General features: G+C 40.9%; 1 protein-coding gene across 1 annotated transcript; it reads left to right on the top strand.

The window, feature by feature from the left end:
• Window positions 1-43,318: 43,318 nt before the first annotated feature.
• On the top strand, window positions 43,319-108,102 carry lrfn5a (leucine rich repeat and fibronectin type III domain containing 5a). Its single transcript, XM_010878689.4, has 3 exons — window positions 43,319-44,289; window positions 95,612-97,019; window positions 106,419-108,102. Exons 2-3 carry the CDS (start codon window positions 95,632-95,634, stop codon window positions 107,404-107,406), a joined length of 2,376 nt encoding a protein of 791 aa, XP_010876991.1. The 5' UTR covers window positions 43,319-44,289; window positions 95,612-95,631; the 3' UTR covers window positions 107,407-108,102.
• Window positions 108,103-144,179: the final 36,077 nt, after the last annotated feature.

Genomic DNA, 144,179 nt, shown 5'->3' with positions numbered 1-144,179 from the left:
ACTGATACATGTCACAGGAGACAAAAGGCTTCCAAGGTATCCAAGACATTTCACTTCACTGAGGCACAGCACAAAACAGATGTGAAAATTTTAATTGAAAGAATTAACTAACATTTGACAGTGCAAATTAACATGACATTTAAAGGATATGTGTTCAAAACACGAGTATAGGTACAGGGAGAAATCATACGACATGTTGTCACATATGGAACTATGTGACACCTTAATCAAGGAAAGAATCACCGTAGGCATTGGTGACGACACATTCAGGGCCAGACTGCTCCGGGAAGTAGTTTTAGACCAACTGACAGCAGTTCAAATCTGAGGTGAGCAGAGCACAAATAGACCACATTTAAGGTGTGCAATCAGAGATTGCTAGTTCAAAAGCAGAGGAACCCAGCCCAAGGCGACATCAGCACAGTGTTACATTATTCAATAATTTAAATACCAAGGTGAAACTATACCAAGATAAATGGAAGGAAAATCTGATTCATGATAGACACTTGAGCACAGCAGAATGTCATACCAAAGCAACTACATGAACGTTGTTGCAACACAACACAAAAGTCAAAAGCAAAACTAATTGTATACGGAGGTCAATGCCTAAAACCTAAAAGAAAATCCCTAATATTAGGAGAATACAAAGGGAAATACCACAACACTGAATGTTAAAATCTCAAAAGATGTGCAACAACTGCTGGTGCTGAAAACGTGGGAAAATGAGACTCATTAAGTGGATTGGGAGACAACATTAAGGTGACAGCATTAAGTGACAACATGTCAAAGTAAGAACAGACAGGATCAGTACAATGATGCGTTTGAAGGACAGGGGTCTAATGAAGGAGAACGGCACGGTACAAATAAGTCAGATGCTCAACCCATGCAGAGTTCCTGTGGTTGTTGGAAAAAAGTTTGAGACAAGCTAATTAGAATGGAAAAACTGGAAGTGATTAAAAGGGTAGAGGAGCTTTGACAGTGGGTGAACAGCATGGGCACAGTATGGAAGCCAGATAAGTAGAAAATAAGAATATGCATGGACCCCAAGATCTTAAATCTGCCATTGAAAGAGAACACTATCCATTGAGAACGATTGAAGGAGTAATGACAAGGATGCCAGGAGCAGCAATATTCAGCATGCTGGATGTAAAATGTGGGTACTGGCAAAATAAACTAGACAAAGAAAACTCCAAGCTTTGTACTTTCAACAGCCCATTTAGCAGATTTGCCTATCATGACACAGACACTTGGAGACATGGAAGGTATGGAAGTGATTGTTGTAGGGAAGAACATGATCAAAGACCTGAGAAACAACATGATCAAAGACTTAAAAAGTGCTGCAGTGAGTGAAAGAAGTGAGTGAAAGAAATCCTTCCAAATGGACTATCAGGTCTAGATAGGTAAGATACATGGGACATATCCTAAATGCAGGACCTAGAAGTCAGAAACAAGCGCTAACCCAGCAACAAAGAGTTAACTGCAGCAATACTTAGGAATGGTCAATAACCTCTGAAAGTACTTTCCACAGCTGTAGTACTATAACCGTCCTCGTGACGGTTGAATGGAGTTGGAACATGCAACAAGACTAAAGTTTACTAAAACTGCAAAACATGGTTGTACAAACCCCAATCCTGGAATTCTATGACTCATCGAAGCCTGTCAAGCAGAGTGTAGATGCATTCAGCTGTGGAGTGGGTGAAGTGATTTTACAAGACAGTGGCCCCATAGCATTTGCCTTAAAAGCCTTCCCAGACACATAGACAAGATAGGCACAGATTGAAAAGGAACTGGATGCGAATGTGTGAATTCTATCAATACATATTCTGAAGACATTTCCAAGTTAAAACCATAAACATTAGGAAATGATGATGAAAAATCTGAAATTCCATGTAGATTGCAAACAATGCTACAGATCACATCTGACTGTGTGCAGTTATGTGCCTGCCAATTTCTCACACCAAATGAAAACAGAAACCATTACTGAGAAAACAGCAGCAAAATGACCATTGAAAATGGTTTAGTAATCCCACCAGGTCTAAGGAGCAATGCTGCGGAAACTGCTAATCATCAATGAAATATGAAGATAAAAAGCCTCGCCAGAGACATCGTGTTCTAGCTAGGAATGGTAGCCCAGGTAACGGACTCTCTGTATCATTTCGTGGGCCAATATGACCTTTTCTAGTCCATTTGCTATCGGACATATTCTATTGGTTTCTCTGATGGTCCCTCTATAGCCTATCAACATGCACTGTCCAATGTTGACTCTAAAAACTGCTGTGCTGCACCACTAACATCCAGACAGGATTTGTCTACTGAGAATGTTTTCAGCAAGCAGCCAGCAAGCAGGAAGATAGCATTTTAAAGTATATATTATTTTAAATGCTTAGTGATATTGTTATTATGTGTCCAAAAAATTATCAGATATCTTACATCAATCTGTCTGAGACAAAAAAAATATATATATATATATATATATTTATAATACAACTTGCCAGAGTGATTACTAGGGGGTACTTTTTCACTAAAGACGGTTGGCAGATACACTATATGGCCAAAAGAATGTGACCTTCGTCCATCACACCTATATGAGCCTGTTGGACATCCCATTCCTAAAGTAAGGGCATTAATATGGAGTTAATATTAATATTGGAGTCATTGTTTTCATTATAGGTACTGTGTAGCTAGACTAAAAATGTGCTGGCTATAAGCTTCATGCTACATAATAGAAGGCCTAAAGTAAAATTGTTCATGGATATACAAACCCGATTCCAAAAAAGTTGGGACACTGTACAATTGTAAATAAAAACAGAATGCAATGATGTGGAAGTTTCAAATTTCAATATTTTATTCAGAATACAACATAGATGACATATCAAATGTTTAAACTGAGAAAATGTATCACTTTAAGGGAAAAATAAGTTGATTTTAAATTTCATGGCATCAACACATCTCAAAAAAGTTGGAACCATGTTTACCAGTGTGTGGCATCCCCTCTTCTTTTTATAACAGACTGCAAACGTCTGGGGACTGAGGAGACAAGTTGCTCAAGTTTATGAATAGGAATGTTGTCCCATTCTTGTCTAATACAGGCTTCTAGTTGCTCAACTGTCTCAGGTCTTCTTTGTCGCACCTTCCTCTTTATGATGCGCCAAATGTTTTCTATGGGTGAAAGATCTGGACTGCAGGCTGGCCATTTCAGTACCCGGATCCTTCTTCTATGCAGCCATGACATTGTAATTGATGCAGTATGTGGTCTGGCATTGTCATGTTGGAAAATGCAAGGTCTTCCCTGACAGAGACGACGTCTGGACGGGAGAATATGTTGTTCTAGAACTTGGATATAACTGTCAGCATTGATGGTGCCTTTCCAGATGTGTAGGCTGCCCATGCCACACGCACTCATGCAACCCCATACCATCAGAGATGCAGGCTTCTGAACTGAAGGCTGATAACAACTTGGGTTGTCCTTGTCCTCTTTAGTCTGGATGACATGGCATTGTCATGTTGGAAAATGCAAGGTTGAACTTCAAATTTTGATTTGTCTGACCACAGAAAACTTTTCCACTTTGCCACAGTCCATTTTGAATGATCCTTGGCCCAGAGAAAACGCCTGCGCCTCTGGATCCTGTTTAGATACGGCTTCTTTTTTGACCTATAGAGTTTTAGCCGGCAACAGCGAATGGCACGGTGGATTGTGTTCACCAACAATGTTTTCTGGAAGTATTCCTGAGCCCATGTTGTGATTTCCATTACAGTATCATTCCTGTATGTGATGCAGTGCCGTCTGAGGGCCCAAAGATCACGGGCATCCAGTATGGTTTTCCGGCCTTGACCCTTTCGCACAGAAATTGTTCCAGATTCTCTGAATCTTTGGATGATATTATGCACTGTAGATGATGATAACTTCAAACTCTTTGCAATTTTTCTCTGAGAAACTCCTTTCTGATATTGCTCCACTATTTTTCGCCGCAACATTGGGGGAATTGGTGATCCTCTGCCCATCTTGACTTCTGAGAGACACTGCCACTCTGAGAGGCTCTTTTTATACCCAATCATGTTGCCAACTGACATAATAAGATGCAAATTGGTCCTCCAACTGTTCCTTATCTGTACATTTAACTTTTCCGGCCTCTTACTGCTACCTGTCCCAACTTTTTTGGAATGTGCTCTCATGAAATCCAAAATGAGCCAATATTTGGCATGACAATACAAAATGTCTCACTTTCAACATTCGATATGTTATCTATATTCTATTGGGAATTAAATATAAGTTTATGAGATTTGTAAATTATTCCATTCCTTTTTTACTCACAATTTGTACAGTGTCCCAACTTTTTTGGAATCGGATTTGTATTGCGATGGACGAACTGCACAGACAACAAACACATTCCTCAAAATTTTGATTTACATAGCACAGTTCCAATAGCGTAGTGAAACCATGAAGTAATTGGGGTCATTGTTTTCATTACTGTATAGCTATTAGCTAGCCATCTAAACTAATCTCTTTCTAATTTAACAGGTTGAATGCAGTGTAGTGACCCTGTTATACCTGTTGTTGGTTTGGATGTTAGCTAATGTAGGTAACTAGTTTCAAAGTCCGTGGAGTTTCGACTATATGGTTTAACAACGCAGAAGTAAACAACCACCATATCTCTACAAACCTATCATGAGCAACAACCCCAGCTGTTTAAATATCCTAGTGGTTAAAGACACAGTCTGCCACATAGGAAACCAGAGATCGAATCCAGCCAGGGGCAACAACATTCATCCCTTCTAATCGCGGGCCGGCAGAACTAGGCATGCATGGTTCCTTTTCTTGTTTAAAATTGAGAGATAAAGTCTAGATTTTACTTTGCATTAACTGAGTCCAGCTTTAAACAAATGGGCAAATCATTACTCAACCTCCCATTATCCACACAACCTCTCTTGGATCACAATTTCATTCAAGTCACATCCCAAGGTGCCTGTGAGGGGGAAACATCTTCAGTCAGTATCCCTTGCATTGCTTTAGCTGTTAATTTATGGATTCCCGCCAAAAAACGCTCAGCCTCAGACACACTGATGTCCAGTGTGTTTGGTTTCTTGTTAGTTTGAGCAGCACATTTAATCATGTGCGCTATAAACGCAACAAAAATAAATCTTCACTATCAGCGTGCCTGTTTCCTTCGCCACATTCAGATTTTTTGTAGGTTTATGAATTTCTGCTTCCATTGTTTCCTCACCTCCCTTTCCTCCATCAACCATTTCCTATGTTGCACAGTAAGACATGCTGTACAGCCCTGAGCCCATGCCACTTCACATTCCTTCACCCTTATGGGGCATTCTGAGGAGTGACCTTTAAGACACCTAGGATTGTCTGCTTTTTCAATACACCAACAGTAGATTACACACAGTTTGCTTTGCAGCGGCTCTCACTGCATATCTTAATATATTGGAGTTTCATGTTTTTAGTTAGCTGATCTACAAATGTCTTCCTTTTCATCTACTACAGAAATGCATCTACACGCCCCATCACTCCTGGAAACACTTCCTAAGAACAGTACAAACAGAACGCTTCCTACAGGTACTCCAGATACAAGTGGCTCTCAAAAATATTAACCCCTTTGGAGTACTCACAATATTATTGTGTTAATACATTAAATCAATGTGGATATACTCAGGAGTTTTGGCAACTGCATATATAAGTATTTAGAGGCACTATGGAAGCAATAAAAGCAATTTTATTCTTAGAAGAATTACTTAAGCTTTGTCAAGTTGGATGGGACCCTTTGGTGAACAGCAGTGTTCAAATCTTTCCACATACTCCATTTGATTGAGCTGTGAATGGGCCACTGCATGACATTTTTTGTTTTTAAGACACTCCAGCTTGGCATTGGCTGTATGTTTGGAGAAACAGTCCTGGTGGAAGATGAATCTTTTCCCAGGTCTCTTGCAGATTTCAGTAGGCTTTCTTCCAGGTTTCTGTACTTCTGCTGCATTGATTTTGCCCTTTATCGTCACAAGCTTTCCAGGTCCTGAGGCAGAGAAGAATCCCAATAGCATGTTGCTGCCGCCACCATGTTTTGGGGTAATGTGTGGTGTTGGCTTGCGACAAGCTTGTCCATATCCACCATCACTCGTTTTTCCATATTCTCCCTTCACCCCAACTGAAGCATTTTGCCAGCTGTCCTGGCCCTGATAAACATCATCTGACTAACAATTTGACCATCACAGGTGAAATACACACTTAAAAATGCCTAAGATAAACAAACTAATCTTGCATTTTAATGAGAATATTTAGAAGCAATGTGGAAAGCAGCATCACTCTTATTCTATAAGAATCTACCGAGCACATTTATTGGCAGAATGCTAAGAGAATAAACATAGTGGAAGAACTGCAACTGCTTGATTTCACCTGTAACTTGCCAAACAATGATGATTTAATGCCAGATCAGCTATCAGTAACCTAGGTCATTTCATTGCAATAAGTGCTCCCAGACGAAACCTCTAGGTTGCACTGCAAAAATCGTTAGTTGCATATGAAACCAACAGCAGGGGTATCCGAATCTCACCATACGAGGTTCCGATCTTGCTGGTTTTGGGTTCTGTCACATCATTATTTGCATCCACTTGGTGTCCCAGGACTACATAACTCCTTGATTAGAGGTTTACAGTGAAAAACTGTGTGGAACTGGCCTCAAGGTCTAGAGTTGTGGTTGAGAGCTCTGCCCTAACTGTAGGTATTTTTAGTGAATGACCTCTTAGTGATTTGCCAATGGGTCCTGTCCAGGCCCTTACAAGGGCAAGGAGTCAAAGTCAACGTTGTGATGAGGATTAGAATGTTGTGTGACAGGAGCAGATGGATCTGTGAACCCTCTCCTGAGGCTGTATTGTTGTAGCAGCAGAAACCTCTTTACTGTACCTTTCTCTGACCACGCCATTGGGCATAAATGTGATTTCCATAAATAGTTTGGAATTATAATTTGTGTTTTCACCTGAAGTGAATACAATGTAAAATCAAACAAGTCACTAGATTTATATTAGAAGTATATTAGAATATTTCCTTATGTTGATTATTTTTGAAAAGACAATCTGTTTTTCGTATTGATTTTACGTCATCACATCCATCGTTTTGTGATGGTGAAATTGGGTGGAAATTGTAAAATTGGGAAATGTGTATTTCACCATATTCCATTTAAAACCTTAGGTTATGAAAATACCTATGGGAACAAGGTACGACCCACCAGGGGAGTTCACTCTCATGCCCATGCATAACCTGAAAACAAACTTCAGTCATGCTTTTGGAGGCCAAACACGCACTATATGCTTTTTAATGCCATGCATTAGTAACATGGAGCTCAGTTATGAGGTGCTACATGGATATAGAAGTAAGGCTTTTCCAATTCCAAAAAAACAATGCCAAGAAAAGGTAGCACAATTTTGGTCATTTTGTCATTCCTCATAAAGTTCTTTAAGCAGAGCTGGTCATTTTCCGCAATAACGGTCTATCTCCCTGTTATCTCAGCTTTTCACATGGGAGTAGATTTATTTTCTATAAAACCACATTACTTAACCTAGCCTCAGCCAAATGTGTAGTAAGTTCACCAGAGGTCGAAACTGCCTCTGGAAGCAAAATCAGCACAAGAACTGAGCTTCACAAAATGTTTCCATGACTTTTACTGTTGTACGCTAGCCTCACATCAACATGTGCAATGCCAAGCGTCGACTGGAGTGGTGAAAAGAACGCCACCATTGGACAAAAAAAAAATTGTTCTCTGGAGTGATGAATCATGCTTCACTATCTGGCAGTCTGATGGACAAATCTGGGCGGTGCGGATGCCAGGAGAACGCAACCTACCAGGTTACATAGTGCCTACTGTAAAGTTTGGTGGAGGTGGGATAATGGTCTGGGTCTGTGTTTAAGGGTTTGGGCTAGGCCCCTTAGTTCCAGTGTGGGGTCATCTTAATGCTACAGGATACAAAGACATTTTAGACAATTGGGTTCTAACTTTGTGGCAATATTTACACAAAGAGATGTCCATAAAGACATGATTCGACAAGGTTGGTGTGGAGGAAATTGAGTGGCCTGCACAAAGCCCTGATATCAACCCCATTGAACACCTTTGTAATAAATTGGAATGGCGATTGCGAGCCCCACCTTTTCATCTTATATCAGTGCCTGACCTCACAAATGCTCTTTTGGCTGAATAGGCACAAATTCCAACAGAAACACTTGAAAATCTTGTGATCCCAGAAGTCCATCCCAGAAGAGTGACGTTTGTTATAACTGCTAAGAGGTGGAGTGGGGGAGGGCAACTGCATTTTAATGTCCATGGTTTTGGAATGGAAGCTCATATAGGTCCCAAGAAATATGTCAGACAGGTAAAGTGGACATGCTTTAGTGGTCTGCACTTACTCCACCTGGCAGAGTGTCTTTCCAGAATGCAGTTTCATTTAATTAAAACTAAATGTAGCATAGATTTTTTTTTTATCAGAACCCACAACAGCCTTGTTATTTGCAACCTAATTAATTTCCTAGGAACAGATTCTTTATGAATCCCACAGCATTCATATCTTTTTTAAAAGCTTAAAAGCATCCAGTAAATGACTCAAAATCTGAAGGCCAGTTATCGACATTTAGATTTGAAGTGGTTTAAAAGAATACATATTTAAATAATACAGGTGCCTTAGACATAAATTACAATTGGGTAATGTATTTTTCTTAGAGCTAGACAAATGACCCATGTGGAATGCACTTTACTTGCGGTGTACCTATGAACTATAACTGCTATGCCATACGTTTCCTGGCCTCATGGGCATATAGAAGGAAGACCTCCTTCTACCTGTAAACAATTATTGCTATGTCCATAAGTTGCCTGGCCTTATGTGCATAGCAATTATTGTTTAAAGGTAGAATTTAGGAATTACTGTAGCTAAAGTTTTTATGCAATCCACCTACCATGGAGATAATAGTATCTGTGTACCTCCAAATAACTTTTAACACAACTTACAGTGCTGCTTGAAAGATTTGTGCCATTAAAGATATTTTCACTGTTCACCATGGAATCTTTATTCAATCAGAACCATTATTTTTCATCTGATATAACAGGTGCATAGTTACCACATACAGTTAAGTGCAGAAATATTTGGACACTTACACAAGTTTTGTTATTTTGTCTGTTTAACAAGTTATAGTTAAATAATGAATATGTGCAGCCTCTCAGCTTTAATTTGAGGGTATTCACATTCAAATTGGAGGAAGTGTTTAAGAATTACAGCTCTTTAATATGTAGACCCCTCTTTTTCAAGGGACCAAAAGTTATTGGACAGTTGACTCAAAAGCTGTTTCATGGAGAGGGTTGGGCTATTCCTTTGTAATTTTCCATCTATTAAGCGGTTAAAAGGTCTGGAGTTGATTTCAGGTGAGAAATTCACATTTGGAAGCTATTGCTGTGAACCCACATCATGCAGTCAAAGGAGCACTTCAGCTGCAACTCAGTTGTTTAATTTCAAATCCTTTTTGGTGGCGTACAGAGCAAAAATTATGACAAATTATCAGTGTCCAAATATTTCCAGACCTAACTGTATACTGGTTTAAAGGAAATAATGCTTGTAGTAGAACAACAAAATTAAAAAGCAATTAGTGCCGGTCCAAACATAGGTGAACCCTGAGTTGCATTGGTTAAATCAAGTAGGTAAATAGAATCAGGTGGTTATATAAATACCAAATTAACCAATTTGAGGAGGGATCTTTATAAACATTGTTTGGACGGGACCATTTTAAATCAGAAATCTGGTCAGTTTGGTATTACCCACACGGTGTTGGGTAGCCAGGACATGAGGTGCTGAGCTGAAGCACATCCTTTTAATATCTTTAAACCACAAAAGAAACTAAAGGTGAGGCACAACCGAGAACTGAGTCAAACAGCACAAACAATGATGACAAACTAAAGCAAAACAAGAGCAACATAGATAGGGTCCCCAATCAGAGACAACAAGGTTCAGTTGCCTCTGATTGGGAAGAACAGAAAACAGAAGTGCAGAGATGCCTAGAGGCACCCCAGCCAGGATATGACAGTATACGAAACACACCATGCTCGGACGAAAGGAGGTCTCCGAGGACAGATCAGGTCAGTCTGGTGAACTTTATACTGCACAACTATATCATGTTTTTATATACAACTATGTCAAGCATATATGAACTCCATCACTCAACTGTGAGGCAAATAATTTACAAATGGAGAGCATTTAACCTCACAGCAATTGAGCCTAGAATTGGACGCCCTTCCAAAATATCTCCAAGAGCCTCAAGGTAAATAAAAAATGGGAAGATATGGAGTTGCTTTTCCACCTCTGGTCAGCTGCACATCATCAAGGGAACCATGCATTTTGAGTTAAACCAGGACATTCTTGAACAGAACTTGTTTTAGTCAAGAAACTACAGTCGGCTTGGTTGAAAATAAGTCTTCCCAAGGCAAAATAATTCACTCAAATTTACAAAACAGTATCTCCCAAAAGTGAGTACACCCCTCACATTTTTGCAAATGGTTGATTATATCTTTTCATGTGACAACATTGAAGAAATTACACTTTGCTATAAAGTAAAGTAGTGAGTGTACAGCTTGTATAACAGTATAAATTTGCTGTAACTTTTTGTTGCTGGCAACAAAAGTGAGTACAATGTCCAGATTGGGCCCAATTAGCCATTTTCCCTCCCCAGTGTCATGTGACTCGTTAGTGTTACGAGGTCTCTGGTGTGAATAGGGAGCAGGTGTGTTAAATTTGGTGTTATCGCTCTCATACTCCCTCATACTGGTCACTGGAAGTTCAACATGGCACCTCACGGCAAAGAACTCTCTGAGGATCTGAAAAAGATTATTGTTGCTCTACATAAAAATGGCCTAGGCTATAAGAAGTCCCTGAAACTGAGCTGCCACACGGTGACCAAGACTATACAGTGGTTTAACAGGACAGGTTCCACTTAGAACAGGCCTCGCCATGGTCGACCAAAGAAGTTTAGTGCACGTGCTCAGCGTCATATCTAGAGGTTGTCTTTGGAAATAGACGTATGAGTGCTGCCAGCATTGCTGCAAAGGTTGAAGGGGTGGGCTTCAGCCTGTCAGTGCTCAGACCATACGCCGCACACTGCATCAAGTTGGTCTGCATGGCTGTCGTCCCAGAAGGAAGCCTCTTTTAAAGATGATGCACAAGAAAGCCCGCTTCATCTCCTTCGTTTTGCTAATATTGAGTTGGAGGTTGTTTTCCTGACGCCACGAAGTCAGTGACCTTACCTCGTCTCTATAGGCTGACTCGTCGTTGTCAGAGATCAGGCCTATGTTGGTGGTGTCATCAGCAAACGTATCAATGGTGTTGGAGACGTGCGTTGCCAGGCAGTCGTGGGTGAAGAGAGAGTACAGGAGCGGGCTCAGCACACAGCCCTGGGGGGAGCCAGTACTTAGAGTCAGTGAGGAGGATGTGGTGTTGCCCATCCGCACCACCTGGGTTCTGCCCGTCAGGAAGTACAGGATCCATCTGCACATAGAGGGGTCGAGACCCAGATTCCTGAGCTTCACCGCTAGCTTGTGGGGCCGTCTTGGTCCATTTGAGTATCCATGCCAGGGATGATGTTCTCAAAGCGAGCATAGAAAGAGTTCAGTTCCTTTGGAAGAGAAACCTGTACTTCCCCCCACACTGCCTGAATAGCCTTTATAGTCAGTGAGGGTTCTCAGACCAATCCACATGTTCCTGGTATTGGAGCCCTGGTAGAGAGATTCTACTTTGACGTCGTCGATACATTTACTGCTGTACACAGCTGTTAAAATGACTGATGTAAACTCCCGGGGTAGGTAGTAAGGGCGACATTTAATCGTAAAATGCTCCAGATCAGGAGAGCGTCCAGAAGAAATGCAATCCGCGTCCCGACACCAAAGATTGTTTACCATGAAGCAGACACTACCCCCTCTGCTTTTACCGGACTCTGCTGTTCAATCCTGCCGATGAATGGATAGCCCTTTAGGAACAATGGCCGCGTCTGGGACTGAGGGCTCCAGCCATGTTTCAGTGAAAACCAGTATGTTACAGTTCTTAATGTCCCGCTGGAAAGCTAGCATCTTCCTACGATCGTCCAGCTTGCTGTCTAGTGACGTTCACTAAGAGAATGCTTGGGAGAGGAGCACGGTTTCGCCGCATTCCGACCACAACTCCACCCCGCTTCCTCCGCCAGCGTTGTTTTCCAGGTGCTTGCTCAGGTAAGCACAACCAAGGGTATCCCAGGTGGTTCCTTGAACTTGATGTTCTGTATGAAAAAGACGATTCCAGGTCAGTTCTGATATCCAATAGTGATTGTCATATGTTAATAACGCGGTTGCAAATGCAGCAAAATCACACATTAGTAACAACAATAAAACAATAAATCCGCAAAGTTGGTTGGGAGGGCCAAAAACGGCAGCGATCCTAAACGGCGCCATTTTGGTAATTACAACATTACCTACGTTCTTTGTAGAAAAATAACATAAGAAAAGTCAAATGACCAACTGCAATTGAACTTTTTGTCACGGCCGTGGGATGAGAAGGACACAGGCGCAGAGTAGAGGTATTGAAGATAATCCATCCATCCATCTATTCCATCCATCTTCTTCCGCTTATCCGGGGCCGGGTCGCGTTTAATGAAATAAAAAAGGACTCCAACAAAACAAAAGGCAGCAACCACTGACGTGGGTTTAACTGAAAACATGCAAACCAAAATGAACCACACCAACCTGGCCAACAAACTGAACTTAAATAGGGTCCCCAATTGGAGGCAATAACCAACACCTGCCTCCAATTGGGGAAACCAAAAAAAAGGATTCTGTCCTGTCCTGGCTATGCCCCGAGCCCAGCGCAGAGATGGCTAGGGGCACAGCCAGGACGTGACACTTTTGCCCAGAAGTTAACAAAATACATACATCAAAGCCTTTTCTATGTGCAGTGCACTAATTCAATTCAGAGGTCTTAGTCAACAATTTTTCATCACAGTGATTTAGTCTGGCCAAAGTAGTAGCGCCAAGAGGACATTCAACCCAGGCATTTCGTCAGCTGCCCACAACATTCAAGTTATCCCTTTAGTAACTGTACAATATTATGTGAGTCACTTCTACTTTTTTATGTATTTTCAACAGAATTTTATATTTATGGGTTTCCGTGATTTGGTTATGGTAGTGTCCCCCCTTATTTCAAAATCCACATGTAGACCAACAAATAAATACTCTATATTTCCAAGTATAATATTTTCTTCTATAAGTATAAACAACCAGACAACATGGAGAACAACTTGCCATTTACCTGTTTATATATTTCAAAAGCCAAAACACTGTTAGCTACAAATCAAGCAAATAAGGAATGTTGGTTATACTGTAACCAGTTAAATGTTAGATCTAGACATTGAGGACATGCTCCATCAAATCTTTAACAGTTCTAAATCTGTTACATTTTGTAAATCTCATGATCCATGAAGTACTGAGTGCTATAAATCTGATTGCTGATATACATCAAAAAAGTTTGTTTCTCCAGAAAAAGACAATTGGCCCATGAGTCATTGACAAACACAGAATTGTTACGTTTTAAGAAGAAACAGGAAATGATCGCAGAGTATCACTAATAAATACTTTTACATCTAAGACTTAAAAAGGCTTTAGATTACTCAAAACTTAAGGACAGGAAACTCAAATTTAACAAGAAAGAATTATCAACAAATTGATAAGTAACTAGACAGATGAAATAGGGAGGTAATGAGGGGAAAACAAGACACAGGTGAAATCAATTAACTCCAAAGATGGAAAAACCGAACATAAAATATCACACTCAACACACTCAACATGCCGTGCCGCTGTAAGATGAATGTGCAGGATTCATTTGCTGTTCGTTGACAACAGGTGTCTGCTGTCGAATTTCATTTAATGTAAACTGACAGAATGGTAAATAATGAGATTTTAATGAAGAATTATGAGTAAGTAGGTCATAAGTATATGTATGTAATAATTATGAGAAATGTAAATATAATTGTGTTTGCATTTCGTAATTTTGAGATATTAAGTCATAATTATTAGTGTCATTATTGACATACTCAGCATGTCATTAGTGTTGCACAGAGACCTAAAGGCCATAAACATAAGCCACCATTTGGAATTCCAGGACCCTTTGAGACAAGTACACAAAATTGCACACTTTAATTACACATAATTCCCATCTCATTTCACAAGTCACATGCATTTACAGTATCTTGCTGGGATTTGTTCAAACTGGCCTTTGGAAAAATGCCTCATCTCCCACAAAGTCAAGTGAGATCAATGTTTTTATCCCCAGCAAGAACAGTGGGAATGGTAGCGACAGTTGACCTTCGAGGAGTTGGGAGCCAAAACAGTTTGCGTGACAGTTCCTCCATCTCCTTCTCGAACAATGGCACCCATGGTGAAGCATTATATATCATTGCACACTGCCATCAAGAACATTAAGAAGTACCCGTTATTGTTTGTCAACAGGTTCTCTGAGATTGCCTGTTCAAACATTTGGAACTTCCAAAACAGATTGTGTTGGAAGATCTGATTCAAAAAGGATCTGCGAGAGTGGCTGTCTACAAATGCGTACTATAGCATGCCCTATTTACTGAAATCTACCCTATCAAAATAATATCTGAAGACAGTTACAAGCCTTCCATGGAAGGTTCTTTCCTGGATAGTACTTAGACAATAAACATCCCATAATAATTACTGGAACTGGAATTGGTTAAGTACTGTGAGTTCCAATCCAGGCTAACCCCATTACCTGAGGTGTAGGCTATTTCTACCAAGACTCTGGCAAATCCTTTAATTGCATTCAGATTGCCTGTAAGTCACAAAAAAGCTCATTACTACTCTTTATCCTTTATAATCATGTCACCTAACTCTAATTGTGTTAAACTAAACATTTCTGAGACTTCTGAAATGAAAATGTTGTTATACATTTGGGTCCAGTTTCGTAGACACAGATTAATCCAGGTTCTGGACTAAAGAATTCAGCTCAATATAAATCTCTAAAGTTTTAACCCACGCTTAGTCTGCAACACAGCGCTGCTGTGTTTCATCAGCATTGATGAGTCAATAGGTAATCCTTGAGGCTCTAATAATTATTTGTTCTAAGGATTTATGGTGTCTGTTAAACTAATTATATGCATTCTAATTAATTCTTTCACCAAGAAAAAAACAGATGAATTTCTACCAATTTCTACTTTATAAAAAATTGCTTCTATTGACAAGACACATTTTGAAACATTCTCAACATGTACATGTACCTATCTATTGGTTATGCATTAAAAAAAGAGCTACATTAATGCATGTGCACATCTCCCTCATGTTCTCAACACTGTTAAATCTTGTTCATTTAGTTAAGCATCAGTGTCTGTAGGCACACATATCCACAACATCTGCTGTGAAACCTGAGGGTCGTAGAGTAACTTGAAGAGGTATTTTATTAATTTAGTGCAGTTACGATTACATTTGCAAATCAATGTTTCTTTGATTCATTCCAAAACAATTGCACAAGTACACTGCTCCAAAAAAAGTGAACACTTTTTTTTTCACATATCGGGTCTTGAGGAACAAAGTACATTCAAGATCAAAATATATTATGTACATTGCATTATTCATTGAGAACGAAATGAAGTAACAATGGTCAATGAAAACCAAAATCACCTACTGATTGAGAGCTTGATTAAAACTTACAGGCTGTTCCAACATGCGTGAATTTCATCACGGCAACTCATAATGTGACTCAGTAGTGTGTATGGCCCCCAGGTGCCTGTATGCAGTCCCAACAACGTCTGGACATGCTCCTGATGAGGCAACTTATGGTGTCCTGAGGCAACTTATGGTGTCACCTCCCAGACCTGGATCAGGGCATCAGTGAGTTCCTGGACAGTCTGTGACACTACCTGGCTGTGTAGGATGCACCGATAGATTCTCATTTGGATTCAGGCCTGGGGAATGTGAGGGCCAGTCAAGGGCATCAATGCCTTCGTCATCCAGGAACTGTGTACACATTCTGGTCACATGAGGCCAGGCATTGTCCTGCACCAGGAGGAACCCAGGGCCCACTGCACCAGTGTATGGTCTGATGATGGGTCTGAGGATTTCATCCCTGTCCCTAACAGCTGTCAGGATACCGTTGGCTAGCACATGGAGGTCTGTGCAACCCTCCAAGGATATGCCTCCCCAGACCATCAATGACCCACCGCCAAACCGGTCATGCTTGATGATGTTGCAGGCAGCATAACATTCACAACGGCTTGTCCAGACTCTTTCACATCTGTCACATGTGCTCAGTGTGAACCTGCTCTAATCTGTGAAGAGAACGGGGTGCCAATGGCGAGCCTGCCAATTCTGGTATTCTCTGGTGAATGCCAATCGAGCTGCACGGTGCTGGGCTGTGAGCACAGGTCCCACTAGAGGACAATAATACTACCCAGATTGCTGCTAGTTTACAGTGTTATGTATATTTTTGCTTTATTTTATTATCTTTTTGTCTGGCTATATTTTTGCTTATATATTCTTCTTAACTTTATGTAATTTTTGGGAGCCATGTCACAAGAATTTCATTGTGCAAGATGACCGTGTTGTTCGGTGCAATTGACCAATAGATTTTCTCACATTTGACATTTTAAACATGCACACCAGTCGCCCACTGGAGGTCGGGTTGATGTCCTTCTACGGCCCTGTCCAGCGCTCCTCATGTAACGGCCCGGCTCCTGGTATCTCCTCCATGCTCTTGAGACAGCAAACCTTTGTGTGACGGCACGTATGGAGGAGCTGGACAACCTGTGCAACCTGAAGAGAGAGCCATTGTCCTTGGCCACCACCTGCAAACCCTTTTTCGGGTTGTCTTGCTGTTGCCTCGTCACTTTCATTTACACCAAAACAGGTGACATTGATTCACAATCACTTATGCTGGACAGATTGATATCCTTGAAGTTTAACTGACTTGGTGTTATACTGTGACGATTATGTGTTCCCATTTTTTTGAGCAGTGTATATAATCATATTTTTTAGTTTACGGTTATAATTAAGAATCAATCTGATGACAGTGGAACACTTAACTATTCAGTTGCTTTTTATCAGGTATAAAATTAACTGTGGAATTACAAGTTAAAAAGGCAATATGGAAAAAAGCTGTCTTGGGTTGAGAATGAATGCTGCCACTCTACACAAAATGGGATGCAATATATGATACGTGTCTCTGCAAAACACTACAATTTAAATATATAAATCTAAAAACTTTACTGCCTCTTGGTTTCATGTAGTCAGGCAATACATGCTAATTCTCTCTCTCTCTTTATATCTTTGTTTATCTTACAAATAGTTTTCTGTCTGTGTCTTTGCTTGCATTTCAGTTGCCATATTTGTCAGTTGGCTACACTTATATATTGGATAATGCTTACACTTATTTTTTGGATCAACCTGTCTCTGCATTAAAAGCTTTAAGAAGTTTGATACATTTTTGGCAAATCTTTCTTGTCATATTTGCACCAGGTTTTTCAGCTTGGTTAAACAACCCTTATGGACCCCACTTTTCAAACAGTGACACAGATCCTCAATTGGCTTGAGATCAGAACTGTATGACATTCACCTTTTTGTTCATGAGCCAATCCAATGTCGCTTTCAAGCTTCAGTATTTTAGCCGAAAAGCAGATTATCTTGCAATGTTCCCTATATTTTGCCCCATCTATTCTTAATTCAATTTTATGATGCCGGACCCTTCTGACAAAAAGCATCCCCACAGCATGATGCTGCCACCACCATCCATCAGATTTGTTAGATTTCTCCCACACAAAGAGCCTTGAGTATATTCGCCCCAAAAGCTTAATCATCTCTGCAGCTGACCACAATACCTTTTCTATGTTTGCATCTGGGTCACTCTTATGCGTTCAGCTGGTACTTTTTGAATAACAGATTTTTTCTTTAAATTATTGATCTGTGCACCATCAGTCCATTCCTAGCCACTGAACTCTGTAGCTCGTTCGTTGTAATTGTTGGCTTCTCTGTTGTTTCTTTCACAAGTCTCCTTGTAAGCCTAAATATTTGAGTTTCATTCAATGCACGTTTTTTAGTTTGAGCCAAAAGGGATTATGCTTCATCAACTTGTCCTAGAATTCTTTGCCAAAATATTCTTTAGATATTTTTAAGGCAGCACTAAAAATGAAGCAATGTGTAATTGTTAATTTACATTGAGTAAAGTATGAATTTATTTAGCACCCACACAGTGAAAGCTTCAGATTTGTGAGTTACTGAGTGCAACTGCCATGTTTCTGTCACTAACATACTCATGGGTGGATTTCGCCCACATAGATTTTAAAAAGGCATGTTGGGATAAATGCAAATAAGACTTCATGAAATCCACACTAATAAATGAACTAAAAAATACAGGTTAAACCAAACAATTGATTGACATTGGGTCAAATTAATAAAGTAGACGTGTGAATCATCTTCATTTATTTTGAGTTGGATCAATGTTGTATGTTTTTATTTTGCATTACTTTATCTGTAACTTCTGTAGACTGCTATTTATTCTTAATTTTCCTTCAGACTCAGTCTTTTACCAATTATCCTTCAGAAGGCAATGTGACAGCAACTTGCCTGGTTCACAGGTTTAGGCCAATGGTAATTCTGTCCTTATTAGGGCAATTTCTTTCACCTGTGTGACTGGCGGCCTTGACAGAACTAGGGTTGAATACTTATGTAAGCAAATATACACTGCTCAACAAATGAAGGGAACCGGTAATCATAAGCAAAGTATAAGTGCCACCTGTTTTGGTACATATGAAAGAGAGGCGGTACCTGCAGCCCATTCAGGTTCCACAGGCTCCTCCAGGATGGCTCATCCATATGTGCCGTCGCAAGACGGTTTGCTTTGTCTCCCAATACTGTCTCAAGAGCATGAAGGAGATGCGATGAGACAGGCCATTACAGAAGGAGAGCTGAACAGGGCGGTAGAAGGGAATCAACCCAGAAGCAGGACCGGTATCTGCTCCTTTGTGCGATGAGGAACAGGAGGAGCACTGCCCAACAAAATGACCTCCTGCGGGTTACTGGTTTGCATGTTTCTGACTAAACTGTCAGAAACAGACTCCATGAGGGTGGTATAAGGGCCCGGCGTACTTTAATGGGACCTGTGCTCACAGCCCAGCACCATGCAACTCGATTGGCATTCGCCAGAAAACACCAGAATTGGCAGGTCTGCCATTGGCTCCCCGTTCTCTTCACAGATGAGAGCAGGTTCACACTGAGAACGTGACAGACGTGAAAGAGTCCGGTGACGCCGTGGTGAATGTTACCTTTACCTTATAATAATTGATTTTGAATTTCAGTGTATTTTTTATTTTTTAAACCAAGGAAAACATAAATGTACTAATTTTAATTCAGTAACATGAAATAATTTACTGGGTAAGTTGACTTACAACATATTCAACATTGATCTGGAAGCAATTAACTACTTTGCTTAGACAGAATGATATATTTTTCATGTTGCCAGCTCTGGGATTCAATTTAGCAAACGTTTGGTTATTGGTTAGATGTTTTAATCACTAGGTTACCTGGCCCAAATAGAGAACTATGGAATTTAAAAAGGTCAGCATGTTCCTCATTTTCACATCCAAGCTAAAGGACTTGATCCCTGGGTCAATCAATATATAAAAGAGACAGGGTAAGGGTAAACCTTGAAGAACTGATGAAAGATCAATGTTGGTCTGTGGGCCATATATGTGCCTTATTAAGATGCTTAAGTTTCTATTGGGCTGAAAAAATATAACTCACTGGAGATCCCAAATAGTACCGTGGTAAAGTCAGTGGCCTGGCATTGTGGTGTTACCAATTTGCGCAGCACCTTCAGGGGATGATAGTAGTATGCTGAACTTATAATATTAAGTACAGCATATAAAACAGATGAACAAATCCCTTTTCCATTTTTTTTTTACTTTTGTTTCTCCCCAGGCCAATTTTGTGGTGCCCCTTTTCAAGATTATAGCTGTGCCTCTTCACAGTAACTCCCTGCAGGCTTATAAGGGAGGATCAGGACGTGTCCTCCTAAGCACATCCTACCAAGCTTCTTATAACCAAACTAGCCCAACAAGCATGTTCCTGCTGAAACAAACACGCTTCGAGGAAAGAGCATTCTCAAGCCAACAACCACAACTGAGTTTGAAGGCACTGACTAGGTCAGACAACTCAATCGTGCATCTTTACCACCAGCGGAGGATGGTGCCAAGACAATTTGCACCACCATTTACAAGAGACGCAGACACTGTCGGTATGCCGCAATCAAGATGTAAACTTCTGATCACAATGATGTAATTGTAATTAGTCCCAGACTTATGGTACATATAACTTACTAAATTAATTACATTATTCAGAGAATAGGGAAACATTTTGGATGGATGCAGTTAGAGCTGTGTTTCCTGTCTTCGTTGTTCAGTCACCACTGGTCCAGTTGTCATGTCTGTTGCTGAGAATGTTGGTCAACCAGAAGGCCTCACTACTGATTTGGAAAGAAGAGCATAAGGCAGCATTGAACTTTGGCTCATTAATGCAGATCGCTTCAGGACTGGTTGACATCATAACATCTCTGTGTTTAAAACTGCCTGATGGACTGAAGGAGGGGAGTAATGTAGCTTGTGAAAACAGGTGCTCTGAGATTAGAATAGTACAGAACGACATTTCTTTCCCAACCCCTTCTCCTCCTTACATGCTTAGCAGATCTATTTAAAGGGTTTGTGTGTGCGTTTGTGTGCGTGGGTGTGTGTGTGTGCGGAGATTTGCCGTGGAGATTGCTGTGTTTCCGTGACACAACTTGTTGATGAGTGGGGTTCACAGGAGGGCTCCGGCTGTCAGGAAGACTTAGCCTGCCTGTTTGTCACCAAGAGCAGCCTTCCTGCCTGTCTGACGACCAACCCACCCACAGACCGGGTGCTGTTCATTAAAACACTGGGTCCTGGACAGACTGACAGGTGACAGGGTATGCAGTGGGTGCTCTCTTCTCCCATCCATCTCCATGTCATCCATCTTACCTACTCTCCTTCTGTCTCTCTTTTCAAAATCTCTCTCCCTCACCCTTGTTTCTCGCACTCTGCATCCATTTTTCTCTCTCTAGTCTGACACCTGAACTGTTCATTATCAGAAAGTGTATTTCGATCATATGTGTGTTATGTAGTTCGGAGAGAGGCTTTTTTCATAGACCACGGGCAACTGAATGCCATGCAGGTCTTACCAATATTACAGTGCCCTCGGAAAAGTATTTAGACCCCTTCACAGTCTCCACACTTCATTTATAGTTGATTCCTATTTTGTTTACATCAATTCACATACAATACCCCATAATGACAAAGTGAAATCATGTTGTTAGAAATGTTTGAAAATGTATTGAGTATGCTTCCTAAATGTTACATTGGTAATATGAAGGTATAATTTTTGTTATGGAAGGTTGATGTTGAAAAGCTACTCAGAGCACCTGAGATTTGGCAAATTTTAATCATGACAAATTTGCATCCTTGATGTTTTGATTACCTGGAAGGAAAATGTACTATATACTGACCTTTACAATCACCTAAAGGATTATTAGGAACACCATACTAATACTGTGTTTGACCCCCTTTCGCCTTCAGAACTGCCTTAATTCTACATGGCATTGATTCAACAAGGTGCTGAAAGCATTCTTTAGAAATGTTGGCCTATATTGATAGGATAGCATCTTGCAGTTGATGGAGATTTGTGGGATGCACATCCAGGGTACGAAGCTCCCGTTCCACCACATCCCAAAGATGCTCTATTGGGTTGAGATCTGGTGACTGTGGGGGCCATTTCAGTACAGTGAACTCATTGTCATGTTCAAGAAACCAATTTGAAATGATTCAAGCTTTGTGACATGGTGCATTATCCTGCTGGAAGTAGCCATCAGAGGATGGGTACATGGTGGTCATAAAGGGATGGACATGGTCAGAAACAATGCTCAGGTAGGCCGTGGCATTTAAACCATGCCCAATTGGCACTAAGGGGCCTAAAGTGTGCCAAGAAAACATCCCCCACACCATTACACCACCACCACTAGCCTGCACAGTGGTAACAAGGCATGATGGATGCATGTTCTCATTCTGTTTATGCCAAATTCTGACTCTACCATCTGAATGTCTCAACAGAAATCGAGACTCATCAGACCAGGCAACATTCTTCCAGTCTTCAACTCTCCAATTTTGGTGAGCTCGTGCAAATTGTAGCCTCTTTTTCATATTTGTAGTGGAGATGAGTGGTACCCGGTGGGGTCTTCTGCTGTTGTAGCCCATCCGCCTCAAGCTTGTGCGTGTTGTGGCTTCACAAATGCTTTGCTGCATACCTTGGTTGTAACGAGTGGTTATTTCAGTCAAAGTTGCTCTTCTATCAGCTTAAATCAGTCGGACCATTCTCCTCTGACCTCTAGCATCAACAAGGCATTTTCGCCCACAGGACTGCCGCATACTGGATGTTTTTCCCTTTTCACACCATTCTTTGTAAACCCTAGAAATGGTTGTGTGTGAAAATCCCAGTAACTGAGCAGATTGTGAAATACTCAGACCGGCCCGTCTGGCACCAACAACCATGCCACGCTCAAAATTGCTTAAATCACCTTTCTTTCCCATTCTGACATTCAGTTTGGAGTTCAGGAGATTGTCTTGACCAGGACCACACCCCTAAATGCATTGAAGCAACTGCCATGTGATTGGTTGATTAGATAATTGCATTATTGAGAAATTGAACAGGTGTTCCTAATAATCCTTTAGGTGAGTGTATATGTAACCTACAGGTTGTAATAATTTGCAGAGAGAGAATAGATGTCACCCACTTTCCTTAAAAAACATTTGCAAAAATAAATCAGCCTTTGACAGGTATATGAATACAATGCAAAGAAAATTCAAGGGAAGGAGATCACTTGGTAGTAATGTACCTCCTCAATATACCTCCTCAAATGACCCCCTCTCAACACCTACTTGTGCCTTGAAAACAACAAGTGTAAGGCTGGCGCCCAATGCAACGGCACTTACAAATGTCGTCAACCAGGGAGACTTATCCCCATCAAATGTATCATTACTTGCCCATCCAAGGCAGTTATTTGTCTTTCAGCCTGTTCTTGTGTAAAGAATTCTGTGAACTAAACGTTACAATCTCACAGCACCGTAGCTTGATTAGGGTAAAAAACACGATTTACTCCGTTGCTGCCCACTTTCTGTAAATGGACCCCTCTATTTTGTTCCTCCGTTATATCGGAATGGAAAGTGGCCACTGGTGGCCGCTGGTAGTTCTAATTAGCTCCTACAACCTCGATTATTTCCAATCCCTCAGCCATTGGGACACTTGTGTAAAAGGCGAAGTGGAAGCTGCGTGAACATGTAAATGAAGGGCAGAGTCTGTAGTCGAGTGAGAAGGGGTTACATTTAACCAAAAAACAACAGGCTTGCCAAACCGTAGCAGAATGAAAAGCTGCAAAGCATGCTGGGATACCACTAACAAAAAGAACCACAGGACGTCATTCCTGCCACTGATACGGTATATTATTTAGTTATTTCTGAGCTAGCACTGACATGTGACTGAGTTAACAAACTAGCAAGTGACACAAATGTTAGTCAACCTGCATTGCAATTGGTGCTGTTCTTTAACATGGCAACTATGCAGAGAGAACAAGGCCCAATACAGGACTGGTCGAGTCTGTGACAACGTAACAAAAAGAGCTAACAATCAGATTTTGTTGATCGTGCATTTTCTACTCTAATATACTAATTAAATTTTACGCATTTCCTTAGTAAAATAATTATTCAACTTAACAGTGTGATATCGTGAATACAGTCATAGGAAAATGGATTGACTGAACATTTATCGGTGACTGCATTTAAGACATAGCACATGCCTCAGTCGAAATGTAAGCCGTCGGTAACTAGGCAGACCAGAGAGTAAGGCCAATTAACACCATATAAATGGAGGGGTATAATGGTGGCACATGAAACATAATTGAAAGTGTTTGATTATCACTTTAAATTATGCAGTGGTTCAATTTTGTAGAATCAATAGTGCTCTGAAAACAGAACAGTGTCTCGTAATTTCCACACATTTATTACATTTAGCTTTTTTCAAGGAACAGAAGAAAAGAACATGAAGTAAACTATTCACTCAAACTGTCAGTTATCATTTGTCAATTGTCATTTGTCAATAGTCTTTGTCCCAATAAAGGACTACAGTAAATTGACTGCAATAAAAGCATGAAGTGGAGATTGGTTTGGATCTTCTGATGACAGTGATTATTTGACTGTGTCATGTGGAGTCTTGTGTAAGTGTGATGGTCATTTGACTGGATGTCTTGCTGTCTCTCTAGTGACAGTGATGATCATTTGCCTGTCATGCTGTCTATTGCTACTGTCAAGTTGTCTCTCTCTCTGTTTTAACATTGTCTCTCTCCTGTCTTTTTCTTTCTCTTTTTTCTTGTTCTCTCTGTCTGCCACCAGCCTCTCTCTCTTTTTCACTTCCTGTCTTTCTCCCTCTTACAGGCTCCTCTCTTGTATGTTTTCCTACCACTGTTTGAATGTGGCTTAGGCCATCTGCACCAACGTCTCAATGAACGGTACCATTTGTGTGAGACTCATTCACTGGCCACTTTTCTCCGGGCGCTTTGTTAGGCATCCAAAAAGCTGCTTCAACCAAATCCGTTAAGTGAATAGCATAGCACCCACTGTATGATGCAGGCCCTGTGATCAGCAGTAACTTTACCAAGCATAACAACATCTCTTTGTATTCTCCCTCACACTAACCCTTAATATGACCCAAAGCTGGACTGAAATAATATCCATATTGAATCGTTTTCATCACCAAAGATTCCTTTTGAAATAGGGAATGGTCCTTGTTGCATAGCTTTGATCTTCATACATAGAGCGGGCAGGGATGGTTAATATTAAAAGTGACACTGAGATTCTGTGATCCGTCATGCAGCACAAACCTTTACATAATACTTGGCTTTTCTAAATAGGGAAATAAAACGCTTTTCCAAAATTATCTTCTGTTCAGAGATGTTATAAAAGCTCAAGTTTCTAGAACAGACTACCAATGATATCGGTTCAATTGTAAGAAAGAATTAGACAGCTTTATAGGCAAATAAGGAACCTGAAATGAGAGACCGGCGATTGTGTCTATTGATACAGACTGACTGGGGTGGCGGGGGGGGGGGGGGGGGGTAACACTGGCAGAGGTGACATTATTGATAAAGTGCTATTGTCACTTTCAAACAAGCAGAGGTACTATTGTGTTGAATCAATAGTGCTCTGGAAACTGAATGGTCAATTGGATCTCCCATTGCAATAGTCCCATCCTTACTGCTGTGTAGAATAATAAATACCTGAATGCTTATGTGTTCAATAGCTCTACAAAGTTTTCACCCCTTTGGAGTTTTCCATATGTTAAAATGGTTTTAATTACAAGTTTTTGCCACTGATCTTACACAAAGTCTATTATGTCAAAGTGAAAAATCCTTCACTAAGTGTTTTAAATGAATTACATATACAAAAAATAATTGATTGCATAAGTATAGCACATTCAGCAGCAATTACAGCCATTAATCAATTGGGATAAGTCTCTACTTGCTTTGGACTTCTGGTCACAGCACTTTTTGTCCATTCATCTTTGCAAAATTGCTCAAGCTCTGTTATGTTGGATGGGGAATTTGGGGAACAAAAATGTTCAACTCTTTCCACATATTCTCAATTTGATTGACGTCCAGGCTTTGACTAGGCCACTTTAGGACAATGACCTTTTTGTTTTTAAGCCACTCCAGTGTGGCTTTGGCTGTATTTTAGGGGTCATTGTCCTGCTAGAAGATTAATCTTTGCCCAAGTCCCAGGTCTCTTGCAGACTTCAGCAGGTTCTCTTTCAGGATTTCACTGTACTTTGCTGCATCCATTTTGCCCTTTATCTTCACAAGCTTTCCAGTCCTTGACGCAGATAAGTGATGTAAGGCACATAATCCTTTCTCAGTTGTGCCATATTCTATTCATTTCTTAATAATGGACTTTTGAAGAAACCTATACCAGATTTGCTTGGAATGTTCCTTTATCTTCATGATGTGAAACATTTTGATTGCACACAGGATGCCTCAATCAACAAATTACATGAAATCTAAAGACAATTGGCTGTACCACAGCTCATTCAGGTGTGTCATAGCAAAGGGGGTGAATACTTATGCAATTGATGATTATTTAACCCTTGTGCGCCCCTCTGGCATTTTTGTACATTTTTCTCACTTTTATTTTTTATTTGGGTATCATTTTGTCTGTGTTGCAGCTAGGGGCATGATTTTTTGGCAGAACTATTCTTTTTTGTTACATTTTTGAAATCCAATGTCTTTAACTCTCATGTCTTTCATACTCTGTTTATGAATTTTGCACCCTCTTGACACCTTCGTGGACAAAAATATCCCATTGACTTCCATTAAAAACACATTTTATCTCTGCCATTAGAGTATAAAACCATACATTCTGTAATGTAAGCATTCCATTTTGAAGAAAAGTAGTGATATTTGAAATGTTCACTGTATTCCACCACGCAAACACATACACACACCCACACACACACCCACACACGCTCGGGCACATGCATGCACACACCCACACACATACAGACACAGATGTGCACACCAAAATTCTTGGGGCACCTTGGTAGTCACATGGCTCAAATGGCCTACAATGGGAAAATGGTTGAATCTGGTAGAAGAATTTGTGTGCATGTGTGTGCGTGTGCGTGTGATGGAATACAGTCAACATTTCATCAAAATGAAATGTTTACCTTACAGAATGCATGGTTTTATACTCTAATGGCAGTGAGATAAAAAAATATATTTTTAATGGAAGTCAATGGGACATTTTTGTCCACGAAGGTGTCCAGAGGGAATATCTGGCACTACATGAAATATACTAATGCAATCAAATCAATTTTGTTGCAAATCTTTGACATATCCAAGACTCTAATCACCACCAAAGCCCCATGCCCCTACTATTTATTATATGGAAAATATAATGTTTTTAATGATATTTTGTAATAAATAATGAGGTAATTCAAAAAATCAAGCTGGCATTTTAAGGGTTAAAATCCTGAACATTATTGAATGTTTGGTTGTTTTGAGCAGGTTTTAAGTTGTTTAAGAGATTTATGAAAAAAAAGCTGGAAAAAATATTAATGTATAAATATTTTATGTCAGTTTATTGAACGTGTACATTTTTGTCCACGAAGGTGTCCAAAAGGTAGTACATTTGAGGGGCGCACAAGGGTTAAACTCCTATTTAAATGTATTTTGATTTCATTTTTGTAGCAAAATAAATTGCGGAAGAGTCCAAGGTGATGAATACTTCTGAGAGCGACTGTATGTATCATAGGGTGGACAAGTGAAGTGCACATTTATTCAAGCATGTTTTCATTTACTACAACTCTTCACATTTGTTTGGCTTGTTCTGTAAACAATTTGCTTTATCTATGACAAAAAGTGATTACGTTGTGTGCAGCGTTTTTGTACATTTTGAATTGATTATTGTTTCACAAGCAGAACAAGTACCACTGAACAATCAGCGAGACTGAACCAGCTGTTAGGAATTCCTGAATCTCAACAGGATTTGAGTACACAGGCAAATAACATGAAACACTGGGACAGTTGGTAGACACAGACCTACTACCCAGGCAAAGCCTTCTAAATGATGTGTGTTGGAGTGGGTCCTGGGTGGACGGCTGTGCTTGGTGGCAAGTGGCAAAAACCTTTAAGTTCTGTAAAATGGTTTGGGCTTCCTCCAGATTTGTTTTTGTTCATTTTAATAATTGTTTTATTATAATGTTTTATTAATTTTACAAAAGTTTTATAGTGGCTAATAGTTTTCTACAACAGTCGAGTGAGTTGTTTTAACATAAACTTTAACAACAACATTTTACTCAGAGTATTCTACTAGGGCAAATTACTGGTCCTGTTGTTTTTCCTGTTGGACTGAGACTATTTCAGATATAATTAAAGCTGTGAGCAGCGTTTCAGGGGGCCAAGCAGGGCATAAGAAGGATCTCACTGCATGCTCTCACTAGAGAAATGTTTTGCAATTTAAAAATGCCCAATGCCGCTAGTAGTCAGGATGTCCAATCGAAGGAGAGGAAATCAAACCCAAATAAAAAGACCTTGAAACCAGAAAAGGAACCAGGCAGTCCTAGTTCAGGTGATTAGGAGGGATGAATATTGTTGTGGATGGCAGGTTTCAATCCCTGGTTTTCTATGTGGCAGACTGTCTTTAATCATTACACTATTTAAACAGCAGAATGCAACTTTTACCTCAGCCATTACATTTTTGTTGAAATAACGTGGACAAAATAACATTTATTAACGGACCTAAAGTGTAGTCTTGCACAAAGACTATATAGCTAATAGCTATACATCCTACTTATAACGAAAAGAGTGATTCTTATAACGAAAAGCTGATTTGAGTCTTTGGAAAACAATAACAGTATATAAGGGTCACGTAAAACAATTATTTTCCTAAACATACGAGAATCATGCTATTACAGAGGGGATATATATTGTTGTGTGAAGGGTGAAAAGTATCAAGTGGATATACATATCTGAAATACAATATTTAGAACATCTCGGAGGGGAATTGAACCAGGGTCAGAATATTGCAGAACAGGGATGTCCCCACTACACCACAAGAACTACAGGTGATCCATACAGCTCTCTATCCTCTCCAAATGTACATTTTACCCCAGCCATTACAATTTTGCTGAGATAAGGTTGGCAATAAATGTTTGTAACGGAACTAAAATGTACTGTAGAACAAAGATTATTATAGATGGCTAGCTATACATCCTACTTATAACAAAATCATTGACTCCAATCACTCCATGGCTGGTTCCTTTCTTTGGAAAACAATTACAGCATAAACATGTCACGTAATACAATTATTCTCAAATAAATGAAAATTATGCTATTTCACATATGTATTGTTGTGTGAAGGCTGAAAAGCACCTAGTGGAAAAGCATTTATGAGATACAGAATTTGGAACCTCTGAGAAGGGAATCAAACTGGGGTCACAACATTGAAGGACCAGGATGTTCCCACTAAACCACAGGGCTGGCTGGCTGACTGAGTAGTCTCACCGGGTTGTGATCTATAATAACCGAATTAGCACACATGCATATTTTGAAAATCCACCAGATACATTTACAATAATATAACTTTTAAAGACAATGGTCCAGTCGTCCTTTACACCAATTGTCATCCAAATCCATTCAGCTGTTTCGGAGGAAATGTCGTTTAAGTGTGTTTTGATCAACGGCAAAATCGTGAGAAACATCGGTTATGTTTATAGCGCCCCCAAGCGGTATTTCTGTATGGGAGTTGTCCTGTCCATTCATAGCAGACACATTTAAGAATATGATTAGTTTCGTAGATGTTTGATGTTCCATTTGGGTTTAATGGACGTCTAAAGTCATAGACCCGCCCAGCTCAATTTCATTCGCTGATTTCGGCCATATTGTTTGAGATATCAACTTTCCTTATATAACATTTAAAGAGAATGTTTCAAAGGTCCTTCACACCAAACAGCATACAAATCCGTTCAGCAGTCTCAGAGGAGATGTTGTTAACATGTTTTCCACAGAAGTCAAAATGGAGGCCATATTGTTTGAGATATCAACTTTTCTTATATAACTTTTAAAGACAATAGTCCAGTGGTCCTCTATATCAATTGTCAACCAAATCTGTGCAGTGGTTTCGGAGATGTCGTTTAAGTGTGTTTTTATTAACAACAAAATTGTGAGAAACATCGGTGATGTTTATAGCACCCCCAAGAGGTATTTCTGTATGAGACTTTTTCTGTCCATTCATGAGAGACACATGTACTAGTATGTTTTGTTTCATAGCTGTTTGATATTCCATTTGGGATTAATGGACGTCCAAGGTCATAGACCCGCCCAGCTCAATTTGATTCACTGATTTCGGCCATACTATTTGAGATATCAACATACCTTATATAACTTTTAAAGATAATGGTTCAAAGGTCCTTCACACCAAACGGCATGCAAATCCGTTCAGCGGATGTCGTTAAAGTGTTTTTCACCAAAATGGAGGAAAATCCAAGGGGCGAATTTGAAAGACCCCAGAGACTTTTTTGGTCAGCATGAGAAGGGGTATATCTGGAACTTGGTTGCATGTCTCTACGACATTCGGTTAATGAGATCTTCACTTTTTCCATTTCGAGTGCTACAGCGCCACCATGAGGAGTGTGGGTACCATGATGGTCAAGATCCTTCGGACCTTGGCCATCTACAATCAGGCAAAGTTTGAGCCAGAGGGGAGCGAGCTATGGACCTCTGAATATGGCCCTGGAGAATAATAATAATAATAATAATAATAATAATAATAATAATAATAATAATAGAACCAACAGAAACAATAGGGTACCATACCTACGGTACTTGGTCCCCTAATAATAAAACCAACAAAAACAATAGGGTACCGTACCTGCGGTACTTGGTCCCCTCATAATAATAATAAAACCAACAAAAACAATAGGGTACCGTACCTACGGTACTTGATCCCCTAATAATAATAATAATAAAACGTACAAACATAAAAGGGTTCCAGCAACTTCGTTGCTTGGCCCCCTAATAAATCTTTTTACTTTTTTCACAAAAGGTGATTTCAGCTGGATGATTAAGATTTCAGGGACATTTCAAAAGGGATGTGTTTATAATGCATTCTTAATAAATACACCTCTGGAAATAATTAAGAGACCACTGCCCCTTTTTCTTTCCTTTCCAAGAAAGTTGAAAAGGAAGATTTTGAGTGAGGAACAGAAGGTTTCAAATTAGGAGACCACTGCAAATTAAACGCTTCTGTTCCTCACTCAAAACTTTCCTTTTCAACTTTAATATTAAGAGACCACTGTACCTTTTTCTTTCCTTTTCAAGAAAGTTGAAAAGGAAGATTTTGAGTGAGGAACAAACGGTTTCAAATTAAGAGACCACTGCAAATTGAACATTTCTGTTCCTCACACAAAACGTTCCTTTTCAACTTTTTTGGAAAGGAAACAAAAAGGTGCAATGGTCTCTTTAATTGTTTTCCGGAGCTGTATATATTTTAGTGTTCGACTTAAGCCTCTGCTTCCTTTCAGGTAACTGTTACAATCCTCTCCCCCCAATTAAAGATCCGGTTGTCTTCGGCATTTTAAATCTATTTAGTTTAGTTTAAAACGTCAGCCACTCATCTTGGTGCATACATACAGTGTGATACACTGTATGTATCACGTTATACACGACCAGAGATACTGTTAATTTTACAGCTTGATGGAGTTGCTTATACAAAGCCTTAACATATACACATATGATGCAATGCACTTTGTATTATGTCCATTGAGTTCCTTTTGCATGATTAATGCTTTTGAGCATGGTGTTACAGCTGTGGCTTAGTTTTTTTCTGGATGTATTTTCTTTTCAATAAAGGATTGGGTAAACAATAAGCTTTGCTGACGTTAAAACGGTCTACACAACCAATACACAACAATGCTTAATTAAACGCAGTATGGAGTGTATTAACAGTTTTCTTTAAATAATAACATTGTCTTGTAAATGTGAATAGTGCTTCTGTGGATTTCATCAGACACAATACTCTGTTGGTTTATCTCCAGAGGCAGTAACAAATAATGTTCCCTCCCAAATAAAAACCAAACCCCATCTCAAAAACAAAGATACGTCACACCTGCCTGTCAAATCAGCTTAAGGTTTTTTTTCTTCTGTTTGTTAATATTCTCAAGTGTTGCGAACAGATGCAAAGGGATCTGCTTTATCACATGCTGAGACACAAGCTCTGCATAAAACCAAATACATAATCTTTGGTTAAAAAAAAAAAAAAATCCTTGTCCACACAGTCATTATCAAATTTTGCTAAGTTTCTTTTTAATTACTAATGCATTCCCAAATATTTTATCCCATTCCAAGTAGTATGTTAGTAGAATTGGTATTGATCCATCCTTTGCACATAACAAAGAGGAGCACACAGCTTCCATTAGAGAGAGGTATTTAAAGTGACAACACCTTACATGACAAAGAGGAGAGAGGCAGAAAGAGTGGCAGAATGATCTGGGGGAAAAGCAAGTGGCAAGGCTGGGTGTGTCCAGAATGGTTCCCAAGTACCTGTATAGTGTACTTTTGATGTATTTGATAGAGAAGGAACAGTTTGCCCTGTCCTCTGAAATGAAAAGAAGCATGACCTTCTCATTTGTCTTCCCTATCCTGAATGCACTGAACATTGAAAATATCCAAACAGAACTAATATCACTTTGCATGTGGACATTACATTTGCATGTGGACTTTACGAAATCAGCAGGAACACTTGTTTGTCTTATCACAGAGAGCTAGGAACCGACTTCAAAGAAAACATGGTGTGGTTGAAATGATGATGGATTATTAAACGATGTTCTCAATCACATTAATCTCTCCTCTATTTGGTAATCTGGTCACATATTCTGTGAAACGACAAAACCCTCAGAAATAACACAGATGGGTAGTCATCTTACTGTTTGTTTTCATTTACAAAGTGTGAGCAAACTCTATATTACTTCAGTGCCCAAATTACCCAGTTCATTTTGTAACACAATGTTTGTCTACCATAACTAATCTGAGTATATTTATTATGTGTTTCACATAAAAAATACATGAAGTCATAATGATTGCCATTGCGTCACTGATTCATTCAGATTTTGTCTGTCTGCTTGAATGTATCTTTCACTAAGAATCACAAGCAATGTAAATCTCTTGAGATCTTATCAACAAATGCACAATGGGATGGTCTTCAAGGCATAATACTCTGAATAAAAAGTGTTCTACATTTTTTAAACTGTGAAAATGAGAACAGGGTGGTATGGGGCTGATGATCCATTGTGTTTCTTTCTAAAATGTTGTGCAGTCAGTTTGATAGCAGCACCCAGGACCTGAGATTTAAGTACAGTAGGTGTTAGGGTGAGATTCTTCGGGGTCAGGGTTATGTATTTCTTTAATGGTGAATTGTTGGTCCTCACAAAAAGTGATGCCAACATGTGTTTGTTAGTTCAGGCCCCAGTCTCTTCGTCGGCCCTGTAATGTAAACAGACAGCTTGAATAACTTATCCCATTGGCAAACACAACACTGAGCTGATTACAGACACGACACAGGCTTCGCCTAACTGTAGCACCATCAATCCTGTTAAGTCTGTAGAGGAGTTCAGCCTCTGTGTTATGATGTACAGTACAGTGTGTGTAACACAAAATCAGCATGGTTCCATGCCTGATATTACGGTACAATCCATTTAGTTACACAAGTGTCCTTTTAACATTCCTCACTTTCTTCAATATTCCATGGATGTCGAAAAGGAATGTCATTTTGTATTGACCATTCCAATTATGAATGTAATATGGGAACATATGGTTTATTTATCAAAACCTACGGTTTATTTATTCTCTGACATGACGCTTTTAACGTCTTCTTCCAGTATATGAGGATATATAATAAATGTATTACCTTTTCATTTGTGAATGTTGGCTATGCCAGCTAGCATAGCCAACCATGGTTTTGTCTATATGTGTCGTATTGGAGCTTATTATGTCATATTCCCGTTTCTTATAGATATTTATTTTGTAGAGAAGTTAGCTGTGAGAGGCAGTGACAATGTCATTTAAGTAATGGTTTGAAAATTCTTTGTGGCAGTCATAATATATTATACAATATCACTCATTTGAATATTCTAGGTCTACATTTGAGTATCAACAAGCGAGATATCAGCTCTTAATTTGAATGAATAACATTTATATGGTTTTACAGTATTGTTGGCTATTTGTTGCTGATTGTCTAGAAGTGAGTTCTACAAAGTTCAGTCATATCTTATATAAAGGAGAGGTAGATGTTTTCAGGATAGATACACAACAAAAGTTACATGTTTTCATTTATATTTAAATGTTTTATTAAAAACCAAAGATGAGAATTGGGGAATGAATTGACGATGATACCTGGCCAACCCCAGGAGGGCACGCACCTGGTTCTTCATGGCAGGACATGGACATTTTTCATCACTCAGATTTTTCTTTAGCTGAGGGTGGATCAGACAGCAGCCTTTGAGGTGACCCAGGTAGCGCCCCGCGGACAGATCCAGGAAACACTTCTTAAGGTTGAGGTGTGACCGGCTTGTCAGAGCTCCTACAAGACCTCCCTGGAGGTGGGCCTGATGTCAGCGTGGATGATGACATTATGGAGGTAGGAGATGGTGTGCTCCCGTTGTGGCCACAGCAGGATGTTCTTCAGCTTTTGGAAGATGATGGGGGCTCTGTGGAGGCCGAGGGGCAGGACTTGGTATTGTTAGTGGCCACTAGGGGCGTTGAACACCGCTTTCTCCCTGGAGAGATTGCACAGGGGTTTAGCTACCAACCATCACTCACCTCCCCCGTCCGTGTTGCTGTCCTCAGACGGGAACGCGGGGCACTCCGGCTCCTTGCCGTTCTCCCTCAACTCTCTCTCTCCGTTCTGGCAATTTCTCACCTTTCCCCGACACACGCTCATTGTTAAGAGTGGCCAATTACTGGCCATTGTCGAGAGCTGCAATTTAGGGGGACAATGTTATTTTAACATATACTGAGATTGCCAATTTAAATTTTAAGTCACAAAGAGTGTAATAATCGTCTGATTCTGTGTGTACACATACTTTGCCATACCCTAGGTTTAGCTGATGCCACTGTATACAGTTTGAATAATGTTGTGTATAAGGGTGCCATTAAAGGTGCAACTGGAGTTCCTTAGGCTGCCCAGCCAAACCTAGGGTACTTCCATTCTTGTCCAAATAAATATTTAAATATAGATTGCTTGTTTGATCAATACACATGCTGACGGAAAGACTCATCGATCTCAAAACATCAGTGAGAGAACCAGTTTCCCTCGTGTTTCAATGTGTAGTCAGTAAATGAGTCCAGAACTGATATTTTATGTCAGATTATATTTGGCCAAGCAGCCTAAAATGCATGGACTACATATACAGTGGGGAAAAAAAGTATTTGATACAGTACCGATTTTGCAGGTTTTCCCACTTACAAAGCATTTAGAAGTCTGTTATTTTTATCATAGGTACTCTTCAACTGTGAGTGATGGAATCGACAACAAAAATCCAGAAAATTACATTGAATGATTTTTAAGTAATTAATTTTATTACATGACATAAGTATATGATACATCAAAAACTTTTGGTACAGAAACCTTTATTTACAATTACAGAGATCATACGTTTCCTGTAGTTCTTGACCAGGTTTGCACACACTGCAGAAGGGATTTTGGCCCACTCCTCCATACAGACCTTCTCCAGATCCTTCAGGTTTCGGGGCTGTCGCTGGGCAATATGGACTTTCAGCTCCCTCCAAAGATTTTCTATCGGGTTCAGGTCTGGAGACTGGCTAGGCCACTCCAGGACCTTGAGATGCTTCTTACGGAGCCACTCCTTAGTTGCCCTGGCTGTGTGATTCGGGTCATTGTCATGCTGGAAGACCCAGCCATGACCCATCTTCAATGCTCTTACTGAGGGAAGGAGGTTGTTGGCCAAGATCTCACGATACATAGCCCCATCCATCCTCCCCTCAATACGGTGCAGTCGTCCTGTCCCCTTTGTAGAAAAGCATCCCCAAAGAATGATGTTTTCACCTCCATGCTTCACAGTTGGGATGGTGTTCTTGGGGTTGTCTCATCAGACCACATGACCTTCTCCCATTCCTCCTCTGGATCATCCAGATGGTCATTGGGAAACTTCAGACAGGCCTGGACATGCGCTGGCTTGAGCAGGGGGACCTTGCGTGCGTAGTGTGTTACTAATGGTTTTCTTTGAGACTGCGGTCCCAGCTCTCTTCAGGTCATTGACCAGGTCCTGCCATGTAGTTCTGGGCTGATCCCTCACCTTCCTCATGATCATTGATGCCCCACGAGGTGAGATCTTTCGTGGAGCCCCAGACCGAAGGAGATTAATCGTCATCTTGAACTTCTTCCATTTTCTAATAATTGCTGCTTGCTTATTGTCCTGTAGCCCATCCCAGCCTTGTGGAGGTCTACAATTTTATCCCTGATGTCCTTACACAGCTCTCTGGTCTTGGCCATTGTGGAGAGGTTGGAGTCTGTTTGATTGAGTGTGTGGACAGGTGTCTTTTATACAGGTAACGAGTTCAAACAGGTGCAGTTAATACAGGTAATGAGTGGAGAACAGGAGGGCTTCTTAAAGAACAACTAACAGGTCTGTGAGAGCTGGAATTCTTACTGGTTGGTAGGTGATCAAATACTTATGTCATGCAATAAAATGCTAATTAATTATTTAAAAATCATACAATGTGATTTTCTGGATTTTTGTTTTAGATTCCGTCTCTCACAGTTGAAGTGTACCTATGATAAAAATTACAGGAAAACCTGCAAAATCGGCAGTGTATCAAATACTTGTTCTCCCCACTGTAGGAAGGACTGGCACTATTTCACTCCTGATGATTTTCTAGTGAGAAATTTCAGAAACAAACTAAATGAAAGCTGGCTGGTACACAGTGCACCCTAGGGTGTAGGATGGAGTTTGGTATTGGCGGGACACATTTAAAACGTTTGCAACGTGTCCTTATTATTGTGGAGGGGAACAATCTATCTACTTCTAACATTGTCCCCCCCGCTTCCATTTTCTTGAGTGCACCATTTGGATGTGTGACAATCTGAGGAAAAGGCATCATAACTTGTCATATTCATTCCACGTGAAAGGGCCTCATTTAAATTAGGCAATATACCTTTACCTACACCTATTTGACTATTTAAAACAAAACGTGGAAGCGTGTGTCTGTCCAACGAATTGTCTCTGCTGCAGGACAATGGTGATGTGAGCCCGAGGTTTGCTGGTGATTTGGGGGATTTGGGGTAAAAGCTGGCTTTAGGAATGTGGTCAGGAACTTGATGTGGAACCTCAATGCAGTGAATCACTCTCTTGTAATGAATGGCACATTTACACCATTAAAAAAAACATTGTTACATTTAATTTAGTCCAGAGCCTGATAGTTTTCTATTCTACTTGATCATTAATTGCACCCACCAGGTGCCCCTGGTCTAAACAAGTCCCTGATCAGAGTGTTGCAATTGAAAAATGTGAGTGTGTGGATCTGGCCTTGAGGTTTATGGGCGTACCGCATAACCTTTATTAAAAAAGGAATACAATTATTTGTGGTCACAGTTCAAAGGCCTGACAGTGCCCCAATGAAAGGTCTATGGAACAGCATTTCCTATAAAGATGGTATAGCCTCAAAGGCTACAGTGCATCATTGAACTTACAAACAACTTGCAGCCCCTGTTCGGGCTGATGAATATTTTAGATTACAGAAATTCCTTGCTATTGTCTTTCAAATGAACTCATGATGGCTTAACTGCTGATAGAAGTCCTCTGGATTGTGACAATCATCAGAAATATTAAAGTGGTCTGCCGAGGTCGCATAGCTGGCAATAGCTGGCAAATATCTACGAGATGTGATTTACTTAATTGGAGGCAAACATCAGTCCACTGGTGGTACCTACCTATAGCCTTGGATGTAGATAAGGAGGAAAATAACAAGCGGACCAAATCATTAATTCAATCACTCTGCAGGCTGGTTATTTTCTCCTTTTGTCATTCCAATCTGTACATTTCCCCCAAAAAAGATTTATGGGCTTAAAAGGCCAAACAACACCAACATAAACAATCACTTACTAATATCAATGACATGCTTTTATTTATGCATAAGTGGTTTATTATTGTTTATGCTTTGGGTTATAATTTATTCTGAGAGTCCCAATATCCATGTGTAGATGTTTTAAACATAATTATACTATCAACAAACTTTGATAAGCAACTGCTTGCTATGGTTAGATCTAGGTTTAGGAGGTTTAGAGTATGGGTTAATGTTACAAATATTATATAGTTAAAATATTACTTCAGTAGATAACCTGTTGAGCACCTACAGACACACTTTTGGGATTCTCAAAATAAAATGTTACCAAAACACGTAAATATGAAAGAAAACATGTAATTTCTACAAGTAAAGGTTTACTTATGTTGTTGTTAGTACATTGTAGTATAAACACCTTCTTTCTGTACATTACCTTGGAAAAATGAATTCAGTAAAAGGGACTCTGCTACACCTCGTCCTGTTGCGTCATCCATTATTTCCATGGTAATGTCCAGAACGTTTGTGTTTATCCCTTACATATTTTCATATACAGGAATGTACGCATTTAGTGACAGATGAGATTGGAAGAGGGAGGTATGTTCGGTGATTCAGTGGATTCCTGTCTTTGGAATCCACTTGGGGATTCTGTTTCCATTTTCTCAGTGCTATGTTTTTGGCAGCTGTCTGAGACATGAAGAAGCGTGTGATTACATCACTCGGAGGGTTATGCCGTCTCGCTCTCTCTCTCTCCCTCAAATCAGAGGACTGAGAGATTACCAGCAGGTGTGTGTGTCTGCATGTGTCTCTGGGTGTGTGTCAGGGAGACAAATGAAGTGCAGACACAAAAAAAGGGAAAAAATTGCCTCTGTGTCACATTGAGCTAAAAACACCCTCAATCAGAGATCAGACCACACATGACCTGCTTTCTCAAACACTTCCTATTCAGTTGCTCAGCCAAAGTACACAAGGCCGTACAGCCACATGCTTTAATGTCCCTTGATTGGAAAATCCTAGCTGGATAGTTGGATACTCTGGATATACCTAGCTCCAGCTACATCTTATATAAATATAAATTAGCTAATAACCTGTACTATATTCAGTTCATTAGCTAGATGTTAAAATCCTCATTTAGAAACCAGCACACAGGCCCTCAAGTCTTACAGGAACTTAGAAAGCGAAAACACATTTCATCTCATACAACCTAACTGGCTGTCACTTATGTGTTCCTGTTATGTTGTTACATAACAGCAGCCTTCTTCAACCATGTTCTTCTCTAAATATAGACCACCTAATAGAAGAAAAACAACCAAAGATAAACCTTTTTAAAATATTGAAATTTCCACAATGAAATACGACCCAGAGGAAATATTGCATCCAGTCTGATTGCTTTTCAAGATAACAGCGGTCATATTTAAGGAAGCCAGGTTCGAGTCTACATAGACCACAAGTGAATGAAGGTACTAGGTCAGTCTGACAAATAAAACACATCTACAGCCATGTCTGTGAACACAGTATGTCGCTGCATCCACAAATCCACAAATAAAGTTCAAACTCTAACAAAGAAGAAATAAGATCCAGAACCCCAATTGCCTTCTCTGGGGCCGACCTCATTTAAGATGGACTGGTGCAAATTGCAAAACTACTGTGGTCTGACAAATAAAAATGTGAAATAATTTTGGGAATCATGGACGCCGTGTCCTCTCGACTAATGATGAGAGGGACGATACAGCTTGTTATCTGTGCACTGTTCAAAAGCCAACATCTGGGATGGTAAGGGGGTGCATTCAAACAAAGTAGACCCCGAACTGTTGAGTAGCTGAAATCCTATATCAAGCAACAATGGGAAAACATTTCACACTCAAAACTACCTTCAATTGATCTCCTTGGTTCCCAAACACATACTGAGTACGGCAACAAATTAAAAAACATTTCTCAGTTTCAACATTTGATATGTTGTCTTTGTACTATATTCAATTAAGTATAGGGATAAATGATTTGCACACTGCATTCTGTATTTTTATTTTTGCATTTTACACAGTGTCACATCGTTTTTGGAAACAGCAAGAATATGGTATTGGGACATACAATGCTGATCAACGGATAAATCAGTGGTTAACAAACAGAAAGAGTGCAGACAAGTACCGCAATCATGCCCCAGATTTACAATCTGATATGGTTAGCCAATGTTTAATTGTCACATTAATAACCAAGTACTTTATTACCAGATTTGTCAACTGCTCCTGTTCAACTGTCTCACTAAACACACACAATCATCCTCATGGAAGAAGATGAAATGCGAATGCATACTCACCTAGCCATCCATTTGTGGTGTCCTGTTGTGTACAAGCTTTCATGTCTAGAAATGGAGCAGGGATATTGTTTGTACAGATCCTTGACAAAAATATTCAAACCTCCGATCAATTCTATCATTGGAATGAATTACACATGATACATTGACATGGTACATTGACATTTTGCTCTTTTTTCATTGTATTTCAATGCACTGACACTCACATTATAAGGTGACAAGGTAAAATTGGTTTTGTTCGAAAATATTTATAAGAAAAAATAAAAAATATGTTTTGCTTACGTACTGCAAGTATTCAATGCCTACATGTTACAGTATTTTTTCCTTCAAACAAGCATTTTTCTTAAAGGTTGACATGAGAATTTACACTGTAGATGATCACATCCCTAAATCTATTCTCAAAGCTTTTAATAATATTCTTTGTACTGAAATAGCACATACTTCACATGGTATACTGTATATACAAATGTCATCAATTAATGCAAAATTCAAGTGTTTTGTTTACACTTTGGTAAAACCGTATGCCAGAAGCTAATTAGCTACAGTCCTGTTGATCTGCTCAATCAATCATCAAATGCAAGAGTACAAGATTCTAATTTGGCCAATCAGTTCATGTATGGGTCAATCAGCATTATACAATGGGAAGTGGGCTATTGACAACCTTTTTTCTAAGGCATACACAATGGAAACTGGGAAAGGAAGAGTACTTTTGAAAGGATGAAGAGGTGGATGAGGCCCTCAGAGAGATTTGAGTTACAATAGTTGAAAGTGTCATAAATTATGAATTGACCTCAGCTGAAGCTGGTCAACGTGTTTGGCCAAATCTGGTCAGATCTACTCTGAGTTCAAGCATCCAAACGTTCAAGATGTACAACTGGTAAATAAAACTCTGAAAGATTGCTTTTAAGACAAAAAAATAATTCAATCAATCACAATGTACAAAGCAAATAACAATCTAATATGTCCAGTAGTGTAAATCCAGATATTGATTATATGGTGTTGCTGGTCTTCAACTATTTGTTGAAGTGGAGTAAATACTGAGATAGATTATGCTGTAATTCTAGAATTCAGAAAGGAACACAAGGAGGCGGCCATCAGAAACTCTTCTAAGACTAAATGACGTACTGTAAGAGTTCCCTATCACCAGAACACGGACATGGAGAAGGGGTGGGGTACTAGTATGCTTGGGTTTGTAATGCTTTGCAACAGTATCTTAACATATGTTTTACATATGTATATGTATATATTATTTTTTGTATTGGATGTTTCTCCAAGGACTGGCCCAAAACCTAAAGTAAGCAGTAAATTCTGCAGGTGAGTGGATTCAAGCCAACTATGTCATCTTCAGGGAGGATTAAAGGTACAAGAATGTTTTCAAGCCCATTCTGTATGCCTGAAGGTCCTCTTCATACTCTCCATTCTTCTGGCCAGCTTATTTCACTCAAAAGTGGCAATGCCAGTCAAGAGAGTACAAAATGTGTAGGCTACATTATGTACATGTACAGTAATAGTCATACAATATCTCTCTAGAAATACCTGGCTAAATTGATGAGTGTTGCAATCATCAAGTATAGTCTTTTGATTAACTAGTACACAATGAACCAACCTGACAATACCCAGAGATATTAAGGACTAGATGTGACCTAGCTAGCTACAAGTAGGCTATAACTAACAATGCAAACTGTCTGAGATATGAATTTGGGAAATGGTGCTGATAATTGAATAAAAAATGCAGAGTGAGAATTTTGCTAGTAACAAACATCTTTATTTTAGGCTGGATATGTTGTTTGTATTTGCATAATCTAAGTAGAATCATTATAATACCTCCGTTAGCTGTGAAATTCCAAGGTTTTCACAATTTTTGGGGACCCGTTTTAGCTCAACAGTTGCACTTCAACAATGAGTGGCCTAAAATCCCAGAATGCATCTTTAAGAATATACATAATGGGAAGAGAATATGTAACTACAGGGGGGAACATATTTTAACAAGTTTGTTGATAGCAAGAGACACATTCAAACATCCCCATGGTAAATAGAGATTATACACATTCCTTTGTTGATGAGAATGTGTTTTTGCTGGAATTTCATATTTTTCAGTAGGTGTATGCCTCATTTCAGACTGTAACAATATGCAACAGAGTGTGTCAATAAGTGAATACCAAACAACAAATTAGGAGACAAAGCTAAATATCATTGAGAAAACAGCTAAGTATTTTTGTCAAATAATTGTTAAAGTAATCTTGTCAACATTTATATGTTAAGGCTGCTGCCCTGCCTCTATCGTCAACTCGACAACATTTAAACAATGACACTCTTCTCATCCCCTTCCCTTACAGAACTTGACCAGATTAGTATCAGACATTCCATAATGGAAAATAACCAGGTTTGGGGTGGGGTAATACTTTGAGTGTGTAAAGCGAGTACAAGGAAACTAATCAAGTCAATGCAAACTTATAGATGGACCGGCAAGTTATGTTTCATGTTTCACTAAAAACATTAGGAGAACAAATCTTGAAAACATGAATCTAGTACAGTAGCAATCTTACAAATGGCTCCTTTAACAGACCATGTGACAACTATTTACTCTACTTGAATTCCTCAGCTGAGATGCAGAAGGTGGTGCTGTCCATGGTGCTGAATCACTATTCATACTTCATTCACACACAGCACTGACATAACCTTCCGAGTGGAGAGGCTTTGGCTTGAAAGCACCAAGTCACATCCAATGTAATCTATTAATAATGTAGCACTCAAGTTTATACTGTGAACCACAAACTTTAGTACATTATATCCCCTGAAGTGAAATTATTATTATTATGGTGAAATGCTAGAAAATAAATAGATGTACATTTGAAATAAGGTAGTCTGCTCAACATTGACGTCAGGTTCCCACGTTATCAGCATTGCTGTGCGTATACACTGTGGCAGATTATTCATAAACATCAGTCAGTCCATGTTAGTGGAAACTCTTGGAGTATCTAGTGCAGTTACCTAATGTACTTCAGTTTAGATACATGTCACCAATTGTAATCAGCTGTGTAAAATACCTATGAGGACTCTAACCTATATTCTAGTTAGTGTGTTTATCTTAATATCGCAAAATATATTATTTCAAGTCAAAAGTTATGAAACAAAATGGTCGTACGTGTGCAGTCGGTTTCCTATTCACAAACCGTCCTATTGTCCGTGAGGCGTTATTTCATACCTCTTTTGTTCATTGCAATCCTATCCGGTCTTCCAAGCAAAGGCTCTATGCCAGCACTTCTTAGCAGCAGGTCCCATGGTGACACGCTGAATCAAGGAGAGCGAACGAACGTGAGTCTGAGCCAATCGTTGTTGACTTCAATTTTTTCCAATCGAAATGAGAGAGAAAATACAATCTCCCAGTACCTTCTGCCAAAGCTCTTAGTTCAGTAAAACTGATCACTGGGAAGAAGCTAAACAATGGCAGTGAGGGAAAAACGTGAATTGTGCAGTGTTATCGACTTTTCTTCTTTTTGGTCAAGTTATTAACCGAAACACAATTGAGCAGCATTTATTTGGATAACAACGCGCTTTTGTCGGGCTGAATAACTGAGTATAAACTGGATAATAATCTAGAGAAGTGACGGAAAGAGCGAGCCTTTTGATTACTTGGATGGAGGGTAAACAATTTTGTAGGCTCTCACTCACTGTGGATTAACTCAGCGCGGAGGCAGAGCTGGGAAAGTGCACGTAAGGTGCAGCGGTGCAAAGGTCTCCCTGCTGAGATTTGATCTGAGTTCCCTATAGCAGCCACTTTATCGCACTCGGCTGCAGAGACGTGTGCTCAGCTAAATTGAGCAAGCCGGTGTTACTGCAGAGAAAAGCCTATACTGTTGTGAGGCACGTCGACGAGCGGCAGGAGAATGGCAAGGTCTTCGGCGAGTCTGTGGGGAAAGCAAACGCCCGTTTTTCAGAAAAGGATTTTATCAAAATGCGTTGAAATTTGACTGTCTTCGTGTGGGTTTTCTTGGATATTTATTTAAAACTGTGAAGAAAAGAATCACAAGTGGATTGGATTTTGAGGGGCACAAAGCGATGGCATATGAAAGGATGGGCTGTGCGGAGTTGTGCGCTATAATATCCAGCGCACCTTGTATCTATAAAATTTAACCAAAATCCAATGGGGCCAAACCTAATAGGAACATGGGAAAATATGAAATGTGAGAACAATCTATTCCCCTGACCCTCGGTGCTCAGAGCTGGGCTCACGTTCCTTCTTCAAGGTAAACTTTACTCTTTTAATGTTTGTACATTTTCACAATTCCTTTTTGTGTTGGCGGATTAATCGGTCGCCGACAAATTTAACGGTGTCGCCTACGATTGTCAAGGCTGAGTTGTAAAGGAAGATAACCTGCAGGACGTTGAAAATGAGGTGCGGACAGTATTACCCTACGTTGACATAGCATGGTCGAAAACTAGCCCTAAATATTAGGTAGTTTGAAGGAATTCAGGCCGGCCGACTGCATATCAATTTGTATATCTGGGCGTAGATCAAAATTACGCAGTGGAATAATTTGTTTGGTCAGGTCATTGGTTGAAATGTCATAGCGTTGTGGTGCTGTACAACCTTTGATTTGGATTAATGTGGTGTTATAGCCTACTTGGGTGGTGATAGTCTAGTAATGGTTTGTGTGGAGGGGGTCGGGGATGGGTGGAGGGAATTAACTCAGACACCCTCGGAAGGAAATCTATCCATTTGCATGTTCCCATGTCAATTCAGTTTGACCGATAACTTCGCGAAATTTCCCTATGAAGTGTGTAAGGATAGGCAGGCTACCTTACCCGGTCCTCAACCTTGCCGTTAATTTAAATGATAATAGAGGATTCAGGCGTCAATGCAATACCATGCATGCGAAGTGTTATGGCATTGACACTACTGGATGCATTCAAAGGGTCAATAATATAAGGACGATCATACCGATCTCTCCCTTTCTCTCTGTATACACACACACACACACACACACACACACACACACACACACACACAAACTATTGTTAAAAAAATGGGGTCACTTAGAAATGTCCCTATTTTCCATGAAAACATACATGAAATTAGTTTGAATAGGACATACAGCAAAAATGAATAGGAAATAGATTAGAGGTTGGAAGTAAAGGTTAGAAATAAAGATTTCTGACTGAAATAATAATTGTGTCCTTCAAACTTTGCTTTCGTCAAATAATCCTCAATTTGCAGCAATTTCAGTTTTGCAGACTTGGCATCCTCATTGTCAATTTGTTGAGGTAATCTGAAGATATTTTGTGGGAGGTGCTTCCTGAAGCACCTCCCACAAGTTGGACATTGAAACTGGTGTTATGTGGGTACTATTTAATTTAGCTGCCAATTGAGGATCTGTGAGGCATTTGTTTCTCAAACTAGACACACTAATGTATTAGCTCTGTACCTGGGCCTCACAGTTGTGTACAGTACCTGGGCCTCCCACTCCTTTTTCTATTCTGTTTAGAGCCAGTTTGCACTGTAGTACACACCTAGTACTCAACTAGTCTAAAGAAGGCCAGTTTTGTTGCTTCTTTAATCAGAACATCAGTTTTCAGCTGTGCTTACATAATCGCAAAAGGGTTTTCTGGTGATCAATTAGCCTTTATATAATGAGAAACTTGGATTAGCAAAAAAAATGTGCTACTGGAACACAGGACTGATGGTTGCTGATAATGTGTGTATGCCTATGTAGATATTCCATAAACAATCTGCCGTTTCCATCTACAGTAGTCATTTACTACATTAATAATGTCTACACTGTATTTCTGAACAATTTGATGTTATTTTGAATGGATAACAAGGAAATGTCTGAGTGACCCCAAACTTTGAACGTAGTTTATATAAATATATATATGAATGTGTGTGGTGGTGTGTGTGTGTGTAAGTAAACAGAATGTATGTATGGGATTTAGAGTTAAAAGGTATGATTTGGCCTCAATGAAATGCACCAAAGTCCCCAGAAGTTTAAGGATGATCAGGATGTCTATGATATGTCACCTGCACGTGTCACATGAACGCATATGGTCAAATCTGAATTACCATGCAAAGTTGATACACGTGTTCTTATAGAAAACAAGAAGATACATATTTTTGGGTGCAATTCAGCCCCTGTCAAGTCTCATTAAACCCTTCTTAGAAACCATTTGTTTATGGCATAGAGGGTTATTGGCCATGTTCCACAATTAACTTAATAAACAGTATTCCCTCTGTAGGTTATAGTCAACATCTGGACAAATTCATGACTGAACTGCAGCTCCGCTTCCAGTGGCTGGTGGTGCTGTGATTCAATTTTTGCTCCCTCTATACTGCTGCCTGCTGCAGCTTTGAGGGGCTGTGCAGAACTAAGGAAAGGGGTTGGGTACTGACCGCTGCCTTACCTCACAAACCTATTGGGGTGTGGAAAGTGGAATACAATTTAGATAGACATTGTTGCCTGCATTCAAATATTTCCAGTAGTGTATCTGGTATACATTTTAGAGACATGGTCTTCTTCAGTTGTTATGATAAAATTTGAAAAAGGAGGCATTTAAAAAAAACAGCATTGAATTTGACCAGTAGTCGTTGGAAATGGCATTGCATTGGTCTCTGTAGCTCTGAGACTTGTTTTAATTATACTAGAAGAGCTTACGACCCTGTGATGTTGTCAACTCGAGCCAAGGAATCAAAGAGCACGGTATGAGGATCATGCTGTTAGTGTGATAGAGGGATTGAGTAAATCAAACACTGCAAAACAACATCCTCCTCCAGGCAAGATTAGCACCACACCCTACCTGAGTGTACTGTGGATATAAAAAGTCTACACACCATTGTTAAAATGCCCCATTCTTGTGATGTAAAAGAATGAGGCAAAGATAAATCATGTCAGAACTTTTTCTACCTTTAATGTGACCTATAACGTGAACAATTCATTTGAAAAACCAACCAATATCTTTGAGGGGGATTTTTTTTTTTTTAAACTCACAATAACCTGGTTGCACAAGTGTGCATACCCTTAAACTAATACTTTGTTGAAGCACCTTTTGATGTTTTTTACAGCACTCAGTCTTTTTGGGTAGGAGTCTATTAGCATGGCACATCTGGATGTGGAAATATTTGCCCACTCTTCTTTGCAAAAGCGCTCCAAATCTGTGAGATTGTGAGGACATCTCCTGTGCACAGCCCTCTTCAGATCACCCCATAGTTGTGCAATTGGATTCAGGTCTGGGCAATGGCTGGGTCATTCTAAAACGTTAATCTTCTTCTGGTGAAGCAATGCTTTGGTGGATTTGGATGTGTGCTTTGGATCGTTGTCGTGCTGAAAGGTTAACTTACTCTTCATCTTCATCTTTCTAACGGATGCCTGAAGGTTTTGTGCCAAATTTGCCTGGTATTTGGAACTGTTCATGATTCCCTCCACCCTGACTAAGGCCCCGGTTCAAGCTGAAGATAAACAGCCCCAAAGCATGATGCTGCCACCACCATGCTTCACTGTGGGTATGATGTTCTTTGGGTGTTGTGCAGTGTTGTTTTTGTGCCAAACATACATTTTGGAATTATGGCAAAATAGTTCAACCTTGGTTTCATTAGACTATAACACATATCCCAATGTGCTTTTGGGAGACTTGATGTTTGGTTTTGCAAACTTCAGCCAGGCTTGGATGTTTTTCTTTGTAAGAAAAGGCTTCTTCTTGCCACCCTACCCCATAGCCCATTCATATGCCTGTAGTTCCTTTAATGTTGCTGTAGTCCTCTTGGAAGCCTCCCTGACCAGTTTTCTTCTTGTCTTTTCATCAATTTTGGAGGGACGTCCAGTTCTTGGTAATGTCTCCATTGTGCCATATTTTCTCCTCTTGATGATGACGGTCTTCACTATGTTCCATGGTATATCTAATGCTTTGGAATGCTGATTGATATCTTTCAACAATGAGATCCCTCTGATGCTGTGGAAACTATCTTCGGACCATGGCTTTTGCTCTGAGATGCAACTAATAAAATGTCAGGAAAATCCTACTAGAACAACTGAACTTTATTTATGATTAATCAGAGTCCCTTTAAATGATGGCAGATGTTTAATGACTTCTATTTAACATTAGTTTAAATGTGATTGGTTAATTCTGAGCACAGCCACATTCCCAGTTATAAGAGGGTGTGCATACTTATGCAACCAGGTTATTGTAAGGTTTTTATTTAAAATGTTTCCCCCTTGAAGATTTATTTTTCAATTGAATTGTTCACATTATAGGTCACATTAAAAGTGGAAAAAGTTCTGACATGATTTATCTTTGTTTCATTCTTTTAAATCTTAAAACCTGGCATTTTAATAGGGGTGTGTAGACTTTTTATATTCACTGTTTATGTAGACTACTACATTTTAGATGCCCTCCCGGGTGGGTATTAGGAGTTGGCATGACATAATATGAACACAATTACAAGCAGAGCCCTGGTACCCAATATTTCTTCTTAAAGAGAGCATGAAATGTGAGGCTATACAATTTTTTGCATGAGCATGACCTTACACATAAAGTATGAGAAATCAAACCTTTAATGTTATGTAAAAATGTTCTAAGAAAATAAAAATGTTTCCAAAGTAAACACATTTCACAAAACGTGTCACGATTATTGGCACTCCCGCAATTAGTACTTTGTGTATCCTCCCCTTTGTAAAGATATCAGCACTTCTCCTACAATCTTTGATAATGCAAGAACATATGGAAAGTGATCTAAGAGCCTTCATCCATTCAGTATCTCTCCAGACCTTTTAGAGTCCTTGTCTTGGACTCTCATCTTCAGCATATCCCACCTGTTTTCAATGGGGATGGGATGGCCATTGCAAAACCTTGATTTTTGGAGATTTAGCATTTAATAAGGATCAGAAGGAATTATTTTGATCATTGTACTGCTAAAAGACAGTTTTAACTTACCGTAGAAGCAGAAATATGTTAGTGTAAAACCTGATACTTTGCAGAGTCCATGTTGCCATGTATCCAAACACACTTTCCGGAGTCTTTAGGACAGCCCCATAACATCAAAAATCCACGCCCATACTTCATAGCAGTGATTTTCTCTATATAACAGAAAATGTACCTAATTATCCCTATTTATAAACCAAAACTGTGGGGATTGTGACCAAAATACATTATTATTGTCTCATCTGACTATAACCTGGTTCTAATCAAAGTTCCATTCATGTTTAGCAAATTCCTGATGATTTAGCAATCAAATTATTTTCAGCCATTGTCTAATTTATGAATGTCAACAACATTTAATTTATTTTGCATTATCTGACCTTCCAGATGTTTAGAGCTACAACTAACAACTATTTTGATTATTGATTATTCTGTTGGTTATTACTTCAATTCATTGATTAATCAGATGTTTAAATGCAAGTGTTTTCTTTATATGTTAAATGTTTGTTTTTCCTCATTTTGAAAGCAAGTGTGCAAAAACAAACTGCCTCATGTGCATTTAGTAACAGATGTTTTACGTTCTTCACTGCTTTGATAGATAATGAATAAAGAAAACAATGTAAAATTGTTTGCTGAAATACCACTAGTATGCTTTAACTTGTTGGAATTCACCCAGAACAGCAGTTAGGAGGAGTAAGGAAAGGTAAGGCAAAGCTGGGAGCAATCTTAAAACAGGTAGAGAAGTGTAGCTTGAGGTACACAGACAGCATTGTTATAATTTGATGAATTAAGATTGACTGCGGATGCATTTAGCTCTAAGTTTCTATGCCACTCATAGTATGATCGATAAAATCAGTAAAACGTGCTTTTGTAAATCGACTCCACACACATTATGCCAACACTTAGCTATAATGCGCTGTTACACTGTAAATCATATCAACAGGCACAAGTAACCCATCGGTTTTAGTCGGTTACGTTCAACTCAGTGCAGTCGATTTTCACTTTTTATTATATTATTGGGACCCCTGGTTAGTCACAATCACTGGAGTAGTACACCAATTGACTTATAGACGTTATTTGTTATATACTTGAGTCACTTCCTATGTTCATTTGCCTCCTTGTGGACAATGGTGCATAGAGATTAGTGAGCTCCAAAGCATAAGGCGATGTAGTAGCTACCATATGAGTGCACCTCATGACACATTTTCAATTACCTTTGCAATTATTAATGATATAGTGTCTTAGTAGATTGTATGAAATAGCTGTTTCAGGAGTTTTCAAAACAAAAAGTGCCTCAGCATCCAGAAGAGGGGCAATGGTCCTTATCCGGACATTTCCAATGCTGTGCCTGACAACACTTTCCATGTTTTTTCTCCTGACACAATCTCATCTGTGATTTTTGCTCTGTTAGTGTAACCCGAAATCTCTGAGTTTGCATTTGAACGTTCTCAGCATGATATGTTTTGCCACGATGTGGAACGTTGTCTGTATTGTGTTAACCAAATGTTGCATATCCAATGTGTCTGTTTTGCACCAGATGCAGTCAGTGAAACTGTGTTGTGGTGCCTGCGGCAGGCAAGGTGGCCCATTCATCTACAATTAGGCCTAGCAGGAATGCGGAATTCTGTCATTACAGCATCCTTATCGTTGCTCATGCATGGGAAGGCTGGTCAGCCTGACTCAAGCCAGGCAAAAATGTTCTGTTCTATTTCTGAAGAGGCGCCATCTTTATCGACCAATCCCAATAGATCATGTTGTTTGCATCAGTAGCGTCTTCCGATTTGCTGTGTAGCAGGGGCCATGCCAAATGGTGACAGAATGTTTATATCAACAGACATGTATTATGGCCCCTTCAAGCAATCAATTATTACTCAAAAAATTTAACCAAGCAAAATCAATAATGCTAAAATACCTATGGTGGAATTACATTTGCAGCTGAAGAGGTCACTCACATCTCATGTGAGATAGCACTTGTTGTATGCCAGCTATCCAACCTTGGCAGACCACTTTTATATCGGTCACAATGCAGAGGACTTGTAATCTCAATTCAATCCACTAACAATTGCCTGCCAAAGACTGCAAGTTGTTTGTGACTTCAGTAATTCCCAAAAGAAGTAGCAAAAAAAAAAAAAGCACTGATCATTAGTAGCGTACACATTTAAAATAATTCAGCATTTCACAAACAAATTATAATGTAGTTAAAATACTCAAATGCATTTACTGTAACTCATGAAACATGATGTAAGACATTTCTCAAAACTCAGAAAATAGAGTTAGGTATTAGTTTGCATTATGGAGAGAAGACATTTTAGATTACTTACTTACTGTCCAAAATCCCCCAAACATCCTGGTTCTCTAATTCTTCTTCAAAAGTTTAACCTAATAATCAATTTGTTTCAAATCCTCCACCACTGTCTAGCTGTATCCTATTTTAGCTTTGGCTAACATATTTGTTATGTATTCTCATTTGCCCTCTTTCATTCCAATAACTAGTAATGTTTTTCATGATATGAAGAAATTTCTTTCGTCTGACCTTTGATTTAATGCTTCAGCTTTTTTGATGCATATGTATCTTTTCCAATCTTTTGCTAGCCACATAGTGTCACTATGATGACAGTGACCGAGTGACTGTATTGCTTGCTATTTGGTGCCATCTAGGCAATACCTGATGTAGAGAACTACCTTCAAGAATACTTCAAAGCCACGGTTGACCCAGTGTCATCCATTTACACTGTACTGTAAAAGTTACGTGATGAATCCCTTGTATCTCATTGGTGCAGCCCTGCCCACAGACAGTTGATGCCCAGAGCTGCTGTTGATGCCCATGGCTTTTTTTTTTGTTAAAAAGGTCTTTAGGCTTAGTTTTGCATCCGAGAGAAACCAAGTGTTTACAAGCTTGTTCATCAAATCAGCACCATCCACAGCAAACATTTCCGAAACTGCTTTGATACAAACTTTTCAAGAAGAAGTTATTACTATAGTCCTTTTGACCATTCTGATGTTTTCATTGCGTTTAGTCTTAATAAAATATATTGTAGGTTTCAGGATGCCTTATTTTGCATGACTGGTTAATTGCAGAACAATGAGTTGATTGTTGACTTGATTGTTGAAGTCAACAGAAATTACTAGGTTAATGGAGATTGGCCAAGGGTGGATAGTCACATATAACTAAGACTTATTTAATTAAATACCAATCAAAAGATCACGGTCTGGTTTACCAGTGTCATCTGGAAAACATTGGGACTAAGATTATTGATTGAACCAATCTTCAAATTCATTGTTTCTAATGAAGAATTTAGCTGTAGTATGCTTTAGGGAAATCAGGCCCATGTCTTCTATGCTCATATAAGCTACAGGCTGATTAATTGTTAAGGTGTGGTGATTATTTTGCTTTGTTTGTATTTTGGGCTATACTGGTACTGTGGTCTGATGTTGTGGTCAGTTAATAATGATATTAAACAGAATTGATCCAAACAACTTTGGTTAAACGCAATAGACTGGCCTGTCACCTATGGCAATGTGCTCTACTGATCCATTTAAACTAAATGCATGTTCCATGGTCACCTTGAAATATCTTACAAGACAAGGCTCCAGAATAGCATGTTTCAGTAGTTGCACTGGTCTTTTTAGTTGGCGGCACCTGCACATTATTCAGTCACACCCCCTAAAAATTATGTTATACATTAATTCAGATAAATAAATTAGGAATTTGGCCAATTTCTTATTTGTAAATGAATATTAACTCAGTGTTTTTGTTATATTTTAGCTTAGGACTGCTTTCCTTTGAATCTTAAATTAGGCTACCAGCGTTTATCTTAGGTCTCAATGTCTTCAGAATGGGTGACTGCGACTATAATCATGCTTTTAATTAGGTACATTTATGACTGCCAGCAATAGGCAGAAATTGTGCTTATTATAGACACTTAATAGCGTATTTTTAAGTTTCAAAAGATTGCGACCCCCCCGCCCTCACAATGGTTTGATCCACTGCCCCCCCCCCCCCCCCCCCCCCCCCCCCCCCCCCCCCCCCCCCCCGAGCCCCCCAGCACTCAGCAGTGGCACATGGTGCAGAGAGGTACAGTGCATGTGTGGGAATCTGTTGTTGGTAGTTGGCTTTCAGTAAGTAGTTCAAATAAAGGATATATTAGACACTCCTTTACTTCTACCACTCTATACAATAAAACACATTTCAAACCGTAACCAGCCTTAATTTTGCATTGAATTACAGGTCACACTGTGTTAGCAAGCGGTTAGATGACGTTTGCTAGCAAGCTATAGTAACAACAATCCGTGTTTGTAGCTGTTTGAATTTGAGTCAATGAGAGAAGCTTGCAATCCAGTGTATGTGTGTTCCTTAGCTGGCAAGGTGACAGAGTTCGTGTTTACCGTCTGAATGGCACTCAATGCATGAAGCTAATGTGAGGTTAATCCAGTAAGTTTGTTGTATGTTGGTAGGGTTCACACACAATAGCTGAATTTGCAGAGCTACAGTAGCGAGCAAACCGATGTCGCACACTAAAACAGTATTACAGCACTACTTTTGGTGTCCCTCTCAAGAATTACTCTTGAGATAATTTCATGTCCCCTCTAAATTTTATATCGGATTTTCGCCCCTGCTGCCACCATATAAATAAATAGTTTTTCTTGATACACTTTTTTTAAACATTTCTGCAAAGGTAATGAGAGATTGGCAAGCAGAGTGATGTTTAATCAGTCTGGAGTGCTTCAAGACCTTTACTGATTAGTACAGTAATGGCACAAAATCTTTACTTTTTGGGGAATAGGGTATATTAGTTCATGTCTTGTCGATAGTGGGTTGTGATTATATTTAAATAATTTTTTTATTAAGATGCAGTGCCTTGCAAACTAATCACACCCATGAACAATTGTCTTATGTTACTGAGTTACAAATGGTACATTTACATTTTGTCCTTTTTAGATTAGATTCAACTTAATTGTCATTGAACAGTACAAGTACAGTATAACGAAATGCAGTTAGCATCTTACCAGAAATGCAAATAGAGGTTTTACAAGTATTAAATATATGTACATTGCAAGTGGAATGCGTAGATGTGCAATGAAGCCAAATGCAGTACACATGGCAATACTAAATGTGCAATTCAGGCAAATAGAGGAGGGCAGAAAGTTCAAACGTTTTTGGTATAGTGAATGTTACAAGTGGGATAACAGTTGATTGGGTACAAATGGCGATTTCTAAATGGCATTATAGATGTGCAAACAAGGTAAATGAAGGAGTAATGTAGTAGGGTAGCATGCACAACCGGGATGCAGAGATAGCAGCACTATGGTCCTCAAGGTAGACGTGTGTGTAACAACTGTACAAATGCAAGCACAATGGCAATTCTCAGTGTGCAAAATGTAAAAATGTGCAAAGAGGCAAAATGAATGTACAAGGTGCATGTGCAACTGAAATGCAGGGACAGCAGCTGTGAGGTTCCTGAGGTAGACACGTACCTGTAACAACTGAAAAACATCCATTATCAGACTTACAAGGCAGTGTCAGAGTAGTACAAGGGAGTAGTGCAACAAGGACCTCAGAAGTTGGGGGGAATGGTGAGTGATGGATCACAGAGTTCACAGAGTTCTCTGGATCACAGAGATAAGCAGGGTTACAGTAGATGGTTAGAAACTGTTCCTGAGCCTGCTGGTGTGGGACCGAAGAGACCAGTACCACCTGCCTGATGGTAGGTGGGCAAACAGTTTGTGGCATGGGTTTGAAGGGTCCCTGATGAACTTGCGTGCCCTGCACAGACACCACTTGCTCTGGAGGTCCGCGATGTCAGGAAGCTGGGCACCAGTGATGTGCTGGGAGGTTTTCACCACCCGTTGCAGGACCTTCCGGTTGGCTATGGCGCAGCTGCTGAACCACACAGCAGCATAGTCAAAATGCTCTCGACTGTGCAGCAGTAAAAGTTCACAAGGATCCTGGAGGACAGGCAGGCTTTCTTCAGCCTCCTCAAAAAGCTGCTGCGCCTTGAGGGTGAGGAGAGGTCCTCGGAGATGTGGACACCCATGAATTTGAAGCTGCACACATACTCCACCTCAGTACCATCGATGAGGACTGGGCCGTGGCTGCAGCTTTTAGACTTCCTGCAATCCTCAATGAGTGTTTTTTCTTAGCGTTAAGGGCCATGTTGTTATCAGTGCACCATGCCGCCATGCGCATGACCTTCCCTGTAGGCTGACTCATCGTTGACACTAATCAGGCCTACCACTGTGGTATCGTCTGCGAACTTGACAATTGTGTTGGAACTGTGTACAGGAACGCAGTCGTGGTTGAAGAGGGAGTACATGAGAGGGATCAGCACACAGCCGTGTGGAACACCAGTGTTCAGGATCAGGGTGGAGGAAGTGAAGTTGTCTAATCTGACAGACTGGGGTCTGTTGGTTAGGAAGTCCAAAGTCCAGTTGCAATGAGAGGGGCTGACCCCCAGGTCATGGAGGGGATCCCTAGAGGGGATGACAGTGTTGAATGCTGAGCTGAAGTCTATGAATAGCATCCTCACATAGGTGTTGGTTTTGTCCAGGTGGGTCAGGGCAGAGTGTAAAGCTGTGGAGATGGCATCCTCTGTAGACCTGTTCGACCTGTAGGCAAACTGGTAGGGATCCAGTGTTGGGGGAGGCAGGATTAAGGTGGGCCAGAACTAGTCTTTCGAAGCACTTCATGATTGTGGGGGTGAGTGCAACTGTTCAGAAATCACTCAGACTAGATGCAGTCGACCGCTTCGGCACTGGCACAATGGTTGCGGACTTGAAGCACATTGGGACCACCGCCCGAGCCAGTGACATGTTGAAAAGACCTCGGCCCGCTACAATACAGTTTTGATACTGTATTTTAAAACACTGACTCTCAAAATCAGTTATTGCAAGGTGAAATTTGTTTAAAAAATAAACGTGAAAATGTATTTTGCTAAATATATATTCCCATATTAAGAGAAATTTGAGGCTAAAATATGTTATGTTGCTTGCATACGTATTCAACCCCTACATATTCATATTTGGCAGAGCCACCTTTCACCTTGCAATAACTGCTTCAAATCTTTTAGTAAGTATGTACCCGCTTCTTCCCATTCTTCTTGGCAGATTGTTCCAAGGGTGTCATAGGTTGGTTGAATGAAGTTTATAGACTGCAATTTTCAAATCGTGACACATATTCTCAATGTGATTGAGATCTGGACTTTGAATAGGACATTCACCTTTAACGGTAACCACCTGGCTGTCGTCTGGTCCATAGCTGCCCTAACTGAGCCCAATTTAACCCATGAGCGTGCGCTTCTGAAAATAATTGCTTCTAGCAGTTTTTAGGATTTCATTCTATACAATTGGCATGTGTTGTAGGTGCAAGTTTTTTCACAAAAACTTTTCAGGGATTCACCTGTCTCACATACTGGACTGCATGGAGACATGCACACTGACTAGCTGTATTATGTCCTTGTATGAGAGACCACCCAGCCCTACATCGATAGTTAATATGGTCAAGCTCACACACACCCAGGACATCTATCCAAAAGGGTGCTTGACACAGGCCTGCAGCATTATCAAGGACCCCACACAACCCAGCCACTCAGTGTTCATCCGCTTACCGTCCAACAGATACAGTCTGAATCAGAACACGAGATCCCATTAAAACAGGCTCAGAGACAGCTTATATTTGCAAGTTAGTTGTACTCTGGAAAACCTTGGTAGAGCACAACTGAACAGTGGTATACCAATACAGGACCCTGGGACTGAAGGCCTCCCTCTGAACCATGAGTTCAGGTAGTGAGCTTAGGCAACAACACATCCACCAAGCTCACTCTCACCAATTAACCTCTCGGGAATGCGTGGATACTCCCCTCCAGTACAGTTTGCTGATGACACAACAGTGGTATGCTTGATCACCGATGATTACGAGAGTGTGGGTTGGAAGTCAGGGACCTGGCAGTGTGGTACCAGGACAACAGTGTATATTAAAGCAGTAAGGGAAAGGAGCTGATCATGGCCATATAGGAGGCTGAAGTGGAGCAGGAACAGGGCTTCAAGTTCCTTGGTGTTCCTTGGTGTTCAGATCACCAATACATTAATGAGATTTCTTTCTTTTTTGACTACATACCTAACCTTCCTACTTATTTTTTTATCTGTATAAGTTGTGTATTGTATATGTGGGGATATCCCCTCCTCTGCCTTTCTTTAATCTGCACAGAGACACAAATGGATGGACCGTGCCTTAGCATTCCGTACATATGACACATTTGACGAGACGACATACCACTTGATGGGATAAGCTCTTTACAAAGCATTGGCTCTGATCGACAGAGGAGGAGCTACAGACAAGATAGTACTGCTTCTGTACAAGGCTTTGGTAGTCATAGAGGAAGAACTACATGCAACTACAGAGATGTTAGAGCTATAGCACCATTTCACTTAAGCATATAATATTTTTCTTTATTCTTGTGATATAACATTAAATTCCATTAGACAAACAAGAAATGTATACATTGCATTTACAACCATTTTATTTATTCCTTTTTCCAAACAACCCATAATAAGCAAAAGAAAAAAAGAACACAAAAAAAATCCACGCCTATGGTGGCTTTTCCAGGCTCACTCTTAATAGCGCCTTTGGACATCGCAGGAAGCCCAGTCTACTGTCCCTTGACAGCACTGTATATTAAGGCACACACACACACAGACACACATGAAGCCATTAGTGATGTGGAGTCCGAGTTTACCATTGTTAAGGATCCTCTTTCCACTTTCTTATAGTCACCCCAATCTGATTGAACTGTGAAGGGGTGGGGCTGGCCCTCCCAGCTGCCTCTCAACTGTTCTAGCATTTTCCAGCCCTTTCCGGAAATCACTCTGCACTCTTTGTGGTTCTGAACCTCTGAAGGCAGTATGCTCTCACTCGGCGGGGTCAAGACACTGATGGTAACACCGTTCCACACCACATACTGTACTTTTGGTCATGTAGTGAATGTCTGGGAACTGATTCGTGACAAGAGTTATGACAAGAAGGATTCGAGTTATGAAAAGCAACTCATTCTAAGACACTAAGAAATACTGACATTTCATGTTTGTTGAACTGCATTTCGGACACTCATTATGGAAACAGGTTTATATGGTTCTGGGACTCGAGGTACAGTTTGATCGAATACTGCATACCTTGTTCTCCCTAATGCAGTTAATGAAACACACATAAACAGTCACCAGAAGATTATACTACTTATATCTCAAATATCTTGAGAGGGATAATATTAATGTTGTGCTGGTGATGGTTATATTTTAAATATTTTCTAGCATTAGGGATGATAAGTGTTTGGAGGAGCCCAGTTAGTTAGGGCATTGAGTTGAATAAACCCATGAGTACAGATGAAAGGATAATAGGACAGTCTTCCCATCCCAATATTTGCTCTGTCAGTCTGGAGAGTCGAGTGCTTTGCATGAATAAAACTATAAATCACAAAAATGTAGATTGGGCTTTTATCAAACCTAATATTATGGTGTTATTTTGATGCTACTTAATTGGGTAAGTACTCTAATGGGAATCAGGGAGGGAAAGAAGAGAGGGAAAGAAGAGAGGGAAAGGATAATATACTACAGTTGTTCTTTACACTTTGCATACTTTCATTGCTGATTTTAGCTTCCCATACCAACCTCCCACACAATTGTGCTAGTGTAGGCTAAAGTGCCCTCCAGAATTAATGCCCCTTTTATAAAAAAGGATATAAAAAATGTAATTGTTGTCTATAAGGTTGATCTTACACTAGGGCTGTAATGGAACACTGTACCATATGTTATGAGGGGCTCTTCGCGGTTCACACATGAACTTGAATGGTTACAGGAGTCTTGATGAAGGAACAGTGATGGTCAGTATGGTGTTGATAAAACAATAACTGTATGGTAGGTGTTGACACATCTTCAAAATCACTCCAGTATCAGTATCCCCAGAGTAAAATGAAAAACAAATGACAACACAACTTGAAACCTCTAGAGTTTGAGTATATAAGTATTCATGTAGTCCAGGCCATTCTGTCCAGTTCCTCCTCACATTTTATAAAGAAAGGCTCAGTGAAGGCATATGTAAATGCTTCATACTTAGTTATAAGCCCTCCACATTTTCTATTTTCTGCACAAAAAGCAACATTCTATAAAATGTTGAACACAAATTTGTTTACATCCCTGTAGTAGAGCATTTTTACTTTGCCAAGAGAATCGATCCACCTGACAGGTGTGGCACATTAAGAAACAGATTGAAGAGCATTATAATGACACTGATGTACCTTGTTTGTGGGACAATAGAAGGCCACTACAGCAAAATGTACAATGTAGTGTTAATTTCTCTACAGTTAGTATTCTCCAACATTGTTGTAGAGAATTTGTCAGTAGGTCCGTCCAGCCTCATAACCACAGACCATGAGTCACCACACCAAAATAGGTGCTCCACATTCTGCTTCTTCATCTGCCGAATTGACTGAGACCAACCACCCGGGACAGACGTTGAAAACATCACAACAGAAGTTGCGTGCTCATCATCTTTACCAGGGTCTTGACCTGTGTGCAAATGATCATCTTTGAAGGCCACTGACACACTGGAGAAGTGCACTCTTCGCAGATGAATCCTGTTTTCAACTGTACCAAGCAGTGAATCTTTCATATTGTTGCATTTATATATTTGTTCAGTATAAATCAGTATCATATAACAGGATGAGGCAACCCAGTCAAACCAGATATAGCAACATAGTTATCTGAATAGACTCTACAGTGTCGTGTCATGTGTAAGTCCTTTCCTCCCTAGTGGAATCTTGACAAATTGTCCCTGATGAATCTGTCAACATCTGGAATGGATGCCAGCCATATTGTTTCGACACTAAGTCATTTTTAACATGGCAGGGTAAAAGAGGGAAAGGGGAAGACTTAGCTTGTAAAGCCAGACTGTCGTCATTGTCAGTGCCGTTTCTTTTGCAATGAGGATGCGGCATGACTTGGAGGATTCCTCACTCGGAGATCTCTTGTCCTTTGGCCGCATTTGCAAGACATTTCTGGAAAGGGAATACACATTATGATTTCAGAAAGAGTGCATACAAATATTAAGTAAGGATTTATGATGGATTTGGGCAGATACTATCACAAAGGTTGGCATTGTTACTTTGTCAATGATAATCTATTTGAGAAAGGCTTAATCTGTCATGCTGCCAAACTTGTACTGTATTTCAGTCTGTCAGTGACATGCAGTCAGATTACTCTGGGGAGGCAATGCTTACCCTGTTACTACCCATTACCAGTGACTGGAGTCACAATTTGAATACATTTCAATGAAGGATAATGAAGGCAGGGGTGAAAATCTGATATCGACTTTGGAGGGGACAATTACATTACATTTTCTCAAGAGCAATTCTTGAGGGGGACACCAAAAGTAGTGCTGTAATACTGTTTTAGTTTGTGCTATCGGTTTGCTAATACTGTGGCTCTGCAAATTCAGTTATTGTGTGTGCGAACCCTACCAACATGAAACAAACTTACTGTATTAACCTCATGTTATCTACTGAACGGGTATTGAGTGCCTTTCAGAGGGTAAACACTACATACATTGCAAGCTTCCATTCATTGACTAAATGCAAACAGCTTCAAACACTGGTTGATGTTGCTGTAGCTTGCTAACAAACGTCAGCTAACCGCTAGCTAACATAAAGTGTGACCTGTAATTCAGTGCAGAGAAAATTAAGGCTGGTGACGTTATATTTAAAAAAAAAAATTATTATGTGATAGAAGTAAAGAAATAGTCTAACATATCTACCAGCAACAGACTAGAAGATTCCCACACATGCACTGAACCTGCATGATGTTCTACTGCTGAGTGCTGGGGAGGCAGTGGATCAATCCATTGTGAGGCATAGGGCGGGGGTCGCAATCTTTTGAAACGTATGAAACTATTAAGTGCCTATAATCAGCACAAGTGCTTTCGTTTGCGTCTTATTAATTTAACTGAAATAACATAGTTATGTTTACAGTGATATCATTATTGGGTGGGACAAATCATAGTTTTTCCCAGGATGTCGGGGCCGTGTCCCCCCGTCCCCACCGGGATTTTCGCCTATGAATGTAGGCACTGCATATGGGGCAGTTTATGCCCCTGGGCCTCTCCTAAAGTCTAGATCAAGTTTTTGCAAATGTTAGCAAATGATATAACACAAAGTAACTAGACAACAAAATATGTTTTTAATTTAATGTAAAAAAATTTAAATATTGTATTTGTAGCACATCATACAAATTGCTAATATAAATACATATTTTTATTTACAGTATATACAGTTGTGCTCAAATTTTGCATACCCTTGGAGAATTTATCATATATGTACCATTTTCAAAAACAACATGAGTGAGCAGGCAAAACACGTTTTTTATTTCTTATGGAATTTATATTCAACTGTAGGTTATAACAGAATGGCACAATCATAAAACAAAACATGGCAACAAAAAAAATTATTAACTGACCCCTGTTCAAAAGTCTGCATACCCTTAGATCTTAATACTGTGTATTGCCCCCTTTAGCATCAATGACAGCATGCAGTCTTTTGTAATAGTTGTATGAGACCCTGAATTCTTGCAGGTGGTTTAGCTGCCCATTCATCTTGGCAAAATGCCTCCAGGTCATGCAGTCTTTCGTCGTCTTGCATGAACCGCATTTTTGAGATCTCCCTAGAGGCTCGATGATATTAAGATCAGTAGAATGTGAGGGCTCTCCAGAACCTTCACCTTTTTCTGCTGTAATCCCTGGAGGGTCAACTTGGCCCTGTGCTTAGGGTCATTGTCATGCTGGAAAGTCCAAGAGCGTCCCATGCGCAGCTTTTGTGCAGAAGAATGCTAATTGTCTGCCGGTATTTTCTGATAACGTATTGCATTCATCTTGCCATCAATTTTCACAAGATTTCCTGTGTCTTTAGAGCTCACACACTCCCAAAAAATCAATGAGCCACCACCATGCTTCACAGTGGGGATGGTATTCTGTTCACTATAGGCCTTGTTGACCCCTCTCCAAACACAGTGCTTATGGTTGTGACCATAAAGCTCTATTTTGGTCTTGTCACTCCAAATTACAGTGTGCCAGAAGCTGTGGGCATGTCAAGGTGTTGTCGGGCATATTGTAACCAGGCTTTTTTATGTCATTGGCACAGTAAAGTCTTCTTTCTGGCAACTCGACCATGCAGCTCATTTTTGTTCAAGTATCGTCATATTGTGCTTGAAACAATCACACCATCTTTTCCCAGAGCAGCCGGTATTTCTCCTGAGGTTACCTGTGGGTTTTTCTTTGTATCCCTAACAATTCTTCTGGCATTTTTTGCAGAAATATTTCCTGGTCTACCTGACCTTGGCTTGGTATCAAGAGATCCCTGAATTTCCCACTTCTTAATAAGGGATTGAAGGTTGCTGAGTGTAATTTGCAAGGCTTTGGATATATTTTTATTTCCTTTCCCATCTTTATAAATGTTCCATTACCTTGTTATGCAGGTCTATCCACAGTTCTTTTCTGCTCCTCATGGCTCATTATCTAGCCTGCTCAGTGCATCCAGGTGAGAGATAACAAACTTATTGACTATTTATACACAGACACTAATTGCAATTTTAAAAGCCATAAAAAGTGTGGGAAATTAACCTATAATTGTCATTTTCACCTGTGTGTCACCTTGTGTCTGAAACATTCAAGGGTATGTAAACTTTTGACCAAGGCCATTTGGGTGATTTGGATCATTATGATTTTAAAAGGAGCCAAACTACTTTCTGATAATAATTGGATTCATATGATCACTATCCTTAAATAAAACAGTTGTCTTTGCATGATCAGTCATATTTTCAAAATCAATGGCATAATTTCACAATTTCTGCCAGGGTATGTAAACTTATGAGCATAACTGCACTGTGCTCTCCTGGCCTATAACTATCCACCAGTGTATTCCTCCACTGCTCTCCTGACCTATAACTATCCACCAGTGTATTCCTCCACTGTTCTCCTGGCCTATAACTATCCACCAGTGTATTCCTCCACTGCTCTCTTGGCCTATAACTATCCACCAGTGTATTCCTCCACTGCTCTCTTGGCCTATAACTATTCACCAGTGTATTCCTCCATTGCTCTCTTGGCCTATAGCTATCCACCAGTGTATTCCTCCACTGCTCTCTTGGCCTATCTTACTATGTAAATGCATATCCAGTCATTGATCACCAAGATAACAGTTGTGTGCATAGAGTACAATTTCTATCAACAAGAGCCTGTTTTCCTGATCCAATAAGCAGGGTCTTACAAAAGTACCAATTCTCCATCATTAAATTGTTTAGTGATTTGTATTATATTTTAAATTGTTTATTGATTTTTGCCAAAAGGTGCATTTCAGTATTATTGTAATATTTTACACTCACGCATTAACATTTGATGCACCTTTTGACAAAAACATCTTGGTTTTTTAGGGCAAATATTGGATTTAGTGTCATGGTACATACTGTAGCACTTCGAGTTTTCGCCCCAAAGCTCTATCTTGCCCTCATTTGATCACAAAACTTTTTCCCACATCACAGCTCGGTCACTCTAATGCTTTCTGGCAAAAAACAGGCACGCTTTCAGATGGTATTTTTTTGCTACTTTCCTATACAAGCCAGTGTTTTGCAGATTTTTTTATATGGCTGACTTTTGAAGCATTAATCAACTCCCAGCCACAGATCTCTGTAGATCTTTTAATGTGATTGTTGACCTCTCTGGGTTTTCCGACTGACACGTATCCTTTCAGTCGGAATGCTGAGTTTTGAGGGACAACCTTTTCAGTGTCTGGGTGGTTTGATGCAGCTTCCACTTTCTGATTATTGATCCAACTGTGCTCTCTGAGATATGCAAATACTTGGATATTATTTTTAACATTTGTCAGGGGCCTAACTACTTTTGCGGCCCACTGTATTTTTATATCTAGTTATCCTTGTTTAGCTTAGTTGTTCGAACGTTGCATTTGTGCATTAAATTGCCATATACCGCAAGTAGAATATGTATGCACTCTGAATTACAGCCTATGGTGAATGTAAAATGTATCTGTGTGGCACCATCACCAATCATGTGCTTGTAAAATGGTTTTGTAATGTAAAATCACAAGATGTATTAAATATGTGAAAACCAAGGTCATTTTCTGGGTAATAGTCACACAAAGCGGTGTCGAAAATTGCACTGGGGTTTGTGGGCTACTTACAATATCTTGGTGATTTCAGAGCTTATTGCTAATTTGAATGTCAGTTTAAATACAGTGTTTGGAACGTTTTGCTTTAATATCATTGCATACTGTGAAGTTTTAATGTTCAGGGTAAAGTTGAAATGCCATATCAAGGACAATAGTCACTTTCACAAACTGCACTGTAAGCTTTAGGATGGAGAACTGTACTGTAATATCTTAAATTGAATTAGCATTTCTTTGATATGAGTCATGCCACAGGCTCACTGCAATGCCACATATACAGTATGAATTGTTTCAGAAGCTCCAAGCTGGCGCTCATTCCTTTCTTGTATTGTCTCACAGTAACTCTATACATCCACTCGCTAATTACCTCCTAGGGAGGGAGAGATAAATATGCCAATGAACAACAAACATAAAAATTTAATGGCGAGAGACGGATGAAACCAACATCCACACAAACTCAGAAACACATTCAGTGCCGTGAGAAAGTATCTCCCCATGGGATATTTTTGCATATTTCTGGCACTAAATGTTGTCAGATCTTCAACCAAAACCTAATATTAGATAAAAGGAAACTGGAGTGAACAAACACTTTTTTTATTGAAAGTTGCGTGTTGAGCCATAGTCCAGTGGCAACACTCAAGTCTCTATGGTCATGTGTTTCTCTCCATCAGGGACCAGGACTGCGACCAAAGGCTTCCTGTAGTTATTGATCAGTCTCTCACAGTGCAGTGGTGGAATGTCCCACTCCTCTATGTAGAACTGCTTTAACATAATCTTATTGGTGTGTTTTTTGTGCGTGAACTACTCATTTTGATATGAAATGCGATGTTTGGTTTCCACCAAATATATGTTAGACCAGTAGTACATCATCCAGAGTAGGCTCTCATCTCCACGTCCCATTGAGGGGGAAAACAAACCGGCATGCCGCGAAGACTACAACAGTGTAAACAAGACAAACTGTCTGGCTTAAATTAATAACGCATGTTATGCCGAAGAGTTGCTGTGTAGTTGGTTGTCCCTCTTGCCATTCCGTTTTGCACCTATTACTTTTGTTGTCATGCTGTCAGTGTCACCTACTCAATGTATTAGCTGCAGACTGACCAGTGTTAAATAAGGTGCAACCAGGCAAATGCAGCTAGCTAGTTCACTTGTCAGAGCACGTTGCTATTTCTAGCTGGCATAGTATTTGCAGAGCAGAAATGAAAAGTTCACTAATTCACTGGTAATTTGCTTACCTGGAGACTTTATAAGGTAGAAATAAATGTCCAGGTAGGACACCTCTGGCCATAGAGTGGGTTTATTGCATTAGCTTAATGCTGGGAGACTGAATAGGTATAGTGGACATATACCAATCAGCCATAACATAATGACCAGTGACAGGTGAAGCGAATAACACTGATAATCTCGTTATCATGGCACCTGTCAGTGGGTGGGATATATTAGACAGCAAGTGAACATTCTGTCCTCAACGTTGATGTGTTAGAAGAATGAAAAATGGGCAAGCGTAAGGATCTATACAACTTTGGGCCAAATTGTGATGGCTAGACGACTGGGTCTGAGCTTCTCCAAAACTGCAGCCCTTGAGGGGTGTTCCCAGTCTGCAGTGGTCAGTACCCTCAAAAGTGGTCCAAGGAAGGACAAATGGTGAACAGGCATCAGGGTCATGGGCGGCCAATGCTCATTGATGCATTTGGGGAGTGAAGGCTGGCCCGTGTGATCCAATCCAACAGACGAGCAACTGTAGCACAAATTGCTGAAAAAGTTAATGCTGGTACTGATAGAAAAGTGTCAGAACACACAGTGCATCTCAGTTTGTTGCAAATCGGGCTGCGTAGCCGCAGACCAGTCAGGGGAACCCATGCTGACCCCATCCACCGCCGAATGTGCCTACAATGGCATGTGAGAATGAGAACTGGACCAAGGAGCAATGGAAGAAGGTGGCCTGATCTGATGAATCCCATTTTCATTTACATCACATGGATGGCCGGGTGCATGTTCTTCACTTACCTGGAGAACACATGGGACCAGGATGCACTATGGAAAGGAGGCAAGCCGGCGGAGGCAGTGTCTTTGGGCAATGTTCTGCTGGGAAATCTTGGGTCCTGCCATTCATGTGGATGTTACTTTGACATGTACCACCTATCTGAGCATTGTTACAGACCATGTGTACCTTTCATGGCAACAGTATTCCCTGATGGAATTGGCCTCTTTCAGCAGGATAATGTGCCCTGCCACAAAGCAACAATGGTTCAGGGATGGTTTGAGGAACACAACAACAAGTTCAAGGTGTTGTCTTGGCCTCCAAATTCCCTCGATCTCAATCCAATCAAGCATCTTTGGGATGTGCTGGACAAACAGGTCTGATCCATGGAGGCCCTACCTCGCAACTTACAGGACTTAAAGGATCTGCTGCTAAAGTTTTGGTGCCAGATACCACAGCACACCTTCAGAGGTCTAGTGGAGTCCATGCCTGGACGGGTCAGGGCTGTTTTGGTGGCAAAAGTGGGACCTACACAATATTAGGCAGGTGGTCATAATGTTATGGCTGATTGGTGGATTTTGACTCGACATAATATATTTTGGGTCATTTATAAACTAATTTATTTCTGGAGGTTCTCTATCAGTGTTGTTTCGTACTACTATTTTACATGAATGTCTATGGCATGTGTTGCTAGCCAAAGCTTCCAGATGTGTATAATGGGATCAAAGTCAGAGAAGAAGTTAAACTTTTAACATTGTTCCAGAACTTTTGCAGTGCATTAGGTGCTTTTTGGCAAACTCTTAGTGAGCAGTCATGAACACTGAGGTGAAGTAGACTACTATATCCCTAAATGTTCTACCTTTTCTGTGACTCCCTGGATGACTTTGCTCCTTTAGAGACTTTGGCAAGGTGACAACTTCTTGGAAGATAAACTTCTGTCCCAAATTTTCCATTCTGGCAATATGGCTCTCATTGTGGTTCATTGAAGGGCCAGTGACTTACAAATGGCTTTGTCAGACTGAAATGCATCAACAAATGTTTTCTAGAGGTGTACAAGAATGTTTTTTGATTGTGTCATAATGTGGCATTGAATAATAAGAGCTGACATTATCAATATGATGGCATGGGCCGTCATATGTATATTGAGCAGGGCTGGCCCATATCAGGCCTGATTGAAAATCTGACTTTAATAATCCCTTCTCTTTGGCTTCAGTTAGCTAGGGGGGCTATAACTTCTTCACACTTGAAGACTGAAGGTTTGATTACCTAGCACCCCTAAGAAATAGAACCAGAAATGTGCAACAATGCAGACAATCAGACAGGTGGCAAATACTTTGTCACCACACTGTAACAGTGATTATGCTGTGGCCATTCCGTTGCAGAGGAAAGATAGTCAAATATCGTCTATCTCAGCGGCTTGGCAAATTAGTGTCATCCTTCCCACCCCTCTGTGAACAGGTGAATGTGTCTAATCATGGAGAGAGAGAGAAAGAGCAAGCGCGAGAAGTACAGAGAGAATTGGAGAGAAATAAATAATTAGTGACAGTGCCACTGCCATTATGTCCATAATGACCCTTTAATGAGGCCCTGCATGTATTGGATAGGTCCACATTGCATCCATCTCTATTCTCCTCCTTCACTGCTTACTATTGCTTTCCATCGCTACTAATTTGTAGGTTGTCTGCTTGCCCTTCTGAGGAAAGTATTCCTCAGCATTTATCAGTTGTATTTGGGGTCTGGGAAATAGTTTTGCAGTGTGAACAGGATTATGCTTTTTTAGGTTGATCAAGGAAAGTCTAATGGATTGATGAACTGGTTTAGTTGGATTCAGTGTGAGTGTTAGTTTGGGGCATGTGGGATGACTTGAGATAAGAATTTATGTGACAGATTGCATGCTGGAATGAGATGTCAACATTGCATAACATGCTGCGTCTTTGCACCAGGCATGGGGAGGTTTGTGCCAGCCTGTACATGCTAGGAGGACAGAGGAACCTTTTAGCACATTTGTCACTAGTCGTGCCCAAGAGTGTAAAACACAAGAAAGACATTTCTAGATCTGAGGACTGACTCACAAACTAGCTGAAACAAAGTTAATTACAGAAATTTTTCAGTAGCTGATGACATTGCTATGCCTCTAGCATTGCAATTGAAAGAAAACATTTTGAAGGTGCTGTATGCATTGAATGAACAGCGGCAAAGTAAGAAATTATATGGATAGGACAAAAAGCACTTGAGGGGACAAACGTGGAAATAGAATTTTGTAAAAAAAAAAAAAAAAGAAGAAGAAGAAGAAGAAGAAGAAAAATACTTCTATATTAGTTTTTTAGACAAATGGACTGACTTGGCAGCATTTTCACGCCAAACTCTTCAAGGGAACTAAAAACAGCAAGCTCAGCCTACAGTGTACTAGGTTTTTTAGAACCTACACAGTTCACATCATATTTCATAGTATTTTCGGTGAAAGACGATGTAGTCCAGCACACTGCGGTGGGAATATGAACACCTTTTTACCAAGTACATTTATCCTTATTTTCTTTTAACAGGTATAACACTTTCCATGGTACATTGTACAACAAAACTAAAATATATGTTGAGATTTCAGGTATAGCTAACATCAAATTCACCTAAATTCATGGAAATAATGCCTATCACTGGTACTGCCATGACATACCTGCCCTGGCACAAAGTAATTGACTTCACAAGCCCCTCTGATTCAGTGAAACAAGAGCCCGTTTTTAAGTTGCGCTGTTTTAAGGTGAATCAAGTAAAACACATGACAACTGATTATAAAGATATAAGTAACATGTTAATAAGAAAATTAAGCCAACAGATCTGAATAGACAACAATGTGGAGGCACAACTGCTCTGTTTTTCTTTCTATGGCTGTTGGAAGCTTCTATTCCCAGACAGTCATAGGTCAGTCAGACAGACTTCAGGCCAGGGGGGTTTATTGTGTCTTTGCTTTAATATGGCTTCCATATCCTGCTTCTCATTTACTAGCAAATGTATACCACGTCACAAGCCTTAGTTCTGCCTTCTATGCTGAACTCTACACAATATTTATTATCACGATTATAATAGTTCTAACGCGCTGTCCTAATGCATATGTCATTACTCATATAGGATGGCACTTGATATGTATCAAGTCCGTTCTTGGTGAGATGATGTGTGATGTTTTCACTGACAAGTTATACTCGATCAGTGCCCTCAAGTCAATCAGAAGTTCTTAGGCCAGATTAGCCAAACATTTGAATTCCACACACCCACTCCTGCTGCCAGCACTGCTGCCCTTGTCCCTGGGTAGTTCTCCCTCAGAACACCCCCCCTTCCCCCTTCCACGTCTCCATTCAGCCAGGACGGATGAATGAGGTGCCGAAAGAGATGCAAAACCTAGACCCTTACAAATTAGCTAGGCTTGATGATCGGTGCCATTTTTTCTAGAGCTGGCTTGCCTCTTTTACCTTAGTCCCTATAGCATGCCTTTTCATTCAGATGTGCTCATTAGCTACATCAGAAATCTCTCCGGATTGGAAAGCTGCTGCTATCAAATCACTTTTCAAAGGGGGTAACAAGCTAGATGTATCTTCCCTGTCTGTCTTAAAGGTTTTATATGTCTGGTCAACAAACAACAACATTTTGGTTAACCTGCCATGTGTCCCACTGTCTTCTGTCTGCTGTGCCGTCATGCTTTTAGCTGCCCTTCCTGTGCCTAAGCAACACTGCATGTTCTGGAAAACATCACATCAGACAACAAACTGTGTTGCGTGGCTGTTTCTATTAATTGGGCTAAAGCCTTTGATTCCGTCCAACATCTCATCCTAATTAGTAGACACAGCAACCTAGGGTTCCCAGAGGACTGTCTTAACCTCCTTTGACAACTACCTCTCAAATTGTGTAGAATGTGTCAAATCTGAGGGACTGCAGTGGGCCAAACTCTTTTGAGAGAAATCAAACCTTTAATTAAAGTAATATTGTTCAAAGAAAACTTACATAACTGAGACTTCTCCTAAAATGTTTGATGAAGTGGGAGAACACATAGCAGACTATCTGAGACATTCATCCATGAAGAATGTCTCCAAACCAAATCATTTGCACCTCGCTTATTGACACATACAGTACATACTGTATATATCAGTGGGAAAATACCAGATTTGGTTCATTACAACTTCTAGGGGTGCCAATTATTCTGACACAATTGTTCTTTCTTTTTTTTCTTTATTTCTTAATTAATACTTTTTTCCCTCAGTTTGAGGTTATATTCCTCATATTTTAAGTGTAAGACCACGCTAATAAAAAACTATGACATTTTTCCTTAGCCTTTTTTTGTCTAGTTGACGCTACACAGGACAATATCCTCTTTACTCCCCTGGGGCATTGGGATTTGAGTGTCCAGAGGGGAAGTGTGTCCCCTACTGGTTTTCTGAAACCAGCAATATCTGGTGTCCTATCCAGGGGCCAACCAGAACATATCCAGGGGTAAGCCAATAATGGGATGGAGGGCACTATGCTGCTGACATTACATTGGTTTAGCTCTGTGGTTGACCAGATGCCTTGTTTGTATTTTAATCTAATACTTTCTAAGAAATACTATTGCTAGGGTGCAGGGTTTTCTTTGAACTTTTTTAATTGTCAGCATGTACCTGGAACAAAATAGCTCAGATGTGGGAATGCCTTTTTGAATCTTGATACACATCATTATGATTCATATTGTAAATTGCTCGAGATGTTCCAAAGTCTATCCCTTGCTGTTGTTTTGTGTGAGTGTATGGTATCTTCTCACCTACATGAGTCATTTGATGGCTCACATAGCAAAGGCTTTCATACAGGAGATTTTTCACACTTGAATTCAGCCCAGGACAGTTTTGAAGATGGCCAGCAGAGAGAGAGAGCACATATACACTCTGTAGAAACAGTGGCTGTAACAGGTCTTTGGAGAGGCTGGCAGAGTGAGTTCTCAATGCTTATGTGGAAGTATATGACAGCAGCTATATCAAAGTCACTATACAGTATGCCAACATGAGACCTGACCACAACTAAAAAACAAAAAAAACTTTGCTGAACTGTCTGGGAGAATTATAGATAAGTGAGTTAAATATACACAGAGCTGCATGGTGTCAACAAAATTAAATCACAGGCTGGTTTAATCATATGACTGATCTAGGGAAAGACCTTGGCACAAACCCCCACTGTTCTCCTCAGCTAAACACAGCTCCAACTCTGGCTACCCTCCCTGTTGAGATATCTCAAGCTTTCAGTGTCAAAGTAAAATGCAATAATAAAATAGGGATATTCTTGCACGCTGGTGATGCTTACATGTGTTATAATGTATTGAAGAAAATGCAACATTTAGGTAAAATGCAGTACCTCCAGAAAGTATGCAGACTGTCACTTTCTCAAAAATCTTTGGGGTTATAGACATAACTTATAATTCATATATGTATTTGATTAATCAACACACAATACTCTATAATGAAAAAGCAAAGCAAATACATTTTTAGAAACAAAAAATACACCAGTGAATAAGTATTCAGACCCATTGCCATGACACTCCAAATTGAGCTCAGACCCCTCTGAGCCTGGTTCCTCTACGTTCCTAATTTTTGGCTCCTTTGAGAGAGTTTTTCTTAGCCACTGTGCTTCAAAACTGTTGTTTTCTCCTTGGGGTTTCAGGCTGGGTGTTTTGTAAAAGAAATGTGTGACAACTGCTGATGTAAAAGGGCTTCATAAATACATTTGATTTGATTGATTGATGCTTCCTGTCCTTGAGAGATCAATAGAAATGAACTCCTCCTCTGGGACAATTGATTGGACATGACATAATAAGCCAGACACCTATATCAGGTCCCACACTTTCATGTTCTAGTCAGAGCGAAAACCAAGCCATTAAGTCCCAGGAACACTTTGTAGACTTCGGAGAATTGTGTCAAGGCATAGGTCTGGGGAGACAAACATATTGCTGAACTCTTGAAAGTTCCCATGAGCACAGTGGGCTCCATCTTTGTGAAATAGTCAGCCAGACCTAGCAAGAAGGGCCTTAGTTATTGTTATTAGTTATTATGGTAACCAAACACCCAGTGGCCACTCTAACAGAGCTTGAGAGTTCCTCTGCATAGATGGGAGAATCTGCCAGAATGACAACCATCACTGCAGCACTACATTAGTCAGGCCTTTATGGTAGTGTGGCTAGACGGGAGCCACTACTGAGAAAAAGTAAATTACAGCCAATACAACGCTGGAGTGGTTTCAGAACAAGTCTGTGAATGTCCTTGAGTGGCCAAAGCTTGGACTTGAACCACATTGAAAGTCGATGGGGAGACCTGATGATTGCAGTTCACCAAGGCTCCCAATCCAATCTGACAGACCTTTACAGGATCTGCAAGGAAGAATGGAAGAAACTACACAAAACCAGCTGTGCAAAGCTGGTAGAGTCATACCCAAAAAGACTCAAAGCTGTGATCGATGACAAAGGCACTTCTGCAAAGTACTAAATAAAGGATCTATAATGTTTAAGTACATGAGATATTTCAGCTTTTTATATTCAGTGAATAAGCACACGTAATAGTTTTTTTATTTTTTTCACTCTGTCACTATGGAAATAAAGAAATCCGTAACACAACAAAATGTGAAGAAATAGAGAGTCTGAATACTTTCGGAAAGCACTGTAAATGACGGCCTACTTAGCAGAATAGACATGGTGCCAAATACAGGACATGTTTCCAGGGACTAGACAGTTTTCAATTGTATTTAAAGTTATTTCAGAAAAATTGCAAGGAGAGATTAAAATAATGTACAAATCAAGCATGTATTTATTTGGCCCTGTGTCTTTGACATGCAAAACTGCCTGACGACAGAAATCCATTGACCCCACCTGACTGGGCATCTTTACTGGTGATGCTTTACAACGCCTGTACATTTTCTGATGTTGGTTGTTTTTGCTAGACAGTGTTAAGCGGAACCGGCCAAGTAGAGCGAATGTCTCTAAGTGAGTGAGTGACTGAGTGACTGATTACCACTTGTTAAATAGCGTAGTGGTTAAAGACACTGAGTGCAATGCAGGGGACTGGTGTTGGAGCCACGCCACAGTCAAAACAAATTATGCATTAGGATTTGTTCAGGATAGACCAAAACTTTGCTGGCTAGAACCTTCAGTAGCTGTGTTATAGTAAGCTTAAAATAGAACTGTTTATGGTTATTTTGTGACTTTTTCTGGTAGATTTTTAAGTGCGCATCCGTGCCTGCTTTTTGGGGTAGTATTGATCACAACCCCTCGCACAGTAAAAGAGGAGGGGTTTCCATGATTCTCTTGTCTTTTCACTTGATAAAAAAGTCAGTTATCGTCACCTATATTTATAGTTACTGTATTAATGTCATTCATGAATTAAAGAAATACGAACATTGTTGTGCCATGAAATTAAATGGCTTTAGCAGTGTAAAGTTCATCATCAGTCTCACTTTAAGCATACGTGATGTTTATATAATCAACTAGCAACCTCTTCCTGCCTCTTAACCGCTGCTAGTTGGCTTGGGTCTCTGCATGTTGTAGAAGATAATGCAATACTTGAGGTAATACACCAACTTATTTATAGTATTGTAGGCCCACACAGTGCACACATTAACCTTCATATACTGATTACTTACAGAACACATAACTGCTGCACATAATTACATATTACTGCTACAGCTAAATACTAAGTCCTAACAGATTTGATTCTGCTACAGCCATATACTAAGTCCTAACAGATTTGACACTGCTACAGCTATATACTAAGTCCTAACAGATTTGACACTGCTACAGCTATATACTAAGTCCTAACTGATTTGACACTGCTACAGCTAAATACTAAGTCCTAACAGATTTGACACTGCTACAGCTATATACTAAGTCCTAACAGATTTGACACTGCTACAGCTATATACTAAGTCCTAACTGATTTGACACTGCTACAGCTAAATACTAAGTCCTAACAGATTTGACACTGCTACAGCTAAATACTAAGTCCTAACTGATTTGACACTGCTACAGCTAAATATTAAGTCCTAACAGATTTGACACTGCTACAGCTAAAGTCCTGATATGACACTGCCGCCAGGAGTGTGAATATTCTGAACAATATTCATTTTTCAATCAGTATTTCAAGGTCATAGTGAGTTAGGTTTGGCATTCTTCGATACCACTAGAAAGGCAAGCATTTTTGGATCCCGAAAAATGCAGCCGGTAAAGAGGTGTTGACTCATATTGTAACGCTGTTGACGGAGGTTGGACACAGGTGCAAGGAGAACAGGGGACTTTAATAACGGAACTTGAAAATTGCAGGATTTGAGAAAAGAAACTGATAACAAGACATGAAAACAAATCAACATTCCAAAGGAAACAAAATCCAAACAATGACAGAGCGAGAGAGGGCACTGGGTCTTGCTGGCATAGCAGGCCTGGCACTGAAATCCACTGAAAAGTATAGGAAAACTTAGCTAATTTCATCGGTAGCTGGCTCTGTGTATTAAACCGATAAAACATTGGTGGAACTTTCCCTTTAAGGTTGAGATGCAACCCAAAGAAATAGCAGATGGAAGGAAAAGCTATATAGAGAATATGATTATAGGTGTGATTGCCTTGTATATGCAGACACAGGAAAAATTAATGACTTTCAATTGGTTGGTAATATGTGATTGCTTTGCATGTCTCCTGCTGCTTGGCAGTGGGCAACCAGATGGAAGAGAAGAGCGGTTTGGAGTGATTGCCCATTAAATCCTGCATTCTTATCTAAATGTAAAATCAATACAGGAAATGAGATCAGAGTAAAGTAAGATGCCAAGAGATCAGGTAAAGTCCATACAATGTGCTTGTAGTTGGATCAAACCGAAAACACAATAGTTGCACTAGCACATACTTATTGAAATAATATTGGATGTCATGACCTGCATAATGTAGTTGAGTCAGCACCATATAAACTGCTTGTAACTGCATCATGCTGTGGATCAGGGATGGGCAAACATTTTAGCTCAAGTGTCACATTGAATTTCGGAATTCTTTAGAGGTCAGCACTTATTTTCATTTCCTTTAATGAGCAATTGTACAAAAAAAATGCAATCTATATGACAATTTACACAGTAGATCATTCTGTCATCACTATCCATTTAGTTGAGTGACAGGTGAAAGTGTCAGTGTAGTGACACTCTCCTAAAATGTCCATTGTGGACCTTTTCTGTAGGTCATTCTTCCTGTACTACAGTACGATTAGGCCAGGGCAGCTGTGCCATATTTTATAATAGAGTGCCTTTGATACTTGGTACATATTTAGAGGGGGAGCCAACATGTCTGGAAATATGTCTGGAAAGATCCACAGCACATTCCATAGGCATTCCTTAGGCATTCCATAGAACACTTGACTAAAATAATATGCAACAATCCACCTGCTTTATCCAATTTCATAATGAGGCCACAGGAAATGAGTCATTTTTGGGGGGGATCCAATACAAGTTTAATGAGTGCGGAAGTGACTATAAACAGTATGTACATTTTGCTGCCAGGCCAACTGTATCGCTCCGAACTCCAGTCCCATCCTTCCATTGCACATTTATGTTATTATCCCTGACATCATGGAATTACAGTGTTGTATTGCTTGAGTGTACATGTCGGGACCAGATGTCCCCACATAGATAGAAAAACCTGATATATTGGTCATTACAACGTTTTTGGGTCGACCCCCACTATTTACAGGTTTTAGGTTTAGGGTAGAAATGTTGGGCACAATGTTCAAATAAGCGCTGGGTTACGTTTAAAGCATAAAGATTAGGGTTAGGTTTAATGTTAGGGGATAGAGAACACCGATTTCTGGATCGAAAAGCTTTACTCACTCTATAAACACTCCATTTTGCCAAGCGGCAAAGGCGTGGCTTACTTTTTCCTTGGACAAAAGGATTTACAGATTGGGCTGTGAAAAAAAAAAAAAGAAATCAAATAAACAAACCAAACGACCAAGATGAAAGAGAGGCGGGGATGGAGGGAGGGATGTTTTGCGCGATGATGAGTGTTCCACTTGTGCTTCCTGACAGCTGTGTTGAGTGGCTGACCAGGCTGCTTGAGTGAGCAGAGCCCCCACCTGACTCACACTCACTATGCACCACGCTACATACTTCCAGGGGTGTTCTGCTCCACATGCGGAGTGAACACGCCGTTACATAAGCAGACCGTTTTGTCTGCCGTGTCTCTTCAGGGTTGTCTGATCCATGACAAAAACAAATTCAAAATGAAGGGACGCACTTAATTGCCTGGCACTACCTACCAATCTCCATCAAAGAGTTTCCATGCATTTCTAAGTACTTAATTGTTTTTGCATTATTCATGTCTGTTTAATTGCACGGGCCTGATCTAGTACGGCTACTGTTGTGTTTGTTCCACTGTTTGAATTATTCAGTGGGGCAACTGGCTGGGATGTTTTTCTCCTTTGAGTTTACCCAGGTGATGCACAAATAGAGGCCATTGGCTTAGATGTGTATTCCGGGCTGTGGATTCTATCACATGCCTGTGCTCTGAGGCACGGCTCTTCGCAGTATCACACGTGAAGCCATGTTTAAATTCACTCCTCAAACACAAATGCGCCTACATACCCTAGATATTGACGGGTCGCCCCAGTGGTTTTCCTGTATGTACTACAATGTTTCCCGGAGTGTAGCAACAGATGACAAGGGGGAAAATAACAGCCAAATACAGACTACACTTTCATTGTGGATGATGATTCTTCTGTTGGCAGGAGCAGGGGTTGAGATCAAGGTTACCGATCACAACAGACTGTTTAAACTCTGTTAAGAATTCAAATGGATAACAGGCACAGGGCGTCATGTCGGTGAACATTTCCTGGCAGGATTTATTCACTGATTATTTATCCTCAGCATAGCACCACTGGACCTGGGCAGTAAAGTTGTGTCTTTGTTTTCCTCAAATTTGCTTAGGCATGCAATTAATGGCCCACATGACCTTCACTCTACCTCATATCGGAGCCTAATTAAAGTGTCTAACAAAACCTCCTGCCCTATCTTTGCATTATAGGGAGGTTCAGTGTAAGTGTGCGTGTATAACGTTGTGGTACATTTGTTTGAAGTGATCGGTGTTGAAGAAAACAAAATGTTCCCTTTTAATCAGTCATGTTTGATACGACGATCTACACATGTGGACAGCCTAAATACGAACATCAGTCCCACATTTTAACGCCAAACAGCTGTTGAGTTGGTTTGGAAGCCCCATCAGATTGAATCTTCACTTTTTACTGCATTAAACAGACAATCATGCTCTTTTTTCTTAAAAGAAAAGAAAACCATTGAAATCTCCTTGGCCATCCCAATTGTCCACTTGGGTGGTATCCATCTGGGCCTCGTCACTCTAAGCTGTCAGCAGAGCAGTGTTTGTTACTACAAGGAGCAAAAGCTCCCTACAGAACAATCTGACAAAGCCTCACATGCTCGTTTTGCATTCTCTGCCATTCTCCTTTCCCATGACACCCAGCTTTGTAAATGACTTTCCATTGATTGCACACAAGATTTACCTCAGCTTAGGTCACACTTTTGCTGCCCGTGTCCGTCTCGGTTTGTGTGATTCCTGTCGCTGACTGCACTCGGTCTCAGAGATGGAGATGGCTGGGGTACTGCAAGGGTTGAAATCTGAAATGAATGTCTCCGCCTACCCCGTCTTCTGTTTCGCTGTAGTCACGTGCTGAGGGATCGAGAGCCTCGGTCCCTCCTCGTTCCGCTTGCTATGTGCTCGAGGTGGTGGCGCCCCCGGATTCTCGGCCAGACACGTGCTGCTACCTTGCTGTTCAAGCATCCAATTAGTTTAAAAAATGATTTGCATTCACCTGAGCACATAACAAGAAACCTCTTCTACACAATCAGGCCCTAATTGGCCGTGAATGGAAAGTGTTTATAAGTACATCACGTTGCACATGCTCATGCTCAAGAAAATTGCATTGATAATAGCAGTTAACCCCCTGGGCCTTGGTGGATGAGACCGGTTCAGCACAAGGTTTTGGCCACGTGTGTGAACCATAGGTAGAACCATTGGTAGAGTCTATCAACACACACGTCACTCAGGGGTTGGGAAGGGCTGGTTGGTGCACACGATGACCTGGAGTGTTAAGACACTTTTTTTAATTTGTAACTTTTGCTTTTACAACATGACTTTGTACAGAAACTTAACTGTTGAGCACTTTGAAATGCATTTTATGTTAATAATTTACTATATAAATAATTTAATTTGAATTCCTCACTAGTGTAAGTCACTTAGATATAATTATAAACTGAGTGGTTTGAATCACAAATCCTGTGTCCGTGATGCGTCAAGCATTATAACAGCTCTAAGCAGTGCTATATTGGCCATATGTCACATCCATTTTTAATATGTAAATTGCTTATGAGTGTGCTTGGTAATGGTAATTGTGAGCTAAGCTGTTCTCTATGGTAGTCATTACATATCCATGGCTGTTATTTTCTAGAAGAAGAAAATGAACACTGAACACTGTCAAACAATGAAATAGATACAACTGTAGTCAGACACATGATGTCTATTAGGAGAAAACTGCCTGATGTACAACCATCGTGGAGCATAATGTGGCCTTAACTGTATGGAATTTCTAAAAACCCTCTTCGGCCAGACTGTCTTGTTTAATTGTCCCAGCAGATAGGGTTGTGTGATAGGAGATTAGCAGCCCTGGGGCCAGTGGGAAGCCATTCAGGCCATTATCAGCTCATCTAAGTGGCCTACCTGCCTGGGAATCAGCATGGCTGCCATGAAAGCAACGTAGCCAAAGGCTACCTTCCGTCTCCATCAGCTCCTCCTCTCATGCGAGCCCTCGTACATTTCCATATCATATCTGTGGATTTTGTCTGCCGGCTGCTCAGTTCAGGTTGGTGCCATTGTTTCAGCTTCACACAGGAGCACCTGAGGGAGATTGTTTTCGTTGGCTTGCAGTGCATGCAATTTAGTGTAAGTTGCCAATGTAAATACAGACAGAGAAGGAATACAGGGTATTTGAGCCCATCACCGTGGCATTTACCACTCTCTGCCCCCGCTCCACAGAGCGTTAATGGGTGTTGCCACAGCTCAGATCAAAGCCGCTGTTGAACTCCCATACATTGTTCCAAGTTCAAGGCGGTAAGTGGCGACTGATGCAGCGGATTTCTGGAAAGCCCTCGCCTCGTCGTCTTCACCCACGGAGGTGCCCCATTCTCCTCGTCTCAGAACATCTACAGGGCAGCGTCAGGCTGTTCTGATCAGACCCACGTGACTGAAGGCGCTCAGCAGGGGGGGTCTGCTCTCTTGGGGAGATGAAAGATGGGTTTAGGGAGGCCTGGAATCTTATCGGACCTGGAGGAGGATGGCTATATATGGATCACTAGGCAGCATACTCCTCTTGCCCTTTGCATGGTTTTTGGCTGCTTAGCATATGGGCCCACTGATAGGTCTCTTTCCAGCCAAGACTTATGCCTCCAGCTCCCCTGACTCTCATCTACTGAAATATGACCTGGACAAAACAACTGCAAAATATATCCTGGTGTGCACAGGTTTTTTTAAGGGTCATTTGGCTCTTGGTACACCATATCTTTATAGTTAAGCAGGTAACATTTTCTTCTGAAATAACTGCGGATGTGTGTCTTTATTAGTGAACCAATTCACTGAGTAGGCCACGGGTCTATGGAGATATCTCTCTAGGCTGGTGATTCCTGAAGTGATGTAGTGTTGCAAGACGTTTCGGAACAGTAATCACAGGTTTAATACTGAAACAGTGTAATACAAAATTGCTACCTCTAGCTTTAATGGACTACACACTCACTCAAAAAAATTTGTCTGTGTGCTCGTTCAGACCTAAATAGCTTCACCAGTCATCAGCGTCGATGTTTACCTCGGTAGCAAATGTCTAGATTAGTTGTGACAATGCACTTGCATAATTCTCCCCGGTTTGTCCTGAAAAAAAACCCAGATTAGATTTAACTTAATGTCATACATATAAAATGCAGTTTAAGAATCCACTACTGATTTATCTTTGCCAGAACAATAACAGGCTATACCGTTTCATGTATTCTACAAAACTATATCATTCTTGATATGTTAATGGAAATCCACTCAGGGATAAGGAAAGATGTTATATATGTTCTGGGGAGTATTTCATGATTTTCTTGAGGAAGAAAGGGGGCTTACCTATTTGGCAACAGACAATGCCCTCCAAAGTAAAACCTGATATCCTTTCAGAAGTAACATGGTATCCCTAAGGTGACATGATGTCCCTGGATAAGTGACATGATGTCCCTGAATAAGTGACATGATGTCCCTGAATAAGTGACATGATGTCCCTGGATAAGTGACATGATGTCCCTGGATAAGTGACATGATGTCCCTGGATAAGTGACATGATGTCCCTGAATAAGTGACATGATGTCCCTGGATAAGTGACATGATGTCCCTGGATAAGTGACATGATGTCCCTGGATAAGTGACATGATGTCCCTGGATAAGTGACATGATGTCCCTGGATAAGTGACATGATGTCCCTGGATAAGTGACATGATGTCCCTGGATAAGTGACATGATGTCCCTGAATAAGTGACATGATGTCCCTGGATAAGTGACATGATGTCCCTGGATAAGTGATATGATGTCCCTGGATAAGGGACATATTCACCTTGGATAAGTGACATGATGTCCCTGGATAAGTGATATGATGTCCTTGGAGAAGTGACATATTCACCCTGGATAAGTGACATATTCACCATGGATAAGTGACATGATATAACTAGAGAAGTAACATATTATGCCTAGAGAATTGACATAATATCCTTAGAGAAGTTAAATGATGTAACTAAAGAAGTGACATATTACTCCTAGAGAACTGACAGAATATCCCTGGAGAAGTGGAATGATATATCAAAGGAAGTGACATGATACCCCTAGAGTACTGACATACGGTAATATCCCTGGAGAAGTGGAATGATATAACTAGAGAGGTAACATTATATCCCAATGTAATACTCTCAGCATTATAGACTTCAACATAAAATGGAGGTCTAAAACCCTACATTGCACTATGGGAAAAAATGCAAGGCATGACATCCTAACAACAGGCCACATTTAGAGCATAGATTGTGTTGGTATGTGTGTGTGTTGGCGTGTGACAAGTGAAACTCTGTATTTATTTATTTTTAAACAGAGTTTCTATTTTAAAACAGGTGCCTATTATATGGAAAAATACACTTTAAAGATCCACCAATCGATTGGTAAAGAACTGTTGACTAAATATGTGTTAAACGTACACATCAGCTTTGTCTACAGCAGTAATAGCAGCTTGTACAGCAGCCTAGAGCACATATGACACTTTCCACCTCTATGAGGTGGAGGGGACAGGTTTCTCTTTTAAGACCTGTGATTCAGTGAACAACATGTCTAAGGAACCAGGGGAAATCAGACTGGTACCTCAACAAGCCTCGTCACAGTGTCATGAGCTGCTTCACCCTATTTATTAACATGGATCTCATTATATGCGGCGACGGGTTCATGTTCCTTTCCAATTAAAAGACCTGAGTGGACAGGTAAACACACACATACAGAGAGAAACACACATGCCCTCAATGCACACAGGCATTTACACTAGCAAATATGAAAAGAGATGGCGAGAGAATGAGACTGAGAGAGAGATGAAGGGAGAAAAAGAAAGGGGGGAAATATAGTCCAGTGACTCAGAGTGCTTTCCTTCCAGAATGCTCTATTGTCTCCTTTTGATGAGAGTCTCCAAGGGACGAGGGCAGAGAGCTTTATGCAGCACAGTGGTGGATGCTGCCTTTCACTGGGGGGAGTAGCCCTTTGGAGCACACAGCTCTGGGTTTCAGCTCTTGTTTCCTGTCTAAGATGCTGATTTATGTGAAATTCTCTGCAGAAATTGCTGGCGCCATCATTTTGTTTTTTCTGTGGAAAAACAGTATGTAGCCCCTAGTCATCACCTAAGTAAAGCTACTTCTTCAGCTGTTTAATAAAGACATATACTATAGTTTTAGAAGGCCCTAGTGATGTGGCATCTAGAAGTTATGTTGACTTTGGGGAAGATATATGACTGGAATAACCAAATTAGTTATTTGCCACTGCTCTTCTATTGTCTTTCACAATGCAAGAACATTTAATCACAACAATGCAGAGACAAAAAAGTATAAGAAAATAAACCTGGAAAAAGGGAAATGAAAGGATTACCATGTCACATATGCAGGCAAAGTTCTGTTGTCTGGTTCAAAAAATGTTATGTCTTGTTTTATCTTCAAAAGCAAAACCCAGAAATAGTGATATAAATAGTTCAGAACACTTTAACAGATGCATTCTTTTTGGAGACATGGCCACGGCTGTAGTTGATATCAACGTGTTTTTGATCTCTGTGTGTGCAGGCAGGCTTACACATGTATGCCCATGTTCTGCTTTGAGCGTCCATACGCTGTCCACCTCACTTTTCCTCCAGTCCACAAAGAAAGAGAGCGACTAAAGAAATCAATATGTAAGTGGGCTGTAAATTCGGTCTGAAGCCTTGTTGCCCTAAGCCTTTTAACACCTTCTCTCACGCCCTTTCTCTCTCTCTGGCAAAGTAAACAGTCCTAGGATGCTGCAGAAGATCTCTCTTCTCTCTCTCTGTCTTTCCTTTCTCTTTATTCTGAGGACGGCCCTCTGAGGGTTGCACCCACTGAGGGTTAGAAGTATTACTGCAGTTCAGTGCCAGTGCAGCGCAATGTAACCCCGTTACTGGCCTGCACTCAGAGACTCCGGGCTACACAGCAAAGCTGCCATGCTGAGATAAGAACCCTTTAGCAACCCTTCACCAGATGATTCCCTTGGCCTGTATGTGTAAGCCACTCCAACGCTGCCAAAATCATTAACCGCAAGGTTACTATATTTGCATTGGTGTTCTATATTTAGCAACATATGCCAAAAGTACTTTTTTTTTAATTCTGAATGGTATTGATGCTGTTGTCACAGCTTATTCTCGGGACTAGTAGATAAGCAGCCTATTGCAACAAACATTGGTCATCATACTAACACAAGTTAAAACATCAATATTTGCTGAAATCATCCACACAGCTAATCTCAGTTGTGACCATCACTGGCCATTGATTTACTGCTCCTTAAAGTGAATGCTGAGGTAATCCTTTGGTCCTGATAGAATATTGCAACTTTTCTGGATGGGTAGCCAATGTAAATGTATCCTGCAGTTACAGTCTAACGCTTCAGCTATACCACACATGTTACTGTCCATCAGCATTGTTATTTACATAATTAATTTCTTCCAAACAGTGGATGTTCCCTGTTCCCAGTGTTTTGGCATGACGTTGTTCAGGGGACTTTACGGTGACCTTTGTATAGACCAAACCCACAACAATTCTCATCAGATGTCTTGTGCGCTCAAGCACCAGTCACTAGGCTGTAACGTTGATGTAGGATAGCTGAGCTGTATCAATTCTAACACATTAGAATTGTGATGACGTTTTGAAGGCTGTTAGCTGTTTTTATCTTGCGAAGTAGATGTCTTAGGGTAGACTAGATATAATTGAAGCGTTTGTTTACTTGATGAAAAATACTGCAATTGATCCGACACCTCACAGTATTGTGATTTCCTGAAATTGGTGAATCCTTTCTCTATACCAAACAAAGCCTTACAAACTACTAGCTAGACGGCTGCATAAAATCAAGAGGGACGGTACGATCCACAGTGTAATTCTGTGAAAGGGGTAATATATATTCTTCCAAGAATTCTGTCCATTATCTTCGGATTCTGGTAGTTTTACAATTTCCTTCATAAGTCTAAGGCATACATTTATTTTTTAATCAGGCAGAATTTCCTAGAGGAATGTAAGGCCCCTTCCTGAACCAAGGCAATTTTGAGTTCCTAAAAGTTTTAGTGACCTGCTTTTCCCTACTTGCATAGAATACTTAGACCCTTTAATGACATGGGTCCGACTTCACAGGGGCACCTTCAGGTGTTTATTACAACCATAAACAGGGAAAGATCATGTCATACAAGCCAATTTCTCTTCTCAACACAGACAAAGATATTAACATATAAGCAAAAACGAAATGTTTGGGTAGGCACACATTTACCTATTTTTATTTCACCCACTGAAAATACTTTTTACTGACTTCATGTCTCCTCTCCTTCTATTGCCTTTCGAACAAACAAACTGCCAGTCAATAATCCCCTAGACAGATAGGGTACCGGAATTCCCCATTTATAACCCGCACTGTGTATAAATCGCACCATTCATTTTATTACGCACCCATATATTAACCACATTTGCCCAAATAATTTTCACTCATACATACATTGTACATTAATTTTAAACATCTGTCAGTGTGCTACCAAAATGAATTTGTTGAAGAATAAAATATGTTTTTGAAAACCCTGTAACGCCAATTGTATCATATTTGATACATGAGTTTCTGAGACATCAACATGAGCAATAGGCTACTTTCCGCAACATCACTGAAAATATAAGCGAAATGATATAGCTTTGCAAATGCAGATGGCCTAAAAGCTTAACTAACGTGTATACTATCGTATATTAAGTGCACAATATAGCAAGGCCTAAAAAACAAGATAATGTATATATAATGTAAATAAATAATGTCTGCTGCCAATGTAGAATATAGCTGAGATGTAAATTGATAAATAAATCCTCTGCGCTTTTCTCGCATGCGAGAGGTGACAGTGGGTTTTTGCTGGAGCTGCTGGAGGTTTCCAACGTGAGACATGAGACATAATAAATCAGGGGTTGACATAACATTTTTTGACACGTGTCATTCGGCCAAGTAAGACCGATTTTTGACTTTATTTGATTTTTTACACCCAACAGCTGAATGTACTCCAAAAACAAAAACGTAAGATGCACACATTTCAAAGCGCTTCTCGAATTTCATCCATCATAGTTGCAAGTCATAATTTCTCCAGTTTATGAGCGTAGGCCTGCCAACCCATTGGTCAAAGTGTCTGTGCATGACCACACATTCCTCCCGAAATGTGTTCATAATCTGTGTATAAGCCACGGTTTATAAACAGGAAATGACGGTACATACACTCACCTAAAGGATTATTAGGAACACCATACTAATAATGTGTTTGACCAACTTTCGCCTTCAGAACTGCCTTAATTCTATGTGGCATTGATTCAACAAGGTGCTGAAAGCATTCTTTAGAAATGTTGGCCCATATTGATAGGATAGCATCTTGCAGTTGATGGAGATTTGTAGGATGCACATCCAGGGCACGAAGCTCTCGTTCCACCACATCCCAAAGATGCTCTATTGGGTTGAGATCTGGTTACTATGGGGGCCATTTCAGTACAGGGAACTCATTGTCATGTTCAAGAAACCAATTTGAAATGATTCGAGCTTTGTGACATGGTGCATTATCCTGCTGGAAGTGGCCATCAGAGGATGGGTACATGGTGGTCATAAAGGGATGGACATGGTCAGAAACAATGCTCAGGTAGGCCGTGGCATTTAAACAATGCCCAATTGGCACTAAGGGGCCTAAAGTGTGCCAAGAAAATATCCCCCACACCATTACACCACCACCACCTGCCTGCACATTGGTAACAAGGCATGATGGATCCATGTTCTCATTCTGTTTATGCCAAATTCTGACTCTACCATCTGAATGTCTCAACAGAAATCGAGACTCATCAGACCAGGCAACATTCTTCCAGTCTTCAACTGTCCAATTTTGGTGAGCTCGTGCAAATTGTAGCCTCTTTTTCTTATTTGTAGTGGAGATGAGTGGTCCCCGGTGGGGTCTTCTGCTGTTGTAGCCCATCCGCCTCAAGTTTGTGCGTGTTGTGGCTTCACAAATGCTTTGCTGCATACCTTGGTTGTAACGAGTGGTTATTTCAGTCAAAGTTGCTCTTCAATCAGCTTGAATCAGTCGGCCCATTCTCCTCTGACCTCTAGCATCAACAAGGCATTTTCGCCCACAGGACTGCTGCATACTGGATGTTTTTTCCTTTTTACACCATTCTTTGTAAACCCTAGAAATGGTTGTGCGTGAAAATCCCAGTAACTGAGCAGATTGTGAAATACTCAGACCGGCCTGTCTGGCACCAACAACCATGCCACCCTCAAAATTGCTTAAATCACCTTTCTTTCCCATTCTGACATTGTTTGGAGTTCAGGAGATTGTCTTGACCAGGACCACACCCCTAAATGTATTGAAGCAACTGCCATGTGATTGGTTGATTAGATAATTGCATTTATGGGAAAATGAACAGGTGTTCCTAATAATCCTTTAGGTGAGTGTAGAGCACAGCTGACAATGCCAACTAAAACCCTGGTTTGTGCAGTACCTTCATCCTTCAAGTCACTGCTAGTTCAAATTGTTGTGTATTGTTTGTCTAGTTTTTTCTTTATATATTTTTTAATGCTTACTTTATTGACGTCACATGCCATGTCATAAGAATTTCACTGCTCAGAACGATGTTATTTTGTGCATTTGACAACAAACAAGACTTTGACCTACAATGGTTGCATTGTGTGCCCTGTAAGGCATATATTTAGCAATTCATTTATTTTAGAAAATGGGCATTTTGGTTTTGATCATTGATTTATTTCATGAATCTTTCATATCAGCTCATGAAACATGGGTTCAAGACTTTATATATCGCATTCATATTTCTACTTATTACATAGAGAAAACCTGCTTAAATAAATAGTATAACAATGGGAAGTGGGAAATCAGGTAGCGATGGTAAGATTGTTTTAAATGTCAAATCTTAGGCTTCAATAATTGGGTTAAAACCAATGTACAACCCTGTAAAAATGCAAGTCATTTAAACCCTATATAGAATAGAAAATAGTACAAAGACAACATATTGCGGCAAGCTTGCTCAAAAGAATAGAGAAGTTAGACAGGGACTGGTATTTTATACACATCCTATGTTTCTTACACCACACAACCCCAGGAAAAGTCTATATAAGAATTCAACAAGGAACATGAACCCTGGCCATTTAAGGCTCGTTCAAGGTAACCACATTTCTGAAATTCATACTGTCCCAATCCCCTGAATACAAACAAATGACTGGAAAGCTTGCATAATACAAAGAAAGGACCTGGTGGAACATCTCACAACTAATTAGATTGAATGGCAACAGGTCAGTAACATGATTGGGTAAAAAAAGAGCATCCCAGAGAGGATGAGTCTTTCTGTCACGTTATACAGTGGTTGAGTGGAGGGAACCAGGCACCGCCAGAGCACGTTCGAATGTGCGTTTATTAAAGCCAAAAAATAAAGGAACAGCACACATGAAAACGGAAAGAAAAGAAACACTTACAAACACGTATACAGACAAGCAACAATAACCGACAAGTGAGGGGAGCAGAGGAGAAACATTTAAACACATACTGATGGAATGATTGGGATCTGGTGTGCGTGATTGAAGACGTGACAATGAACCAGTCCGGGAAGCGTTTGTGAAACCGGGAAAAACGGGAGATGACGGACCCTTCCATCACCCCACCGTTACACTTAATGGGGAGGGGTTCACCACTCTGTGAAAGACTGGGCAGGCAAATAATGCAACAATTTCAGAATAACATTTCTCAACCTAACATTTTGGAGATCTCATAATCTACTGTACATAATATCATTAAAAGATTCAGAGAATCCGGAGAAGTCTCTGTACGGAGGGGACAGGCCTGAAAACCAATATTGGATGGCCGTGATCTTCGGGCCCCCAGGCAGCACTGCATTAAAAACCGACACGATTCTGTAGTGGAAATCACTGCATGGGCTCAGGAACACTTCTGAAAACTATTGTGTGTGAACACAGATTGTCACTGCATCCACAAATGCAAGTTAATTCACTACCATGCAAAGAAGAAAACAGATATAAACGCTGCCATGTTCTCTGGGCCCAAGCTCATTTAATATGGACTAAGGCAAAGTGGTAAACAGTCCTGTGATTTGACTAATCAAAATTTGAAATTATTTTTGGGAATCATGTACGCCGTGTCCTCCTGGCAAAAAAGGAAAGGGACCATCCGGCTTGTTATCAGCGCGCAATCCAATAGTCAACATGGCGTGTGTGACTTGCACAACTGTGAAGGCACCATTAGTCCATCCTAAACTCTTTACAGCACATTTGTTAAATATTATGGCAGTTATTTCATCACAGCCAAAAGACGTCATTGGCAGTTTTTGTGTGCTGAACTATACTGTATATACAGATTTTGAACCAACATATGCTGCCATCCAAATCTTTTTCAGGGAAGGCCTTGCTTATTTCAGCAAGACAATGCCAAATCACAATATGCATTTATTACAACAGCATGTATCTGTAGTAAAAGAGTCCAGGTGCTAAACAGACCTGCCTGCAGTCCAGACCTGTCAACCATTGAAAACATTTGGCACATTATGAAAATGAAATGAAGAACATGACAAAGGAGATCCCGAACTGTTGAGCAGCTGAAATCATATATCAAGCAAGAATGGGAAAACATTTCACACTCAAAACTACAGCAGTTGGTCTCCTCAAATATCAGAACGCTTACAGTGTGTTGTTAAAAGAAGAGATGCAACACAGTAATAAACATGCCCTTGTCACTTTTTTGAAACGTGTGGCTGGCATTTAATTCAAAATTGGCATATATTCTTCAAAAAACAATACAATTTCTCTGGTTCAACATTTGATGTTTTCTTTGTACTATTTTCAAATTGATATAGGGATAAATTATTTGCACATCATTGCATTCAGTTTTTATTTTCATTTTACGCAGCGTCCCAACTCTTTTGGAAACGGGGCTGTACCATACTTACGTGAACACAGTAAAGTCATAATGTCATTTCAAGTAATCACATTCACAGACGGCTTTGTAGAATATGATATCTTATTGGAGAGAGGGAGAAAATAGCTCTCTCCTCTCTGCTGTTCCAAATGCTCTAAACCATTCACTTTAAGACAGGGTGAAAGCTGGACTACAATTGCTCATAGCTACATTCTCCATATAAATTTCTGAGGCATTGCTAACAACACAAAAAGATCTCTCAGTGACCAGTGGTTGATCTCAGTTTGCAGTTTTTTGTCCCCCCTAATCTGATAATGGTTGTTGCTCAAATCATTCTATGGTTTAGCTCAAGTAACAACACACCGTACATTTGTCTTTCTCACGCACGCACTCTCACTTAGACGCGCATGTACAGTACACACACGCTCACCCACATGGCCACTCAGCATCGAAGTAAGCTTTCACATTTAGAAAGGCCCTGTGCTGATCGGTAACATATTTGCACTTAGATTTGTTCCACAAACACATCCCTAAATTGTGTTTTCAATTTTATCGAATATAGGTGTGTGTGATTTGTTCTACTGATCACAGCATCAAATCCCATGACGTCATTTCAAATGAAAAGCTTGGTTTCTTCATGTTATCGAAGCATGTGTATTGAATCATGCTTCAGAGAAGTGCACATCCCTAAAGTCGGCATGTTGATATGATTCTACTGTGAGTATTTTAAGCACCATCACACAATGCCAACCTAACTCCGGCTGACGTTCACGTCAACGCTCTCAATGTGCCCCAGGGACAGCTGCCAAGCCACAGGGCTCTTTAATCTCCCTCCTCATCCCCCTCTTCTATATACCACTGCCCTCCAAGGTGTGTGTTGACATATCTTAAACATTTATGGTAACAATTTGAGTGCGATGGAAACGTCTCCTTTCAGAGCACTTAAATCATTCAGAATGTGCGTCGCGTGTAAAATCTGATCAATGTGAATTATGGAGTGTTTGTGTTTTGGCCGTGTGCATTATTCATGGTTTGGACTGTCTTCGGCAGATCTCTCCTCTTACTCTCCTCCTGCCGTTGTTTGCACGCCACTGCACTGTCACCGGACCATCGTTTATTGATGAACAGGATACAGAAATAAACCAGTGCCTCTCGTACAACCCCTCTTTGGCATTAACATCCCAACGTACTTCTGATTATGTTGTGCTGAGATCGTTTCATACACCGTTTATTATGGCGTGAATGCAACGTAGAAGGCTCCCGACATGAACTCGGAATTACAGAAGATAGAAGGCCATTTTTCATTTACTGATATTTTAAGGGACATTGCCTGGCTCTGTAATAAGGTTTGAGTTCCCATACTGATTAGTAATTTTTATTTGGCTGTTTTCCTTGTTTAATAGGATATTAAAGTAGTTACAGTATCTCACAGAAGTGAGTACACCCCTCACATTTTTGTAAATATTTGATTATATCTGAATTATACACTGAAGAAATGACACAATGTAAAGTAGTGAGTGTACAGCTGGTATAACAGTGTACATGTGCTGTCCCCTCAAAATAACTCACACAACAACAGTAAGTATACCCCTAACTGAAAATGTCCAAATTGGGCCCACTTAGCCATTTTCCCTCCCTGGTAGCATGTGACTCGTTCGTGTTACAAGGTCTCAGGTGTGAATGGGGAGCAGGTGTGCTGAATTTGGTATCATTGCTCTCACACTTCCTCATACTGGTCACTGGAAGTTCAACATGGCACCTCATGGCAAAGAACTCTCTGAGGATTTGAAAAAAATAATTGTTGCTCTACATAAAGATGGCCTAGGCTATAAGATGATTACCAAGACCCTGAAACTGAGCTGCAGCACGGTGGCAAAGAACATTCAGCGGCTTAACAGGACAGGTTCCACTCAGAACAGTCCTCGCCATGGTCGACCAAAGAACTTGAGTGCACATGCTCAGCGTCATATCCAGAGGTTGTCTTTTGGAAATGGACATATGAGTGCTGCCAGCATTGCAGCAGAGGTTGAAGGGGTGGGGGGGGGGTGGGGTCAGCCTGTCAGTGCTCAGACCATACACTGCACACTGCATCAAATTGGTCTGCTTGGCTGTCGTCCCATCTTCTAAAGATGATGCACAAGAAAGCCTGCAAACAGTTTGGTGAAGACAAGAAGTCTAAGGACATGGATTACTAGAACCATGTCCTGTGGTCTGATGAGACCAAGATAAACTTATTTGGTTCAGATGGTGTCAAGCGTGTGTGGCAGCAGCCAGGTGAGGAGTACAAAGACAAGTGTGTCTTGCCTACAGTCAAGCATGGTGGTGGGAGTGTCATGGTCTGGGGCTGCATGACTGCTGCCGGCACTGGGGAGCTACAGTTCATTGAGGGAACCATGAATGCCAACATGTACTGTGACATACTGAAGCAGAGCATGATCCCCTCCCTTGGGAGACTGGGCCGCAGGGCAGTATTCCAACATGATAATGACCCCAAAAACACCTCCAAGACCTTGCTAAAAAGCTGAGGGTAAAGCTGATGGACTAGCCAAGCATGTCTCCAGACCTAAACCCTTTTGAGCATATGTGGGGCATCCTCAAACGGAAGGTGGAGGAGCGCAAGGTCTCTAACATCCACCAGCTCCGTGATGTCGTCATGGAGGAGTGGAAGAGGACTCCAGTGGCAACCTGTAGAGCTCTGGAAGCTCTGAAACTCCATGTCCAAGATGGTTAAGGCAGTGCTGGAAAACTATGCTGGCCACACAAAATATTGAGACTTTGGGCCCAATTTGGACATTTTCAGTTAGGGGTGTACTGACTTTCATTGTGTGTTGTGTTATTTTGAAAGGACAGCAAATGTACACTGTTATACAAGCTGTACACTCACTACTTTACATTGTAGCGAAATGTAATTTCTTCAGTGTTGTCACATGAAAAGATATACTCAAATATTTACTAAAATGTGAGGGGTTTACTCATTTTTGTGAAATACTGTAAATTAGGTTAACACAGGCTTTCAATCCTACCTCAATCTTTGTGTGGAATAACGGACCCTTTCAGATGGACCTAAATCAGGGTGGACTTCCTCAACTATGGTTTAATTTCATAATTACACAATTGTATTGCTTCTCTTGTAGGTAATTATTGATTCAGAATGTTCCATAATGAAAGGCATTTCAATTTACTTTATTTTCTATATTCTATACCATTCTAAAATGTGCTCTTACAAAAAAAACATCCTGTTTGCAGAGCACTGCGTTAGAGTGTGTGACTTACATCCACAAAGAAAACCCATCTACATTGCATATAATTCTGCCTCCCTTGCCTCAAGGACATCTTACACTGATAATGTCATACTCTGTAGTCTCTCTATTTGTCTCTCTTTTTCTCCTTCCCCCTGTCATCTCTGTCTCTCACTCTCATTAATATTGAATTTATATCATGAACATTTTCCAATACTGTTTATGTGCATCCAAGTATGATCTTTGAAAATCTTGATCTTAATACTGACTAGGGAGTGTGCTCAGTTCAGCTCTCTCATTACTTTCATTACTTTTGCTATATTCATAACCATTCCTGGCTGCATCTTTGGTTATGTGCGACAAACTCTGTATCCTCAGTGCCAACTGGTTTATTTCGTGTACAATGGTTATAAAGCTGCTTCCAAATAATAGGTTACCTGTGTTCAGCCCCATAGATCACGATGAATATAGCACAGCAACATGGACTAAAGGTGTAATGTCTGTCAGTGAATGTATGTGTATGATCTAAAACTGTGTGTAGATGCCTGAAATCCCCACAAAAATAAGGAAATGTGATCTGTCTCAACAAGGTGATCCTCAGGTAATTTCCTGGTAAAGCTTTAACCAACTGGGTATGACGTTACAATTGGGGTTACTTTAAGGTTTAGGTTGAGGGATTGATGGTTAGGTTTAGGCATTAATGCTAGGTTAAGTTGAGGCATACAAGTCCAGTTGTTGAGGTTAAACCTAGGGTTAGCTTAGGGTAAGGTTTAGTACTAGTAAATAAGGAACATGCATTTCTGTGTTTCGGTTAGGTCTCGGGTCCACATAAGGATAGAAAGACGTGTTTGTGTGTGTGTGTGTGTGTGTGTGTGTGTGTGTGTGGGGTGGGGGGGGGGGGTGGATTAGACTGTGTGTAGCCGGAGAGAGTGTGTGATTGAGTATGTGCCAGATCACTGTGATGCAGATAGGTACCATGATGGTGTTCATGTCCTTCCTGCGGCTCTGCGTGGAATAAATGTCCCAGAGGGCATCATGAAGCAGACGGGGGACAACCGACTGGGAAAAGGAAAGGTTGAAGGATTGTAAACATTGCCGGTAGTTGATATGCGCAAACTTTGAGGACACAACTAGAGATGCCTTCCGGGCCATCAACCTTGCGAAGGAAGGCAGCACCATGAATAAGAATGATGTTTGGGACACTGCAGCCAAGGCAGATGTAATTGTGTGAGAGCCCTTACTCTACGTGATTCTCTCAAGATATTTGATATAATGAGAAATCATCAAACTTTGCATATTGAAAGTTACCTGAGGTATCTCTGTGTAAGTTCTATTTGTAAGACAACACACTGCTGTCACAGAGTCCAAGTTCAGCATTGGGATTAAACACTCCTGAGAGAAAAGTATCTACTTCCAGGAATCTGCATGCATAAAACATGCTCCCCACTACAGACAAACAGCTAGTCTGTCCACTCTGAGCCGCCCGCCTGGTCCTAATGCCAACCCTCTAGTGCTTCAGATCTTCCCAGCTCTAAAATCAGATACTTAATATTCCTCTGCAGATCTGTACCTATGCAATACTCTGTAGAGAGAGAGAGAGCACTCTCCACTAAAATATCATATTTTCATTTTCTCCATCCACTCGCATACTTTCTGGCCTTCTACACGCACACACACACACACACACACACACACACACACACACACAAATACACACACACACACACACAAACACACACACACATTAACACACACACACACACACAGCAGTATGTATAGCCTTGAAGGGAAAATCGATGGTAAAGAATTACAGTCTGGTAATGAACATGATCCTGCTGTCTGCACAGTGAGTGGGCAACAGTGTTGCTTTCATTACACTGTGGTGGCATGACCTTCCTGTGTGCTCTAGACTGTCACTGATGAGAAAATCTGACAGGCTGCCATGCCAAGCATTTCATTGGAGCTTCATGTCATTTCAGTCATTGTGTCACCAATGGCACCCTGTCCCCTATATGGTGCACTTCCTATGGACCCTGGTTGAAAGTATGGCGCAATACACTATTGGTAAAAAGTTGCCTTCTGGGAAACAATCACATGACAGACGTTGAATTTGTACTTACCTTTCAAGGGTTCTGTTATGTTATTAGTAGTGTCAGGTTTAGTTGTAGGGAACTTCTTTTCCTTCATAGAGACCCCATGTCATGGAAATCAGAGCATCCTACAAGCTAAATAAGGTAAATATTTGTTAATATGCAAGACAGGATTGAGGTTCTGGCATGTGTCAGTGTCAGTGTCACATATGTTATGACTGGATAAAATGATAGGCCTTTATGTCAGCATGACTCAATTCACTCTAAAGAACAGAATGAAATTCTCCTGTCAGTTATTTTCACACCTCATTACATTGGCTTTATTTAATTCACCCATCATCTTTTCTTTATAGCAGGGCAGGCGGGCTGAGTGACTAGTGAGACACTTATCTGCTCATTACATACTTTTCCCAGTGTAATTACGGTATTGATATCTTTCTGTGTCTCAGGGTCATGTGCGAGATGTGTCCACTGCTGTGCAGGCTTAAGCATTATGAAACCGCTCCTATGTCCTGTTCCCACACACATCTAATACTGTGTGAGTTATCCCAACACTGGGATAGCATGAGTCACTCCTCATATTGAGGAGATCAGAGCGGCAGGAATGAGTTTAAAAGTAAAAAGCTATGTGTTATGGTGTACAGTATGGAAGTCCCACATAGTGTAGTGCTGAAGATCCATATTTGTATTATCTGCAACAATTTATAATCTGGGAATGCATTTTATTAAAATGTACATTATGATTTAACATGTATGTATTGTCCTGCCATCAATAAAATGGTTGTCAGATGTTGCTAGTTTACAAGGGCCCTTAGAGGGCACTGCAATTGGCCAAGAGGTTTGGGAGTTTGTAATCAAATTTGGTTGCCTCACCGCATAACATGCTACCGATGCCTTGTAGTGGCTTGAGTGCCTGTGAGCTTGAGGTAGAAAACCAGAGTGTGTTTTTACTGGCATGTGAGGATACCAGTCTAGACTTCCTGGTTGAGTTGGCAGTGGGTTAAGAACCAGAATGGCATCGGATGTGCTCCACATCTACTTTCCTGAGTCCACTGGGAGTTGCTGCGATGAAGCAGGGCCTTAATCACAGATTGGATAATAAACAAATGTAACAAATATACAAATGCTTGAATGTCTATGTGTTGCAGTTGATTGTTTAAAATCCTTTAGCGTTAACAGAATGTGCCGCTTAAGCTTACTTAGAACAAGATAAAAAAACGAGTTGTCGTCTTACCCAGTGGGCAAAACGAGCACCTTTACTCAAGCTGGTGTAACTGCAGGTGTCATTTTGAATGTCATGATCCAATTCATGACCTATTTTTCTCTCCCTTTCTCTGTCTTATCCTGCAGGTTTTTGAATCTGACTTACAATGGAAAAACTGCTTGTCTGTCTGTTGGTTTTCGGAATGGCAGTGAAGGCCCAGATCTGTCCAAAGCGCTGCGTCTGTCAAATTCTGTCTCCTAACCTAGCAACCCTATGTGCCAAAAAAGGACTTCTCTTCGTCCCACCGAACATTGACCGGCACACCGTGGAGCTGCGGCTGGCCGACAACTTCGTCACCAGCATCAAGAGGAAAGACTTCGCCAACATGACCAGGTTGCAGGATCTCACCCTGTCAAGGAATACCATTAGCTTCATCACGCCGCACGCATTTGCTGACCTGGAAAACCTCCGTGCCTTGCACGTGAACAGCAATCGTCTGACCCGGATAGCCAATGAAACCTTCAGTGGCATGTCCAAACTGCACCACCTGATCCTGAACAACAACCAGCTGACACTGATCCACCTCGGGGCTTTTAATGACCTGCTGGCTCTGGAGGAGCTGGACCTATCCTACAACAACCTGGAATCCATCCCCTGGGAGGCTATCCAGAGGATGACCAGCCTTCACACCCTCAGCCTGGACCACAACATGATTGAGTACATTCCTGAGGGGACATTTTCTCTACTCCAAAAGCTCAACCGCTTGGACGTAACCTCGAACAAGCTGCAGAAGCTGCCCCCGGATCCTCTGTTCCAGCGGGCACAGGTTTTGGCCACCTCTGGAATCATGAATCCTTCCTCATTTGCACTTAGCTTCGGTGGAAACCCACTGCACTGTAACTGTGAGCTGCTGTGGCTAAGGCGACTGAGTCGAGAGGATGATCTGGAGACGTGCGCCTCACCGCAGCACCTTTCTGGACGGTACTTCTGGTCCATCCCGGAGGAGGAGTTCCTATGTGAACCTCCTCTCATCACCCGATACTCTCATGAGATGCGGGTGCTGGAGGGCCAGAGGATTTCCCTGAGGTGCAAGGCCAGGGGGGACCCTGAGCCTGCCATACACTGGATCTCTCCGGAGGGGAAGCTGGTGTCAAACTCCTCCCGAACGCTGGTCTACGCCAACGGCACCCTGGACATTCTGATCACTACTGTGAAGGACACTGGGTCTTTCACATGCATCTCATCCAACCCAGCAGGTGAGGCGCATCAGACTATGGAGCTGCAGATCATCAAACTCCCACACGTCCCTAACAGCACCAACAACATCCAGGAGCCTGATCCCGGCTCATCGGACATCTCCACATCCACCAGGGCTGGGGCCAACGGCAGCAACCACACTGGGGACACCAAAACCAGTCCTGATAAGAGGGTGGTGATTGCTGAGGCCACATCCTCCACAGCACTTATCAAGTTCAACTTCCAGAGGAATATACCTGGGATTCGCATGTTCCAGATTCAGTACAATGGCAGTTATGATGACTCTCTTGTTTACAGGTAGGTTACATGTCATCCGCTATTTATGATTTTAATAACTTGTGTAGAGTTGCCAAACAAGTATATATTATTATTATTATTACAATTTTATATTGCCCTTGTGCTATCTTTATGAGCAACTCTTACAACAAAATTCTAAATAAATCATCAACAAGTTTGCAGTGCATTTTCACACATCTTTAATTGATTAAGCACATTTCTTTTGGCTAAGCATGACACAATGTCACTATTTCTCCAAATGTACAGTAATTTGTGTTACATCTAGAATTACATGTTGGACATGCAATAAATGCTCATGTAAAGTAATTTCCATTTACAATGCAATTCTTACATTACTGATGGTTATCTTCTTGCTTGTTAAAATAAATGATGCTACTACTTAATACTACAGTTTTTTTAGATAATGATTGATCCGTTTGATAGACTACAGATAGATTAGGAAGTACATAATGAGCAACATACAAAGTAAGAGATTCACTAGTGGTAGCCAAACTAATGCCCAATTCAGTAGGTTCAATTTGACTCAATCGAGTCTGGCCATTCCCATTCTCTTGTGTGTGCATCTACTAACTCATTACACCTGGATTTAGTCAGTTTCTTGCATTCTCCTTGTATAGCTTCTAAACATATTTAAGATTGACTGGTAAGCATCAGTGAAATGCGATCTTCAGTTTTCCCCACAGATGTGTGCGCATGGCAAAGGGACTCTGTATATTTATGTACTTGGGGGTACTTCTCAAAAAAAAATTTAGAAAGTAAAGGGGTCTGAATAGGGAAATTATTCTAACCCTTGACAAGTTCTAACATTCTATCATATTTTATTAAAAACTGAAACTCAAAATAAATTATATTGGGAAATATTTCTTGGAAAAACTAAATACTGAAGTACAAAACATTTTGAAACTTTTCAAACCCCTTCTCTTTTTATACATTCTGTTACTTTACAGGCTTTTCGAAAATTTATAAAATATACTTGTTTCCTTCTATCTACACAGAATACCCCATAGTGACAAAAACAGGTACAAAAAAATCTGAAATATCACTTCTACAAGTGTTCAGACGCTTTGCTATGGCACTCTAAATTGAGCTCAGGGGCATCCTGTTTCCATTGATCATCCTTCAGATGTTTCCTCAAATTGATTGGAGACCACCTGTAGTAAAATAAATTGATAGGACATGATTTGGAAACACCCTTGTTTATATAATGTCCCTCAATTTACAGTGCATGTTAGAGCAAAATCAAAGCCATGAGGTTAAATGAATTGTCCGTAGAACTCAGAGACAGGACTTTAACAAACAGATCTTGATGGTAAAGTGACCAGAAGTAAGCCAATACTCAGTAAAAGGAACATTATAGCCTGCTTCTGCCTGGCCACTCTACCATCAAGGCTTATCAGTAAAGTGCTACAGATATGGTTGTCCTTCTGGAAGTTTCAGCCATCTCCTCAGAGAGCTCTGGAGCTCTGTCAGAGGGACCATCAGTTTTATTGTCTCCCTGTCTAAAGCCCTTTTCTATGTATTGCTCAGTTTGGCAGCCTGGCCAGCTTGAGGACCTGTTGATGGTACCACATTTCTTCCATTTAAGATTAATGGAGACCACCGTGTTTGGTACCTTTCCATAGATTTTTACCTTAACATAATCCTGCCTTAGAGCGCTATGGAAAATGAATAAACTTCATGGTTGCTTGCATAAGTACGTGGAAGTCCCACATATTAACATTTGGTAGAACCACCTGAAATAACAGCTTTAATTCTTGCTTTGCACAGTCTCTGTGATATTTTGTTGATTTGTTCCTTCTGAGAAACATCCCCACAACATGATTCTGCCATCCCCATACTTCAATGTAGCGATGGTGTGTGTTGAGGAATGGGCTGTATTAGATTTGTCTCACATATACTGCTTTGGGTTTTGGCAAAAGAAAGAGCTCTATCTTGTTAAGGCCTCTAAGATGGCATTTTTTACAATGCGCACGTAAATTACATGGGTTAATCCTTCAAAGTGATTGTTGGCCTCTCTGTGTATTTTCTCACAATTCTCCTTCTTGTTTGAGAGCTCAATTTTGAAGGACAGCATTTTCTTGGCAGTTCCGACATGGTGAGTTGCCATGTCATCTTCCTGATGGTTATTGAAATAATCTCGTTGTTACTGAAAAGTACTACCTTTTGATTTTGTAGCCTACTAGACATTTAACCCAAAAGATAGTAGGGGTGTGCATGACAAATATTTGAACTATCAGTAATTCCTCAGCTTTTCGATCCCACCAACTCGTGCCAAAAAGAGAGGTACTAAAATAAAAAATGTCAACTGTAGTGTTATGCAATAATTTCTACGTTTTATAAAAAATGGAGTTAACAACCTCAATAACGTTTTAGTATAAACAATTAGGCTAGATACACGTTTACTCTGGAAACATTCAGATTCCGAAATGCCACAACAGCAGCGAATAACTTAATGCATAGGCCTGTCAAGTCGTCAGTATTTTATAACAAGTGCTTTTTTTCCAAATTATTGTTACAAGCTTTTCCATTAATTACAATTGCAAAAGAACTATAAACGTTGTCAAAAAACTTGCATTGTCTCCCATAAATTAGCGCAGAGCTGTGTATGAATTGCCTTACATTAGCTAATGTCTTTGTGTCGATGTTTTCTGGTAATAACAACAAAATACTAAATGTATTAGACCTCCTAGCCAGATATATTTTTCTGAACGAAACTACACATAATATATAGACTTACAGAGTTGCGTTACAGTCTGCATTAAATCAAACAAACCTACCGATGGGTTCAAGTTATAGTGAATAATAAATATCCTTGGAAGAAAGTTTAATGGGAATAAATAAAAAAAATGTAAAGAACAAAAAACTAACAAATTCTGGCTAGCGCATCCATAGATGCAATAGCTTAAAAATGATTTAGGCTATGTCCATATTATTATGATCATTTATATTTGTTTTGAAAAACTTGCATGTCCACTTGCTCGGGGGCGAGTAGTCTGTATACTATCTGGCCCGCAGTGGAGAAAACCCTTTCAGTGGGGTGGGCAGATCGATCCCAAATTATCGATACTACAGATGCTACGTCTCGTTTTTGAAGATCGATTCTAGCGTCAATAGGATCGATACCTGTTTCTGTTTTTGCCAGACCGCATAAGCGGAGCCGGCTAAGAAGAGCGAATGTCTCTTACTGACTGAGTGAGTAATTGAGTGAGTGAGTGACTGACTGACTACCCCTTGTTATATAGTTAGTAGATACTAGTAAGCCTGTTTAACACAATCCTCGATGGAGTCTATCGACTGTTGAAACGTTTAATGCTGTGGCGTTGTGGTTAACGACAATGTCTCTCATATGGATGACCTACGTTCGAATCTATTGAGAGCAATGACATTTATTAATTATTTCTGTTAGATTCCACGATTCTCTCGTCAGGGGGTGGGGGAAGACTCTGGACAGACTGGGAAAACCCAAACGGGCAGTGCGGGTATACTGAGAATGTCTGGAGGAGGCCCCCGTCCGAAAGATCTTCAAATCACACCTCCGGCAGTGCTTTTCTGGCATCCCTGTGGAGGTTGGGGGCATTGAACCTGAGTGGTCGATGTTCAAAGCCTCCGTTGCCAAAGCTGCGGCGGGGAGCTGTGGTCTAAAGGTCTTCGGTGCATCAAGGGGCGGTAACCCTCGAACACCTTGGTGGACACCGGTGGTCAGGGAAGCCATCCGACTGAAGAAGGAGGCCTTCCGGAATATGTTATCCCGGAGGACTCCGGAGACGGTTGCAGTGTACCGACAGACCCGAAGGGCTGCGACCTCTGCTGTGAAAGAGGCAAAACAGCGGGTGTGGGAGAAGATTGGGGAAGCCATGGAGAAGGACTTTCGGTCGGCACCAAGATGTTTCTGGAAAACCGTCCGCCACCTCAGGTGGGGAAAACGGGGAACTATCCAAGCTGTGTACAGTAAGGATGGGACACTGTTGACTTCAACTGAGGAGGTAATTGGGCGATGGAAGGAACACTTTGAGGAACTCCTAAATCCCACTAACACGCCCTCTATATTGGAGGCAGAGCTTGAGGCTGATGGGGAAGCATCATGGCAGAAGTCACTGAGGTAGTCAAACAACTACACAGTGGCAAAGCTCCGTGGATTGACGAGATCCGTCCAGAAATGTTGAAAGCTTTAGGTGTGGAGGGGATGTCTTGGATGACACGCCTCTTCAACATTGCGTGGGAGTCGGGGGAAAGTACCTAAGGAGTGGCGGACCGGGGTGGTGGTTCCCCTGTTCAAAAAGGGGGACCAGAGGGTGTGTGCCAATTACAGGGGTATCACACTTCTCAGCCTCCCTGGGAAAGTCTACTCAAAGGTACTGGAAAGGAGGGTTCGGCAGATAATCGAACCTCAGATTGAAGAGGAACAATGCAGATTCCGTCCTGGTCGCGGAAAAACCGACCAACTCTTTACTCTTGCAAGGATCCTGGAGGGGGCCTGGGAATATGCCCATCCAGTCTACATGTGTTTTGTGGATCTGGAGAAGGCATATGACCGGGTCCCCCGGGAGATACTGTGGGAGGTGCTGCGGGAGTATGGGGTGAGGAGGTCCCTTCTGAGGGCTATCCAATCCCTGTACGTCCAAAGTGAGAGCTGTGTTCGGGTTCTCGGCAGTAAGTCAGACTCGTTCCAGGTGGGGGTTGGCCTCCGCCAGGGCTGCGCTTTGTCACCAATCCTGTTTGTAACTTTTATAGACAGGATATCGAGGTGTAGTCGGGGTGGGGAGGGGTCGCAGTTCGGTGGGCTGGGGATCTCATCGCTGCTTTTTGCGGATGATGTGGTCCTGATGGCATCATCGGTCTGTGACCTTCAGCACTCACTGGACTGGTTTGCAGCCGAGTGCGAAGCGGTTGGGATGAGGATTAGCACCTCTAAATCTGATGCCATGGTTCTCAGCAGGAAACCGATGGAGTGCCTCCTCCGGGTAGGGAATGAGGCATTACCCCAAGTAAAGTAGTTCAAGTATCTCTGGGTCTTGTTCACGATTGGCCGGAGAATCGAAGCAGCGGGGGCGGTATTGCATTCGCTTTACCGCACCGTTGTGATGAAAAGAGAGCTGAGCCGGAAGGCAAAGCTCTCAATATAACGGTCAATTTTCGTTCCTACCCTCAGGTTGGGTCATGACCGAAAGAACAAGATCGTGAGTACAAGCGGCTGAAATGGGTTTTCTCAGAAGGGTGGCTGTCTTCTCCCTTAGGGATAGGGTGAGAAGCTCAGCCATCCATGAGGAACTCGGAGTAGAGCCGCTGCTCCTTTGAATCGAAAGGAGCCAGTTGAGGTGGTTCGGACATCTGGTAAGGATGCCCCCAGGACGTCTCCCTAGGGAGGTGTTCCAGGCACATCCAGCTGGGAGGAGACCTCGGGGTAGGCCCAGGACTAGGTGGAGAGATTATATTTCGACACTGGCCTGGGAACGACCTCGGGATCCCCCAGTCAGAGCTGGCAAATGTGGCTCGGGAAAGGGAAAATTGGGGTCTCCTGCTGGTGCTGCTGCCCCCGCGACCTGATACCGGATAAGCGGATGAAAATGAGAAGATGAGATGAGATTCTTAAAGTTTATTCTTAAAGTTAGTTAACGTCGCCTTTATTGATAGTTACAGTATCAATGTCATTCACGAATGAAAAAAAAAGTATGTTGTATTGCCATGAAAGAAAAAAATACGTTCCTATGCCATGAAATGAAATAGCTTTGGCAGACTCACTAATTGCTCAATTCTTATGACTATTCCAGTAAGTTAGTACATACAGGTAAAGCTTATTACTGGCTAATATGCTGTTAAAATGGCCAGTGGGAAACACAATGCATAGCCACTATTTGTGGTGAAGGTAAACTTTGTAAAATAAGTTAGTCAGTATAACTGTATCAAATTAATTCACGAATGGCCAATTAACTGTTAAAACGGCCAGTAGCAAAAGAGGATTTGTCCAGGATAGAGACAAGAGGTTATACTGACACCTGCCAAAAGTACCGCTCCATGGTGTAGTGGTTAACAACACAACCTTTCATGTTGGCGACCTGGGTTTGAATCTCGAAATCGCAACACTTTCTATTGCGGGCCGGGTGAACTAGGCTTGCCTGGTTTCTTGTTTTCTTCTATGTTGTACTCACTTCATCAGAGAGTAGAACTGTCACTCTGCGCAAACAACGTTGTGTTGTCGTGAAAACATCAGAAGTCCTTCTCCAGTTCCAGTGCTTGTGACCGTACACTCAAACAACAAACCTGCGTGCTGCAGTGTGCACCATGACTACCAGCGCCAACCGCCAATCCAACCCATAGGCCTACGTTTGTTGCATGCATGAATGCTATGGCTGAATGAAAGAGCAGAATCAGTGGCTTCGTTACGCCTGGGCGTCCAGCGCCGTAGCCCCGGATCTTTTTTTAATAGACCCTGGATCTCAAATTGACCAAATTCTTTAAAATAAATAAAGAGCCCCTGATCTATTCATCTATAATTCTGATCGCAAAAAGGGCTGAGCCCCGAATGTATTGTGATTTTAGTAACGCCTCTGAGGAGCATCGTGTGAAATCTAGACTATAGTCAGACATTCAAATATTATATTTAGCCCATTTAAACATATATCAATTCCTTATTTTAATGGAATTTAAAACAATATACTTCAAACCTGAAATACGGAAAAATGTAGTCAGTCATAGGCTAAGTCATTTAAAAAATAATTAACTAGGTGATTCCCCAAGAGCACATTGGCAATTGTGGCCCTGTACTTGGTATCAGGTCAAACCCCTACCTGTTAGCCGGTACAGATATATGCAGAGGTATATGGCTTCGGCTAGCTGTGGGGATTTCCTGTACCTGGCCGTTAGCCAGATTTGTTTAGACTATTTCCTACGCTAAACCTTCAAGGTTTGATAAGAAACAACAGAAGAAAACACATTACGTGTACAATCCATATTGATTAAATAGGAAAATGAAACAGTTGAAGAGAGAGGTTTCTACACCTTTAAAATGTATGTTAATTTCTAGAGGGGGAAAATAAATATAAGGTGTAGGAATTGTTACTTTATGATGTGTTGAACAATTCACCTTCTAAGCCATGGGCTAAAAGAAAATAATATTATTGTTATACTTATTTTATTTGAATGTCTTAAAAATTTGGCCAGTGTATTATAACCCAGTTTCCAAGAAAGTTGTGACGCTGTGTAAAATGCAAATAAAAACAATGCAATGATGTACAAATCATTTACCCCGATATTTAATTGAAAATTGCACAAAGACAACATATTAAATGTTGGAACTGAGGAATGTTATTGCTTATGGAAAAATACATGCCCATTTTGAATTTGATGCTAGCAAAACATGTCAAAAAAGTTAGTGATATTATATACCGTAGATGATGAGATCCCCAAACTTTTAGCAATTTTACGTTGAGAAACATTATTCTTAAATTATTCCACTATTTACACGTGCAGTCTTTCACATCTTTACTTCTGACCGAGCCATCCTCTTTAGAATGATCTTTTAATACCCAATCATGTTACCAACCTGTTGCCAATTGACCTAATTGGTTGTGTGATATTCCACCAGGTTTAGTTTTTTAGCATTACACAGCTTTTCCAGTCTTTTGTTGCCCCTGTCCCAGTTTCTTTGAAATGTGTTGCTGGCATCAAATTCAAAGTAGGCATATGTTTTTCAAGAAACAATAACAATAATTTCTCAGTTTCAACATTTAATATGTTGTCTATATACTATTTTCTATTGAATATATGGTATAAATGACTTGCACATCTTGGCCTTCCCTTTTACATTTAACTTTTTAGAACGTTTTTAGAAATTAGGTGTAATTACATACTGTACATATGGATATGAGTTACAATGTCAACAATGAATTAAATTTTTTGGCATGCTTAAATTATATGATTGCCACATAAATGGCATTATGTTTTGGACGATAAATGGGTAAATGACAGCCACATGATCATCTATCAGAAATCTCCCAGAAAGGACCCACTGTGTAATAAAATCTGTGTGTTTGTGAAGAAGCCCTAAAACCTTGTTCCCCTAAGATACTCCACCCAACCCTGTTTTTACTTGCAACAAGGTTTGGGCCAACATAATATTTGGAGGTATTCATTGATGTGTTGAAGAGATACAACTCCAGTAGAAACTGTGAATATGGGTGATGAGCTATGTTGGCTTTGTACCAAACATGTTTTAAGACCATACTTTTTTCCTCCACAAGGTTTTGGGATAATGCCTTCTTGCCAAATATATATAGGCTTGGATGTTCTTTTTTGTTAGAAATGGCTTCCATCTTGCCACCCTATCAAGTGCCTCCCAGATATTCCTGCAGCTCCTTTAATGTTGCCTTTGGCGTCTTGGTAGCCTCCCTGATGAGCTTTCTCCTTGCCCTGTCATCAATTTTAGAGGGATGTCCTGATCTTTGAAATGTCCTGTGTGTTGCCATCTTGCCTTCACATCTTAAGAATGGTTTTCAGTGTTCAATGATTCATGTAATGCCTTGATAAAAATGTTATATCCTTCTCCTGATCTCTTCCTTTCAGCAATAAAATCTTGTATATCTTTTGTTAACTCCTTGTGGATCATGGCTATCCCTGCAGTATGCAACCAAGCAACCGGAACAACTTATTTTATCTAGGGCTAATCAGATTCACTTCAATTGCCATCAGGTGACGACAGATTACCTTTGCACACGATTTGGGTTGTGATATATCTGAACAAAGTAACAGCCCCCTTTATACAGGGTGTGCAAACGTATGTAACATTTTTATATTTTTTTTAGTTAAATATTGTTGATCACAAGATCTTATTTAAGGTGAAAAAGACTTAACTTGATTTGTATAAATTTTTGCATTTACATAAATATTAGCAATAAGGGTATGCATTCATTGAAATCCACTGCATGCTATATAGTATTATATAGGAATGTTGAAATCTTGAGCTTTTTACTTGTCTTTCAATATTTTGGGTTAAAACATTTCCTAATAAATTCCTTGGGATTGTAGGTTTAAGATGGATGTATTTGACCCTCCACTCAGGGATCCCCAGCCATTCCATGAATTTGATCCAGTCCCAGCATACCTGATTGCTAGCACACCTGTTTATACATGTCAGCTAATCATTAACTCCTTGATTAGTGAATCAGCAGTGCCTGTTCAGGGCTACAACAAAATTGTGAAACAGCTCAGGGGTTAAAATACCTCTGTTTTAGAGTAATGAGATTTCATAAATGCAGCAACTTTAAGAATAGAGGAAATTAAGTTAACTTAATTTTAAACAATTAGTAAGAATCATTCATGCATTCGTTGCATGAACTGTTCTGTTTTCATTTGAGTAAACATTGATATACATCTATATATATTGCTTTGTCCTTCTCTCCTCAGAATGATTCCCCCTACAAGCAAAAACTTCCTAGTGAACAACCTGGCTGCTGGGACATCCTATGACCTGTGTGTTCTGGCCATCTATGACGACGGAATCACCTCCCTCACAGCCACCCGTGTGGTGGGCTGTGTCCAGTTTACCACAGAGTCAGAGTACTTGCGCTGTCACTTCATGCAGTCCCAGTTTTTGGGAGGCACCATGATCATCATCATCGGCGGCATCATTGTGGCCTCTGTCCTCGTCTTCATCATCATCCTCATGATTCGCTACAAGGTCTGCAACACCAGTGACTCTGGCAAAGGAACTCTAGTCACCAACGTCCACTCGCAGACCAATGGGGCACAGTCTCAGGGGTGCACCGTCACACCTTCTGTGTCGAAACATGCTATGGGAGGACAGGACGGAGCGGGTGGAGAATGTCTGAAGGCGGCTGGTCATCTGCCAGATACACTAACACACTCGTCGGAGACCTCTCTCCCAGACTGCTCCACTGCTACATCCCTGGATAGCCAGAGCCGGAATACTCCTGGCTCCTCAGGGACCCTGAAGCCAAAGCGGAAGCCTGCGCCAAAGCCATCTGCTGCTGCTGCCGTCCCTGAGCCCAAGATAGAGGCCCTTCCGAATGCTGAGACCCAGAACACCAACCTTAACAATTCCACAACTCTGCAGCAGCCCCCTGCTCCTGTATATCGAACCCACCTAACCTCCTCACACGTCAAGGACACCCCCATATTGAGACGTGTGCACCGCAGATCCTCCTCCAAGTACCTGACCTTACCGGTGGAAGGGATGAGGTCCAAACGTAGGTATTCACTAAACGAGGACTCGTCCAAACACCACTACTGCTACATTGGGGCCACAAAACTTGGGAATATGTGGTCTAAGCGTAGTGTGTCTATGAATGGGATGCTACTTCAACAGGAAGATATGGACAGTGGCAAGGCTACATTTTCCAGTTCAGAGTGGATTCTAGAAAGCACTGTGTGAGCGTTCCGTTTGTATGTACGTCTGTGATTGAATGTGTGTAAGAGTGGGGAAATCTTTTTGAACCATTTTTCCCTCATACATTTTTTCTCTACGGGTTTCAGTTTACATAATTTTTTTCATTCTTTAAACCAACAGTTCAAAGGATGCTTGCCTTGTAGGAAACAGAATTGCATCCATGTTGTTCTCCAGTGGGTTGAATCTCCATCAGGGATCAGAGTTCATGTCGGCAGCAATCCATGCACTGTTTTCATACCCATACAAAAATTTAATTAAAAAGGAAGAGAATACTAACACGTCTGACCACTTCCATAGTAAATACACTTATTGTTATTGTTGTGGCAAGAGAACAGCATTGGTGCCTTCCTCTGCATAACAGTTGTCCTCCTGCCAAGAGCACCATCAGGTATTCAGCTGTACCTGAGAGGGGATGTGGGATCAAGAGGAACAAGAGAAATTTCACAAAAAGCCTTTATACTACAAGGAAATAACATTTCCAGCATAGAGAGACAATGCAAGAAACAACTTTTAAAGGCTTGTTTCTGAACCTCTTAAATTGATATTTTTTAAAAGAAAATACAAGCTTTCTTTTCATTAACATTGAAATTGCCTTTATTTTAAGGCAGAAAAAAGTCCTGTACAGAGAAACAACATCTGCTGTGTTATGTTGTGTAAAATTAAAACAATTAAATAAGTATATTTCAATGGTGTTGTGTTGTAAATACATTGGTAATTTCTTCATTCCAGACAGGCACCTATAATATCTGGTAAGTCCTACCATTCCTGAGAGACCCTCTCTAAGGTTCAAAGTAAATGAATGTCTCTGCAATGCAACCTGATCTGAACAAATGTTTCTGCAAACTACATGATAAACTGCAAGTAAACGTGTTAATGCTATTTGTAGACTTTTTCCACAATCCTTAAAGGGTCGGTAAACCCTAGTTTGCAATCCTCTTAAAAAATTGTTATTTCAGTACTTTGATAAGTACAATACTCCTTACAAAAATGTTATCATAAACATGCATTGCTATTTTTATCAATTGTAAGATTTTCTAGGCGGGATGAAACATGTACCCATCTACATTGTCAAACGTCTTTTATCTACATGGTAGATTGGTTATAAAAATATTTAGCAAATTTAATTATATTCTCAATGCAAATGATCTGCTTGTGCATTATACCGAAAATTCAGTTGACATTCTTTGCATTTGGCATAGAGCCTATAGCAATGTATCTTTGTTCAGGTTCCCTAAAAACCCAGAGGATTTTCCTGACAGTGGTACAAATTTCCACCAGGTAGCCGTTGGATTAGCCAGATTGACCCTAGTTGTTTCAGCTGTAAGGTCTCAATGTCTAACTACCATGACAACAGGAAAGCGGTCAGCAGGTTCTGATTGTACATTTAAGCAGTTTGTGCTAATTTCAAAGCTAGTACAGTGTATTTAGTAATGTGCATTGAAGTCAATATGTGCTAACTAGTTAATGCTATTACTAGCTACACAAGCAGGTCACATTAGCTTGTATTTGCTACCAATGTAGATAACCTATACAATCACAAATACATTTTGCTAGTAGAGCCCTCATATGGGGAAAAGGCTACACAGCGCTGTGCCAGGTTATGCACTGCACATGGATTCACTGCTGTAAGGTCTGTGGTGAAATGTTTTTTTATTTAAACTTTTTTTTTATTGCCACGTGCGAATGTTTGTGCGACATCGAAATGTTATGCATACATTAATGACGATAAAATATACGCCCGTGGCACCTGCTGAACTGTCTGAAAAGGCAATAAAGCAAAAAAAAAAAAGTAGAATTTCAATTTTTCTAGTTATTGTCCATTATTGAGGTTCATATCTTGGTTGGTGATTTAATCATGTCATGTATTGTACCAGTAGTGTAATATGTAAACATTCTAGCATAATTCAGGGAGAGGTTCACCATATCCCCCACACAAAACCCAGATTACTGAGCCTGGATTTGACAAACAATGCTGCTGAATACAACATTCCCATAATATCCCAGTCACAGGTTAAACCTAGCGCTGAATTTAAAATCCAGTTCAATGGAAAATCTCCATAGGAATGTATTTTTAGTACTGGACTGGGCTAAATCTTGATCAAATTCAAGTTTATTTATCATTACACATAAACAGTAGCCTTATTGGCAATGAAATGCTTGATTTACAAAAATGTCCTCAACAGTGCAGGAAAGCAAAACAATAGAACAAAACTAATGTAAAAAGAAATGTGAACAAGTAAGTTATAAAGATAGGTGGTGATAGTATTATTTTTACACTAGTTGCAAGCAGCTTATAGATGGAAATTACATTTTCTCCAGAAAAATCAAATTCTGGTGTGTTTTGAATTAGTAATCGTTGAATCACCTCTCAAGGTCTGTGCAGACACCCAGTTACCTATTCACTGCACCACGGCGGTCCCAATCTGTGTCTGGTTAACTGCCCCATGGTGTAGTCAGGTACATACGACAAGATGGACTTAACTTTATTATCCCATTGGTTTCAAAATACACACTACTTTACTCACTCAGCAACACATGTACTATGTACTTTTCAGATTTTTTACATCCCATTTGCCTAACTAACCACAAGTTCCCTGCACATTTTCTGTATAGGTCATCTCTTTCTTACATCAAAGTTCTGGTCAAGTGTTTCATGTACTATTTGTGAATATTAATTATACGGCACTATACTTTAGTTCTAATGCAAGAGCCAACCATCCATATACATGTCAGCAGGTACACAGCTTGTCCATCATATATTGAGCTATATACATACTTTATAGTGCCACAGATATTGCACATTTGTCACAATGATTGGGGTCAGATATTCCTACAAAATGTATAATAAAATGAGGGGACCCTTAGTAATCACAAAAGTCAACGATACAATGACAATTGTATTTCTTAATGAAAAGTTAACTGGCTGTATAAAAAAAGTATTCCCCCCTGAACTTCATAACTGCTTACATCACCTTTAGCCGAAACAACTCCAACAAAACGTTTCTTAAAACTGAACATTAGTCTTTCACATTGCTGGGGAGGAATCTAGGCCAACTGTTGTATGCAGAATTGCTGTAATTCAGCGACACTGGAGGGTTTTTTACTTGTTTAAGTTTGTCACAGAATCTCAATGGGGTTAGACTACGCCACCCCAAAACCATTTATTTTGAGTCATTCTGAGGTGTAATGGGGTTATTCCTGCTGAATAACCCCATTACACTTCAGCCTCAGATCATGGGCTGATGACCTAACATTCTCCTTCAGAATTTTCTGGTAGAGAGAAGAATTCATGGTTCCTTCAAAGATGGCAAGTCTTCCAGGCCCTGTGGCAACAAAGCATCTTCACCCATCACACTAGCACCACCATGTTTGTATTTTTGGGATTATGTTCGTCTTGTGAAATGTGGTATTTGCTTTACGCCAAACAAAACGGGACCCAAGTCTTCGAAAAAGTTACACTTTTGAAGTTGTCTATAGAACATTCTCCCAAAAGGCTTGAGGGTTAGCAATATGCTTTTTTGCTAATATTAAAAGAGCACTAATGCTTCTCTTTGTTTGCGCTTCACAATTCTCCCATGAGTAAATTTTTTTTCGATTCATAAACTCTGACCATAGCTGGGGCTAGAGAGGCTTCAGGTTCCTTTGATGTTGCCCTGAGTGTTTTTGTAACTTCTTGGATGAGTCAGACACACCTGTGAAGATTCACCACTGTTCCAAGTTTTCTCCATTTGGAGATATTGGCTCTAACTGTGGTTCGTTGGAGTCCCAAGCCATAGAAATGGCTTTATAACCTATTGCAAACTGAAATTTCTCATCAACTACTTTTCCTAAGTACTTCCAAAATGTATTTTGATTGCAGCATGGTGTGCTGCTGGTTGAGACCTGTAGACTACTACACAGTGATGGTGAGGCTCTATATAAGTCATGTTGTGATTGAACAGGGCTGGCAGTAATCAAGTCTGGGTGTGTCTGCTCTAATTAAATCCAATTATAAGTGGAATTTGGTTAATGGGTTGATTGAGTAACTAAGCGGGCAATCCCTTTTTCACAAAGGGCCAGCTGGTGTTGGATAATTTTATTCCTTCATAAAATGTAATTATAATTTAAACACTGAATATTGTGTTTACTTGGGTTGTCTTGGTCTTTAATACAATTTTCAGAAACCATTCAATGAGACAAATGTTCAATTACAGAGGAAATCAAGAAGGGGGCAAATGCTTTCTCATAGCACTATACATCCATACATGCAGTACATACACACACATACGCTACTATACAAATACACACACATATATATTATATACATACATATACATATACATATACATATACATATACATATACATATACATATATATACAGTGGGGAGAACAAGTATTTGATACACTGTTGATTTTGCAGGTTTTCCCATTTACAAAGCATGTAGAAGTGTGTGATATTTATCATATGTACTCTTCAACTGTGAGTTACAGAATCTAAAACAAAAATCCAGAAAATCACATTGTATGATTTTTAAGTAATTCATTTGCATTTTATTGCATGGCATAAGTATTTGATCTGATCTGGTCCAGAATAAAATTACAGCAAGTATGTAGGAATTTGCAGCAATTTGCCCAGTAGCAATTTTGGGAGTTGTCTTTATTAACCACACACAAGTAAAGCCGAACAAAAACAACCCCAGTTTAAGACCACGCAAATCAGGAGGACAGACCTACCAAAAACATGTTCAACAAATCAAAATACATGTTATATTGTAGATTCTTCAAAGTAGCCACACTTTGTCCTAATGACAGCTTCGCATTCCCTTTGCATTCTCTCAACTAGCATCATGTGGCAGTACCCTGAAATGCATTTCAATTAACCTTGTTAAATTCAGTTTGTGTAATTTATTTTCTTTGTTAATGTATTGTACAGAGGCTGACAAGGTAGGGTGGATGTACAAAAGACCATCATTGTGTCTGTACTGTAGTAGTCCATATTATTGGAAAGAATCAAATAAGCAAAGAGAAATGACAGATCAACATTACTTTAAGGCACTTTTGATCAGTCCGTCCGGAAAATTTCAAGAACTTCGAGATTTTCTTCAAGTGCAGTCACAAAACCGTCCATCGCTATGATGAAACTGGCACTCATTAGTACCGCCACAGGAAAGAAAGAGCTAGAGTTACCTTAAAGATGCTAAAAGATACATCTCCAAATCAACTGTTCAGAGGAGACTTCAGGCATCAGGTCTTTATGGTCAAATTGCTGCAAAGAAACCACTGCTGAAGGACATTGATAATAAGAAGAGACTTGCTTGGACCAAGAAAAAAAAATAATTGACATTACACCAGTGGAAATATGTGCTTTGGTGTGATGAGTCAACATTATATATTTTGGGTTCCAAACACCATTTCTTTGTGAGATGCAAAGTGAGGGAATGGATGATCTCTCGATGTGTAGTTCTCACCGTTAAGCATGGAGAAGGTGGTATGATGGTGTGTGGGTGCTTTGCTGGTGACACTGTCCGTGATTTATTTAGAATTCAAGACATACTCAAACAGCACAGCAACCACATCATTCTACAGCAATTGGCCATCCCATCTGGTTTGCGCATAGTGGGAATATCATTTGTTTTTCAAGAGGATGGTGACCAGAAACACACATCCAGGCTGTATAAGGGTTATTTGACCAAGATGGAGAGTGATTGAGTGCTGCATCTGACCTCCACAATCACCCAACATTAACCTAATTGATATGGTTTGGGATGAGTTGGACCGTAGAATAAAGTAAATGCAGCCAACAAGTGCTCGCCTTTTGTTGGAACTCCTTCAACACCAGAAAAAGGGTGGCTGCTTTGAAGCATCTAAAATATATATGTATTTTGATTTGTTTAACACTTCTTTGGTTATTTTTGGTATTTCATAATGTTGATGTGGAATGCAGTAAAAATTAAGGAATACCCTTGAATGAGTAGGTGTCCAAACTTGATCAATTCTGACATATACAGAAATATAAGTCTGCTCAGATACAACCTAAAGCCTCAAAACTCATTAGACAGCACTTCCTTTTGCCACAGGGCAATGATCCCAACATAGGGCAAAATCAACCAAGGCAGTTTTCAAGGACAAAATGGAATGTTCTTGACTTGCCATGTCAATCATCCGGCCTGAATACAATTGAGCATCCGTTTCACTTTCTGAAGATAAGACTTAAGGCAGAAATGCAGAGTAACTAATAAGAATTGAGGATGGCTGCAATACAGGGCCTGGCAGCACATCACCAGGGAAGATATCCAGCAGCTGGTGATGTCTATTGGTCGCAAACCTCAGGCAGTCATTGAATGCAGCCAAGTACTAAATATGACTTTAAGACTGTTCATTTGTCCTGTTACTTTTTGGTCCCCTAAAATGGGAAGCCATGTGTAAAAGGACTGTAATTCCTAAACAGCTTAAAATGTATAGATGTAAATATCCTTCAATTAAAGCTGACAGTCTGCATATTGACCTCTTAGTCATCTTGTTTTATTTCAAATCCATTTTGTTGGAGTACAACACTTGAAAACTTTGAGAGCTTGGATTCACAATAGAGAAACACCTATATTAGACTTGGTATAACCATTTTGACAGGTATTTTCCTTTCTTATCTTCAATGCTAACATTATTGCAGTCTCTGAATGTAACACAATCTCAAGGAAGAATGGGATAGGAATGCATCATGGCTTGTTTCTCTTTCTTCTTTTTCTCTCCATTCCACTAACTTATTTCCTGAAGATATAGTTCATTTGCCATCTTTGTAAAATTATTCTATATACAGAAATGAACAAATAGTTATTTATACATTCCACTGACTATTCCCATCAGTGCTCTGGTGAATGAGCCAATGGTGACAATAACAAGCGTGTTTTACAGCTTTAGTGACCTTGCTCTGGCATTCTTAAGCACTAAATGCTTAATTGTAAGTAGCTTTGTAATCTCTTCTCCTCCTCCCACATATGTCACTGTAAGACAGGGCAGTGAATAGACACGTGCAACACCCCACTCCCACACTCTGTCTTTCTTTGTCTATCACCCTCCTTCTGTCTCTCAGTCTTCCTCTCTCCCTCTCTCTCTCTCCTTCTCTTTCTTTCTCTCAGGCATATAGGAAGAAGACCAACACCTCCAGGCCTTGCAGCCTTTTCCAGCATCATAACAGAGCTGGGGGCGACGAGATTTTGACAAGCCACATCCTAATTATTAATTCCCTCCACTGTTTTTGTCCAGAAGGCCTTCCTAATGAGTGTGTGTCAGCTTGAGAGGAGGAGGGAAACATGGAGGGGTGGGGGGGGGGGGGGGGGCTAGTTGGGAACTGCAATGTGCTCCAAAGGAAAAGAAACCAAAGCATTCATTCATCTGACACAAACCAGGCATTCTGTGTTTGATTTCAGACCCAAGAGAACTGGACACAGGGCTTTTGAAGTAAGGACACACTGGGAGCCAAAGTAACAAACATTCAGTTTTTGGATTTAAGATTGTAAGGGGGGATATGATCAAAGACATGGAACAGATTATTCATTAAATGACACATACAGATGAATACAATTTGTCATTAGATATGCTTTCATCTCTGAAATGCAGAAGTTAAATCTTACAGAAAACTGTTATCTACTCGATTAACTTGGCAGCGATACCCGATTCTAGAACCAAATAATGTTTCTGTGCTTATTTCACGTTTGCCAAGTGTTCAGTTGTTTACATTGCTACTGTGTACTGTGAATGATATCCTCCAAATATCATGCCATGGTATTGTGTAAATGAGTTAGCTTCAAATGATTTGTAATGGTTTTAGCTATTGCTATGTAACCGGTAAAAATAAAATAAAAAAATAATGGCAACATATGTTAATGAAAATGTGCGAATGATACTGTAGCTATATCAGCTATAACACAACGGGGTATTACAACAGTGTCTGCTGAAATTTTAGTTTTCGCTCCTCCCAACGTCATAGCTTTGTGAAGCATATGCAGGTGTTCTTTTGCACACTGGCAGACATTGTGAAATTTTTGATTTGATTTTGAAATGACTGATCATGCACATATTTTTTTATTTTATGTAAGGATAGTGATCATATGAATCCATTTATTATCACATATTTGTTTGGCTCCTTTTAAAATCATAACGATAACAGAAATCACCCAAATGGCTGTGATCAAAAGTTGACATACACTTGAATATTTGGCCTTGTAAAATGGCAATTAAAGTTGAATTTTAAAACCTGTGGATTCTTAAATAGCAATTAATTGTTTGTATAAATAGTCAATGAGTTTGTTAGCTCTCATGTGGATGCACTGAGCAGGCTAGATACTGAGCAGAAAAGAAATCTTAAAAGACCTGCATAACAAGGTAATGGAACTTTGTAAAGATGGAAAAGGATATAAAAAGATATCCAAAACCTTGCAAATGCCAGTCAGTACTGTTCAATCACTTATTAAGAAATGGAAAATGCAGGGATCTCTTAATACCAAGCCAAGGTCAGGTAGACCAAGAAAGATTTCAGCCAAATCTACCAGAACATTTCTTTGGGATACAAAGAAAAACCCACAGGTAAAAACCCACAGGCTGCTCTGGAAAAATACTATGTGGTTGTTTCAAGGAGAACAATACGACGACACCTGAACATAAATGAGCTGCATGGTCGAGTTGCATAAATTAGCTGCAAGTCTTTACTGTGCCAATGCCACAATAAAGCCTGGTTACAATATGCCCGACCACATCTTGACACGCCTTACAGCTTCTGGCACTCTGTAATTTGGAGTGACGAGACCAAAATAGAGCTTTATGGTCACAACAATAAGCACTGTGTTTGAAGAGGGGTCAACAAGGCCTATAGTGAACAGAATACCATACCCACTGTGAAGCATGGTGGTGGCTCACTAATGTTTTGGCTGGGTGTGAGCTCTAAAGGCATGGGGAATCTTGTGAGAATTGATGGCAAGATGAATGCAGCATGTTAGAAAACGCTCTTGGACTTTCCAGTACTAAGCACAAGGCCAAGCTGACCCTCTAGTGGATACAGCAGAAAAAGGTGAAGGTTCTGGAGTGGCCATCACCGTCTCCTGACCTTAATATCATTGAGCCACTCTGGGGAGATCTCAAACGTGCAGTTCATGCAAGACGACCAAAGACGTTGCATGACCTGGAGGCATTTTGCCAAGACGAATGGGCAGCTATACCACCTGCAAGAATTCAGGGCCTCATAGACAACTATTAAAAAAGACTGCACGCTGCCATTTATGCTAAAGTGGGCAATACACAGTATTAAGAACTTACACTTTTGAAAAGGGGTCAGTTAATTTTTTTCTATGTTGCTATGTTTTGTTTTATGATTGTGCCATTCTGTTATGACTTACAATTTAATGTAAATCCCATTAGAAATAAAAGACATGTGTTTTGCCTGCTCACTCATATTTTCTTTACAAATGGTACATACACTCACCTAAAGGATTATTAGGAACAGCATACTAATACTGTGTTTGACCCCCTTTCGCCTTCAGAACTGCCTTAATTCTATGTGGCATTGATTCAACAAGGTGCTGAAAGCATTCTTTAGAAATGTTGGCCCATATTGATAGTATAGCATCTTGCAGTTGATGGAGATTTGTGGGATGCACATCCAGGGCACGAAGCTCCCGTTCCACCACATCCCAAAGATGCTGTATTGGGTTGAGATCTGGTGACTGTGGGGGCCATTTCAGTACAGTGAACTCATTGTCATGTTCAAGAAACCAATTTGAAATGATTTGAGCTTTGTGAAAAGGCTAGAAAACACACACATAAAAAGATCCAATAATTGTATGGCTGTAAAAGATAGCTACATGCTCAAAATGACCCATCTTCGCAATTGGGTAAATAATTAAGAAATGTAAAACATCAAGGTAACAAACATGGTTAAGAAAACAAAATAAGAGGGCAGTACAAGTAGGAATGAAAACTACAGTCTGTAGTAAGTTAGAGATGGCTTATTTTGCTACATTAGCTGCTACAAGCATTGTCCCCTCTAAGCAAGAGTTGATGATTGCAACTTTCATCATGTCTTGGTGAATAGTAACACCCAACCTTTAGATAAGTGTTCAGGTAGACCTTCAGCAAACAAAGAAAAGGAGGGGTGGTTGTGGTTGCTTGTCTGCCTGCAAATGTTAGCTACACTAGCTAGATGGAGTAATACCTTTTCTTTACATCTAGAGGTATTGCATTATTGCATTTACAGTGCCTTGCAAAAGTATTCATCCCACTCTACGTTTTTCCTATTTTGTTGCATTGTAACTTGTAATTTTTAAATATTTTTATTTGGATTTCATGTAATGGACATTCACAAAATAGTCCAAATTGGACTAAGTGAAATTAAAAATGGAAAGGTGGTGTCTGCATATGTATTCACCCACTTGGCTTTGAAGCCCCTAACTAGCGTAAGATCTGATGCAACCAAGTACCTTCAGAAGTCACATAACTAGTTAAAGGAAAAAATAAGCAAACATGTTTGGTGCTCCCCATACATATGGAAGAAGGTACTATGGTCCGATTTTTTGTCTATCAAGGAAAACGCTATGTCTGGCGCAAACCCAACACCTCTCATCATCTCCAGAACACCATCCCCACAGTGAAGCATGGTAGTGGCAGCATCATGCTGTGGGAATGTTTTTCATTGGCAGGGACTAGAAAACTGTTCAGAAATGAAGGAATGATGGATGGCTCTAAATACAAGGAAATTCTTGAGGGAAACCTGTTTCAGTCTTCCAGCGATTTGAGACCCATCCACCTTGAAGGACCTGGAGAAGTTATGCCTTGTAGAATGGGCAAATATTCCAATGTCTTGAAGTGCCAAGCTTATAGAGACATACCCCAAGATACTTGCTGCTGTAATTGCTGCAAAATGTGGCTCTACAAAGTATTGACGTTGGGGGGATTGAATAGTTATGCATGCTGAAGTTTTGAGTTTTTTTGTCTTATTGCTTTGTTTCACAGTAAAAAAGGTGGTAGGCATGTTGTGTAAATCAAATGATAGAAACCCCCATAAAATCAATTTTAAATGCAGGCAAGTGGGGTGAATACATTTACAAGGCACTGTACACACGTGGACATTCTGGTGGTGATTCTCATATCTGCCAACCATTGCTTACATCTTTCACAGTTCCACTCTGATAAATTCCACAGCCAACCACTGAACAACCACCAGGTATATTTATTTTAGGAAATAAACTGTTCAAAGGTTTCGCTTACTAGGGCCACAGTGTTGGTGTAGTGGATGCAAAGAGTAGAAACCATATCTGTGCAAAAACATCTAGAGTTATGCCTCAAAAAACGATTTACTTGTTGTGGAGTCCTTTCTGCAGTTAACAGTTTGACCCTTCCTGTCTGGTGGCTACAGTGACCATATAGGGCAAGGTAATAATGTTTGAGGCCAGTATGTACAGGTGCTGGTCATAAAATTAGAATATCATCAATAAGTTGATTTATTTCAGTAATTCCATTCAAAAAGTGAAACTTGTATAATGTATACATTCATCCCCCTAGACTGATATATTTCAAGTGTTTATTTCTTTTAATTTTGATGATTATAACTGACAACTAATGAAAACCCCAAATTCAGTATCTCAGAAAATTTGAATATTGTGAAAAGGTTCAATATTGAAGACACCTGGTGCCACACTCTAATCATCAAATTAATTCAAAACACCTGCAAAGGCCTTTAAATGGTCTCTCTGTGTAGCCTACAAAACTAGACTATCATGGGGAAGACTGCTGATTTGACAGCTGTCCAAAAGATGACCATTGACACCTTGCACAAGGAGGGCAAGACACAAAAGGTCATTGCTAAAGAGGCTGGCATCCAAGCACATTAAAATAGAGGTGAAGGGAAGGAAAAGATGTGGTAGAAGTGTACAAGCAATAGGGATAACTGCACCCTGGAGAGGATTGTGAAACAAAACCCATTCAAAAAAGTGGGGGAGATTCACAAAGAGTGGACTGCAGCTGGAGTCAGTGCTTCAAGAACCAACACGCACAGACATACGCAAGACATGGGTTTCAGCTGTCGCATTCCTTGTGTCAAGCCACTCTTGAACAAGACACAACGTCAGAAGCGTCCCGCCTGGGAGAGGACTGGACTGCTGCTGAGTGGTCCAAAGATACGGTCTCTGATGAAAGTAACTTTTGCATTTCCTTTGGAAATCAAGGTCCCAGAGTCTGGAGGAAGAGAGGAGAGGCACAGAATCCACGTTGCTTCAAGTCCAGTGTAAAGTTTCCACAGTCAGTGATGCTTTGGGGTGCCATGTCATCTGCTGGTGTTGGTCCATTGTGTTTTCTGAGGTCCAAGGTCAACGCAGCCGTCTACCAGTCTACAAGTTTTAGAGCACTTCATGCTTCCTGCTGCTGACCAACTATATGGAGATGCAGATTTCTTTTTCCAACAGAACTTGGTCCCAAAGCTACCAGTACCTGGTTTAACCCTATAGAAAATCTAAGGGGTAATGTGAAGAGGAAGATGCGATACGCCAGACCCAACAATGCAGAAGAGCTGAAGGCCACTATCAGAGCAACCTGGGCTCTCATAACACCTGAGCAGTGCCACAGACTGATCGACTCCATGCCACGCCGCATTGCTGCAGTAATTCAGGCAAAAGGAGCCCCAACTAAGTAGTGAGTGCTATACATGTTCATACTTTTCAGTTGGCTAACATTTCTAAAAATCATTTTTTTGTATTGGTCTTCAGTAATATTCAAATTTTCAGAGATACTGAATTTGGGATTTTCATTTGTTGTCAGTTATAATCATCAAAATTATAAGAAATAAACACTTGAAATATCAGTCTGTGTGGAATGAATGTATACATTATACAAGTTTCACTTCTTGAATGGAATTTCTGAAATAAATCAACCTTTTGATGATATTCAAATTTTATGACCAGCACCTGTAAATGTGTGATAATATACGCTCTCTTTCTGGCTCTGGAGAAGAGTGACTACTAAAAGATTTAAATGCAAAACATGAAAAGGGCAAATGCATAAAAGGGAAAGATAATTTTCAATAGGCCATTATTAGTATATTTTATATTTCCACATTTTGTGAATTTTTATTTGGCTAGATTAATCGCTTTAGCAATTCATTAGAAAAGAACTGCAAGTCTACAAATAATTAACATTTTCTTTTCTGAATTGAGGCATTTCTGTCCAAAGAAAACCCAAAAGTAGGAATTATATGAAACATAATGGAGATCTCTACCCATTTCAAAGCAGAAAGCCTGATTTATGACAGTAGCCTATCAGGCAAACAGAATATCATAGGCATTTTTAGATGTTCTGCCGAATAGGGAGCTACATGAGGCTTATATTCCAAAACTTCATGAATGATGAAAGCGCTGAGCTCTTCCAACTTTCCAAAGAAAGTGGTGGTAAACCTGATTAGAAGCACTGAATAATATGTATGGACTGAAGTTGTTGAACATTCTTAAACAAAACAATCCGTACCTTGTTTTGAAATGTAATTTCCAAGCCTGTAAAAATCTTTGAGGCCCTATATTTGTGTTTGATGTTGATTGTGACTACGTCACAGTGGTATTATATCTAACATGAAATCCAAAATTCCTGCTACGGAGATTAAAGAAAAAAGAAAATTCTCAACAAATGTAGCTTCAGCAGTGATGAAAGTTCAGGCAAAGGAGGCACTTGGAATCTGATATGAAAAATGTTGTTCTGTCACTGAATAAAAGTCAACACTGCAGTCCAATTCACTTTTGCAAAAAGGGGGAAATTAAGAATCCGGCAGTTCATTTAATCGCTCTCAATTTACCCTGGTGGGATCATGCTGTGAATCATAATGAAGGTCTTCCCTCAACTGCTGAAAGGCGGCACAGATGAGCATTAGAAATTGAATGAAATTGAATGAAATGGATTACATTCCTACAGGCGAATAGATTTTCTCTGGCTTGATGGCAAGTCACTTTCTTGCTAAAGACTGTGGAGATCAGAGACCCTGTCAACAGATTTTGATAGGGTCAGACGATGTTAACATAACATATTAATACCTTGTTACATGAAGATAAATATTAATATTTTAAATGCTGATGAATGAAATGTATAGCTCTGGAACAATTAAGAGACCACTGCAAAATAATCAGTTTCTCTGGTTTTACTATTCATAGGTATATGTTTGAGTAAAACAAATATTTTATTCTATAAACTACTGACAAATTCCAAATAAAAATATTGTCATTTAGAGTATTTATTTGTAGAAAACAACAACTGCTCAAAATAACCAAAAAAATATGCATTGTTTTCAGATCTCAAATATTGCAAAGAAAACACATTCATGTTTATATCTCAACCACAAAATACAAATTTTTTAACTTAGGAAGAGTTCAGAAATCTATATTAGGTGGAATAACCCAGATTTTTTATAACAGCTTTTATGTGTCTTGGCATGCTCTCCACCAGTCTGTCACATTTCTGTTGGGTGACTTTATGCCACTCCTGGCACATAAATTCAAGTAGCTCGGCTTTGTTTGATGACTTGTGACCATCCATCTTCCTCTTGATAAAATTCCAGAGGTTTTCAATGGGGTTCAGGTCTGGAGATTGGGCTGGCCATGACGGGGTCTTGATCTGGTGGTCCAGCATCAACACTTTGATTTCCCTGGCTGTGTGGCATGGAACATTGTCCTGCTGGAAATAACAATTCTCAGAGTTGTGGGAACACTAAGAGCAGAAGGAAGCAGGTGTTCTTACAGTATAACTTTGTTCATGCGTCCTGCACAAAGACAAAACTGCATCCCCAGACGATCACTGATCCTCCACAAAATGTCACAGTGGATGAGAGACACTGTGGCTTGTAGGCCTCTCCAGGTCTCTGTCTAACCATTAGACGACCAGGTGAAAATTTGACTCGTCAGAGAAGATGACCTTACTTCATTCCTCTACGGTCCAATCCTTACGGTCTTTTGCAAACTTCAGCTTGGCACTTCTTTGCTTCTCATTAATGAAGGGCTGTTTTCTAGCTTTGCACAACTTCAGCCCTGCCCCTAGGAGCCTGTTTCGAACAGTCCTCGCTGTGCACTACACCCCAGCTGCTGTTAGCCATTCTTTTTTTAGGTCACTTGATGTCATCCTATGGTTGTTGAGTGACATTCAAATTACTTGATGGTCATCTTGGTCGGTGGACTGTCGTTTTTGCCCTTGCCAGTCTGTAGCTTTATTGTCCCCAATGTCTGTTGCTTGACCTTGTTCTTATGAACCGCCGTTTTTTCAGGATGGAAGCAACGGATGCTCTCTGTATCCCTCTGCCAGTAAAGCCAGAATAGAACCCTTCTTTTCCTTACTCAAAGCTTTTCTTTTGTCATGTTGAATAGTTATTTATTACTTTGTAATTTGAATAAAATGTTGGCCATCCAGCTGGTCCTATTACAAGGGGATAGTGATGACCAGAGCAGTGTTTTTTATACTTTTCCAAGTTAAATTAGTTTTGGTTCAGGTAATCACCTAATCAGTACCTCATTAAGTAAAATGAGGTGTGCCTGTGTTTAACAGACACCGGAATGGGGGCCATACATGTAGAGATGCTAAGAGATTTAAGAAAAAATAGGAGTGGTCTCTTTATTATTTCCAGAGCTGTATATTGACAATGATTTATATATAATGCATTTGGAAAGTATTCAGTGCCATTCAGTTTCTTCACATTTTATTGTGTTAGAGTTTTTGCCATCAATCTACAAAAACACCCCAAAATCACAGAGAGAAAACTCAAAAATGTTTTACTTTGCAGTGCATGTTAGAATAGAAACCATGCCATGAATTCTACGTCATTCTCTGTACAGTTCCAAGATAAAATTGTGTTGAGGCATAGCTCTGGGAAGTTTATAAAAACATTACTAAAGCAATGAATGTTCCCAGGAACACAAAGATTTCCATCACTGTGAAATCGTAGAAGAGTATAACCACCAAGACTCGGGTAGAGCTGGCTGTACGGCCACATTAACTACCTGGACAAGAGGGGCCTATGTCATGGCAGTAAGGGAGGTCAGGGAGGTGACCCAACCCAAAGGCCTCTCTAACACAGAATAACAGTTTCTCTCCACAGTTGGGAGAACCTGTCAGAAGGATAAACAACTCTCTCTCTGCTGTGTTCAATCAATCAGGACTTTATCATTAAATAGCTAAAAGGAAGTCACTCCTGAGTAAAACACAGAGCATATTCTGCCTGAAGAACCCTGAAGCATGAGGATGCAACTAAAATCGAACTATTATGCTGATTAGCTAACAATCAACAGCTGAGTTGGTCAAAGAAAAGGAAAGCAAACACTAAATGCAGGGTACTCAAAAAGGAATGTACAATATTATATTTTTTTGCTGATGGTGCAGGTAACAGTGTGCCTAGTATGTAAAGGTGTTTTTAAAGAGTAAACCCTGCAAGGCCACTTTCAATGCAGAAAAGCAAGAGAGAGATGAGACACTACTGAATGCATTATATAGTACATTTTCACATAGCTTTTAGGATTGTAGAATTTAGGAAAATGACATTATTTTGATTCCCTCTCCATTCACATGCAATGAGGACAACATTCTCTCTATGACTTAAACCTTGGGCTCATTGATTTACAGTCTAATGCATTTCAGAACATATCAAAATGGTGCTTCTCTTAAAGATGATTATTTTTCAAGTCTTAGGGCTCGTGTTCAGAAGCTGGTTGTCCTCTAAGGATTAAAATAGATATATGAACATATATATGACTTTTTTACTCTCCTGTTCACATTGAGTGAGTAGCCACACGTGATTATATATAAGGCCCTAACAACAATTAGCACTGATAATTTTAATCAAGTTGAATTATGAGTCTAGCCTACAAAACATTATCTATAATGAAATTATGTATAAAATAGTTGATATAATATATAAGCCAACAGATTAATAAATTCTTATTCTTAACTTGTGAATGCAAATTGCAGTTTACTAAGTTGTCCATTTTGTGTGAGCAAACAGCAAACAAAAATCTTGAGAAGAGGTATGTGGTGTGATCTAATGTTTTAAATGAACCCACCAAGTGAAAATGATTGCCCACCCTTGAATTCAGTTGCTTCAAACAATACTAGACATTTTCAAGAAGATAACCCCTGTAAGATGGTTATCAATTTAATTATCTTCCAATAACAAGTATATGCTGTTTCAGGAAATCGCTACCATTATTACTGCATGCCGTTCTAACCAATCTTTCAATAATGGTCTATTTGCCGGTTGCATAAAGGCTTACTATGATAATGTAATGGCCATCACCATTGAATAATTTGTTATGAATAGTGGGCAATTATGCTATGATCTGGTTTATATAGATTCACTTTGCAACTTTAAAAGACTATAAAGGTTTTGAATGTTTGCACATCAATATTTGTAGCCATCCTTGTTTTTGATAGGACATTTCAAAATCAAAGACATTTTTTGTCCATAAAAATCACATCAAATAGATCTTAATGCAGGATAGACATTGATAATGTTGTAAATGCCTAGGAAGCGGCATATTGTTAATGAAATATTTACATAGATGTACAGAGGCCCTTTATAAGCAACCATCAGTCAAGTGTTCAAATGGCACATTGTGTTTGCTAAACCAGGTTTACCATTTCAAAAGTCATTAGAAAACCCTTTTGCAATTATGTTAGCACAGCTGAAAACTGTTCTGCTGATTGAAGAAGCAATAAAACTGGCCTTTTTTAGACTATCTGGAGCATCAGCAATTGTGGGCTCAAATTGGCCAGAAACAAAGAACTTTCTTCTGGAACTCTTCAGTCTATTTTGATTCTGAGGAATGAAGGCTATTCCAGTGTGAGAAATTGCCAACAAACTGAAGATCTTGTACAATGTTGTGTACTACTCCCTTCACAGAACAGAGAAAACCGTCTCTAACCAAAATAGAAAGAGTGGGAGGCTCCCGATGCACAATTGAACAAGAGGACAAATACATTATTAGTGTCTAGTTTGAGAAACAGACGTCTCACAGGTCCTCAACTGGCAGCTTCATTAAATAGTATGCTCAAAACACCGATCTCAATGTCAACAGTGAAGAAGTGACTCTGGCCTTTTTTCCAATCTTCCTCTGTCCAGTGTCTATGTTCTTTTGCCCATCTTAATCTTTTCTTTTTATTGGCCAGTCTGATGTCTTTTTCTTTGTAACTCCACCTAGAAGGCCACCGTCCCAGAGTCGCCTCTTTGTTGACAAATTCAAGTGTGCAATCCGCTGTTGCGATCAGTGAGACCGAACCAATCAAATTCTTCTAAAAACTCCTACCTGGTGGTCTATGGAAGTTGTGAGCGGAGGGATTTACATGTATATTTTAGTAATTCAGCAGACAATCTTCTCAACCAAATTGCACACACTTTGTTCCATTCCATCTCCACTCCGCACACATTCTCTGGCAGTAACAAATTGTTCAGTCAACCTGTCAGCATGGATGCCCTTTTGTACGTTTATCCTATTAAAATTCACACAATCCCTCTACTTCCTCCTTAGTTACATCCACTTCTGCCCCTGTCATGTTTACTGCTGCTGCTCATGCACTGACATCTGACATAAGCCCCATCACACTACGGAACACACTCACCGCTCCTCCGATCAGGGTCCCATTTATGTCCCCAGTCGCAGCCATCCCTGATCTGGTCCAGAATAAAATTACAGCAAGTATGTAGGATTTTGCAGCGATTTGCCCAGTAGCAATTTTGGGAGTAATTTTAGGAGTTACTTTATTAATGTACGCCTGAGTAACCATGAGACACTTTGTGGAGACACCCACTTGAGGTTAGTGTCCCCACGTACATTGGGGAGAACAAGTATTTGATATACTGCCGATTTTGCAGGTTTTCCCACTTACAAAGCATTTAGAAGTCTGTAATTTTTAGCATAGGTACTCTTCAACTGTGAGTTATGGAATCTAAAACAAGGAAAGGTGTCTTTTATACAGGTAACGAGTTGAAACAGGTGCAGTTAATACAGGTAATGAGTGGAGAACAGGAGGGCTCCTTAAAGAAAAACTATGCTGACTGGTTGGTAGGTGATCAAATACTTATGTCATGCAATAAAATGCAAATTAAATATTTAAAAATCATACAATGTGATTTTCTGGATTTTTGTTTTAGATTCCGTCTCTCACAGTTGAAGTTTACCTATGATAAAAATTACAGACCTATGCATTCTTTGTAAGTAGGAAAACCTGCAAAATCAGCAGTGTGTCAAATACTTGTTCTCCCCACTGTAGATATTGTACCCCCCCCCCCCGCCCAAAATAACTGAGTAATTAATAAACATCCATCAACAACCCTGTCAATGTCCCTTGACTTTCTACATCTCTTTCCAAGCATTAAAATTGTCACGTGCTGGAGTGTGGAAGGACACAGGCGCAGAGTCGAGATAACGGGGATGACATGGGGCTGACTGAAACTCAGGCAAAACCAAAATGAACCACTCGGCATGGCAAAAACAAAGAACTTAAATAGGGTCCCCAATTGGAGGCAATGACCAACACCTGCCTCCAATTGGGGAGACCATAAAGGATTGGAGGTGGCAAGATGAGCCACCTCCTGTCGTGTCCTGGCTATGCCCCGAGCCCAGCGCAGAGATGGCTAATTATTACTTGTTCACTGGGTTTAAGTAAGGATTCAAACTTGGTCATCATGCTGTTTCTGAACTTCAAGTCTACATTAATTTGCTGGACACATGATACAACATTGCTTGAGATTGCCATGCATTGTTTCACAAATTGATCCCGACATGAACATCTACAAACTTTTCATTGTTATTTATGGAATGATTCATCTGCATTATTTCTTTTAGTGATAGTTACATTATGTCTAGCAGAATGTTATCTCTGATCAAATTTTTCGAACATTTATAGTTTACACATAGTTTCTATGAAATATATAGTCTGTGCACTTGTATGTCAACTTTCGTGATCAATTATTGAGTGTTGTGTTTGTATACTGAAGGCTGTGTCCCAAGTCTGATCTTCAAATTTATTTTGCATGTTTGTACATTAGGTTACAAACTCAATATAAGTGGGAACATTTGCAATTGTTTGACCTTATATTTGTCTAAATTCAACTCAAATTGCAAGTTGTGTGCTTCCCTTCCGACTTTTGACAGGTTTAATGCATAGAAAAGTTTTTCAGTTGTAAGCATTGCTACAAAATAAATACAAGACATACAAGATTTCTGGAACAATGTTCAGATGACTCAAATATTAGTGGAGAATTTTCGGTGACATAGACCCTGTTACAGTCAGAAGTTTACATACACCTTAGCCAAATACATTTAAACTCAGTTATTCACAATTCCTGACTTTTAATCCTAGTTAATATTCCCTATCTTGTGAAATGTCAGAATAATTGTAGAGAGAGATTTATTTCAGCTTTTATTTCATTCATCACATTTCCAGTGGGAAGTTTACATACCCTCAATTAGTATTTGGTAGCATTGCCTTTAAATTGTTTAACTTGGGTCAAACGTTTTGGGTAGCCATCCACAAGTTTCCCACAATAAGTTACATTTTGGCCCATTCCTCCTGACAGGCGTGACTGAGTCAGGTTTGTTGACGCTTTTTCAGTTTTGTGAAGAATGTCAAACAACAAAACATTGATCCAAAGCACACAAGCAAGTCTATATCAGAATGTTTGAAGAAGAAGCTTCACTTCCCCAGGTAAACACCGCACATGTACCTGACTGTCCACATCTAAGGGCCAGTTCCAACACTCTGACCGGTCTGTGGCCATGCAGCCCCATACGCAGCTGGGTATGATGCACTGTGTGTTGTGACACATTCCTACAGTAACCATCATTAACATCTTCTGTGAATTGTGCCACAGTAGACCTTCTGTTGGTTCGGACCAGACGGGATAGCCTGCCTATGCACATCGATGAGCCTTGGGCGCCCATCGATGAGCCCTTTCGCCAGTTTGTAGTTTGTCCCTCCTCAGGCCATTGTTGGAAGTTACTACCCACTTCTGACCGGGAGCACCCCACAAGCTTAGACGTTTCAGAAATTTTCTGACCCAGTCGTCTGGCCATAACTATTTGGCCCCTGTCAAAGTTGCTCAGGTCTTTAGTCCTGCCCATTTCTCCTGCATCCAACACGTTGACTAAGAGAACTGATTGTTCGTTATCCATCTTATCTACCCAGACGTTGAAATGTGCCCTTGTTAGGAGATGATCAACGTTATTAATTTCACCTTTTAGTGATCATAATAGTTTGGCTCAGAGTATATGCAATAAGATTAACTTTAATTCATTTATCTGATATATGCAATTAGATAACTTTCAGTGCCAGACCATGAAAAAAATCTGTATTCAGACAATATTTTTTCACGGTACTGTGTATGGGCTAGCCATATTTGCTAAAAAAAAAAATCCCAACAGCCGTTAACAGCTGAAATGTATTTCTAAAGATTAAATAACAACAGGTGATCCCCAAACCCAATTTAATTACAAGGATAAAACCACTTATATTAACTAAACTCTGTATTATAACTTCCCTTAATTATCTGCCATGCGTAACAAATAACACTGGGCTGAATGGCACCCCAGAGGACAGCACTGTAAAATAGACTTGTTTAATGTCTAATGCTCATCCCAATCACAGCTTCTCTTTTAGCCCAGTGCTCTAAACCCATTAAAATTCAACTATTTAAAATAGCTTGCTTGCCTAAAAAAATGCTTTACATGACAATAAAATAACTTACTGCTGTCCTTGATTTTGTCCTTAAAGCTGTTTTCAAGCTTGCTTTTATATACAGTAAGGAGAACAAGTATTTGATACACTGCTGATTTTGCAGGTTTTCCTAATTACAAAGCATGTAGAGGTCTGTAATTTTTATCATAGGTACAAATCAACTGTGAGAGACGGATTTTTGTATGGTTTTTTTTGTATGATTTTTTTAATAATTAATTTGCATTTTATTGCATGACATAAGTATTTGATCACCTACCAACCAGTAAGAATTTCGGCTCTCACAGACCTGTTAGTTCTTGTTTAAGAAGACCTCCTGTTCTCCACTCATTACCTGTATTAACTGCACCTGTTTGAACTTGTTACCTGTATAAAAGACACCTGTCCACACACTCAATCAAACAGACTCCAACTTCTCCACAATGGCAAAGACCAGAGAGCCATGTAAGGACATCAAACCTGTAGACCTGCACAAGGCTGGGATGGGCTACAAGAGGCAAGCAGCTTGGTGAGAAGGCAACAATTGTTGGCGCAATTATTAGAAAATGGAAGAAGCTCAATCTCCCTTATCTGGGGCTCCATGCAAGATCTCACCTAATGGGGCATCAATGATCATGAGGAAGGTGAGGGATCAGCCCAGAACTACACGGCAGGACCTGGTCAATGACCTGAAGAGAGCTGGGACAACAGTCTCAAAAAAAACCATTAGTAACACACTTCGCCGTTATGGATTAAAATCCTGCAGCGCATGCAAGGTCCCCCTGCTCAAGCCAGCTCATATCCAGGCCCGTCTGAAGTTTGCAAATGACCATCTGGAAGATCCAGAGGAGGAATGGGAGTAGGTCATGTGGTTTGATGAGACAAAAATAGAGCTTTTTGGACTAAACTCCACTTGCCGTGTTTGGGGGAAGAAGAAGAATGAGTACAACCCCAAGAACACCATCCCAACTGTGAAGCACGGAGGTGGAAACATCATTCATTGAGGATACTTTTCTGCAAAGGGGACAGGACGACTGCACCGTATTGAGGGGAGGATGGATGGGGTCATGTATCGTGAGATCTTGGCCAACAACCTCCTTCCCTCAGTAAGAGCATTGAAGATGGGTCATGGCTGGGTCTTCCAGCATGACAACGACCCGAAACACACAGCCAAGGCAACTAAGGAGTAGCTCCGTAAGAAGCATCTCAAGGTCCTGGAGTGGCCTAGCCAGTCTCCAGACCTGAACCCAATAGAAAATCTTTGGAGGGAGCTGAAAGTCTGTATTGCCCAGTGACAGCCCTGAAACCTGAAGGATCTGGAGAAGGTCTGTATGGAGGAGTGGGCCAAAATCACTGCTGCAGTGTGTGCAAACCTGGTCAAGACCTGATCTCTGTAATTGCAAACAAAGGTTTCTGTACCAAATATTAAGTTCTGCTTTTCTGATGCATCAAATACTTATGTCATGCAATAACATGTAAATTAATTACTCAAAAATTATACAATGTGATTTTCTGGATTTTTGTTTTAGATTCTGTCACTCACAGTTGAAGAGTACCTATGATAAAAATTACAGACTTCTAAATGCTTTGTAAGTAGTAAAACCTGCAAAATCGGAAGTGTATCAAATACTTGTTCTCCCCACTGTGTGATTTATACCAGTCTAGCATCCCTCTCCCTTACATATTACCACCCATGATTAGATCCTGCATGTCATCTGCACCTTGTCAACTTGGAGGCAAGAGATGTCACGTTATATTAATGTTTCTTCAGAGTAAGGGTCCGTTACCAAAATATTCAGGTTCATTCTTATTTCAACAGTATACAGAGTACCGTACTGTGCAGGCAGGTAGCCAGGCACTCATGTGCATTGGAAACAAATACTACGAAAGGAGGAGCAGAACTAAATAACCAGTATATATTATAATCCCTTTAGCCATGAGGCTACAGGAGTCTGCAGTTTCAGACAGTCGATACGTTTTTTCTAGGCAGAGCTACTGCACTGCAGAGAGCAGAAGGAGAAAAGGAGGAAGTGGTGAGAACAAGGGCACTGTCTTTAGTGGAAAGTGCGCTCCCTTAATACAAAGTACACAATAGTTTAGACACACATGACATTCTAGAATAGATTTTACTGTTTGTATTTGTTACAAAAAACAGAATAAAAGTGTGAGTTTTACTATACAATTCAATCTCCTCCAGCAGCATCCCATCATGTGATCTAACACTGGAGTCGGTTATCGTGTTTCCAGAGCGTAAACAATATATTTTATTAACATTTGGCTATTTTTTTTTGTTGCTTGGATTGTTCCATCTGTGCACTGACTTAGTCTGGTTTCTATTGCATTTATTTATTTATGTAAATGGTTGAATTCACATCCATCTCAACCACAAAATTTAAGTTAAAGTATTACATTAAAATGAAATGCACTTTAAATAAAGTTTTGATTTAATATAAGTCCTAATTATTTAACTTCGATACAAATCCAAGCAAGACAAAGTCAGTGACACAACATATCTCCTTAAAATATTGAATTGGTTGAACTGACAATAATTAACTATCACCATCATTTTGCAATTACATATACATATCCTACTCATTTGTCTACTAATGTTTAACAAATTAAATTGATATTCAACTCAAACTATACAAAAAAAAAAGATAAAGAATGAGATTAAGTTTGACTCAGATAAATCTATCCAAGCATTAGCTATCATCTTAAAATGTTCCATTGTCAATGAAACAGAATTCGTAATTTATTTTGGAATACTGCAAATAGCTAATGTACAAACTATTATAACAGCATTTAATCCATTTTATGAAAGATGCACGCTTTTGTGGACACATATTTAGGTTACTAAACAGCTATTTATGTTCTATTAAGTCATCACAAAACATGCACATGTTCAAAATTGCTTGTAACGAACATCACAGGTCTGTGGAGTGCGTCAGTATTACTGTAATAACTTGCAAAGAGCCCCAAACAGCACTCATCATTTAGACTCCCTTACTTTAAATAAAATAACAACTGTAATCCATTGTGGTCCCATGTATTTCAGTTGGTCGAGCATGGCACTTGCAAATGCCATTGATTGTGTGTTCGATTCACATGGGGGACCAGGTCGGAAATGCACTCACTCCACTAAGTCGCTCTGTATAAGGGGACAGTGATATATACTGTATATATATATATATAATATATATAAATATTCTTAATTGTATTACAATCACAAATTGTAATACAGTCACCTTTGCAATCGAAATCAATCGCCCTGGAGTAAAAAAAAGACCTCTGAATGCCTCTGAATCATTTCTCATTTGGATGAGCTATAAGGACAAAAACAGAGAGGAGGTAAAACATCAATTTCAAGACTTGATTGTGTCAGAGATATGGATCATAGCATAATTAAGTGTCCATTTTCTGAATGCCAAGCATCTACAGTACAGTGAATAATACAGTGTATTTGGACAGTGACACATTTTCTATACATTTGGATTTGAAATGTTACAATGTACTGTATATAGGGTTAAAGTGCAGCCAGTCAACTATAAGGGTATTTCTGTCCATATCGGATTCACCGTCACAGCACATATATACCGTCCACTCATTTTAGTCTGCCGGTATTGTGTAAGATGATAATAATATGTAACAATATGTTTGATAAAAAGTGACATTATGTTCCCAGTTTTGTGTCCAATCTGTGTTTTAGATGTTGGGGAGTCTACCTAAGTACAATGTGCAGCTTATAAATGATTTATTAAAATGCATCTGTTATGATAATTTTAATGTCACATAGCACCTGTGAAACAAGACACAGATATTCAAGACGTGAATGCTTCCTAGGACCTTGCTGCTAAGTGTGCAACAGAAATGATTATCACAGCACCAAACCATTTTTGCCGCAGGATTCCACGCTGTAAACTCCATGCAGTTCTTACTAAACCCAGAATCTAATGAAAAAGCATTTAAATGTTTATGTCCATCCAGACCTTGACTGAATCCTTGTGAATGAATATTCCAGACCCTCATTGGGGAAAATGGATGATGGTGAAATATGGTTTGGGGTAAAAATGAAAGGACATGATTCACTAATTTAAATGTCATGAGTGCGTTAACCCCAATGCTTCAGCCCCCAAGCCAAATTATGTTTTTCTTGTTGCATGACATTTTACAGTTTTTTTTAATATTCTTATGCAAGGCAGAGTAACTCAACCAAAATAGCTAGTGTGAAACTACTGGAACTTATAAGCCTTTTAACGAGTCAATAGCTTGCATTTGACTACATTTTCATACTACTCCATTTAAGATGGTTTTCTCTGCTACTTTCATTGTCAGCTAATACTGGTCTTCACACACAACCCTATTTCATACACAGTGGATATAAAAAGTCTACACACAAGAAAATGCAAGGTTCTTGTGATGTAAAAGAATGAGACAAAGATAACTCAATATCAGAACTTTTTCCACCTTTAATGTGACCTATAACGTGAACAATTCATTTGAAAATCAAACTGATATCTTTGATAAAAAATACATTTAAAATAAAAATAAACTCACAATACCCTGGTTGCATAAGTGTGCACACCCTTAAACTAATACTTTGTTGAAGCAACTTATGAATTTATTACAGCACTCAGTCTTTTTGGGTAGGAGTCTATTAGCATGGCACATCTGGATGTGGAAATATCTTCCCACTGTTCTTTGCAAAACCGCTCCAAATCTGTGAGATTGCAAGGACATCTACTGTGCACAGCCCTCTTCAGATCCCCCCACAGATGTTCAATTGGATTCAGGTCTGGGCTCTGGCTGGGCCATTCCAAAATGTTAATCTTCCTCTGGTCAAGCCATGCTTTTTTGAATTTGGATGTGTGCTTTGGGTCATTGTCGTGCTGAAAGGTGAACTTCCTCATCATCTTCAGCTTTCTAACGGATGCCTGAAGGTTTTGTGCCAAAATTGCCTGGTATTTGGAACTGTTCATAATTCCCTCCACCCTGACTAAGGCCCCGGGTCCAGCTGAAGAAAAACAGCCCCAAAGCATGATGCTGCCTCCATCATGCTTCACTGTGGGTATGATGTTCTTTGGGTGATGTGCAGTGTTGTTTTTGCGCCGAACATACCATACCATACCATACCATCTTCTTCCGCTTATCCGGGGCCGGGTCGCGGGGGCAGCAGTCTAAGCAGGGATGCCCAGACTTCCCTCTCCCCAGACACTTCCTCTAGCTCTTCCGGGGGGACACCGAGGCGTTCCCAGGCCAGCCGGGAGACATAGTCCCTCCAGCGAGTCCTAGGTCTTCCCCGGGGTCTCCTCCCGGTGGGACGGGACCGGAACACCTTCCCAGGAAGGCGTTCCGGAGGCATCCGAAAAAGATGCCCAAGCCACCTCAGCTGACCCCTCTCGATGTGGAGGAGCAGGGGCTCTACTCTGAGCTCCTCCCGGGTGACCGAGCTTCTCACCCTATCTCTAAGGGATCGCCCGGCCACCCTGCGGAGAAAGCTCATTTCGGCCGCCTGTATCCGGGATCTTGTCCTTTCGGTCATGACCCAAAGCTCATGACCATAGGTGAGAGTAGGAACGTAGATTGACTGGTAAATCGAGAGCTTCGCCTTGCGGCTCAGCTCTTTCTTCACCACGACAGACCGATACATCGACTGCATTACTGCAGAAGCTGCACCGATCCGTCTGTCAATCTCCCGTTCCATCCTTCCCTCACTCGTGAACAAGACCCCTAGATACTTAAACTCCTCCACTTGAGGCAGGCACTCTCCACCAACCTGAAGCGGGCAAGCCACCCTTTTCCGACTGAGGACCATGGCCTCGGATTTGGAGGTACTGATTTTCATCCCCACCGCTTCACACTCGGCTGCAAACCGTCCCAGCGCATGCTGAAGGTCCTGGTTAGAAGGGGCCAACATGACAACATCATCTGCAAAAAGCAGAGACGAAATTGTGTGGTCCCCAAACCTGACACCCTCCGGCCCCTGGCTGCGCCTAGAAATTCTGTCCATAAAAATTACGAACAGAACCGGTGACAAAGGGCAGCCCTGCCGGAGTCCAACATGCACTGGGAACAAGTCTGACTTACTGCCGGCAATGCGGACCAAGCTCCTGCTTCGGTTGTACAGGGACCTGACAGCCCTTAGCAAAGGACCCAGGACCCCATATTCCCCAAGCACCCTCCACAAGATGCCGCGAGGGACACAGTCGAATGCCTTCTCCAAATCCACAAAACACATGTGGATTGGTTGGGCAAACTCCCATGAACCCTCCAACACCCCGTAGAGGGTATAGAGCTGGTCCAGTGTTCCACGGCCCGGACGAAAACCACACTGTTCCTCCTGAATCCGAGGTTCTACTATCGGCCGTATTCTCCTCTCCAGTACCCTGGCATAGACTTTCCCGGGGAGGCTGAGAAGTGTGATCCCCCCTATAGTTGGAACACACCCTCCGGTCCCCCTTCTTAAAAAGAGGGACCACCACCCCGGTCTGCCATCCCAGAGGCACTGTCCCCGACCGCCACGCGATGTTGCACAGGCGTGTCAACCAAGACAGCCCCACAACATCCAGAGACTTGAGGTACTCAGGGCGGATCTCATCCACCCCCGGTGCCTTGCCACCGAGGAGTTTCTTGACCACCTCAGTGACTTCAGCCCGGGTGATGGACGAGTCCACCTCTGAGCCCTCATCCTCTGCTACCTCAATGGAAGAAGTGACAGCGGGATTGAGGAGATCCTCGAAGTATTCCTTCCACCGCCCGACGACATCCTCAGTTGAGGTCAACAGCTGCCCTCTACTGTAAACAGCGTTGGTAGGGCACTGTTTCCCTCTCCTGAGGCGCCGGATGGTTTGCCAGAATCTCTTCGAGGCCAGCCGATAGTCCTTCTCCATGGCCTCACCGAACTCCTCCCAGGCCCGAGTTTTTGCCTCCACAACCACCCAGGCTGCAGCCCGCTTGGCCTGTCGGTACCCGTCAGCTGCGTCAGGAGTCCCACAAGCCAACCAGGCCTGATAGGACTCCTTCTTCAGCTTGACGGCATCCCTTACTTCCGGTGTCCACCACCGGGTTCGGGGATTGCCGCCTCGACAGGCACCGGAGACCTTACGGCCACAGCTCCGAGCGGCCGCTTCGACAATGGCGGTGGAGAACATGGTCCACTCGGACTCAATATCTCCAACCTCCCTCGGGATCCAGTCGAAGCTCTGCCGGAGGTGGGAGTTAAAGATCTCTCTGACAGGAGACTCGGCCAGACGTTCCCAGCAGACCCTTACAGTTCGCTTGGGCCTGCCGAGTCTGTCCAGCTTTCTCCCCCGCCATCGGATCCAACTCACCACCAGGTGGTGATCAGTTGACAGCTCCGCCCCTCTCTTCACCCGAGTGTCCAAGACATACGGCCGCAGGTCAGATGAGACGACAACAAAGTCGATCATCGACCTGCGGCCTAGGGTGTCCTGGTGCCACGTGCACTGATGGACACCCTTATGCTTGAACATGGTGTTCGTTATGGACAAACTGTGACTAGCACAGAAGTCCAATAACTGAACACCACTCGGGTTCAGATCAGGGGGGCCGTTCCTCCCAATCACGCCCCTCCAGGTGTCACTGTCGTTGCCCACGTGGGCGTTGAAGTCCCCCAGTAGAACAATAGAGTCCCCAGTCGGAGCACTTTCCAGCACCCCTCCCAGAGACTCCAAGAAGGTCGGGTACTCTGCACTGCCGTTCGGCCCGTAGGCACAAACAACAGTGAGAGACCTATCCCCGACCCGTAGGCGCAGGGAAACGACCCTCTCGTTCACCGGGGTAAACTCCAACACATGGCGGCAGAGCTGGGGAGCTATAAGCAAACCCACACCAGCCCGCCGCCTCTCACCATGGGCAACTCCAGAGTGGTGAAGAGTCCATCCTCTCTCAAGGAGTGTGGTTCCAGAGCCCAAGCCGTGCGTAGAGGTGATCCCGACTACCTCTAATCGGAACCTCTCAACCTCACGCACTAGCTCAGGCTCCTTCCCCGCCAGCGAGGTGACATTCCACGTCCCTAGAGCTAGTTTCTGTGTCCAGAGATCGGGTTGTCTAGGCCCCTGCCTTCGACTGCCGCCCGATCCTCTTCGCACCGGCCCCTTATGGTCCCTCCTGTGGGTGGTGAGCCCACGGGAGGGCGGCCCCACGTCACCCGTTCGGGCTGAGCCCGAACATACCTTTTGGAATTACGGCCAACAAGTTCAACCTTGGTTTCATCAGACCCTAACACATTTTCCCACATGCTTTTGGGGGACTTGATGTTTGTTTTTGCAAACTTCAGCTGGGCTTGGATATTTTTCTTTGTGAGAAAAGGCTTCCGTCTTGCCACCCTACCCCACAGCCCATTCATATGAAGAATATGGGAGATTGTTGTGACATGTAGCACACTGGCCAAAAATTCCTGCAGTTCCTTTAATGTTGCTGTAGGCCTCTTGGAAGCCTCGCTGACCAGTTTTCTTCTCGTCTTTTCATCAATTTTGGAGGGGCGTCCAGTTCTTGGTAATGTCTCTGTTTTGCCATATTTTCTCCACTTGATGATGACTGTCTTCACTGTGTTCCACTGTGTGGTATATCTAATGCTTAGAAAATTCTCTTGTACCCTTCTCCTGAATGATATCTTTCAACAGTGAGATCCCTCTGATGCTTTGGAAGCTCACTCTGAGTCACTTTAAATGATGGCAGGTGTGTAATGACTTCTATTTAACATGAGTTTGGATGTGATTGGTTACTTCTGAACATAGCCACATCCCCAGTTATGAGAGGGTATGCACATTAATGCAACCAGGTTTTATTCTTCATTTTTCCCCCTCGAAGATATCAGTTTGTTTATCTATTGAATTGTTCACATTATAGGTCACATTAAAAGTGATTTTTTTTTCTTCTTTAACATAAAATAAACCAAGCATTTTATCAGGGGTGTGTTGACTTTTTATATCCACTGTACATGGAGTCCCAGCTTTTGGAAAAAGTTCCTATCATGGCAAAACGATAGGAACTAAAGACTCATCTTTTCAGCAAGTTCTATGTAGAGATGGGCGATACCACTGATTTTCTTTTCAATCTGATATCAAGTAATACCAAGGTTAGTATCCCGATACCAGTACCGATACGATACTTTTAAAAGCCGTGTGTATGTATTTGCCGGTTGTAATGAAAGCAAAGGACATTCAAATATGTAAAGCCAAATTTCTGTTGTGAGAACAGCACTGTCTGCATGTTGTAAAGTTGACCTTCCTATGTCTTGACAGTCTTTATACAGGTCTGCAGTTGTACCCTCCATGCAACGAGTACGCACGTGGAGGACGCGTGCCATCCCCCCCGACGTGGTATTTGGCGCACGTCATCGCCAGCCTTCTAGCCACGCCGCTCCTCCTCCCACGGCACTGTCATGTCTTGTTTCCGGGTGTCTTTGTGTGGTATTGTTCCTTGTTCAGTGTTGTTCTGGATTTGCTGTGCGCAGTTGTTACGTGCTTGTGCGCTATTTGAGTACTACATGCCTTTTTTGAAACAAGAACACAATACATATACTTTGACTGCCTACCTGCATTCGACTCCTTTTTTACACACATGCCACGAAGACAACCTGTTACAGAATACCACACCTACCGAATGGAGTCAGCGGGGAGCGACCTACTCCACCAACATGGGACCATGATAGCGTCCTTGGGGGAGGCCGTGACAGAGATGGTCCAGGCTATGTTGCGGTTGGAGGCGAGGCTGCCTCCTGAGCGGCAACCACCGACACACAACCCGGCTGATGTGCCCCTGCCATCGTCTCCACCGTCGCTGAGGAGGACCAAACAACTGAGCCTTTCCCAGGGATTCAACGGGGACGCACCCCAGTGCTCTGGGTTTTTGCTCCAGTCGGAGCTATATTTCGCCTCCCTCAGCCCTCACCCGGGGGATAGGGAGAAGGTCTCGGCCCTTGTCTCCTGCCTGAGGGGCAAGGCGTTGGACTGGGCCAACTCTGTTTGGTACGCTAACGGGCCGAAGTTGGCCCATTACGAGGCGTTCGTCGGCCTCTTTTGGGCCGTTTTCGACCATCCGCCCAACGGCAGGGAGGTCGGCGAGCGTCTCGTGCACCTCAGGCAGGGGATGAGGAGCGTGCATGCCTTCGCCCTGGAGTTCAGGACTCTGGCGGCGGGATCAGGTTGGAATGAGAGGGCACTTATTGATCATTTCCAGTGCCACTTACAGTCTGATGTCCGTAGGGAGCTGGCATGCCGGGACGCCATGTTGACGTTTGACCAGCTCGTTGACATGGCGATCCAGCTAGACAACCTGCTAGTCACCCGCGGACGCACCGGGAATGATCAGCCCCCTCCGGTACACCCCGTTGTCAGACCTGAACCCATGGAAGTGGGAGGCGCTGCACGAAGGGAGACGGTGCGGTCTAGGGAGTGTTCCATTTGTTTCCAGCGGGAAAGGACTGAGTGGAGGAAGCCTGACACCCCTACACTGAGTCAGGTGAGTAGACCACACACACTGTCAGGTCTCTCTGCGAATCACATGACACTTTTGGTGGACTTCCCTGATTTTCCTGCTAACTCCCAGTGTTAGGCGCTCGTAGACTCAGGCGCAGCTGGGAATTTTAAGGACAGCGGTTACGCACAGACACTGCGCATTCCGCTGGTGCCGTTGTCTCGACCTAGGTCCATTACGGGCTTAGACAGTAAACCACTAGGCACTGGTGTCGTTGAGAACGTCACGGTGCCCCTCACTATGACTGTACAGCACGCCCATACCAAAAAGATTGCATTCCATGTTATTCACTCCCCTGCTTTCCCTGTGGTGCTAGGTCTTCCGTGGTTGTCGGGACACAACCCAACTATTTCCTGGTCGCAGAGAATGTTGACAGGGTGGTCTCAGGGGTGTCAAGAGAGGTGTCTAGGTGTTTCCGTTGGTGCAACCTCGGTGGAAAGTCCCCGCAGTGCGCATTCCCTCGGAATATGTCGATTTAGTGCTGGTCTTTTCTAAGACCATGGCTAGTCATTTGCCACCACATCGGTCCAGGGATTGTGCTATAAATCTAAAGGGAGACGCTGTTCCGCCTTATTGTCATGTGTATCCCCTGTCGAAGGCTAAAACTGCAGCGATGGAGACCTACGTGGCCGAATCCCTGCGGCAGGGGCAGATCCGCCTATTCCACCTCGCCCGCCTCCTCGAGTTTCTTTTTCGTGAGGAAGAAGGATGGGGGTTTGCGTCCATGTATTGACTACAGGGAGCTGAATGAACTGACGGTCCGATATTCATATCCCATCCCCCTTATTTCCCAATACATTGAGTCAATGCATGGGGCGCGCTTCTTCACGAAACTGGACCTCAGGAGCGCGTACAATTTGGTGAGAATCCGAGAGGGAGACGAGTGGAAGACGGCCTTCAGCACCACCACGGGGCACTACAAATACCTGGTGATACCGTATGGGTTGATGAATGCCCCGGCAGTGTTTCAGTCCTTTGTGAACGATGTGTTTAGGGACATGCTGGGGCGCGGAGTGGTGGTTTACATTGATAACATCCTTGTGTATTCCCCTACGCGTGCTGAGCATGTGTCTCTCTTTCGCAGGGTGCTGAAGCGGCTACTGGAGCATGGCCTGTACGCTAAAGCAGAGAAGTGCGCGTTCTTCCAGCGAGCCATCTCCTTCCCCGGGTTTGGGAATTCCGCCGTTGGGGTGGTTATGGAGGTCGATTGTGTGTCAGCCGTGCGTAATTGGCCCGTTCCTACCACGGTTAAGGCGGTGCAGCGGTTTATTGGGTTTGCCAATTTCTACCGTAGGTTTATACGGGGCTTCGGCAAGGTAGCAGCTCCTATTACTTCCTTATTGAAGGGTGGGCCGAGCCGGAACACCTGGACAGCCGAGGCAGATTTGGCATTTCGCACCCTTAAGAGAATGTTCACCTCTGCCCCGGTTTTGGCTCACCCCGACCCGTCACTGATGTTCATAGTGGAGGTGGATGCCTCAGAGGTAGGGATAGGTGCTGTGTTATCCCAGCTGTCAGGTACCCCTCCTAAGCATCGCCCCTGCGCTTTTTACTTGCGGAAGCCCAGTGAGGCAGAGCGCAACTATGGCATCGTGATAGGGAGCTGTTGGCTGTGTTTAGCGCCTTGACTGTTTGGAGACATTGGCTCGAGGGAGCGAGACACCCGTTTGTAGTCTGGACCGATCACTGAAACCTGGAGTACATCCGGGCGGCGAGGAGACTGAACCCTCGTCAGGCCAGGTGTACGTGTTTTTTTGCCTGGTTTGATTTCACGCTGGCATACGTGCCGGGTACGAAAAATGCCAAGGCAGACGCGCTGTCTCGGTTGTGCAACGCGGGTGTAAGGCAGGTAGATGAGACACCGATCCTGCCTGCCTCATGCATTGTGGCGCCGGTTGTGTGGGACGTGGATGCGGACATTCAGCAGGCGTTGCGCGGTGATCCTGGGCCTCCTGGGTGTCAATACCTTCCGCTGGATGTTCGTGACCGTCTCATCTGCTGGGCCCACACGTCCCCTTCCACAGGTCACCCGGGCATAGTCCGTACTGTGCGCTACCTTACCGACAAGTACTGGTGGTCTGGTCTGGCCAAGGATGTGAGGGCGTACGTGTCCTCCTGTTCGGTATGCGCCCAGTGTAAGGCACCTAGACACCTTCCGGCGGGTAAGTTACATCCTTAGCCCGTTCCACAACGACCATGGTCACACCTGTCCATTGTTTTTTTAACTGATCTTCCCCCCTCAGGTAACACCACGATCCTGGTTGTTGTGGACCGGTTTTCAAAGGCCTGCCGGTTCCTTCCCCTCCCCCCTCCCCCGCGCCGAGGACACCTGGTCCGTAGCTCATCGACACATCCGGCACGCCGGGGCTTCTTCAGAAGTCCGCTGCCGACCGCCTGCGTAGCGACGCCCCGGTCTATGCTGTGGGCGACCGGGTCTGGCTCTCGACCCGGAACCTCCCTCTCCGCCTGCCCTGCCGGAAGCTGGGCCCGCAGTTTGTGGGGCCGTTCAAAGTCCTGGGGAGAGTGAAAGAGGTAACCTATAAATTACAACTTCCCCTCGACTACAGAATGAATGTCTCATTCCATGTGTCTCTCCTCAAGCCGATGGTGGCTGGTCCCCTCCAGCAACCTGAGGTGGGGGAGGTCCCTCCGCCCCCTCTGAACATCGAGGGGGGCCCGGCGTACTCGGTCCGTTCCATCAAGGGACTTTACAAACACCTTAAAACAGGGCTGCCCAACCCTGTTCCTGGAGATCTACTGTCCTGTAGGTTTTCTCTCCAAAAAAAATGTGCACACCTGCATCCAATAATTTGTCTGGTTGAAAAGCTAACCCGGTTTAGTCACAAAATGGGTTTGAAGAGAAAACCTACAGGACAGTAGATCTCCAGGAAAAGGGTTGGGCCGCCCTGCCAAAACCTCAGTCTTCAACAATCGAGATTGTCTGGAGGTCCTTCACATTCATCTCTCCCAGGTTTCTTGTAATCTCTACTGCTCTTTGAGGGTCATCTATGGAAGAAAATTCTACAAGCTAAATATTAAGTTTTTAAGTCTTTCTGGACTGTATAACTCACATAACAACCTAAAATGGTTTGTGTTTAAGAGTTCCAAAATGCATTACACAATTTGATAAGTGACACTTTTATGATAAAATAATGGCCAGCGTAAGAGTTGTATACGCTATAGATCATTGAGATCTTTACTTTGAGAACATTTTATGAGATACTTTCTATGCTGTAGAATTCCTCAAAATTGATATAATGAATTCAGATATTGTTTGAAAATACAATAAACTTTTACATAGTTGGGAATATTAACCTTAGTCGGTGTATCAGATTATTAGTTTGCATTTAAATGCACCCACTGTAATATTCTACACTGTGATAGCCTATTTTGCAAAAAAAATTTATTTCCTGCTTTGTATTGAAATTATTAAAAAAACTGAATATTATCTTTTCACATATACTATACTTTGTATATACATATGGCTTATGTCAGACAACTGCCTCAGTACTATGTCATCAGATCTAGGGGTATTTGCCTGCGTTCTCTCCTCTGATCGCCTCCGCTGTACTTCATCATGCTATTTTATGTGATTGATCCTTGTGTTTTAACAAGTTTGTAGTATTGCCAAAAAATCTTACAGACTTTTTACGAAGATCACATGTTGCTTCACGTTTGATTATTGGCAGAGATGGGGACAAGTCACACATGGTCAAGTCCAAGCAAGTCTCAATCTTAACCATCAAGTCTCGAGTCAAGTCTCTAGTCACAGTTCAGATAAATCAAGCAAGTCCAGTCAAGTCAAGGGTTCACCCTAAGCAAGTCAAGTCGAGTCCTTATAAGTTTCAAGTCAAGTCAAGTCACAGTACTAAAGAGATGAACACACACACACACTGTCCTCTGTTTCTGACGTGCGCTTGGTGCGAAGCTCGATTTCAAAATCAAATATTTTTCTCCTCCGCGGTACAATTTTTTGGGGGGACGAAGCGGAGGGATCTTGAATCAGCCTGAAGGGGTTGTATTCGCTATAACAACCGCCTCGCTATACCTTATCCCGCTTATTACATGGCTACCTACCAAATAAATCAATAATTTGACACAAAATATTGATTTCAAAAGGAATTTATTGATTTAAAAACGATTGTATTGCTTCCTCTAAAGAAAATAGTCCGTTCCGTCTCTGGTTAGAATCCTGCTGCGTCCATAGCAACGCGCTGTTTTTAATGGCAACGGTCTGTTATCAAGAAATAACACGCATTCTGCACTGGAATTCAGCCAATCCATGTAATAAGGGCTAATAATAATAACCTTATAAACTAATTATTGTGACTGGAAAACTGCCTAATATGTAATTACGCTGTAATTATTCTTGTCTGTATGAGTAAAAAAAAAAAAACTCTTCGAAATGTTTAGGTGCTAGTAATCACATCGGCACCTCCATGTTAGCCTTTCATGCAGTAAAGTTAACTGTTATGGTGTAAGCACAATGCTTTTTAGTTTCCACACGCAGTCCACAAACACTTGAAAATGCGCACATTTAATACAGACATTATGGCCTACGTCTAATAA

This window comes from Esox lucius, chromosome 15 (genome assembly GCF_011004845.1).
Source record: "Esox lucius isolate fEsoLuc1 chromosome 15, fEsoLuc1.pri, whole genome shotgun sequence".
Classification (NCBI taxonomy): domain Eukaryota; kingdom Metazoa; phylum Chordata; class Actinopteri; order Esociformes; family Esocidae; genus Esox; species Esox lucius.
The sequence above is the reverse complement of the archived record's forward strand: the minus strand, read 5'-3'. Positions and strand labels throughout refer to the sequence as shown.

Excerpts from the sequence above, each read along its gene's own strand:
- lrfn5a (XM_010878689.4), top strand. The coding sequence starts at position 95,632 with ATGGAAAAACTGCTTGTCTGTCTGTTGGTTTTCGGAATGGCAGTGAAG. Across the intron at positions 97,020-106,418 it reads GATGACTCTCTTGTTTACAG|AATGATTCCCCCTACAAGCA; the intron begins GTAGGTTACATG and ends TTCTCTCCTCAG.